The following is a 120,183-nucleotide window of genomic DNA, read 5'->3' as shown; positions in this document are numbered from 1 at the left end:
GTGTCAGACCATGTAGATTTCAAGACAGAGCTTATTACAAAAGATACAGAAGTCCATTTCATAAGATTTTTAAAAAGACAATTAGTTAACAAGATAGAGCAATTCCTAAAATGTATAAACTTAATAACAGCATTTCACTTATGAAGCCAAACTGACAGAACAAAAGAAAGAAATAGACAAATCCACAATCATAGCTGGAGATTTTAATACCATCTCTCATTAATTGATTGACGAAATAAACAGAACGAAGCCAAAAAAAGAAAGAAAGAAAAGAAAAGAAGAATATAGAAAATCTGAATAACAGTATTACACAATTTGACTAAACTGACATACAGAATGTTACATCTAACAACCACAAAATATAAATTAATTCCAAGTGTATATGGAACATTCAAGAAAGACCATATTTTAGACCATAAAATAACTTTTAATAGGTTTCAAAAGGCTGAAAATTTGTGGACTATTTCCCTAGTCATTAAGGAATTAAATTAGAAATCAGTAAACAATAAGATATCAGAAGGGGAGGATATAGTTAGAAATTAAATAACATACTTCCATATAACTCATGAGTCAAAGGGAAAAAAATTGCAAGAGAGAAAAAATATTTTCAACTAATAATGAAAACACAACATATGAAAATTTGTCTTAATCAGATCAAGCAGTGTTTGGAGGGAAATGTACCACTTTAAATGCCTATATTATAAAATAATCTTTTATCTAGGTTTTCACCTTAAGAAGCCAGAGTAAGTAAATGCAACAATCTCAACCCTGTGTAGAGAACAAATAATAACTAAAAGCAAAAGTCAGTGAAATAAAAAGAAGATGAAGAGAAACAAAAGTCTGTTCTTCAAAAAGATTAATAAAATTGATAAACCCCTAGCTAGACTTGATCCAGAAGAAAGAGAGAACACAAAATACCAGTATCAAGAATGAAATGGATGGTATCACTAGAGATCCTACAGACTTTAAAGGACTATTAAGGAAATATTGTGAACAACTATTAAAGATGAGATACCAATCCTAAACCCTCCTTCAAAAAATAGAAGAGGAGGGAAGCATTTCTGTATCATTCAGGGTCCCATCAGGAGACAGAAACTACATAGTAATTCAAACGGTAATTTGAAATTTAGTATAAAGAAATATTAACAAGGTGCACCTGGGTGGCTCAGTGGGTTAAGCCTCTGCCTTTGGCTCAGGTCATGATCTCAGCATCCTGGGATTGAGCCCCACATTGGGCTCTCTGCTGGGCAGAAAGCCTGCTTCCTCCTCGGTCTCTACCTGCCTCTCTGCCTACCTGTGATTTCTCTGTCTGTCAAATAAATAAATAAAATCTTTAGAAGAAGAAGAAGAAGAAGAAGAAGAAGAAGAAGAAGAAGAAGAAGAAGAAGAAGAAGAAGAAGAGGAGGAGGAGGAGGAGGAGGAGGAGGAGGAGGAGGAGGAGGAGGAGGAGGAGGAGGAGGAGGAGGAGGAGGAGGAGGAAGAAACTCTCAAACTGTTTTAAAAAAAACATTAAAGTATTAACAAGAGATTGGGAGGAGAACAGGGAATTGTCTAGTAAGAATCAACGAGAGCCCTAAAGGATATAGGAATAACAAACATAAAGAGTAGCCACTAGCTCTAGGGGCTGAGCTGGAGTGATCATAAACACTCCACCCTCTTTGGGTTGAGATCCAGACCTTACTGAAGAGTACATGACGGGACTCACTGGACAGCTGAGAGGTTGCTGAGGTGCCTGGGGTGCCATGCTAGTGTGACATCTGGGATGCAGAGGGAAGTCATCCACAGTGAGGTGCTATGCCTTGGAACTTGCCAAGTTGCTGGGGTGACCACTGGTGGGGAGGTACCCCACCAGCCTCACTGTGCAGCCCAGGCGCCGGAGAAGGGACTCGGGAAAGCTACCTACTCCCAAATGCTGCAAGAAGAGGGAGCTGACAGAGCCAGCACACTCATCTAGCTAAGCCCTAGGGAAAACTCATTCAGAAAAAGGAAATTCTTTGACTCCTAGGTCCCTCCAGCACCCTCTACTGACAAGGCTGAATGTGGGGCCCGCCCTTGAAGGGGAAATAATTACAGGACCAGCCATCTGGCAAAGAAGAACGGTTTGGGAGTTGAGAGGCAACACACGGATAACTGGCACAGCCTCCCCTTTCATTTTACATGACCAGAAAGACTCTGATAAAACCCTAACAAAGACTACACGAGAAAATTACAGACCAATATCCTTCCTGAACATAGACATAAACATCCTTAACAAAACATTAGCAAATCAATCACAGCAATGTATAAAAAGGAAAATAATGCATCACGACGAAGCGGAGTTTATCCCAGCCATGCAGAGTTGGTTTTAAATTTTTAAAAATCAGACAGTATAATTCACCACATTTAAGAATAAAAGAGGAAAATGACACAATCGTTTCAATAGGTGCACAATAAGAACTTGGCCAACGGTGACATTCTTTCATGGTTTAGACTCTAAGTGAACCAGGCACTGAAGAGAATTTCTTTTTTTTTTTTTTAAGATTTTATTTATTTATTTGACAGAGAGATCACAAGTAGGCAGGGAGGCAGGCAGAGAGAGCAGGGGAAGCAGGCTCCCCGCTGAGCAGAGAGCCCGACATGGGGCTTGATACCAGGACCCTGAGATCATGACCTGAGCCGAGGGCAGAGGCCTCAACCCACTGAGCCAACCAGGCACCCCCCGAAGAGAATTTCTACCTGACAAAGGCCATCAGTGACATTACACACAGTGGTGAAACTAGACCACAGAAGAGAAGTTTAAAAACTTGATTGATAAATACACTACTGGAGATGCCACCTTACGAGGACAGGAAACATGAGACATGGCCTGATTCCTCTTCCTCCCACCCTTTCACTTCCCACCAGTGTCTCCTATTGGCTGATCCCAGGCAGAAACCAGTTCTCCTAAGAGTCCAGAAACAGCCCATAGGAATCAGCTCTCTGCAACGCAGAATAGAGCCAGAGAAAGACAACGAGGAGATTCGAGGGAAAGCAGGAACTGTTCCAGAGTCGCTGCCACCTGCTGGGAAATCTCCCATGTCTCCTGGCAGAAGAGAGAAGACTTGGCCCATCACAGTCAGGGCAACTCGTGATGGTCCAGCGGCATCTTCCTTCTGACTTAGCTCTGGAGGGCCTCCTGCTGCGAGTCTGGATTCTCTTCCTCAACCTATAATCCCTCTTCACACAGCGACCTGTTAAGTTTTCAAGCATACCTAAGTCTGACATGCTAGGCAATCTAGCCCCACCCTACCCCATGTCCCTGCCATCTTGCCTGACATTGACATCATCCGATCAACCACTCCATCATGTGAGTCTGTCTGAACTCTGGGTGCCTTTGGGCTCATAGGGTCTCCAAGCCCAGCGTGGTAGGGACAGAGAGCTAAATTCCTCAAGTGGGTCATTGAGAGTGACAGAAAATGACACTACTCTTGCTTCCTCTCTCTCAATTCCTGGACTCATGTGTTCTGCCCTACTGAGTACACAGCACCATATAGAGTGTGATCTTAGTACATACACTAGGGTCCGGAGGATGATGTCTCATCCTTGCTGACTTTGCGGTGTCTTCACCTGGCCATTCTAGGCTCTCTTGGGCAGCAGCTTGTGTCCTTGCAACATCGCTGGAGTGTGAAATATGGACCATTAAGGACCAGCTGAAAAATAAAATCAGGTAAAAATTCCACAGTATCTCCCTGCCCTGGTGGTCTGAGTTCTCACCACCCAGCCCAGGTGGGTAGTGATCTAAGTCTCATTTGCAGACTGGTCTGCTGCTTCTAGACCACTTCCACTCGCACCCTACCTTCCTAACAACACCACTTTCTTACACCGATATAAAACATCCAACTGCCCCCATCAAGCTGGTCCACTCAAGATGTCTTACTCCACAGAATTAAGAGATCCTTCCCTTGGCCCGTTAGGGTACCACACTGCCCAGGTGGTCCTCCTTCTTTTCTGGCCCCACCCCCTCAATCTCCATAGCTCCTCCTCCTCCTTTCTGCCTTTAAAAATTGGAGTTCCTGAGACTCAGTCCTTGACCCTGCTCTTCTTCATGCCATGCTCTTTTCCTAAACTAGCTCATCTATACCCAAACTCTGGCTATATCTGGATGCCTCACTCATATATAGAATTTAAGAAACAGATGAACATGGAGTTGAGGGGGGTGGGGAAGAGTGGCAAACCAGAAAACAGACTCTTGACTATAGACAACAAACTGAGGGTTGCTGGAGGGGAAGATGGGGGAGTGGGATGGATTAAACAGGCAATGGGTATAAAGGATCACGCATGTTGTGATGAGCCCTGGGTATTATATAGAAGTGAAGAATCACTAAATTCGACCTGAAATGGATATTACCCTGTATGCTAACTAACTGGAATTTAAATAAAAAGTTGAAAAAAGAAAAAAGAAACTCACAGATACACTTTAGTCTAGACCTCCATCTATTGTTGGACTCTGCCCACTCTCCCTCTCTCTGCTAAACACACTCAGCTCTTTCGATGCCAGTCCCTTGTCAAGCCCCATCCTCTTTCACCCAAACAAGCCTCTTGGTTTTTGACGCCAATTTCCTGTTGATGCCAGTTTTCTCTTCACATACACACTGATCTTTTCATAAATGTACATTATGAACTTGTCGGTCCTCAGTTCATATCCACTTCCTGTTGCCCAGGGCAAATACCCACTAATCCCTGCATGGACCAGCCCAGCCCTATCAAGTGGAGCCCAGCCAGCCCTCCAGCTTGAACTTGAACCTCTCTCCCTCCTTCTCAGTGCTCCCTCCATAGGCCCTTTCACTTTATTGAAACGTTCCATGCTCCTTCCCACTTCAAGTCTTTATGTAGGTTGGTCCTTTCTCTAGAACACCTTCCCTGATCCAAGTTTTCATTGCTCCCTAAAGCTTGTTGTCCACAGCTCTGTTGTCATCTATGCATATGACTGCTTCTTTTAACATCTGCCTCTCCAATCAGACTAGATGTCAGCCCCTAAGACACCATGATGTTTTGCTCTCTTATGCATATCTCTCAAAGATCCCGTAGCCAGCACACAGTAAGCTTCAATAAAGCATCCCCCTTGCTATGAGCTGGGCACTATTCTAAGTACTAGACATCTAGGTACTCATTTCATCCAACAACAACCCTAAAGGTGAGTATGATTATTGCCTCCATTTTATAGCTAAAAGAATCAAGGCCAGAGAAATTAAATAATTTATCCAATATCACAAAAAGCACGAGATCCATACATAGCTTGGCAATCTACCTGGCAGGCTCCAGAGTCTTCTCCTGATCCCTCCCTATTTCCCTCTTCATGGATGAGTGGGTGATGATTCCAGCTAACAGAGGGAAGTAGTCTACAATTCCACAGAGCTGGGGTCAGAATCCAGTGCCCAGGATTCATCCTGCCAGCCTTCGTTCCTGCATCTTGGCCTGTAGTGACCTCATCAAAAGCTTGTAACCTAGTCATCTCTGGTCTGGCCCCAACTCTGGTTTCTTGTCAAAAGCATCTGAGGGATTTGCTAAACGTGAAGTCTCCTAGGTTACTACTAGGAGGGCGTACTCTGAACTACAAGCTCAAAGGGTTCTGTAATTCCTGTAAATGTCATTTGCCTGTCTCACTGTTAGACTCTGGACTCTCGAGACAAGGATTGGATTTAACTCCTGTCTAACACCAGTCCTTGGCATACTTCAGACCTCGGGAAATATGTGCTAAATATCTGAAAGGCCTTCATTATGTTTTGTTACAACTTTTACTCAAAATTCATCATTCACTCAAAGCTTTGGCACATCCCCTTAGAAGAAAATTTTCAGAAAGCCCAGAAAGTTTGCATGACTTGCTTGAAATGGCTCGGCAAACTTCAGACCACAGATTCTTGGTATTTGAGGAAGGGAACCATGAACTCCCTAAATGACCTCATGAAACTCAGTCTTCTCCTCAGAAAGATGTGTACACATCCAGAATGTTGCCTACCATCTTCTGGGGTTCACGATCCATGTGAGCCCCCCTAAACGGGAGTGATGGGGGTGGGGATGGACATTACACAGAAGATCTCCACTGTAGTCCAAGGAAAGATCATGTTTTCCAATAACTACGCACGATAAGGACCATGGGTAATAGATTTCCCATCGGTCTCTGGGCATACAGTCATCCAGACTTCAGACTCCATTTCCTAGCTCCCCTTGCAGCTAAATGAAGCCACGTGATTAAGCACTAGCCAATGTATGGATGTATACCACTTCCAGGTTGTGCCCTGAAAGGCAAGGTTGTGTCTCCCCTTCCTTGCTTCCATTAGCCCCCATGGTCTTAGCTCCATCATCAGAGTTTCCAGCTGCCCTCTGGGTCTGATCAACCCTTTCCATTCATTCCACACCCTGCCAGCCTTCTGCTGACTGCCCAGATGCCCATATGTCATGTAACCTTCCCCCTCCTGGGCCCATAAAGCCAATCTCCATCAGAGACCCACCATTTTCAACATCCCTGCTAAATGCTCAACATGACACAGCTCCTGATATCAAGGACCGCATCCTCTTTTGAGGGAGACACAGGACAAAAGATCTCCACATACCAGGCAGAGAATGACAGATACCAAATGAGAGCAACTCAGAGCAAGGGCTCTGGGGCTTGATCAAGGACTAATGAATGGCAAGAACCTAGGGTTCTGACTTGGCCACCCTTGCAGCATGGCCTTAGACAAGACATGCTTCCTTTCTGAACCTCAGTTCCCCATCACTTGTCAACTTAGTGTTGGGAACTAGAGGCCAGTGAAGGTCTTCCTCAGCCCTAATCTTCTGGTTCTTGGCATTTCCCACAACACCTAGCATGTCATGGGTTTGTGCTATTGCACTACGATTCCTCAGAAGGGGACTGGTGTTCCTTTCAAGTCACTCACGTTAAGAATTGTAGCAATGAATTCCACCCACAGTCTTGAAGGGCTTCTGGGGCAAGTGACTCTCCAAGTAGGTTCTGTACCACTGAATAGTCATCCTATGCCCTAAAAACCTAAATCCCTGCTCTTCCAATTGAAAACACTTCCCGCCGTCTAATCTCTGTAACTGTGGGGAACAGCTGGCCACCATCTTCTCATAATGACCCTTCATAAACATTTATGAGACAAAGGTAAGGTGTGCCCAATTGACCCAGGCCATCTTAGTATCTGGGCAATTGAATTGACAGGAATTTGATTTGCAGCTTCCTGTGCAGACCCAAAGCTCTGCTTAAAAGTGCTCCCTTCCACACTTGCCTCTACAAAGGGCACCCCACCCATCAAATAAGGTGACATGCCAGGTTGCCTCCCAGTCCGCTATGGTTTCTAGTGGACGAGAGTAAATGAGCCATATGCACACACCACCAGCTGGCTTCATTGATTAGTCCACACCCCCTTTTTAGGTAGTTGTTCTGCAGGAGTCTAACTGGATGGGTGCTACAACCAGCTCAAAGGGTGGGGGACTCACAACTTAACAGAGAGCTAGGGGGGATGAGGCACAGACTTGGGGTCGAAGACCTAGACTCTTACTCTCTATCCACCATACAAACTGGGTGCCTTTGGGTGAGTCATGCCAGGTCTCTAAAGCCTCAGTTTGTTCATACATAAAATGGGGGCTGATCTCTGACCGTGCTGCCTCACGGACTCGTGTGTCTTAATAGTTCATGATCCTGCCATGGCAGTTGTTGATGACGGTAGGATTCAAATCGGGTTGCCCGAAAGAGGAAATCACAAGAAAAGTCACGTATTAGAACTTTGAATAATATTTATTTTTACTTCCTGGGTGCAAATTTCTTTGGAGGTGTGTTTCATAATGTCTATATCATCGATTGTATTCATAAATGGTTGAACACTCACTCTATGTTCACGGTGATGGCTTTACAGGAATTCAATGATATAAGTCCCAAGAAGTAGGTACTCTATTATTAGCCCCTTTTTTATTTTTTTAAAGATTTATTTCTCTTAGAGAGAGGAGGGGTGGGGGGAGGGGAGGAGGTAGAGGGAGAGGGGGAGAGAGAATCTCAAGCAGACTCCATGTGGACCATGGAGCCTAACATGGGGCTCGATCTCATGACCCTGAGATCATGACCTGAGCCCAAGCCAGGAGTCAGATGCTCAACCAACTGAGCCACCCAGGTGCCCCTATCCCCCATTTTATGGGGGAGAAAATGGGGGTGCTACAGAGAGGCTGAGTCGATAGGCCCAGCGTACACAGCTATGAGGTGTGAAAGTCCACACTGAAACCCAGGGCTCATGGCTCAAAATCACATTTTCCTCTCCTCTACTTTTCCTGCCTGGTACTGAAAGACATCCATAACTTATAATAAACCCTATTTTGTATATGTTTTATAGTGCATATAAATGTGAAGAGTAAGGAACCGCTATTGTAACATATCATTCATATCATATCATATGATATCATATCATTATGTTTTTGAAGGGTATGCCTGAACTAGTTTTCTGATAATGCCACTTAAGAAAAAAAATTGGGACCATCTGCTTTTAGGTCTAAGCAAGGGGCGATACAAAGCTCATTACCCTCACAGCAGAGTCCGGCTGGAGTGAGGCAAGTGGGGTGCCTAGGCACCACATTTAAGAAGGTCCTCACTCTCAATGCTCTGTAAATCTCTTCCCAGCTCCATAGCCCTGATGGGAGCTAAGAGAAGCTGTGGAATCCATACAAAGAGAAAAACAAGAGAGAAAGGGAAAGTCTCCATTATTTGTTGCTCCCAAACTCCTGTACCCCCAAGACCCTGACAGACCTGTCCACCTCCACAAAATTCCAGAGGGTGTCGAGATGGAGATCCTGGAGTGTGAGCCGTGGGTAGGGGGCGGGGAAGGTGATACAATGAAGATTCTCTACCAGCTACCTGGAATGGACACAAGAGAAGAGGAGTGCCGTGACCTTGAACCTCAGAACGCTGGGGAGCAAACTGGGAATTAGGAAAATCCCTTCCTGGCTCCCCTGGAGGTGGTTTGAGAGGGTGATCTGCCTCTTTCAAAAAAAAAAAAAAAGAGCCACACATCCACCACCTGCTTCCCAGCTCTACCTCAGCACTGGAAGAAATGAAGGTCTGGAAGCCTGGCATCAGTAGGCATGCTGCTACTGAATGTCACAGTGGCCCAAAGTCCCCAGTGCCCCAAGTGTTGGAACATGGAGGGAACAGAAGATAGTTTCCTAAAGTCCTCAGTGCCTGCCTTTCCCCACTACCAAGTGGCCCCCAGGACTTCAACTGTTGGTGAAAGACCCTTTGGCCAGAAATTCAGATCTGGGAAACCGAGGGTGGGGATTGGGGCAGGATTAGAGGAGGGGGTGTGCTCTCTCCCGGTTTCCTCATCTCACAGCCTGAGACCCACTGATAACCAAGATTTCCAAATTTTGCAAAATTTGAAAAGAAAATTTCCTTTACTGGATAGGAACCAGGCCCCGGGTGAAATAATTTTCTCTTGGGGGCAGGAGGATAGTGGCAAAGCCAGGGCCGCCAGCTCCCATCCAGTGGTCTCCTCATCACGTTCTGTTAGTAAAGCCCAGCTTGGGGAACTTGCAGCACCAAGGAGGTAAGTGGGCGTGGGCAGACGTGTGTGAAACGGACTCCTCCAGGGGTACCGGCCTGCCCCCAGTGCGCCTTAGGTGGATGTCCACACTTTGGAATACCGAGGCATCTTCACCATTTAGGAATTGAGAAGCCCGGAGGTCAAGCGAGGGCCAGAGGTCAGGCAGTGCCTTACCGGAACCTCCGGAGCTTCGGGCCCTCTCCCCTCCTGCCAGGGACTCCTTTCCTGCCTCCTCAGGGTCGGTGCTCCGTGCCCACAAGCCGTGCGCTCTCCTGGTTCCCAGCGCCGCGCCCCGCAGTGCGCCCTCGCGCCAAAGGGCAAGCGCGAAGTTAGAGAAGCCTGGAGGTGGCCTCCCCGCCCGCGGCTGTTTCCGTTTCTTCCGGGCTGGGGAGAGAAAATCGCACAGTTCTGTTTGTTTCCCCAGCCCTGACGGGCGGGAGCCGGCATATGGACATTTTGCGCTCCGCATCTGTGTCATCGGTCGAGTTTTCTGTGGATGCCTGCGTGTGTGCTTGTGTGTGTGTGTGTGTTTGAGACCAAGCGCTGGGAACAAACGTGCATCTGTTAAATTTGACAATAATGTCCTACAGCGAAGCTGCCAAAATGGGGGCAGCAGGTGGGGGTGGAAGGCGGAGGGGGTAAGGGAGAGCGGGAGTCGCAAAAGGCCACGCCAAAGCGCCTGGCCCAGGTATTATGTCGGGAGAAGGTGAGCGGAGCAGCTGCTCCTTCTCGCGGGGTGTGTATGGGAGCGAGGATGCGTGTGTCCCTGTGAAGAGTACACACCAATCTGCTCAACATATGTCGCCACAAATCACAGTATCCCTCCCTCCTCCCACCCCCCTACCCCTCCCGCTGACCGAGGGCAGAACAGAGAGAGGCTCTGAGAAGAGGCGCCGCTCCAACAGGTGTCTTGGTGCGCAATGCACCTTTTCACGCATTCACTGTCTCCGCCGGCGGCTGGGATAATGTGGACACTTTGTTTCCAGGCGCTTTGCGCCAGCTATGGACATCCGGGGGGAGGCGGCCCTGGGCAGGGAGGGGGATCTGGAAATAAAAACCTCGGGCTCTCCTGAGGTCCCGGGCCCTCTCTTGCCTTTGTTAGAGGGCTGCCTGGGCTGGAGCTCCCTCCTACGCCCCGGGGGGTGGCATATGGCGCCCTCTCACCTACCCAAGAAAAAGAACCAGCCACCCATTCAAGAGCGCACGAGGTCTCTGCGCCGGGGGAGGAGGAGTCTCTGAGGGAATGGCTTCTCTCCCAAGGCGAATGAGGAGCCCGTCTTATCTCTCCCCACCCCACCTCCGCCATCCCCTCAGCTGGCGCAGCAGCCGTTGAGTGGGGAGCAGCGCGCCTGGGCAGCACCAGCCTGCGGAAGCGCCCCAGCTCCCGGCAGATGAAATATGGGGCTGGTGAGCCCCTGGAGACCATATGCTTTCAATAAAAGAAGACAAATAGGACCGAGATAGGCCTTGCAGTCAACCTGTTATAAATGGGTGGCAATTGGGCCAATGTACACGGAGGCAGGGCCCCCAGGGGGGGAGGCCTGCTCGGTGCCAAATCCATGTGTCAGCTTCTGGGACAGGTGTGCCCAGGAGCCAGGGGCCAGGTCTCCCCCCCTCTGGGTTTATCACGGCAAAGGTAATATTGTGCTAACTATGAGTAAACAGTCATTGTGAAAACGAGGGAGAGTTTATCAGAGGCAAACTAGTTGGGGGGTGGCTTAACAATAAAGTTGTCCGCCTTGGGAGCAGGTGACGGCTGGCTGCGGGACTCCCGCGGTAGATGTTTTCCAAAGCACTCCACTTTACAATCTCTTGTAATTATTTATTAAACGAAATCTATTTATTATTATTTTAGCAAACACTGGAGACAGGTGGGGCTTTCTTTTCATCGTCTCCTTTTGTTTGAAGGGCTGTTTGAAGTGGCCAGTCTCGGCCCAGGCAGCTCGCTCGCCAGATTTTTGTCTTCCCCTCTTTCAGCGCCTAGGCGAAGGCGAGAGAAAGAAGCCCCCTCCTCTGGCAAGCCATTAGCTATTCAGCTTCCCATGGCCCCCCTCTCACCCGCTTGCTTCTCAAAGAGCCCCCAGTCACTGCTAAGATTCCCCCCGCCGACAGGAAGGCGGCAGGGCGGACCGCTGCCTTCCTTCTTTTCCAATCTGCCCGCGGTCTCCAGGCGTCAGGCCGTCGCCTGTCTCCTGGGCCGCCTCAGCCTCCAGGCTTGCCCAGGTCTCAGAGAGCAGAGGCGCGCGCATCTGGGAGACCTTACAGGCGGTGGCTGGCCTGAGGCTTCAGGAACCGGCTCTGCTACCCGCGGGAAGAGCCGTTTCCCAAACACCGGCTGCGCGCACTGAGTTGTCACTGTTTGCGCCTCCGCCGCCAGAAGCACAGGCATTGACTTTGGAGAGAGGTCTGTGCGTCCCCAGCAGCGAGAGGGAGGACGCGGATCCCGGATCTCTAATCCCCCAGGACTCTGTGACCTCCGGCCCTGCCCTCCTGGCCAGAAGAAGGGCTGTCTGGTGCGTTCCTCAAGGAGACCGCTGCTCCGGGACGCTGCGCGCTCCTCGCCCTATTTTTTGCGCAAAGCAGTGGTGATGACTGCCTGCAAAGCCCCAAAGAGCCCTGAGCCGGAGCTGCTCCAGGGAAGCTGGATAAGAATTCCAAGTGGGTCCCAGAATTCTCTCCCAGATAAGAAGGTTCTCAGGAATGCCCAGAATCTTACCCTGGTGCAGGAGGCTCGCCTTTCCGCTCTTGCCAGTACCCATTACCCGCTTGCGGCAAAACTGAGCCAAGCGAGTCCTCCTTTACCTTTTATGCCTTTTATCTCAGGGCCACTGCTGGATGAGAGTCCTGGTTTCCAGCTGCTCTCCAGGATTCCTGCAACCCATAAGGATGTCTTGATCCTTTATAGCCAGGGCTCGCTCCCCGGAGAGGGGCTGGGTCTGGAAACCCTAGGGAAGCATGCTTTGGATTTCCTGTCGGTTCATAATTTGCAGGATAACAGAAATCAAGCAAGGCAGGTGTGTGGGGCAGGAAAGTAGAGAGATGGAACATGGGTAAGGCTGGCTCCTCTTGGCACAGGGAAATGGGGCCACTATCCCTTTTCTACTCTGACCCTGTCTTTGTCAAAGATATGGGACTTCTATTTTCTACACTTTGGGGTTCTGGTTTTGCCTTGAAAAAATATATATTTTCCCCCAATCAGGAAGAGGCAGCAGGTACAAGGGTGAGTCTACAAGTGAGAGTCGTAGGACCTGAATTCCATGTGGTTCCAGGAGAACTTGCTGTGTGACCTTGGGTGAGTCCCTTCCCCTTCTGGGCCTTGACTTTTCCATCTGCAAAAAGGGCCTTGGGTTCTCATTCTTATGACTAGAAAACACATTTGGAGCAGTTAGTGACCTAAAGAAGGAGCAGGAGCAAAATGTGGAACCCGTGAGCTTCATTCCGTTTGCTGCTCCTGAGCCTGACCCCTAGCTTCAGATGGAAGGCAGAAAAGGAAGGAGTATCTGCTTGAGAGCCCACCGGCTGAGATCTGGAAGACAGCGCCCCCATCCCCATACAGTTCTGGAGCCCTCTCACCCTGGCTCCCAAGAGTACCCATCCTCTCCCTGCCCAGGAGTTAACTGCGCCCTCCAAGCAGCTGGGGCGGGTATGGAGAAGCAGTCCCCGGGGCAGATCCGCAGACTTACCTCCTCCCTTCACCCCATCCCCTCAGTTTCCCGGCCGGGTCCAGCCCCCCTCCGCCAGCTTCCGGCAGACACTGCCTATCTGCATCTGCTGGAAAGTAAAGTCATCGCAGCCTGCGGAGATGTAATGCGGGCGGGCTCCACCCTTCCCACCCTCGGCTCCCTCCCCCCACCCCGTCCCCACCCCCAGCCCACCGGACACGTCCTGGTCAAGAGAGAGCAGCGGAAGCCGCGACCCCTCACCCTGAGTGACCGGAAGCAGAAGACCACGGGGTGTCCGAGGCGGGGACAAAAGGGAAGGGCGGGGAAGGAAGGAGGGAGGATGTGTTCAGTGTCACTTTGGAAAGATTTCCAGACTGCGATAACGGGACTTCTGAGTCTCTGCCCGGTGCTCACGGCCAGATCCCGGCCCAACACCGAGGCGCAGGCTGGCCCAGGGAGTGCCAGCAGTGCCTGCTCTCCTGTGATCGGGCAGGAGGATGGAGGGGAGGAAGACGGGATCTGCTTCTTGCCGGGCCAGCAAACCTCGGGCATTTAGAAGACAATGCCTGGCCTCGAGCTCCTGGCCCTCTCCTGACCCACCCTCACCTGGGCCCTTCCCCATAGGCCCTGGCCAGAATGTGAGGGGGCTGTCCATGACTACTAGTGGTGGAATGTCACCAGAGGTCCCACCATGGCCACCCTCTGCCTCTGGGACATGATGGAAACCTCTCCGGTTCCTGAAAGGAGATGTGGGGTGGGGGGGAGAGTTCTAAGCGCCTCATCTCCAGACACGGTGGTGGGAGGTGGGGTAGGGGGGCTCCTAACCCTGAGGGAAGGTCTCTAAGTGGCAGAGACGGATGCAGAATCACTCTCTCTGTGGTCGCCCTGTGCCCCCCTCCCAGCAAGGAGAGGGTCAGGGAAACATCACCCAGTGTGTGTTTCCTGGCCTGCCTGAGAGCCGGAGAGCAGGGCAGCAACTGGAGTTAGGGGCACTCCTTCAAGCGGGTAGTCAGAACACTTTACTCCTTGTCCTATCTCTGGCAGGGAGATTTGGGGCGAGCCACCACCTTCTCTGAGCCTTAATGTCCCCGTGTGTAACACGTGTAAATTAACCAACCCTATAGGCTTCCCAAAACCCTCTGTGGGGTACCAAAAAAGGGTTTGGACAGATGCCAAGGAAAGACAGAATAAGAGCAAAGCGGTCTGGGGCGGCCAGACGGGAGCCAGACGAGGCTCTTCTCACTGGGCGAGGCTCTTTGAGGAACCGAGAGTTGTTGGGACGGAGCCCGCAGAGAGAAAGCAAACAGTGGCGCTCCCCTCCCCCGACCCCGGCCCTTTGTCCGGAATCCAGCTGTGCCCCGCGGGGGAGGAGCGGGCTCGCGTGGCGCGGCCCCCTGGCCCCGGCGCTGATTGGCCGGCGGCTCGGGCAGCAACGGGGCAGGCACGCTCCTGGCTGGGGCCGAGCAGATAAAGCGTGCCAAGGGGCACACGACTTGCGGCTCAGAAAATCCGAGTGGTCTCGCAGCCCCGCCAAAGACAGCAACGGTGGCCCGGGACCCCCTTTGCGTTTCGCTTTCCTGGAGCTGGGGAAACTTCAGGCAGCGGCGCCCGCTCTCAGGCGGGCTTGCAGACGAAAAGGCCAGTTCATCTCACCAATTGCTCTTGCTGCCCACCCCCGCCCTGCTCTCTACCCTTTTGCGCGGGAGAACAAGGTAACACCTGGAGGCCGCAGAGCGAGGGCTGGAGGGGGGAAAGGGGTCCTCTGATCCGGCGGGAGGGGGAAATGGCTCTTTCTGGGCTTTTTCCCACTTGGCTCCGGGATAGGGAACTGCGCTAGGGTGTTGGACCCACGCTTACCCCGACCTCTTCCCCTGCTGCAGGATGACGCCTCATCCCTCGGGTGCGCCAGCTGTCCAAGTGACCCAGGAGACAGAGCAGCCCTTCCAGGGCGTCTTCGACGACGAAGTGACCTGCGTGGCGTCGGCTCCGACCAGCCCGGCTCGAGTGCGGGGGAACTGCGCCGACGAGGAAGGGGGTGGCTCCCAAGGGGCTTCGAGGAAGCTCCGGACAAGACGCGGGGGACGCAGCCGGCCCAAGAGTGAGTTGGCTCTGAGCAAGCAGCGACGGAGCCGGCGCAAGAAGGCCAATGACCGCGAGCGCAATCGAATGCACAACCTCAACTCGGCCCTGGACGCACTTCGCGGCGTCCTGCCCACCTTTCCTGACGATGCCAAGCTTACCAAGATCGAGACGCTCCGCTTCGCGCACAACTACATCTGGGCGCTGACGCAGGCGCTGCGCATAGCAGACCATAGCCTCTACGGGCTGCAGCCACCCACACCGCCCTGCGTGGAGCTGGGCTGCCAGGACGGCGGCTCCCCGGGAGACTGGGGCTCCCTCTACTCCCCGGTCTCCCAGGCGGGCAGCCTGAGCCCCGCCGCCTCGCTGGAGGAGCGTCACGGGCTGCAGGCGCCTGCCTCTCCGGCCGGTCTGCGCCCCAGCGCCTTAGCTCTTTCAGACTTTCTATGAAGGAGCCTGTCAACCGCTGGGTGGTGGGTGCTTGGCTGTGGGTGGGGGGCCACAGGGGCCGTCAGGGATGCACTGGGGCTGCAGCAACCCCAGGGCGAACTTTCTCCTCCAGTCTGCGGCTCCCTGACAGGGGGGTGAGCCTAGGCGCCTAGGAGGGTAACAGGCTGGGTTCAATTCCCGGTTCCTCTTCACAGCACCAACTTCAGCCCTCTGTTTGCTGCCCGCGCAGGCGGGGATTGCAAGCTCTGAGAGCATTCCCCTCAAGTCACCCCAAGTCTCCCGCAAAGGCACCGGGGATTGTGGCACTAAGCAGCTGGAGACACCCGCTGTCTCCAGCCATCCTACACTCACTCAAGTCTGTCAGTCTCTCTTACCAATCCTCCACCAATGTGATTTAAACCAGTATTTGATCTCTCACCATTTGCTCTCTTCTCCGAAGACGCTGCTGACCTTCTCCAGTCCCTATTAAGTGCTGGTTTCTGGCCGCTCTGATGCCTTACTCCACGGAGGGATCCTCTGCCTTCTCTCGAGCACTTTTTGGAACCATTGCGCTCCTGGGGGAGGGAGACCAGGCTGTGAACTGGGAAAGAGATTGTCTGCCTCCGGAGTGTCTGTCCTGCTTCCCTGTGACCTGAAGCGCCCCTTTAAAAAAGAAGAAAAAAGAAAAAAAAAAGTCGTCTTTAAAAAAGAAGAAAAAGAAAATATCGGCCTGTAAATTATATGATATCTTTTTAAGTGAATTTTGGTATGGTAAATTATACGCCCCCCCTCCTTTACACGTTTGTATTTATTGATGAGATTTCACAACAGGGGGGGAAAGTCTATATTTTGTACATAAGATTATTTAGAGACTGGTGAATGAGATTTTGAGCCAATAAAAAAAAAGTACCCTCAAGAAACCTCAGTTAGGTAACTCGATTATGCAGAAGGGAGGGTGACAGCCTCTGGCTGGGGTGGGGGTGGACCTCAGTCCAAGGAGAGGGGGTCTGGGCACCTTCTCTGATTTGGGCAAAGAAATTGCGGTGCTAGGCTGGTGGCAGAGCAGATTGCGTCCTGAGAGCGAGTCAGCTAAACCCGCATAGAAAGTAAGAGCTGGAAGGCTCTTAAGAAATCACTGGTCCAGTTCCCTGTTTTATTTTATAGGGCAGCTACTTGTCATATTCCAAATAGTGGTTTAGATGAAAGACAAGTTTCCAACTAGGGCTACTTGCTGGCCCTGCTGACCTTTCTCCTACGCCACTAGCCTGGATTTCGAGCGACTGTTGAATGTAGGGAGGAGAATAATAGCCCAACCATAGGGTCAGAGCCCTCAGAACCATGGAACGTGAACTGGGCATCCCAGAAATTTTCCCAGAGTGCTTAGAGAGCTAGTCCATCTTCTGAGCGCATTTTATGGATCGGGTTCTGGGAGGGTGGCATCCTGACACATGGAATTGAGCAGCGGGGAGCGGAGAGAGTAGAGATTCCTGCTGAGATCTCTGGCACCCCTGGTACCTGGCAGTCTTGATAGAAAATTACCAAGAACCTATTCAAGGTTTCCAGCCACTCTTTACTCCCAAGGTAGAGTTGCACTGGTGTGCCACAAGGACTGAAACTTACCCCAGGGGCTCTACTGGAGCGCCCCTAAATGGCTTGCGGGAACTTGTACCTCCGGAAGCCGACTAAGCGGTAAGAATTCCCAGATTCTGCCTGACAGGAACAGGAAAATGGAGGGTGGGCACTCTATTCTGTGAATTGAGCCCTGGAGACTTTTTTCGATTGGCCACAGGAAGGAAAGAGCCAAGCCCAGGTGAGCGTGGTTGCCACCAGGGGCCTGGAGCCAGACCTTAGGTAGCTTTCCAGTTAGAGCACAAAGGTAGAGTCTTACCAGGGGGTTAACACCTCTTGTGTCTCTCTCTTTTGCCCTCCCAGCTTGCAATAGAACTTTTATTCTCCTCTATTCCCAGGAAAGGTAACTCTGAGGAAATATGCCTCAGTTACCAGGGGCTGGATTTGGGGGAGGAGAAAGGGATGCGCAAACAAAAGAATGAACGAAGGTGTTGTTTCATTTCATGGCTTTAATTCGGGAGGAGATTAATGAGTTATTGGTGACTTCTGCAGCAGCCAATTTCCACCTAGGGCACCACACTGGGACAGGTGTCCGCAGCTCCTAGTTGCATGGACCAAGCCAGTGCCTGTTACTTTCTGTGCCTTTAGGGGAAGAACATGGAGAGACAAAAAGCAAGAAGATCCATTTCTGTCTTCCCAGGAAAGCGACAAGTATACAGACAAGTATACAGCCAGAATTATGGGTGGTGGGTAAAGGTACAAGGCACAGGATGGAGGTGGGGCTGCTGTTACCTGGGGCTGGACTGGGAGGCTTGCAAGAGAAGGGGGCATTTGGGCCAAGGACTATATGTTTAGAGAAATCCCTAAGTACGAAAATCCTTTCTGTGATTCAAATAGGCAAGGGACTCCCTGAAACTCCATAAGTGCTGTTGGCTCTATGTTCCAGGTTGAGGCACCCACTGCCCTACCCCCTCCTACCTTTGAGGGTGCTCATTAAGGAGCCATTAGTCACCAAACACACGCAGACTGGTCCTCCGCCCCACAAATTAAAAAGAAAAAAAAAAAAGTACTGTTTAACCAGCTTGACTGCTGGGCTGCCACCTTGGGTCAGGGGTGGATTTGACCCCGGAGCTGTCTGCCAGCTCTACTCTCCAAGTCAAGAGGAAGCAGAGAAAAGTTTGGGTTTGCTTGAATCACTGCAAAGTTTAGGGCTCCCTTGCACAGGGCGAGCGCCATCATTGTGTACGGAATTGCACTGAGATGGGAGACTTTGTCCATGCCTCTTTCCAAAGAGCCACTCACCAAGAAGGGCTCAGAAACATTCCTGTGAGTGGTGCAGACAACTAACTCCAGAAGCCTCACCATCACCACGCCCCATCCCACCCCCAAGCCCTCACGGGCATTTGGCTTTCAGAGGCTTTTAAAATCAGTCAAGCTGGTCTCAGTCTTGGCTGGCGGCCCACACTCGGAGACTACGCCTCACTCGTAATGGTGCGGAGCCTCCCACAGTCTGAGGTCATCGCCTGCACCTCAGCTCTCTGAAATCTGGGGAGGCTCCCATGCGGGTCCAGGAAAGACCCTTGGGTCGAAAGGCTCTTACCCCTCTTCTGCCTTTGTCTGAAACCAAGACTGACTTCCAGAAAAACGGCACATGAATCTTGTGCCCCTACCCCACCCCCATCCATGCACACAAGCAGGTAGATTTATGGTGCCCTGCCCCCATCCCACTCCACCCCCAAGCCGGCCTCCGTCGGGAGACAAAGCATCCCGGGGCCATTGGAATGCTAATGTCTGGGAGCCTTGCTGCAGGGCTGGCCCAAAGGCAGGAGGGGCTGGGGGCACCCGAGACCCCACAGGCGCCCTTTGCCCCTCCTCTCCTCTAAGGCCCACTCTGCCGGGCTGGCTGTGTGACCTTGGACAAGTCCCTGAGCCTCAGCTAATTCACTGGAGAATACGCAGGGAGTTCTTAATACGCTTTTACTGGATTTCTGGGTGCCGGGTGCCCAAGAGAAGGCAGTGCTTATGGTGGACAGAGTTACGGGCTCCCCACAACCAGAATGGTGGAGAAGACCCTTTGGCTTTGGCAGTGGGAACACTGTGGGGAGGGTGTAAGGGAATTTGGCTAAAAATATGTTATGGAATAAGTGCTGAGTATATTATAATTACATTTTTGCATTTACGTAATTAATATTCTCAGTTGTGTTTATTTTCCTGCCCCCCCCCCATCCTTTTAAAATACCTTCAGGCTGTGCTCAAGAAAAGGAAGAGAGCACTCACTAACTGTACCTGCCTGCTCTGCCTTCGAAGGGCCAAGAGCACAGACAGTGGGAGATTTGAGGCTGGACACTTCTTATCTTAGGTCCCTTCCTACCGTTGGTGAGGAGGACAAGGTGGGATGTTCACACCCATAGACACAGAGACCTAAAGTCTTAGAAAAGTTGGTGACTTCCTCAGGCCCCCAGTCACTTGGTGAATCGCTGAAACCAGCTAGGACTGTCACCTGGTTCTAGGCTCTGTGCCATTTAGAGCTCAGTGCTCTATGCTGATATGGTTTGTTCCTGCTTTGGCTCTAGCTGGGTCTTCTGGGTCTTGTAAGGCCAAAGGCTCCCTTGCACGCTTGCCTTTGATCCCACCCCCATTCTCTTCCAAGGTCCCAGGCTGTTCTTCTCTGCCCGCTCTGCTTCTGGAATCTGAAGGCCAAGGCAGAAGGTGGGGGCGTGTGATTGGGTACGACTTCCGGAGAGCGGACGCTCGCCTCTGACCATGGTGCTGAAAGTACCGTGTTCGTTCAGAGCGGGAGAAGTTCCTGGCAACTCCGTGTTCTCAACGCGGAAAACCATCTAACGACCCTGTCCACGTTTCTAGACTGAGGTCTCTAGGGAGCCCCCTGTGGATATGTATAGATCCAGAAGAATGTCAGGTTTCCTTGGCGTGGTGGGGAAAGGATGGACTCTGTTGCTGTTAACTGACTGTGTGACCTCAGAAAAGCCCTTTTTCCTCTAGGTCAAAAGACTTTCCTCTGTAAATGATGGAGTTAGAATCAGTGATTGTGTTAGGGACTTCTGACAGAATCTGAGAGGTCTGAAGTGAAGCAACATTGGAAGTGCAGACTGCAGCACCCCTAACTGGGAAAACTGCTTTGGAACTTGGCCCTCATTTGGAGTCTCATTCTTCAGGTTACAAAGAGCTTTTAGTTATTCCAAGAACAAAGGCTTAAGGAAGTCCCCCAGATGCGTACATAGGATGGCAGAGTGGTTAAGAACACTTAGCTCTTCAGAATTGCACAGATATTGTTTGAAGCCTGGTCCTTCTACTGGTGGTTTTCAATAACTGTGAATTTGGGACGGTAAATAGTGACTGCCCAACTGGACTGGTTAATGTATTCACTTTTAGTGCAGGTTAAGCTGCCATAGATGGTAATTACTACCATTAACATCTTCGTTTGTCTCAAATTCTTCTTATTTTCCCTGGATTTTTTAAGGAGGGGGCGCTTTTGTATGAAGTTGAATTTCCTCTGCATCTCTGTACAGTGCAAATTTGCACAATGGCTAAAGGTCATTTACCTGTCTTGGTGACCCTCCTCAGCTGCAATCTACCTTTCCTAAATTCCAGGATTATATATCCAGATGTCCCTTGGGCACCCCAAATGAGACTTGTCCAGAATGGAATTTCTTTCCCCTAACTCCAAACTAATACCTCCTCCCATTCCTGTCTCATTAAGTATTACCATTCAGGCATCCATACTTGTCTTTTCTCACTACTTACACCCAATTAATCCTTATGCCCAGCTGATTTTTCCTCGTACTATTTCTTGAATCTGGCTGTCCCTTTATTTCCTTATGACCACTACTCTCTTTTAGGCTTTCATCCTTCACATGGAGAGACTGCCTAACTGATCTCCTTATCTTTAATCTCAGCACTCATCACTGTGCTCTCCATGTTACAGCCAGAGTAACATGCAAATATAACATTGTCACTCTCCTGTTTAAAATCTTCAAGTGATTTTCAATCATCCCTGGGATAAAGTCCATGTTCCAATAGGGAATGATGGTATAATGTGAGCTGTGAAGTGATACAAAATCTGGGTTCAGTTTCCAGCTGGTTCATTAGCTATCAGTATGACCATGAACAAGTTCCTTAACATTTTTTTCAATTTCTTCATCTGTAAAGTAGAGATAATATTGCTTATAGGGTTCAAGTTAAGGTGCTATAACACACCCACTAATAATTCAGTCTGAGGGAGCATTCCAAGTGGGTGGTAGCTCTGCTTCCTGAAATCATTCAGGGACCTAGGTTCCTTCTACCTCCTTTCTCCACCAGTTCCTAGATCTTTGCCATCCATATAGTTGAGGTTGCATTGTCATATGTTCTAGCCAGTGGGAAGGGAAAATATAGCATGGAGAAGCCTCAGCCACAGTCTTAAATCTTAGGCTCTGAAGTAGCACTTTCCACTCACATTCCATAGAGAGAACATGATTATATCACTGTACCCAAACTGGAAGAGTACTTATGTGCCAACGAAGAAGTAAAGTATGGATTCTGGTGAGTAATGAGCAGTTTGTACCACAGATTAAATTAGATTGTATATGCTATTATTATTTATTTTTATCATCACAAATCACTTCAGCTTATGACCACAGTCGTGCTGCAACCAGCCTCTTTTTCACAATGCTTTATTTGCCTTGACATTTACCATCCAGAAATACTGACTTGTTTGAGGTTTTCCCTTACACATACTCAGGCATCCCTTCCATGCTTTTTTTTTTTTTTTTCTTTTCCACACTGCTCTCTCTGCCCAAAGCCTCTCTCCCTCCTCTCCATCTCCCACCAAACCTCCAACACAGACATTACCTCCTCCTGGGGATTTTCTCTGAACTATTCCTCCCTCTTTGCTCCTGTTCCCATAATATTCTGTGCATAGGAATATCCTTGCACTCTCCTGGTAGTATTTTAATTAGCTGTTTATTCACCTATACCTTCCACTGGTCTTCTCAAGGGTAGGAACTGTCCTTCATGAATCCAATGAATGCCCATTCTCAACCATATGCCACACATTTTTAGAACGAAGTAATGAGTAAGTGAATTGACTAATGAATGAATGGCATGTCAATTAACGTTTGGAAACTTCTATCCTTCTCCAGACCAGCTACCACATAAAGGTCAATGAGTATTTGTTGAATAAATGAATAATTTATACGGAGACCCATGACCCTTCCTGCATCAAATTCTCCTCAGCACCAAAAAACCTATCCTTGATTGCCTATGGGTCTATTTTAGAAGATGCCCCATCTGGTTAGATGAGACTGGATTATCATCACAGTATAATTATTTCTGAGATCACCAATAACAACGCCAATAATCAGGTATGGGCGTCCCTCCTGCGATAGTCCTCTCATAGATTTGACATCTATCCCAACTTCACCACTTCCTAATTCTAGCACCTTGAGCAATTTTTTAGCTTTTCCAGTCCTCCATCTTGATAGATGGAGAAAACCACACCTACCACATAAGGTTTTATGAAGATTCAAATGAGAGGACAGATGTGTCCATACACTTTGTGCGCCTGCCAGCAGTTTGAAGCAGAACCCATGACAGTACCCGCTCCATCTCTATCTTATTCCTACAGATGATTAGCCAAGAGGGCATGGGCCAGAACTGACTTTCCCACATTAACTAGGGAAGGTTATATGACTTACCCAAGGCCTGTTAACTATGGAGACAAACTGAGGCTCCTGATACCCTAACATTATCACCAGCTATACTATCTCTGTTGTGCTAATTATCTATTGCTCATAACAAATTACCAAAAAATTTAACCACTTAAAAAAGATATATTCATTATGCGGGTCTTCTATGGGTAGGGGCCCTGGCCCCAAGTGTCACTCTCATGCCTGTAGTTAGGGTGTCAGCCAGGAATATGGTTTTATCCGATGGCTTTACTGAGGGTGGATCCATTTCCAAGCTCACTCATTTGAGCTATTAGCAGGACTCAATTCCTCGAGGGCATTGGACTCAGGGCCTTAGTTCCTCAGTGGTTTTGGAACAGAGCTTTCCTCAGTTCCTTGCCATGTGAGCCTCTCCATAGAGCTGCAACTTACAACCTGGCCACTGGCTCCCTTCGATGCAAGTAAACAAGAAGACCCAAGACCAAAGCCACGGTCTTTTTGTAATCTAATCTCAAAAGTGACGTCCCATTACCTCCACCACATTTTATTTACTAGAAATACATTACTAAATCCAGCTCAAAGCCAAGGGAAAGAGATTACACAGTACACAGATACCAGGAGACAGAGGTCACTGCCCGATATATTGGCAATAACAGAATTTTGCTGCCTGCTTTTCAGACCCCAGAGATGGACAGATACATGTGCATGGGCACACACGTGTGCAGACACACACACACACACACACACACACACATGTTTCCACGTATCCCCAGGGCCAAATACACCAGGATTCAAAAGAAGGCGGCACTGGGCGATCTGACTCCTGGGGCTAAAGCAGATGTCTCCAGTGCTGGGTTCGCTTCCAAGGGCCCAGGAGGGGGACCACTAAGTGCACACTGGAGCCATCCCAGCTGATCTCTGACATCCATTTATTGCTTTCACAGGCGTCCCCACCCCCACTCCTGGAGGCAGAGATTTAGGATGTCTGGGGCCTGGACACCGTACTCACCGAAGGGAAATTTACTGCCTCCAGAGAACCAGGGCCTGACTTGGGGTCTTGAATGCATCTTTTTCCCCTTTGCCTCTGCTTTATTAGGTTAATCATTGCTTGAATCGGTTGCCATGGTTTGGGCAAACCCATGGCGACTCTATAATGAAGCCTGAAAGACTCGGACCCCATTTATCATCCCCAGTGTTTGGGAGGCCCAAAGCCTCATTTGCCTCCCCCAGGGTCTGGGCACCACCCTTCTGCCTGGGGCCTCCAGGCCCCTTTTGAATGAGGAATGAACAGGTGGCGACTTGGAAGAGAAGAGGAGACCCACATAGGTGGAGCGAGCAGTGCACTGCACATCCCCCCCACACACCCCCCCACACACACACACACTTACATTTTTCCACTCCAGGAGTCCAGACACAGACCAAACTCACAGGCAGCTCTGCCAGACTTTTTCTTTCTGGAGAGTGGGAGGCAAAAAATGAATCTTCAATGAGAAGAAGTCCATGGCTGTCCTTAGAAAGAGAATTTGTGTCTCGACAGACACAGGTGTGACCCCACTTCTTATCTCCTGGTCTTGCAATCTTGCAATGAGTTGGAAACAGATGGGGGAAGGCCCAGTGGAGAAACTGAGGCATACAGATGTTCAGTAACATGTTCAAGGTCACCCAGTGACGGTACAGCCAGGGTAGAACCCAGGGCTGGTAAAATTTACTACAGAAAAATTAAAAAATAGGAAGAAGAGTATAATGAAATCTCATGTTATCTATCACCCAGATTCAACAATTATCACCTCGGAGCCAAGTATGTTTTGCCCACACACTTTCCCACTTCCCCCCGGCACTACCTGTGTAGATTACATTGAAGGAAATTTTAAACATCATACAATTTAAGCCCTCAGTCCTTCCCCAGTGTCCTTTCCTTGCTCAGCATAAATTGCACAATTGACTAGAGTGGCAGAGGGCATTGACTCTGAAGACAAAAAGTCTGGGTTCAAGTCCAAGCTCTGTCCCTTCCCAGCTGTGTGACCTTCAGCAGTGACCAAATATTTCTGAGCCTCAGTTTCCTCAACGATAGAATGATAGGCTGTTACCATTCTCACAGGATAAGGTCAGGGTTCAATGAAAGAAGGCAACCTAAGTGTTTAGCCCCTGTGCCAGGCGCAGAGTCAATGTTTCCATTCTTGCGACCACCACACCATCAGCGGTGGCTGTCATCTAGCAGAAGGTTGGCTCTCGGCCTCTGAAATCCAGGTCTTTCGATGCAATCTCTTGACATGGAGACAAGTACCTTGTTACGACTCTCTGCCTGGGGCTGGCCTCTGAGAACACAGACCTCAACGGTGAGCCTGGCTTCAGATGCTGACCGACCCCAAGCTCTGTGGCTCACAGCCCCGCTGAGCTCTACACCATGATCCCTGCCCCCCAGCCAGCAAGACCAGGTTCCTCCTTCTCCTCTTCTCCTTGCAGCTTTAGACCTTCTAACGTCTTTGCTGCTGGTCCCATTTGCGAACACGTGTTAATATACATGCCTGAAGTTTACGTGCGTGTGCATGTGTGTCTTGGAGTGTGTGTGCTGTTCCACATGGGAACTAGCATATGCTCGCAATTCCTTAGACTCAGCCTATAAGGGAGACCCCAGGAGGATCCTGACACCTGCCCTCTTGCCTTCATGGTTGACTGACAAGAGACCAGAGGAAAAGTCATCAAAGGCATGAAGACACAAGCTTAGCCACTAAGACCTGGAGCAGGTGAGGAGAAAACTAATCTCTGCAGAACACAGGAGGCTGAGAACAAGAAAGGGGCAGGCAGGGCACTGCACGGAAGCCAAGGGCATGGGGCAGGAGGCAGCCATCTGGGTTCATTGTTCAGGCAGGGCCTAGCCCCAAGAGTGGCCCTCTCCAGGGAAGGATTATTCCAGGAAATCACCCACGACCCCCAGAGAATCAAAGCCCTGAAGGGTCCTCCTGGCTGGAAGGGTGCATCTTCCCCCCAAATCTCCCTATCTTAACAGCAGCTAATTTCTATAGTGTTTACAATATCTAATCACAGCCCAAGAACTTTCTGTTAATTAACCTATGAGAGCAGAATTATTTCCATTTTACAGATGATGATACTGAGGCTGGGAGCAATTCAATGACATGTTACATGTCACCTGGTAAGAAGTAGAGTTGGATGGAACCCAGGCTCTCCTTAGCTGGAGCTGGAAATCTTGAACGCTGCTACATTGCATCACTGACATGCTCTCCCTTTTGATTTTAGATATTTTCAAGAATGTATAAAGTGGAGAGAGAGAATAAGTGTACCCATCAGTCAGCTTCTGTAACCACCCATTCATGCCCCCTCTTGTTCTTTCATTTGCCCCAATCCTATCAACCTCCATCCTGCAAACACATTTTTTAAAAAATATTTAATTAATTAATTTATTTGTCAGAGAGAGAGAGGGGGCACGCACAAGCACTGGGAGAGGCAGGCAGGGGGAGAAGCAGGCTCCCCACTGAGAAAGGACCCTGATGCAGACCTGATCCCAGGACCCCAAGATCATGACCCGAGGCGAAGACAGATGTTTAACCAACTGAGCCACCCAGGTGTCCCTGCAAACATATTTTTTAAGGATTTATTTATTTATTTGAGAAAGAGAGAGAGTGTGGAGGAGCGGGGAGAGGGAGAGGGACTGAGAAAATGTCAAGCAGACTCCCCACAGAGCACAGAGCCTGCAGGGGGCCTCAGTCTAACCACCCTGAGATCAGGACCTGAGCTGAAAGCAAGAGTCGGGCACTCAACTGACTGATCCACCCAGCCATCCCCTGGATGTGTGTGGAATTTTTAATTTTTATTTCTACTTTGTGTGTGGAATATCTTTAAATATATCCCAGATAGCTGTCCTCCCACTTGTAAATATATTTCTAAAGGAGAAGATATTTTTAAAAAACAGAACCACTGAACCATTTTTATACCTGATGAAATTAACAATTCTGTAATATGATCTAATATCCAGTCATATGCAACTGTTTCTAATCGTCTCTTTCACAAATGTATAAACAAATGAACAAAGAACCTCACATTTTGGAATCTCCTCTCTTCCCGCCTGAGCAGGTAAGCTGCACAGCCCACTAGAGGCCAGGACCAAGGCCAAGACCAAGACCAGCCCAGCCCTGACTCCAGAGCTTGGTAGGACTGGCTCTGGGCAAGTCAATTCCCTTCCCAGCCCCTCCCAACCAGCCCCACCCTGCAGTCTGATGACCAGCCATCCTGGTTTGGCTAGGACTCTCCCAGTTTGGACATTGCAAGTCCCTGGTAAACCCAGATCGTTGGTCACTCTGTAAGGAACTGGAAACCTGGTGCCCACCCCAGCCCTCCCTTTCTCCCACTCCTCACTCCAGTGTGGTACTACCCACCCAGAGCAGGGGGAGCCCTGAGTTTCAAGGGCCCTCGAAATAACAAATAATTTACCAAAACCTTTGAGGAGAGGGCCCCAAGCCCCCTCTCGCCAGCAGAGAATCAGCATTTTTTCACACCCAGGGAGCCAAATTCAGCAGTCTCCGCCCTCCGTCTCTTCCCCCCTCTCCAGATCTAATGACAATCCAAAGAGTTCCTGATAGGGTTTTAAAAGATGCTCTTCATTCACCGTCCACCAAGCATGAAAATCCAGCTCATTTGTCTCCATTCTTCGCCCTAAAGGCCCGGCCGGCCTCAGGCCTGCAGCCTCAAACTTGTCACTCACTTTCCACATCCTTTTGTGAGTTTGCCTTTATTTCATTCCCAGTCTCCTCCTACACCCTCCTCTCCCCCTGCTCATTCCATCCTGATCCTTCCCCTCCGCCCTCCCCCATGGGTCCCCAGTTCCTCTGTCCACACAAAAAAGGCAACAGACCAGTCTGGGAATTTCTTCACAGTCCCTGTGCCCCACCCCCACCGCGGCCTCCTCTCACTTGCTGCTTTTAAAAAGTGAGAGCAAAAAGCCAGCAGCAGCTCAAACGGCTCAGCATGGGGGGGGGGGGCGCAAAATTGCCTCATGCCTAGGCTGGAAATGGCCTCAAGGACCCCTGAGTGTTGATCTTTGGCTTCACAGCTGTGGAACCTGAGTCTCAGAGAGGGGAATAGACTAGCCCAAGGTCACACTCAGAGTTAACAGCAGAGCAGTCCCCTGAGCCAAGCGTCCCAGCTTCTCAGCCTGGATTCCCCCATGCAGAATTGAAAGCTACTCCTCTGTCCCCATGGCACTGAATTTAGTCCCCTTTTGTGACTCTTAACTGTCTGGGGTCAGAACTGGAAAGCTGTGGCCCCATCCAGGGCATCGCTGTGTCCCTTGAAGGCATAGCATGTGGTAGGCGTTTGGTGGTGGCAGTGGTGTTTTTAAGGAAATTGAACTGAAGGAATGTGAGTCCCAGGCCCAGGGTTCACACCCCCACCCCACCCTGCTTTTTTAAGAAATCTGCCTTTCGGATCTCTTTTCAGTCGCCTTCTGGGCTGAGGCTTTGTTTTCAGGCTCAGGGAGTCCCTTTGGGCCCAGGGGAAATGGGAGAGTGAGAAAAGGTAAGAAAAGGGTATCTGTTAAGCAGTCAGACCCCTTACCTACCATTTCCCCTTCTAAGAACAATCAACACTGGGAGGAGGGGAAGGCTATTCCTACCCTTCTCTGGGGCAAGGCAGATAGAACTGGAGTCCTTAAGAAAGCAGGAGGTGGTGATGGTCCTCTTATCTGGAACAACATGAAGCAGAAAGGGGTTGGCTCCTGTCATGATCCCAGAGTCCTGGGATCGAGTGAGCCCCTTATGGGGCTCCCTGCTCCCTGGGAAGCCTGCTTCTCCCTCTCCCACTCCCCCTGCTTGTGTTCCTTCTCGCCTCTCTGTCCAACAAATAAATAAAATTTAAACAAACAAAGGAGTGGGAGAGAAGCAGGACAGAGTAAAAAAGGCAGAAGGAGTTCTGAGGGGGGCGCCTGGCCCTGCCAGTGTCAGTGAGTGTCATCAATGTGCCAGGCCCTCTGAGCGCTAAGAAAAGAGGCAGCTGCTGGTGGCAGAGCCGCAGGGCCTCCTTGGAAGGAGGGGAAGGTCAAGCTCAAAAGCACATCCCCAGTGGAGCATGGCCTCTCCTCTGGCCTCATTATCATTTGTGTAATAGGGATAGTTACAGTACCTTTCTCCTAGGATGGTTATAAAGGTTAAATACAGGATCTACAACACAATAAGTATACGCTAGCTACAATATAATAATATATAAAAGCAGGGGACCGCGTGACAGCTTCAGTGAATGTCATTTGGGGCCATTATCATGATTATGGTCTCTCGGTACTTAAAAAAAATTTATTATGTTGGTATATTACTTCAGTTATTTGAAAACTGACCCATCCTTTCTTTTTGGCAGTTTTATCAAATGCCTTAAAATAGTTGGAATCTTGGGCAGGGATTCTTGGATGATGGGCCTTAAGGAGGGTACTTGCTGTAATGAGCTCTGGGTGTTACAGGCAACTGATGCATTATTAAACTCTACCCCTGACCTGAAACTAACAGTACAGTGTATGGTCACTAAACTGAATTGAAAATAAGCAATTAAAAAAAAAATAGTCAAGTTTTTGGTCCAGAAATTCTTCCTAGAGAAATCATCAGAAGTCATATCAAAATTTATCAACAAAGGTATTCATAATGCCAGCTTTTATAATGGCAAAAGTTAGATACAAAAGAAATGTCCAACCACAGAGACAGACTGGATTGTTTATTTTAGATATATGAATTATATATTATAGATTAATATTAGATTATCACATACTAGATTAGTAGATTATTATATATATCTAAAATTACATGTCTTAGATATGCTACATGTATTACATATATATTTCTCTCAAAAATTAGATACAAAAGAAATGCCCAACCATAGGAGGCAGATTAGAATATTATATATTATATATATATATTGTGTTGAAAAAATAATACTTGTTAACATGGGGAAATATATCACAATATATTGCCAAATGGAAAAAACACACATGATTTTAAGCAAGAGGGCAGGCAACACAACTTGCAAACTATGCCACTACAAAATACCTAGAAACTCTGGCTGAAAGCTAACAAACATTATTTTAGAGGTGTAGCATGAAGCTATTTGCACAAAACATACATGCGTGTTTACGTTTGGGAAAGAATCTGGAAAGACATTTACTGATTTATTGACAAGACAACAAACTTGCAGGATTTTCATTTCTACATGTTGCTTGGTTTTTGCCCTGAGCTTGTTTTATTCTTTAATTAGAGGGAAGTGTTGTCGTTTAAAAGCTTTAACAAGGGGCGCCTGGGTGGCTCAGTCAGTTAAGCGTCTGCCTTCAGCTCAGGTCATGAACCTAGGGTCCTAGGATCAAGTCCCACATCAGGCTCGCTGCTCAGCGGGAGCCTGTTTCTCCCTCTCACTCTCCCCCAATCTCTCCCAAATAAAAAAAATGTTTAAAAAATAAATAAATGGGACGCCTGGGTGGCTCAGTTGGTTGGACGACTGCCTTCAGCTCAGGTCATGATCCCGGAGTCCCGGGATTGAGTCCCGCATCGGGCTCCCAGCTGCATGGGGAGTCGGCTTCTCCCTCTGACCTTCTCCTCGCTCATGCTCTCTCTCACTGTCTCTCTCTCTCTCAAATAAATAAATAAAATCTTTAATAAATAAAGAAATAAATAAAGACAGACTTTAATGAAAGAATGCAGTGGTGCTTTGATTTTTAAAAAATGCCTCTGGTGGGACGGCAAGAATGGCTTCCCGGACAGGGACCTTTGTAGTGAACTGGGGGGACAAGCAGGGATCGGGAGGCTTGGGGTAGGCACTCAGGGGCTAAGATGTCAGTGAGCAAGGAGCAGGAGGGGTGGAATTCTAGCTCTCTCAACTCGAAAACTAGGGATCCTTCCTCCTGTTCCGGTTTCCCACTGTACAACACGGGGTTTGAGAAAGGGATGGAAGGGAAATTGAATGGGCTCCTTGGTTCAGGATTGGTCAGGTCCCCACCCCGCCCCGCCCCGGCCACTGTGTGCCCTGCACGGTGCTGGGCACTCTGGAAATTCAAGGTAAATCCAGAGCTCCAGCACCTGCTCTGCTCAGGAAATGAGCTTTCTGTATAAAAACATTTATCAGAAACTGGTTGGTTTGGTTAAACATTAAAGTGGGACTTTTAAAAAAACTTATAACCAGGCACCTGGGTGGCTCAGTCATTAAGTGTCTGCCTTTGGGTCGGGTCATGATTCCAGGGTCCTGGGATCAAGCCCCACATCAGGCACCCTGCTTGGTGAGGATCCTGCTTCTCCTTCTCTTTCTGCCTGTTCCTCTCCCTACTTGTGCTTGCTCTCTGTCAAATAAATAAATAAAATCTTTTTAAAAATTGTTTGTAATCATCTGAGATTAAGAATCTCTCTGTAGGGGAATGACTAATGCCCCCCCACTTCCCACCTCAGAAGATACATCCACCAGGAACCCATAACTGTGGCCTTATTTGGAAGAAGGGGTCTTTGTAGAGGTTATTAAGTTGTGGGTCTGAAGATGAGCTCGCCCTGGGTTAGGTGGGCTCTAAATCCAGTGACGAGTCTCTAGAAGAGAGGAGAGAACAAACAGATCCTGAGACCCAGGGAAGAAAGTCACATGAAGGCAGAGGCAGTGGTTGGAGTTAGGGAACCCCAAGCAGAGGAGAGCCAGGAGGCACCAGAAGCTGGAAGAGGCAAGGAAGGCATCTCCTCTGGAGGCTTTGGAAGGACCAGGGTCCTGCCGACAACTTGATTTCAAACTTCTGGCTTCCAGAATCATGGGAGAATAAATTTCTGTTGTTTTAAGTCACCCAATATGGGATCATGTGTTATGGTGGCCCTGGGGAACTAATAGGCCTTCTTTTTTTTTTTTTTTTTTTAATACTGCAAGAGCCCCAGACTCTTGTAACACTTGTAATACTACAAGAGCCCCAGACTGCTGTGAGGACTGATCTCTTCTCTCTGTGGTCCTGGCCTCGGCTCTTTTGGATGGCCTGGCTCTGGAGGCTGGCCACCCACTTTCCAGTGTCACCTAGAGCCCAGGGAGCCAGCTATCCAAGCTCCGCGGGATTGCAAGCAAACGGAGAAAAATGGAATCTAAGTGAGGAGCTGTGGGCCTTTCCCTTGAATGTGTGAGCTTTGGGGTGTGGACTTGATGTCATCAAGATGATGCCAGAAGATGGGAAAAAGGGAGGCCTCATCTAGTGGGATGGGGACCAAGACCCTGAGGTACCAGCTCTCAGAAGTATGACTAATTAGGATGAATGTGGACTTACTGTGCAGGGCACAGTGTCAGCCTAAGGGCTCATCAGAGGACAGGGTTTCTAGAATGACTGAGATGGTCCACACCAGATTTGGGGAGGAGTCCCAGAAGGCCACCTGGAGGCGGTAGGTACTTGAAGGAAGGAAGAACCTCAGGACAGAGAGGCAAAGACAGACAGTAAAATGAGTGTGGGATCTGAGCCCAAAGCCTTGGTTGGAACCCCAGCCCAGTCCCTGTCCACAACGCGCAGATATCCTTGCAGACTTTTATAGAGATGGCGAAGAAAAACATATGCTCTACTTTTGTCACACTGTCCTTGTTTCACTTCATCTGTTTTGAAAATTTTTTAGTCGTAGTGAAATATACATGTATCTTATCATGTGAATTGCTATATTAATTGCTTCCATTTTCTCATCTATAAGATGGTTCTAATCAGAACTGCTATGTTCTTGGGTTTACGGGAGGTTTAAATGAGAAAACTTACAGTACCACAGAGGCACATTGGAAGGGGGGGTCTGCGTGTGGTTTGTGGACATGGATCAGCCATCCTGCTCCGAGGAGACGCCTGGCCCAGGGAGGGTGGGGGGACAGCGGTGGGACAGAGCAGCCTTGTCCAGCTCATCCATCAGCATTGACAAGCCCGGTCCCAGCTGCTGAGCAACGGCAGGTATGGGGCGGGAGCCCCTCCCTGGGCCCTTGGCACCCTCCTCTTAGGTCAACACACAGAGTGGGCTCTGTCGGCCAGGTGAGGACACAGAAGATTAATGGAGCAGGTGCGGGCTTGAAGGGGGGGCAATCACCTGGCCAGACAAGGTCCCCCGTGGAGACTGAGTGCCCAACACAAGCCAGGAACCAAAGCGGACGTCATTCAGCCTGGCTTGGGCTTGCCTGGAGGGGGGCTGAAGCCAGCTCTGCCGTCTCTGCTGCCCATCCCATCCCCAGTCCCCAGCCTCACCTGGCCTCATCCAGTCTCCACCACGGGGGCACACGGGCCCAACCTGGGGCACTCAGCTTTCAAATAAATGTCTTTGTTTCTTTAATTTCCCAAGTAACTCACTGCAGAAAAGTGTAGATTAACAAAATACTATGAATCACCCATTAATCTCACCACCCAATGTTAACAACGTTAACAATGTTAACATTAAATTGATATTGTATCTCTACACACCCCCAGATACATTATATATTTATGAAGAGAAGAGACACAGAGTATTCACTCTGTGGTCTTTGACCTATAATCTTCTTTATACACTTATGTATTATGCACATCTTTTGGTGCCAAAGAATTAGCAATTAATTTCATTGTTTTCATTGCTACATATATTCTGACCTTTTTGGGTATAGTATCATCATAGAGGTAATCAAAATCCTCTTTTGGATATTAGATCATGTCCAATGTTCAGCCCTTTATCAATAACACTGAGGTGAACATTTTTGTCATTTCTTTTTTTTTTTTAAGATTTTATTTATTTATTTGACAGATAGAGATCACAAGTAGGCAGAGAGAGAGGAGGAAGCAGGCTCCCTGCCGAGCAGAGAGCCCAATGCGGGCTCGATCCCACAACCCTGGGATCATGACCTGAGCCCATTTTTATCATTTCTTGTGGGCAATGTTCTAGAAGTGAAACTGTTATGCCCCAGGATGGGCACTCTTCAAGACTCTTGGTGCATACCACTGAAGGTTTACGCCTGTGTTTATTGGAGCCTGTGCATGGTCCCTCCTGGTTGAGGTGATGGGGAGAGGTGAGAGAAAGGCAGCCTGTGGGCAGAAGTTGGAAATGAGGCCAATCGAGCATGGATCCCACTGTCTAGGGTTTGTCATCCAACCTTCCCTCCCGCCTCCCCCTCCCCAGGGAGAGCCCTCGTGGGCTTGGGAATGAGCACCTGGGAGCCGCACAGATTGGAGGAGGAGAAAACCTTCAGGGGACATGAAGTCAGAGAAGACTTCCCAGAGTAGGTGGCATTTCCAACAGGGGAAGGAATGGAGGCTCAGAGTCTCCAGTGCTTCTTGGTGGACACGGCTGGTGGGCAGCTAGGGCTCAACCCTGGGTTTGTCAGACCCTGTCCCTTGAGAGCCTTTCCTGGGCCAGGTGGCCACCAGATCTGAGATTACTTCTCAGCATCCTTTGGGATAGAAGTCCTTGAGAGTACAACTGGGGTCCCCAAAGCTGGTTAGTGTGGGATCTGAGGCCATAGAGATGGAAGGCCGGGCCTCCTACAGGCTCCCCCACCCCCTACCACCACCACCACTGGCCACCTCTGTGTGGGGCAGGCAGCTGGCAACGTGACCTTGTGCCTCTGACAATGATTTAACCACATTAGTGGGGGGTTAGGGGAGATTTGTAAAGCTGTCAGTAGGGGAAGGGCTTTAACTCCAGCCTCTTGGCTCAGCCACTAGTTGGGGGTAGGAGGAACAGCTCAGGGAGAGGCCAGGGGACCTTCTGGTTCTGCTTGCCTTTCCGACATTGGGGTCCACCATAGAACACGAGGGACCCACTGAGCCCACGCAGTTCTGCATCTCTTCCCACACCCTTAAGTTCAGTTTCCCTTAGGGTAACCCCAGGCAGCTCTTCCCCCCTAGCCATGTAGGGAGAGCCCAGCTGGCCACAGAAAATAGCAAAAATCACAGCGGCAGGGAGTCCAGAGAGCCGGGCTCACAGCCCAGCTTCCCTGCTGTCGGAGCCGAGGCCATGGAGCCTGTGCTACGGACACCCACAGGCAACACACATGAACGGTGGTGGCCAAGCAGAGACTGGTCACCACCAGGGGAGAAGCCGCATCCCCTAAGGGGGCCAGCTACTACTTAAGTCCAGCTTCTTAATTTTTTTTTTTTTAAGATTTTATTTGTTCATTTGAGAGAGAGGGCACGAACAGGGAGAAGAGGGAGAAGCAGACTCCGCACCAAGCCAGGATCCTGACCCGGGACTTGAGCCCAGTATCCTGGCATCATGACCTGAGCCGAGGGCAGATGCTGAACCTACTGAGCCACGTAGGGCTCCCAGCTTCTTACTTCCAGGCAACAATGAAGACTTAGAATTCCCTCGAGAGAAGTGGACATTCAGATTTATATGTGAAATCTTTCCCATGTTACCAACTAACTGGAAGAAAATTCAAACACAGTGTAGGACAAACAAAAAAAAATTGTGAATGTAGCCCCAGGCTGGCTTAGACACAAATAATAAAGGAGGAAGGAACCACTATTAGATATTGTCTAGCATAACCCTTTTGTTTCAGATGGAGAAACTGAGGCCAGACTGGCCAAGAGAGGGATAACTTGCCTGAAGTCACACAGGAAGTCAGTGGACTGGCTGGGCAAGGAATACAGGCTTTCTGCCCCCAGCCTGTGCCTTTGCATAACGTGCTTGACTGAGGGGGGCCTGTGGGGAGACGCTGGGGGTTCTGAGCAGTGGGTGAAGGGAGAAAGGCTGAGCCCTTCCCTCTTTGCCAGGCTCACCTAAGGCACCTTCAGTTAGTCTTCCCTGAGCCCCGGGGTCCAGCAACCAGGTATCTCCTCTTCACCTCTTTGGCCGTTGCTCCCTCTCCATTCCAGGGCTCACTGTTCAAGCCCCCGTGTTCAATCGCACGAGACACGTAGCAGGGGGCCCAGCACCCGGGTGCCATCAGGGACTTCACTGACAAGCTACCCTTTGTGGAATATGGCGGTGGGGGGGGGCAGTCAGTATCTCCACAAATACCGATTTTTAAACCAGTAAGAAATCAGACAAAGAAGCAAGGCAGAGAGAGGTCACATTTTCATTTACGATGGCTGAAGATGATGTTGAAGAACATGGTTCATGCTATGGGCAAGTAGGTGCCTGACACGGACACCTGGAATTAGATTTACTAATGAACTCACGGGCAATCCCGCACCATCTCTAGCCCTCCCCAACCACAAGAGCACAGCAAACATGTGTGTGCCTTGCAGCTTGAGCCAGAATAAAGGGCTGGGTCACTCAAGCCCCAGGCATTTATCAGATAAGACACTCAGTACTGGGTGCCTGGGTGGCTCAGTGGGTTAAGCTTCTGCCTTTGGCTCAGGTCATGATCTCAGGGTCGTGAGATCAAGTCCCGCATCAGGTTCTCTACCCAGCAGGGAGCCTACTTCCCCCTCTCTCTGCCTGCCTTTCTGCCTACTTGTGATCTCTCTCTCTCTGTCAAATAAATACATAAAAATCTAAAAATAAATAAATAAATAAGAGTTCAAGAAAAATACACTCAGTATTCCCTGGAGCAGAATGAGGGAGAGAGCCAAGAGACTGGGTGTGTTACGTTAATGGGGTTCATTAGACACAGAAGGAAATATTAAGATTCCATTTTATCTCTGCTTTTGGCTTAGCAGCTACACTTGTTATTCTCTTAAGTGATTGCTTAAGGACTTACTTCCAGTGGGCTTGCTTCATATCCCATTATCACTGTCAGCCGTACATAGTATTATACCATCTCACATAAAACGTAAGAACTTTACAACTCTACACTTCCATTAACCCCTTGGGTTCTTGGTGCCCTTGTTGGCATTCATTTTCTACTGATATTATAAACCTCCAAATATAGCATTATTGTTTTTGTTTTATACAGTCAGTGATCTTCAAAATATTTTATACATATGCATAGTTTATCAGTTCTTGATCTCTTAATTCCTTTGTGTAGATCCAAGGTTCTACCTGGTATCATTTTCCTTCTGAGAAATTTCCTATAACATTTTTTTTAAAGATTTTATTTTATTTATTTGACAGAGAGAGATCACAAGTAGGCAGAGAGGCAGAGAGAGAGAGGAGGAGGAAGCAGGCTCCCTGCTGAGCAGAGAGCCCAATGCAGGACTCGATCCCAGGACCCTGAGATCATGACCTGAGCTGAAGGCAGCGGCTTAACCCACTGAGCCACCCAGGCGCCCCTCCTATAACATTTTTTAAAAGATAATTGAGTTTTTATTATTTTTTTAAAATTTTATTTATTTATTGGACAGAGAGAGAGATCATAAGTAGGCAGAGAGGCAGGCAGAGAGAGGAAGGGAAGCAGGCTCCCTGCTGAGCAGAGCCCGATGCAGGGCTCGATCCCAGGACCCTGGGATCATGACCTGAGCTGAAGGCAGAGGCTTTAACCCACCCAGGTGCCCCTCCCATAACATTTCTCATAGAGCATATCTGCTGGCAAAAAATTCTGTCACCTTTAATTTGTATGAAAAAGTCATTTCATTTTTTTAAAAGATGTTATTTATTTATTTGACAGAGAAAGACACAGTGAGAGAGGGAACACAAGCAGGGGGAGTGGCAGGCAGAGGGCGAAGCAGGTTTCCTGGCTGAGCAGGGAGCCTGATGTGGGGCTCGATCCCAGGACCCTGAGATCATAACCCAAGCCAAAGGCAGATGCTTAACAACTGAGCCACCCAGGTGTCCCAATCATTTCATTTTGTTTTTTAAAGATATTTTCCCTGGGAATAGAATTCTAGATTAACAGGGTTCCACCCCTCCCCCCAGCAGTTTGAAGATGTTGCTTCATTATCTTGCAGTTTGCATAGTTTCTGATGAAAAGTCTGCTGTAATTATCTTTGTTCCTGGGTGCATGTTTTGTTTGTTTTATTTTTTGGTTTTTGTTTTTTTATGGGGTGTTTTTTTGCTTGTTTTTTTGTTTGTTTGTTTGTTTGTTTTTGTTCTCTGCTTTCAAGATTTTGTCTTTGTTGCTGGCTTTCAGCAATTTGATTGACTAGTCTTTGGTGCGATTTTACTTGTGTTTATCTTGCTTGGGGTTCATTGAGCTTCTTTGGTCTGAAGATTTATAGTTTACATCAAATTTAAAACTTTTGGGGCATCTGAGTGGCTCAGTTGGTTGAGCATCTGACTGTTGATTTTGACTCAGGTCATGATCTCGGAGTCAAGAGATTGAGCCCTACTTCAGGCTCTGTGCTGGGCATGGAGCCTCCTTTAGATTCTCTCTCTCTCCCTCTCCCCACCATACTCACTCTCTCCCTCTCTTTAAAAAATCAAACAAAAGAATAAACATTAAAAAATGGAAACTTTTGCCCATTGTTTTTTCAAAATTTTCTTTCTCTACTCTCTCTTTCTGAGGCTTAAGTTTCATGTATGTCAGACTATTTGATATGGCCCCAAAGGTCATAGGTCACTGAGACTCTGTTGATACTTTTCTTAATCTTTTTTTCTCTGTTTGTTTCATTCTGGATAGTTTCTAAGTCTGTGTCTCCAAGTCCCTGAGCTTGTCTTCAGCAATGTCTAAGTAGCTGTTCATCCTATCTAGTGAAATTTTCATTTCAAATACTGTATTTCTTATCTCTAGGAATCCATTGGGGTCTTTTTATCATCTATTTCTTTCCTCATTATGTTCCTGTTTTTTTTTTTTTTCCCAAATCATTGAGCATATTTGTACGAGTAATTTTAGTATCCTTGAATATTAATTCCAAGATCACTGTCATTTCTGAATATATTTCCATTAATTTATTTTTCTCCTTGTTTCCTGCTTCTTTGGTCTTCTAGTCATTCCTGATTGGATGCAATGTAAATTTAGGTTATTGACTGCTGGATTTGGTTGGTAGTCCATTAAAGAGGGCAGGACTTTGTTCTGCATGCCATTAAAAGACCAGTATGATCTTTCAGATGTTTGTTTTAAAGCTTTTTAAAGGTAAAACTAGAGTAGCCTTTATTCTAGAGCTAGTTTAGTCGTATTATTGAAATATGACCCTTCTGGTATCTCTGAGGGCTTCCCTCATTTGTCTCCCCTCAATCAAAGATAACAATCCTGAGTTGCCTGATTTCTACTGTCTAAAAGTTGTTGTATCATACATTTTGTCCAGTTTTCTAGGTAATTCCATGCCTGTTACTCCCTTATGATTGATAAAAGTCTAAAAAGAAACATTTAGAAGTGAAGAACTGTTTTGTCATTAATAGTTCCAATACGAGAGTGAGCAACAGGGGTGCCTGAGAGGCTCTGTCCATTAAGCATCTGCCTTTGGCTCAGGTCATGATCCCAGGGTCCCAGGAATGGAGCCCCACATCAGGCTCCCTCCTGGACAGGGAGTCTGCTTCTCCTTTTGTCTGCTGCTCCTGTGCTTGTGCTCTCTCTCTCTCTCTCACTCTCGTTCTATCTCAAATAAATAAAAATAAAACAAACAAACAAACAAAAGGTGAGCAACAATGAGGACCTGGACCATTTTAGAGATGCTCTGAGGGATGTCCTATTTGAACATCTAGCTGTCAGGATGTGTGATGCAATGGACAGAATTATGTATCAGGGATATAGTTCTGCCCCCACCCTGTAGTGGCATTTTGCTTTGGTCTGCCCCACATCATTCCCCTCCTCCTAGTCATAACATTTTCTTTCCTTCAGAGAACTGCTCCTCCCCTATTCTATATGGTTCCACTTGGGCTGCCAATTATAGTGCCCTGCTCTCCAGGCAACAGTGATCAGTGACCCATGCCCAGCCAATCAGAGTTCTTAATTGCCCTGCCGCAGTCATTGGTTTAGGGATGACTACATGATCCAAGTTGGGTCAATCACATCCCTTCCCTAAGAGTTTTACATGGATGCTAAGAGAAAGAGTTTTCCCTGAGTCATTGCCAGTCTGGATTGATACAAGCCTATGGTTTCCTGTGGACACATCCTCCTCTTTGTTCCATCTTTCCGTAGAAGAGATCAAGGCAGAAGGCCTGAAGCAAAGAGCAGAGGGAGTCCTCTCTCAACATGAGTGATGTCTGTACAGTCCCAGAGGCTAGCTGCATCTCTGCATTTTCTGTTTATATGAACCAATAAATTCTCTATTCTACTGGTTTGACTTATTTTCTGTCACATTCAACCAAAAAAAAAAAATCTGTTTACATCCTATTTGAGGTCTTGGTCCAGTGTTTTCAAAGAGCATAGTGTATCCTCTAAGGGGTATACAAGATGATCCACTGGTTCATGGGAAGAAAATATAAGATCTATCTATCAGTAGGCATTTTCCAGATGGAAAAGAGGATATCGGCATGGCAGAATAGCATGTGGGACAGCATGGGCACTGGATTCCACCCTCCATGAAGGCTGGGCCAGGATCTGTTTCATGTTTATGTCTCCTAACACTGTGCACAGAGTCTGACTCACAGGTGACATCAAAACAATATTTGCTGACCTTCCCATGATACCCAGAGAGGGGTCCACACAACATTGTTCTGGGTTCCTGTTATAACTTAAAGAGAAATTTCACAAGGTCCATAGGCCTCAATGTCAGGCAAATGAAGGATGTCCTCAAATTTCTTGCAACAAGAACCCACTTGGGTGGCACTAATCTTGACTCCCAAATGGAACAGTACATCTGCAGAAGGAAAACTGATGGCATCTATATAAAAAATCTGAAGACAACCTGGGAGAAGCTTCTGCTGGCAGCTCACACCATTGTTGCCATTAAAAACTCGGGTGTTGTTGTGAGTACCATATCCTCCAGGAATACCAGCCTGTGGGCTGTGCTGACGTATGCAGCTACCCCCAGAGCTATGCCTACTGAGGCACGCTTCACCTCTGGAACCTTCACCAACCAGATCCAGGCAACCTCCCCGTGTCTTCTGGGGGTGACTGACTCCAGGGCCGACCACTGGCCTCTCACAGAGGTATCTTATGTTATAACCCACGTACCATCGCCCTGTGGAACAGACTCTCCCCTATGCTATGTGGACATTGCTATGCCTTGCAACAAGTAAGCTCACCCAGTGGGTCTGATGTAGTGGATGTCAGCTGAGAAGTTCTGCGCATGCATGGCACCGTCTACCGTGAACACTCATGAGAGGTCATGCCTGATCTCTACTTCTACGCAGAGCCTGAAAAGACTGAAGAGGAGGAGCAGACCAGACTGCTGCTGAAAAGGCAGTGACCCAGGAGAATTTCAGGGTAAATGGACTGCCCCATCTCCTGAATTTACTCCTACCTAGCCCAGGGTCTCAGACTGGTCTGAAGGCATGCAGGTGCCCAGCGCACCCGTCCACTCTGAGGAAGACTGGAGCGCTCAGCCGGCCACTGACGATGGCTCTGCAGCTCCCACTGCTCAGGACACTAAAAAGGTAGAAACAACAGAGTGATCTTAAACTGTTCTATGGACTCTTAAACAGAAAAGAGAAATAAGGCTGATGGGAAATACAGGTTCTAAAAGTAATGAGAACAAATGAACGAAGAAATGAATATTTGCTGGGTAAATGAATGAATAAATGTGCAAAGATGAGTGATGTTTAAACAAGGGCTTGTGCAGAGGTAGGGGGGGTATAGAAGCAAGTGGGCATGGCAGGGAAAGAGCAAGTGATGTGAGTTTCCATGAGGGACGGCATGGAAATCTTCAGTAGGGAGATTTTTTTTTTTTCCTGGCAAGGCAGGGACACAATTCATTAGGGTAGCCTCATTGAGGACAGGAGCTGCAAAGATTGAAGGAGGGGAGGGAATTCAGCTAAAGCAAAATTCCTGAGTCAGAAGCATGCCTGACCCATCTGTAGAACAGCATAGAGGCTGGCTAAACTCAGATCATGCGTAGGATGCCATAGAGACAAGAGGAAGATGACTGGATCCTATGGGGTGTGTAGCCTTTCTAAGGACTTGAGATTTACACTGAGGGAGGTGGGGCATTGTTCCAGGGTTTCAAGCAGAGCTGTGGTTAGGTTTGCCTTTGGAAAGTGTCCTCTGGCCACTGCACAGAGAATAGGCTGAAGGAGAGGCAAGGTGGAAGCAGAGTCCTGTTAGGGGGCCGTTGGTGGTGACTGAGGGGAGAGAGGACAGTAGCTTGAACCAGGTGCTCAGCAGAAGGATCTGTTGTGACCACAGAGGCAACTAGAGTCCCTGGTGATGACAGAGTGTGAGAGAAAGAAGGGTCAGCCATGACCGACCTTAGGGATTTTGGCCAGAGCAATGGGAATGAAGCAGTAATCACCAGCTGAGGTGGGGAGGGGAAAGGAAAACTGGTGTTACGGGCATCCAGAAGCTCTTCCAGCCCAGTCTCTGCTTTGGCAGCTGTTTGGGACCACAGGGCTGGTGCTGGGATCCTCACTGGCACTGCCACCATCCCCTTGTGTTCACATCACCCACCTAATGTCCGTGCCCTTGAATCATTAATGTGATATTACCTTGTCCTAGAGGAGCTTGAGTCTTCTCAGAGAACCTTCTTGGAAGGATCTTGGAGAATCTTCCTTAGGAAGCGGTGGGCTCAGCTTTTGCTAGAAAGACAGGTCCACCTTGTTCTGGTGGTCAGGAACCCAAAATGTATTGGCGGGACTGTGTTCCTTATGGAACCTGTAGGGGTTTCCTTGGTTCTTCCAGCTTCTAGAGGCCATCCCCATTCCTTGGTCCGTGGCCCCCACACCAGTCTCCCCAAAGGACTGCTTCTGGGACCACCTTCTCTCTAGTAGGGAGATTTCTATAGTAAAACTTGGGGTAGAGGGCTCTCTTTGCAGGAGAACGACCAAGCAGTGACACTTGTTAGGGACCCCCCTCAGTCAGGTGTGAAACAATGTACATGTCAGGGATGGGGAGCTGACAACAGAGAGATTTAAGAGGAAGACCCACCCCAGCAACTGGGTTTTGGGATAGTATGACAATGGGCTGTGGGTAGGTCTGGGTCAGAGAGGGGGATCAGAGGTGTCAGGGCAGAAGTGGGTCAATGAAGACCCAGGAGTTTCCATTTGGGGATCCTGGGACAGAAAGTTTCATGGTGAGAAGACAGTTTGGAGGGAACATGACTTCCATCGATGGTCTCTGGTGTTTTTGAGTTGAGGCATCCAGGGTGATGTGTCCTAGAGGTCATGGCTTATCAGGGATGGAAGTAAGTTTGGAAGTTGTCAGGGAAGAAATAATATTAAAACAATGAGACTGAAAAACAACAACAACAACGTGACTAGTTATAGATGAGGAGCCTAAGGAATGAACCTGAGGCACATTCAATGCATGGGACCAACACTGTGAGATTACATCACTCCAGAAGGCACCTGCTGTCTAGAGACATATTCAGTACACATATTCAATACACGCAGAAACATATTCAATACACAAACACACACGCAGATGTATACACATGCACATAAACAGCCCTGACAGCAGGTACCTGGGCAGAGCCCATGGTGTGCTCAGAACAGTAGGAGGAAACCAAGGAGATGGTGGTGTCCGGAGCCAAGAAAGACTGGGTGTAGAAAGGCAAGGCTTTCAGCTGGGTGGAACACCACAAAGAAGAATAGGGACTGGAAATGGGTCGATGGCAAGGAAATACGGGGCGGCTCCGTCCCGACTGGCTGGTGTTCTTGAGCCGGTCATCAGCCTCAACTACCTCCTAGAGCAGGGAAGGGTAACTAGCTGGGCCCCCGAAGCGCCTGGCACGTGCTGAGTGAAATGTCTGGGAAACGCTGGCTCCTGTCTTACTGATTATGATTATTCCCTTTTCACCTTCTCTAAGTCTCCTTGCCTGCTCTAGCCTGTGCAGACGACTCCCCACCTTCTTTGGACCGCCCTCTCTGCCTCCTTCCTCAAGCATCAGACCAACTGGAGAGCCCCTGAAGCTTTGGGGGTGTTCCTGGGTCTATCTTTCGAACCTGTATCACCCAAATCTCCGCTGGCCCACCATTCTGAAGGTACAGATGGCCTGGAAGAACAGGAGGGGAGCAGAAGTCCTCAAAGCCCAGAGGGGTCCCTGATTGGTCCGTGGTTGGTGGGCAGGGCTTATTCTGAGCCACACCCCTAGTATGCACTGCCCTTCCCCTAACCTTCCCAGTTTGCCCAGATTTGGGGGAGGGGGTTGGGAATGGTGATGGGTTGTCCCACCCTTCTGTTGTGAACTTTTCTGGGGTCAAAGCTCTCCACAATGCCTCCATAAGTTAGAAGGGAGCAGTGTTTCCCGTTTGGAGAGGGCATGGGCAAGGACACCTCTAAAATTCTGAATCCCCCACACCTCCAGGTCCCTGTGCCTCAGGGAGACTCCTATCCACCTGTTCTGGAGAAGAGAGCTTAGTTAGCTCCCTCCCCATCCCCTCAATGAGCTTTGGGCTTCCAGCTCCAAAGCCCTTGGCCGTTCCACTAACTAGCTGAGGTTTAAAAACATTGGGGTGTTTGAATTACATTTGTTATTAGAATTAACTTCTACTTTCTCTCTTTGCAGTTAGGATATAAACTCTTCCACTTAAACACTAAGCTTCAGTAATACACTTTAAATAAGATTAAAGAGGGGCACCTGGGTGGCGCAGTTGGTTAAGTGTCCAACTCTTGATTTCGGTGAAGGTCATGATCTCAGGGTAGGGAGATGGAGTCCCGAGCTCAGCATGGAGCATGCTTAAGATTCTCTTTTCCCTCAGGGCCTGGCTCTCTCCCTCTCCCTCTCTCTCTCTATAATAAATAAATAAGTAAAATCTTTAAAAAAATAAATAGTTTTAAAGAAAGAGGATTAATAGCTTAGATGGATTCGATGAAGACCAAAAGTGTGCAGTGGGCACCAGATAACTCAAGTCTGGAAGACCCTGGTGTGATGGGCAGAGAGTGGGGTTCGGAGAGGCTGGAGTTTGCCTGGAAGGAGCTGGGGCATCTCTGGGACCAGTCCTGCAGCTCCGAGGTGGAGGCCTGGCTGCCCAGAGACTCTCGGGACCTGGAGCTTCCCAGGCAGAGCCTCTGGCCGGCTGGAATGAATTAAAAACCCCCAATTCCACTCTCCTGCCTGCTTGCCTATCCCACAGGTTTCTTAGGGCTGAGGGCTTTGTTTCTTCCTGGCTTAGATGGGAGCCTCCCTACAAACACACACACACACACACACACACACACACACACACACACACACACACACACAGGCTCTCCTGCCTCTCCGGAGATATCCCCCTCCCCTTCTCTCCCTAGGCTGGGAGGCCCCTTCGGGAGCCCCTTTGTAAGGTAATTGGATTTCTCCCCTTGTTAGTTTGCAATGAAAATGTCATCTATTCGGGGCCACCGCCAGGGAGGGGCCGGGCCCCATTCAGCAAGGCTGGAGGAGCTGTGAAGCTGTCCGGCCTCCCTGCCTCCCTGTCTGGCAGCTGGCTGCTTCCCCTCCCCCCTGCGCCCCCACCCCTCTCCGTGTGCCTAGCCTCTCCCGCCAGGGCTTGGGGGGCTAGAGTCTGAGGTCCCCGAGGTCACCACCACCCACAGCCCGCAGGCGGGTATTGGAAATACTTGATTTTCGGAGTATCCCCCACCCCAGAGTGTGGGTACTTGGAAGGGGCGGGACCGAGGGGAGGGGCTAGGCTTCCCAGAGGGAGAAAATGCGCTAAGTTCTAAGAAGTTAGGGCATCTGTCAGGCAGACGGGGAAACGGCACTGGGCAGGTGTTGGGGCAGAAGGGAGGACACTATGACTACCCTTGGCAGTTTTCGACAGTCCAGAATCCACGTGGGAGCTATGTTTCCTTGGCCGGACACACGGTGGACACGGTGCTCACTCCTCACCCTCAGCGCTCCTGGCTGGAAACATAGCAGGAGAAAAGGGCTCAGGATGTATCCAGACATCCACCAGTCCTTCCCCAAGATCTCACCGTTTGGTGTGATCATGCTGGGACTATTGCCAGAGCTTCCTGTGGTGGGCAGGATGGTGGTGACTGCCCAAAATTCATATGTTGAAGTCCTAATCCAAGTACCCCAAAATATGTCCTAATTTGGAAATGGGGTCACTGTAGATGTAATTAGCAAAGACGAGGTCATACGGGAGCAGGGTGGGCCCCTAATGCAGCATGACTAGTGTCGCTATAAACAGGACAAGCACGGACATGAGAGTTCCTGCCACCGGCCAGCAGCTACTAGCAGGGAGAGGGGCTGGGAACACATCCTCCCCTCATGCCTGCGGAAGGAGCCTGGCCCGCCCATGCCTGGATCTCAGACCTCTAGCCTCCGGAACTGTGAGACATCAGTCACGCTAAGGCACCCTGTGTTTGGTGTTTTATCACGTCAGCCTGGCAAACTGCTATGCTCCCTAACTGGCTCCTTGCTGGCCTTGGTCCATCTCCTCGAAGCTGCTGGAGGGGTAGACAGTAGAGACCTGACCTGTCATCCTCCTGCTTCAAAAGTCATCAGTGTTTCCCACCAACTTCAAAGGCAGATTCCAAGGTCTGATCTAGCCCCGCTTTATACTGGGACACTGTCGCTTCTTTCTTACACCCTAGTCCTCTGCCACGTGCGAAGTCTGAATGTGCCCTGGTGTTTCTCACTGTTTGCAGTGCTGGAATGTTTCTCCCTTGCCCATCCCACTCGTTCCCTTGGAAGATGCCTGCTCCGTAGTCTAGTGAAACTTTCCAAGACTTCCTTTTCTGGGCAATGACCTTGGTTGGAAGTTACCTGGAGTCAGAATGCCTCATTGCAAATCCCAGCTCTGATGCTTGCTAACTGTGGCTTGGGCAATTTATTTTCCCTCTTCGTCACAGTCTCTTCATCTGTAGAGGGGGACTAATAATAGCTATTATCTTAAAGGGATGACTGGAGGATCGAATGAGTTGTTGGTAGCTGGTCTCCCAAGATAACTGCCAATGAAAGCTGGTTCTAGGTAGTCTCCTCCAACATTGAACCCGAGCTGGCCTGGGACTAACAGAACATGGAAAGAATGTTTCTATGTCAGTTCTGAGCCTCGTCTTCAAGATGACTAGCAGCTCGTGCTCCTTCCCTCTTGGATGGCGTGGCCTTGAGTTGCCACAGAAGAGGTCTAGCTCTCCTGTTGAAAGGGGAGCCACCAGAACAGGTCATTGAGTAGGAGGCCTGAGACTACACGGAGAAGGAGCAAGGACCAGCCAGGCCGACATTCGAGAATTGCAGTCGAGCCTCCAAATGACCTCAGGCCCAGCTGTTACTTGATTGCACCTGCATGAGACACTCCATGGAAGACACGCAGAAGAACTGTCCAGCTGAACCCAGGCATCCCATGGAACTCTGAGGGATAATTAAGCCACTATATTTTCAGATGGTTTGTGACACAGCAGAAAATAACCAAAGCGGAGTTAAGCAGGTAATAGGCTTGGAACTCTGTCTGGCTCACAGTAAGTGCTGAAGGAGTTGGCTCATTGCCACTTGCCCTAGAATCCATAAGGCTCTTAGAGACAGGGCAAGAGGCCAAAGGAGGAGAAAGGCACAATCAGGACAGGCCCCCTGGGGAAGGCAATTCTTGATATGGGTTTGGTTGGAGAGCTGATGCCTGGCTTGCTGCTAGAGGCAAACAAACCAGTTGGAGTTCCCTTCTTCCAAAATGGTGTGGAGGTTGGTTTCAAGGTCGCTCCCACCATCACTGGTGACCATGAAGCCCTGAGCCTCCCATATCTTCCTTACCGACCCCAGTCCTCCATATCCACATAAGGTCAAGACTTATTCTCCGGAGTATCTCTAAGCCTATGGGTCCTGTGGAGCTTGGATCCAGGGCTGGTTTCTGAGGGAGGCACTTCAGACACTGAGTTGGCTAACGGGGAAAATGTTTCGGCGGGGAGGAGGTAGGTAGAAGCCCTTAAATCACACCAGATATTCTATAATAAGTTTAGAAAGCAATCGTTCCTTTCATTTATTGTTTGGTTACTCCATAGTACTATTCATATAAGAAAATCAGTATAAATGCTTGATGATTTCCATTTATTTATCAGGTTTTTAGACAAAGAATTGCTTTTCTGTCATCCTTCAAAAGAAACACATTAATTTTGTGGGGGTTTTTTCCTTTCAGTATCATTATGAACTCATGAGTCAAATATCTGATTGATTTCAATCCATTATCATTATTGTCATCATTGAAACTCAAATTGTCCCATTTTGGCTAGTAGAGACCTCTTTAAGTTGGCTCCTGGATCCCTTTGATGTAACTTTAACAGTTTGATAAACTTATCTCTATCTAGTATAACAAGATGTTCCTGATTCATCTTAGATGTTTCCTATCCCAAACTAGGAATCTTCTGTTTCTCAAAAACCCTGATTTCCTTTCAGGGGAAGTGGGAAGCATTGTAGTTCTGGTCCTAGGAATACTCACTGCTGCTGAGTTGGTCATTGTTTTTAGATGTTTTCTGTGGACAGAGATAGAAAATGTAAATTAAAAATACATAAAAATTTTTAAAAGGTTTTATTTATTTAATTGACAGAGAAATAGAGAGAGAGCACAAGGAGACAGAGCAGAGGGCAGAGGAAAAGAGAGAAAAGCAGGATCTCCTCTGAGCAGGGAGCCTGAAGTGGGCTCAATCCCAGGACCCCGGAGTCATGACCTGAGCGACTCAACCATATGAGCCACCAAGGTGCCCCCAAAATATATAAATATTTTAAGATGAAATACTTTCAACAGTTTCATCCTGGCTCTTCCGATTCAAATCCAACATTACAGAGTCGTTATTTAACCTCTCCTGTATTACACCAGTATCTCCTTGGTCCATATCAGGATTCCTACTTCCCAAAAAGTAATGAAGGATTAGAATAGCGAATAAAGATTTGCCGTACCACACTCCGCGTACACAACAGTATCAGAAGAGCAATCCTATTATTACCACAACTAATGTGATTACTGAAAATGGTTTAAACTATCTTTGCATATGCTCCCACAGTCTTTTCCTTCCCCCATGATCTGTTGCAGATGGTGGAAGGAACACGAGACCAGTGGGAATCAGCCACCCACCAATGAGGAACGTCTGTTTGGATCTTTATATGAGTAAGAAATAAAGTTGTATTGTGTGACGCCCCTGAGATTAAGGAGGGAGGCTACAGCAGGTAGTATTGCCTTCTTAATACTGTAACCAACTAGAATTTTAGCTAGTTAAAAGCTCGGCGGGGAGCCTGCTTCCCCCTCTCTCTCTGCTGACTTGTGATCTCTGTCTGTCAAATAAATAAATTAAATTTTTTAAAAAATTAAAAAAAAAAAAAGCTAAAGGCTAAACTGACTCAACCTGGCTGGCTGAGTCAGTAGAGCGTGCAGCTCTTGGTCTTGGTCTTGGGGTGATGAGCTCCAGCCCCACGTTGGGTATGGAGATTACTCAAAAAAAAAAAAAAAATCTTTAAAAAATTTTAAATAAAAATAATCTTTTCATCATTGAATTAAGCCAATGAATTAAGATTAAGTGATTATAGCCTATAAAACCTCTACTTTTTGAAATGTATTCTTTGTGACCAAGTAAAGAATACATTTTTGTTAGTGTCTCATATAGTTTTACATGAGACAAAACAATGCCAGATGCATATATAGGTACATACAAGTTGCATTTATGTATGTATATAAGATGCATTTAGGTATGATCTTGTTATTTTAATTATTCAGATCCTCTGCTTCCTTGCATAGTTTTGTCTACTGAGTTGTCAGATTCTGAAAACTTTGTATTTAGGTCGCCAGCACGACAGTGGGCTTTCTTCAGTTCTTGTTTTTCAGCTCTGTAGTTTTGGAAGTCTTTACTCTGCTTACTGAACTGCTGTGTAGTTCAGCACATAAAGGTTTACAACCATCTTATGTCATTCATGGGGAAGAAGTTTCTCTTCTAGAAACAGTATTGAAATTGATCTATCGACACACTATAACTAAATCTCCTAACACTGGACTATGGAATAAAGCCCTCCTGAGCTCTGATACATGAGCTTTGGTTCCTTAATTTTAAGTGCTGTGCAATATTCCACTGCAGGAACAGATCATCAGGTGTCTTCTCACTCTCTTTTGGTAAACACTTGAGTTTCCCCATTTTTCGCATTACAGTGTTGTAAGCCCTTGTAACCACTCCAAGGGCACCTATGTGAGCATCTCCAGGGCTCGCCCTCCCGTGTACCCAGGGGGGTGTCACAGGCAGTTGAGGTTCTGGTGTCTGAAGCCCAGCACCTGGGTGCCTTTACCCTTTATTCTGAAATTCATAAATATTATCACTCTCTCTATAAGCATTGAGGAAAGTTAGGAAGAATTGCCATAAGGTTTACACATTTTCAGCTCTACTGGATTCTCTCTTTTCAGTCAAGAGTTTACTGCTTTTATAACTTTATTGCCTGTTTCCTTTATTCCCTTCTCCCGTCCCCTCCGTGTGTGCGCGCGCATGTGTGTGCATGTGTGCACGTGTGGGCATGTCTGGTGGAAGGCAGAGAATGTGTGTCTCTCAGGTGAGCGTCCCATGGCCCTCATCCTTGTCTGTTCTCGGTACTTCTCTGTCCTTAGGCTTTTCCTTTGCATCCTGGAAATGTTTCTCCATCTGGTCCCTTGTATCTTTCATTGGAATTTTACACTTTCCATTCGACTCCCAATTGCATCCAGTGCAAATTTAATCAGTCGCCGTAGTTTTGTTCATCACGGTCTCTCACCATGAACTGCCCTTCCTTCATAGAAGCAGTATTCTCTTACAGAGCCTGAAGTACAGATATTCTAATTTTGCCAGTAAAAGCTATTGCTGAGGAAGATTATTCTCTGGGTTAGGTACTCATTTGCCGTCTTCATTGAGCACCCGCTATGTGTTTGTGAGATGCTAGAGGGACAGTGATCATACGACCCAGCCCGAACCCTCTGGTCCTCCTTTCCTCGTTGCTGCACCTTTTTACATGGCCCCATATATTTCTCTTGTGGACTCTGCCTCCAATGAAGTTCTTTTCCCATCCTTTGTCAAAAGCGTGGACTGTCCCAGCGTCCACATGGGACCCTCAGACTCTGAGGGAATCTTCCTCACAGATCTAAGGTGGGAAATGTTGGGCTATGTGGTACTCAGCCGTGCCCCGAGCCAGTATTCTCCACATGCTGGTTCCCCTTCCGGGTGTGAGACCTTGCGCTAATCTTCCAGACAACGTCAGCTGTGAGCCTTTGGATGGGATCTGTCTTCTGCTCCCACTGCCCGCTCTCTGATTGGCCAGGTCTTCCCATTGAAATTGGCTCTGAGACCCACGTTTGCTGCCACAGGGTCCAAATGGGTCGGAAGGGATCTCTGCTGTAGGTCCTGTTCTGGAGACCGCCCGGCATCCCCCAGGTCAGCATCAGGAGGACAGCAAAGCCAGTCATAAAACCCCATCCAGGCGGCCCAGCCCCTCATGAATGGCATCGTAGTCTGGGTCCTTGCTAGAAGCTTCTACAAGGTCTGCCCCCAGCACAGGCCCAGTTTCTTAATTTGATACAGATACTGTTTTTATTTGTAACCACTCAGGCTTTTCATTATGTATTGGAAAGGGGAGAGGCAGCCATGAGGAGGAAGGACACAGTTGCAGGGAGTGAGAGGAGACACTGTGGCCATCTGAAGGGGGGGCAGGGGGGGTTAAAGAGCATCCTTACATCTGGCATGACTACTCCCTGAGCCATCACATCTGAAGACCATTAGATGTTTCCTCTGGAGAGGAGGGAGAAGCCCTAAGAGAGACATATATTTGACCAGGTGGACAGCCCTTGGCCTTCTGGGGTTCACAGATGGAAGGTCCTGGGGCCCACTGGGTCCTGGTGGCTTGCCAAGCATGGTTGCCACACGCTCCTGGCCATTTCCATTCCCTCAGTGAACACCCACTGTGCACGAGGCAACATTTGCTAAGCAATGGGGGAGACGGCATTGCGTGGTGCAGAGCTGAGCCCTGTCTGCCAGCAGAGGAGACTGCCAACAGCAAAATAAATCAGTAAAATAGGGGACACCCTCTGGCCTCTAACAATCTACACACACAGTCTCCTGTCACACCCCACGGACCTGGCCAGGTGGGAGTAATTATAATTCTTTTCCAGACAAAGGAACTGCCCTCTGGAGTGTCTTCACTGGCTCATTCTGACAGTTAAGTCCCTGCCTCCCTCCCCAGACTCATTCCAGGCCTTTCCGTGGTCCTCTAAAGGCAGAAGCTGCCCTTGGAAGGCTGCAGGCTGTGCTGCCTGAGCAAGGGAGGCGTCCTTCTTGTGGAGTCCTGTTTGGGGTTGGGAGGGGGACAATGGAACCAACAGGTGACCTTGCTCAGACACAGGCAGAACACAGAGCAATTCAAACGCCAGCTCCTCCCTTTGTTCCACTAAACTGGCCTCTCTAAGCCCTAGTGTCCTCACCTGCAAACCGGGAATAATGAAGCACCCGCCTCATTGCTGTGTCGACTGGACAGGATACCACTTACTAGTGTTGGCATCTGGCCTCAATTTCCAAGCCTATAAAGTGGGGTTGGAAAGTCTCGTCTATGCCAACTTCACAGAATGGTCACTCATTTAACGACTATTTATTGAGCGCCTACTGTATGCAGGCATAGAGTAGGCGCTGGTTATGGTATTTTAGGCTCCTTCACCCTGCAGCTCAGTCCTTGAGACCGCATGGGAAGCGCACTGCAGCTGCCGCTGCGACCTCCCTCGGCGGTGCGCCCGGGCTCTGAGGGGAGGAGAGGATGGAGGTAGTTCGAGTGCCTGGTTCCAAGTCGCGGCCGGCGGCGCCACCTAGTGGCAACATGCAGCCGCGCCGGAAGACTTGTGCCTTCTGTTTTTTGGGGCTCTCAGGACTGCAAATCTGGCTCCCTTTAGGGGCTCACGGAATGTGGGGAGCCAGGAGCCGGTGCCAGAACCAGCGATCCCATATTATTTATGAACGCTTCCCAGGCCCCAAGGGATGGTAGGCAGAGCAGGGTCTTGGAAGGAGCCAGGCTCTGGGGTTGCCTCTTGGCATATCCTCTTGGCATACAATTTACTAGTCTGGTCTCAGTTTCCTTCAGGCTGGCACAACGTGTGAGAGCAGAGGCTGCTGGGGGTTTATCCCCTTGCGCAGTGTATCTCCCCGGTTCATCCTTTCCCCTCATTCAGCCACTCTGAGCTGCTACTGTGTGTCAGGCACTGGGCTGGGTTGGGAGGAATACCATGGGGACTGACACCTCTCTGTTGCATTCCATTCAGGACTCTGCCTTACCTCCAGTCTGCCCTGGGGCTCTTCTGGGGCCGCGGGTCTGAAATGCCTGTTTGGAACTCAAGCATGCACAATTTAACGTGCAGAGGAGTTAGGCCCCTTGGGGACCACTCTTATTGGGAGCTGATGGAGAAATGTTTCCTGCTTTCATCCTGGGGTGGGGAGAGTTCATTCCCAAGCCTTTTGATGGGGTCTCAGGGGAGTGATCAGCCCCACTGCAGTGGGAAGCAATAACACATTCTTGAATTAGCTTTCTCTTCTTCCTTGTCTCTTTTTCCCCTTGTTCCTCACTCCTGCTCCCAAATAAATTAATGTATGAGGCACTGGTCTTGGGTTCAGCTTTCAGGAGAACCCAAGCTCAGACAAGCAGTGAACAAAACATACAAACATTCCCACCTTCACAAAGCATTCACTCTGCTCAGAGACAGGAAATAAGCAAGACCAACAGGCACAGAGCAGCCCCTAGTGATAAGGGCTGGGAGAAAGACAAAGCCAGGTGGTGGGGGCAGAGAATTAAGGAAGGAGACAGCCATTTTATTAAGGGTGGCCAAGGAGTCGACATTTGACCAGATGAAACTGAGAGCCAGCCATGCAGACATCTGAGGGCAGAGCCGTCCAGGCAGAGGAAATAGCAAATGCAGAGGTCGGGTGGATTCCAAAAGCAGCCAAGTCTGGCTCCAAGGTCATTGGCCTAAGCAACCAGAAAGATGGAGTGGTCATTCCCTGAGATGCAGAAGGACAGCTACGGGTATGTAAATGCATGTGTGTGCGTATGTGGGCACGCACGTGTGTGTGTGTTATGTGTGTGCACGTGTGTGTGTGTTTTGTGAGTATGTATGTATGTATTGTGGGGGGCTATGTGTGTTTGTATGTGTATACACACACACGCACACACACACACACAGAGTCAATGAAGCATTATCAACCGTAAAAAAAGGAGGGGCGCCTGGCTCCCTCTGAAGAGCATGTGACTCTTGATCTCGGGGTTGTGAGTTCCAGCCCCACGCTGGGTGTATAGATGACTTTAAAAAAATTAAATAAAATATTTTTTTAAAAAAAAGAAGGAAAGCTTGCCACTTGCAAAAACATAGACGGATCTTGAGGACATTATGCTAAGTGAAATAAAGCAGAGAAAGACAACTACTGATATCATATGTGGAATATTAAAAAAAACCCTAATTTATAGAAACCGAGAACAGATTGGTGGTGGGCAGAGGTGAGGGCAGGAGTGGGTAAAAGGAGTGAAAGGGATCAAAAGGTACAAACTCCAGTTAAGTAAGTCCTGGGCAATGTACAGTATGGCACAGAGACCATAGTTAATAATACCATATTGTGTATTTGGAAGGTGCTAAGAAAATAGATCTTAAAAGTTCTCATTACAAGAAGAAATTAACTATGTATTGTGATGGATGTTAACTTGATTCACTGAGTTGATCATTTTGTGATATATCCAAATAGCACATCATCTTGTACCTCTGAAAATAATGTTATGTATTGCTACATATATGGATATAATGCTATTATAATGTTATATGTCAGTTATATCTCAATTTTAAAAAAATAGTAAGTGAGGTGATGGATGTGTTAATTAACTCAATGATGGGGATCCTTTCATAGTGTGAATCAAATCATCACATGGTACACTTTAAACATGTTAGAATTTTATTTATCAATTATACTTCAGTACAGTTGGAAAATAAAATTATTAATAGAATGAAGAAATTAATAAGCGCAGCTGAAAAAAAAAGGTGAAGGAAAGACGAGGAGTCGGACAAAGTATGGACACTCGTTCCAAGTGGTTGTGGTGGAGGGAGGAGCAAAAATTGAGGGGTGAATGAACGGAAGTGAGATCAAGAGGTTTACTTGTTTGTTTCCAGATAGGAATAGCATAGCTTGTTTATACACTCATGAGAATGATCAAGCTGGTTCTTTGAGGAGATCGATAAAATTGATAGATCCCTGGCCCAACCCATTAGAAAAAAGAAAGAAACGTCAAATTTACCAATATCAGGAATAAGAAAAATGGGATCAGTATGTATTCTGCAGATGTTAAAAGGGTAATAAGGGAAAATTCTGAAAAACGTTATGCCAATGAATTTTATATCCTAGATGAAATGGACAAATTCCTTGAAGGACTAAACTGTCAAGTTCTAGAAAGAAAGAAAGAAAGAAAGAAAGAAAGAGAGAGAGAGAGAGAAAGGAAGGAAGAAAAGAAAGAAAAGAAAAGAAACTAAATAGCCTGATATCCATTAAAGAAATTGAAATTCTTTTTGAAGATTTCATTTTTAAGTAATCTCTACATGGGGCTCAAACTTACAACCTCAAGATGAAGAGCGGCCTGCTCTGCAGACTGAGCCAGCCAGACACCCCAAGAAATTGAAATTATTGTGTAAAATCTTCCTACAAAGAAGGCTCCAAGTCCAAGTAGCTTCAGTCCCATCAAACTTTTAAGAAAGAAATAACACCAACTCTACAAAAATCTCCCAGAAAATTGAAAAGGAAAGAATACTTTCCTGCGAATTCTATGAAACCAGCATTCCTTTGATTCCAAAACCAGACAAAGACATTACAAGCAAATTACAGCCCAGCATCCCTCCTGAACATTGATGCAAAAATCCTAAACAAAATGCTAGCCAATCAAACCCAACAATTAAAAAGTGAGTAGAAATTACTTGAGGAATGCAAGGTTAATTTAACATTTGAAAATCAATTGATGTAATTCACCATGTTAAGAAATTTTTAAAAGATGCAGAAAAAGCATTTAACAAAGTCCAATATCCATTCTTGATTTTTAAAAAAAAATAAAAAAGTCTCAGTAAACTAGAAATACAACAGAGCTTCCTCAATCGGATCAAGAGGATCCATGAAAAACCCACATCTAATGTTATATTTAATAATGAAGGACTCAACACTTTGACCGTAAGATCAGGAGTAAGATAAGGACATCTATTCCCACACTTTCTATTCAGCCGTGAATGAAACAGACTAGAGAATCCAGAACAAACTTAAACATCTGTGGACAGCTGACTTTCAGCAAAGGCAAGTTGGTAGAGAAAGGACTGTCTCTCCACACATGGATATTCATCTACCAAATAAATGAATTTTGATCCATACCTCACACCATATAAAAATTTAACTAAAAAATGAGTCATTGACCAAAATGGAAGTGTTTTACATAATTAAAAAACCTCTAAAAGAAAATATAAGAGAAAATCTTTGTGACCCCGTGTTTGGCAAAGATTTCTTAGATGTGAGGGGCACCTGAGTGGCTCAGTAGGTTGAGGCTTCTGTCTTCGGCTAGGGTCATGATCCCAGGGTTCTGGGATGGAGCCCTGCATTGGGCTCTCTGCTCAGTGGGGAGCCTGCTTCCTCCCCCTCTCTCTCTGCCTGCCTCTCTGCCTACTTGTGATTTCTGTCTGTCAAATAAATAAATAAAATCTTTTTAAAAAAAGATTTCTTAGATGTGATACCAAAAACACAACGCACAAAAGAAAAAAAAAATGATAAATTGGATTTCCTTGAGTTGAAAACTTCTGCTTTTTGAAAAACACTGTTCAGAGAATTCAAAGATAAGCCATAGATGGGGAGAAAATATTTGCAAATCATCTATCTGCTAAAGAATTTGTATCTAGACTAGAGAATGAATTCTCAAACCTCAATAAGAAAACTAACAATACAATTTTGAAAGAAAGATTTGAACAGATACTTCAAAGAAATTAGTGGATGGCAAATACACCCATGAAAAGATATTCAACATGGTCAATTATTGAGGAAATGCCAACTAAAACCACCAGGAGGTATCATCACGCATTCACACCAAATACTGGCCAAGACATGGAGGAACTGGGACTCCAGCATGGCTGGTGGAGATAGAAAATCATGCAACCGCTTGGGAAAATATTTTGGCAGTTTCTTGTAAACTGAACGATTTGGCTAGTCTACTCCCAGATATTGACCCAAGAGAAATGAAGGGGTATGTCTATATGAAGACATGTACCTGAATGTTCCCAGCAGCTTTATCTGTAATAACAACAACAAAACCCTGAAAGCAATACAGATGCCCATCAGTAGGTGAATAGTTAAATAAACTCTGGCACGTCCATTCAATGGACTATCGATGAGCGATAAAAGGAATGTACCATGGATACGTGCTCCAAAGTGAGCAAACCTCAAAATAATGATGTCGTGTGGAAGAAACCCCACACTGTATAAATCCACCGATATAAAATGTTATACAGAATACTGTACAGAAACGGAAAGCAGACCCATGATTGCCTCAGGGGTGTGGTGGGGAAGGCTGTAAAGAAGGCATCCCCAGGGGGCAAGAGGAAATGTTTTTAGTGTGATGGCCACGTTCATTATCTTGATTGTGGTGATGGTTTTCTTTGTGCTGTGTTTGTCCCTTTAACTACGTGTGATTTATTTTCTGTTGAGTACACCTCAATAAACTGTTAAGAAAATAAGTCTGGGGAATATCATACTTGGAATTTTTATTCAAAGCCAGTCTTCCCAAATGCAGTTGATTGTTTTGTTTTTCTTCTAGTTATATAACAACAAAAAAGTCTGAAATTAAAGCCTACACATCTCCACCAGTTCCAGGACTGTTGTGGGCTGCAACAATGTGGCCATTTTCTGTAGGAACTGAGGTAAGGGAAAAGGATTTGTCTGGAAGGTCAGTCTTCCATTCTTGTGAGATGCGGGGTCAGGAGGATGGTGTTGGCCATGAGCACTGAAAGTGCAATAGAAGCATCCCAACCACAGCACGGAAAAATTCCTCTCTGTGTGTCCCGTTTTGCTTTCTGCAGAGGTAAGTGGCTGAGGTTTGGAAGAAAAAGAGCAAAGTGTCGGATGGACCTCAGCCATCTGTGGCCACACACCCATGACCCCTGCCCCACATGGGCGGCTGTGTTGGGTAGGGGGGTCTCTGCACAAGGTGGAGGAAAGAAGGAGGACAAGGTGACCAGTGGTGTTTGGGTTCCAGGGTCACATGACTTCAGATAAACACACTCAGGGCAGTCCCAAAGTTATTCAGTGCCTCTGCCATCTTGTCACCCCAAAGGCAACTGCCTCCCCACTCTGTGCCCAGAGAGAATCCTCAGAGAATTAGCCAGAGCCAGACAGCTGGGAGGCCACCAGCCAGATGCAGAGTGCAACCTGGCCTTGTGTGGATAGGTCAAAATGGGGACCAGGAGGAGGTTCCAGGAACAGCTGCAGGGGCTACCGTCTACAGGGACAGCTGCACTAGCAACCATCGGGGCTTTGCACACCCAGTGGCACACCTGTGTCCACACAGGGTGACAGAGGCAATAGAACAGAGGGACCGAACACCAGGGAGAGTCCACCTGGGTTCCCATCATGGCTTTGTCACCGGCCATCCAGGTGCTTCGGGCAAGTCCCTTAACATGCCTCAGTCTCTCCATCAATAAAATGGACATAATGAGAGTGATAACCGCACTGTTACTGAGTCTGAGTGATAACAGACTCAAAGGAGCCGGTGACATGTCTACACGAGCTCCCAGCACAGAGATCGCTCGTGGATGTGTTTGCTGTTGTCAATCTATGCTTTGACAAACCCCTCTCCTGTCCTTTCCCACACCCATCAGACAACTCAGGTCCCTACACACCACCAACCAAACATCTGACCACTTAGTTTCTGGGGGTGATGGGCAGCTCCCTAATACCCTCAGACGAGTTCTTCATGTCTGGGGGCTCCTGCTGTTTATTTCTATTGTTCTGACTACTAAGAACCTCCCAGGAAATCTGGGACCGGAAGTCTTGGGGCAGGAAAGCTTGGGTGGGCAGACCTATGCAGGTCCCACCATATCCAGCAGGGGGCGATGGGCACCAAGCTTTGTTGGGCATTGTGCATTCTTCCACCTATTCCCCAGAACCAAGAACCACCCCACCCCCAACACTGCGTGCTGTCAGAGAGAGAGCCTCTCAGGTTCCAAAGCTGTGGGTGGGTTTGCGGGCACAGCTCCTTCCCACACCCCTGACTTTCCTAGTTCCCATCAGCCCCACTTCCCAGAAGAGGAGCCTCTTAACATTGGTGGCTTTGCCTCAGTTTCCCAGTGTGTAAAATAGGTGTGGCTGTCTTTGCCCCCTCCAGAGATTTCCCACAGGTGAATCCCTGGCAGGAAGGACAGGCTGTCAAAAGCAACACCGAGAATGGGAGAGGCCATTCCAAACCCGGAGCAGGCAGCCTCCAGCCAGCTGCCCACCCGCCTGGGCCGCAGGGTCCCAAGCCATCCCAGATCTTGGTCCCTGGGTGCCCCCTTCAATTCTCGCACCAATGAGGGGTTTCCCAGCCCAAGTGGAGGACTTCCCCACCCTCTCCTGACCCAAACAGCACAAATGAAACACCATAATAAAAAATCATGTCTTTATTGCTTGATTAATAAACTGACTTGGAGAGGCAAGAGTGGGGTGTGTGGCGAACCACCCAGCTTTGATTAGTCAGAAACTCCTGTTAACTGTATACAAAATGAATGTTACAAAAATCAGGTAGAAAACAGGGTCAGCAAAGCAGCAGTCTTGGGGAGGGCTCAAGGTCCCTGGGAGGCTGTGAGATGGGCCCAACTTGGCCTCTGGGGTGTGGCTGAGGGACTCCAGGGGCCTGAAGGGGCCACACACACCCCCTTCCCTACACAGCACATATGGTCTCTTCCGTCCTCGCTTATGCATTACTACAAAATTACCCTCAAAGGGGCATAAACACCACAGGCCATGGCATTGCCAGAAATGAAACGGGCCCTGAGCAGTGAGCACCCCCTTCCCCAGTGGCCTGGCCTGGAGAAGCGGCGCCCTTGATCCCCATGCCAAGGAGGGTGGGCAGGCACAGGACCTCAGAGCTGGGGAGAAGCTCCACTCCCCCAGAGAGGCAGTGGCCGTGGGAGGCCTGAACAGGCCACCAGAGCCAACACAGCCTGTTTCCGACCAATGCCAAGTATAGGGAGAATATCCACAGTCCCTTCCAGCCGCTGCGCAGAGGCCGGAGCGGTGCGGTCCCGGCACCGTCCAGACGGGGGCGCTAATTGGGGTAGCACATGCAGCACCCCGTGCCTGCCGCCTCCACGCTGGGCTTGGCGCCTGGCCCCAGAAGTCCGTCGGTGACAGAGTGCTCCATGATGATGTCCTCCACCCGGGTGATGTACAGGAATGTCAGCAGCACCCCCAGGAACTGAGGAGCAAGGGCAGGGCGGGTGAGACCCTGCTGGGGATCTGGGTGGCTCTGGCAGCCCCCAGCCCCGGCCCTTCTCTACCCTCCCAGGAAATCCCAGAGACCCTCCCTGTACCCTATCAGCAGAGGCCCCACCATTCTGGGACTCCTGTCTCCACCCCGGCTCTGCCATTCATTATCAAGGGGACCTTGGGCAAGTCACTTAACCTTGCTAAGCCTCAGTTTCCTCCTCTGCAAAATGGGCATGATAATAGTACCTACCTCACTGGATTGAAGACGGTGGTGCCTAGGAAGCCCTTGGAAGAGCTTTATAAGCAAACTCTTGTCATTGGTGCTCTCCTTCTGGCCCTCCAGCCCAGACCGATGGTAGGAGAGCCTTCGTCGCCCTCTCTGAACCCACACCTTGCCCACCATTCCACTTCCAGCTCCCGCCCCCGGGGGGACAGGGTGGGGCAGGGCGGGGGGGGGGTGCAGCCCACCTGGGGGAGCAGGATGCCCAGCAGGAGGCCTGCCATGATGGTGTAGTTGTCCATGAACCAGATGAGCACAGCGTTGGTGCAGCCCCGCACGTAGATGACGTCCTGCACGCTGAGCCGCTGCTCGGGGAGGAGGAGCCTGGCTGACCCGCTCGCCTGGCAGAGCCCTAGCCCCAGCCCCAGGGCTCGCTCCTCGTCCACACAAGTCCCTCAACCTGTCTAAGCCTCGGTTCCTCACACGCAGTAGGAGCAGATGGCTCCAGACCACTGGGTCTCCGTGGCGATAGCGTCCCCTAGAGAGCGCTGAGGACATGATGGTGGCACTTGTGGCTGGCACGGCAGCTGGGTTTGGGGACTTGGGGGATGCGGAGCTAAGGACAATCAGACTCCACAAACAACTGCCCTGCCCCCCTGCCTCTACGAAGTCGGCCGGGGCATCCAGACGGCTGAAAACCCATCCAGAATTACCTGAGCCGAAAGGACAACTCCAGGGACTCATAAACACCGAAGTGTTTCTGCGTGGTTTTGCCACGTGCAGATACACAGCACACACACATATATACACTGTATGTAATTTTGCAGAAATACTACTAAAGAATATACATTCAAGAATTATTATATTGGGTTTGGAATTTTATCAAGAATTGTCTGCCATTTTAAAGATCCGGTCCTCGGTCCTCGGCAAAAATAATGCCCCTGGTGTTGGCCTTACCAGCATGGCTCCCCCTCCCACGTGCCAGCTGCCCCTGTGGGGCAAACCCTTCCCTGCTTTGTGGTGTGCTCCGTTGTATCTAATGCCTGAGCATTTCCATGTGCAATATGCTATCTGATTGCAAATTGTTCTATTTCTCCTTTTATGTCAGATCTGTCACTTGTTCTGAAATTAGGTGTGTAGGCAGATTATGTTATCTGTGAATTTCGAGATAATTAACTAGGGCATTACCAGATGATTATTATAAAATCTGGCCTTTGGGTCTGTTGGCTTGAGAACCTCTGCTAGTCCACGACTCTCCAACAGAAATAGGGGTCAGAAGCACCTGCGTTTCTAAACACGTATGCCTAACAAGTTCCCCGGGCTACTGTCACTGCTGTTTTGGGGACCTCACTTCGAGAACCACTAGTCACAGGCATCTCAAGTCATCGTGATTTTTAGTTCCCTTCTCAGCACCACCAGCGGGGTGCTGGGCTAAGGCAGGCTGGGCTGGGCAGGACTGGGCACACGGGGATGCAGGGTAGGGTGATGGTATGGGCAAGGCCTCGGTGACCTCCCACAGGCAGGCCACAGTAGGTGCTCAGCAAACACAGCCAGGCAGGCTCTCCCAGCTGGGGGGTTCTTGGCTCCCTGAGTCCTTCTGTGTCTGGGCACAGGTGGAAAACCCTGGCAGTCCCCCACTCCAAGCCAGGAGCCCGCCCCCCACCCCCCTGTCCAGGGACCCTACGCATCCCTCTGGGGAGGGGACAGGAAGAGCAACTTTTCTCAAGGAAAGAGACTGCAAAGACATTACCTCCTTGTCAATGGTTTTGTAGCCGCACATGGTGTTGACCACTTCTGTCTGAAACAGAAATGGGTATTAGCTGCCATTTACATCGTGCTTACTGCGAAGGACTGTTGTCTCCCCTTTTCCCAGGACCTGGTCTACAGGCAAAATAACCTCCCTCCGCCTAGACTGTACCCCAGGTGCCCTCAGACCCAAATCCACCCAGGGTCCACTTAACACTGCTCAGGTTTTGTGGCTCCTCTAGGTGCTGCGTGCAATGCCCATGGAGAGGGTCAGGCCCGGGAAGCAGGTGCATAACAGAATGACGGGAACTGTGTTTTCTACCCTACGTGTCCGCTCTTCCATTCATCGACTGAACAAATATTAATTGGGCACCCGTTATGTACCAATCCCTGTTCTTAGGTGTTGGGAATGTATGAGAACCAAGGAAAGTCTTTGCCTTCACAAAACTTACATTCTAGAAAGGGAGACTCCCAATGAGCATAATAAGTACGTAGACGATATGGGTAGAGGAGTAACCACGTGGCACTGTGCTTCCCAGCCCTCGAGGCAGGGTCCCTGTCCTCGGGCCCAGACCCCTCCTCCAAAATCACCTCCCCTGCCAGGAGAGCCCCCTCCAAGGAGGGCGATAAGAGGCATCCATGGTCTTTCCAAAGGTAAAGTCTGCCTGGATGTGCCCAGAACCGAACTCTCCAGAGTCTCTGCTGAAGCTTCCCAGGCCCCGGCAGCAGCTCTGCTCTGAGGCTGCTCTGCGGCCTCGGCCATCTGGCACAGGGTCAAGGTCAAGAAGAGGACTCCTGAGCAGCCCAAAGATGGACACAGCAAAGTTCATGAGGGCTCTTCATGCGTGCTTCCTCTCGCTCTGGCCCAGGGCTGATGAGCTGGGTTATCGGAGGTCTGGGAAGTGAGTGGGAAGGGGAAGAGAGAGCCCTGGAGGAACAGGCCCCCAAAGGCTTACCAAAAATGAGCGAGTGGAGAGCTCTACAAATTGGACACAAGAGTTCAGAGGCAAGCTGTCAGAGACTGTTTAGTGGAGCAGCGAACTGCCTTCCATACCAAGTCTTGGGGACATCAGTCAGTGTAAACAAGTTTCATAACCCTGTGTGAACTCCGTTGCTTCAAATCCTCTGTGGGAAGCCAGGTAGAAGACATTCCCTTTAAAGCTGAGAGCTAGGGGGTAAGGGTGACATTCCTGGAGGGACTGGTTTGCCTTCTTCTGTTGAATGGTCAGAGCACATCTCCCTTTTTCCTCTGACTGCCAGGAAGCTCTAAACCACCAAGCACAAGACTCTAGCTTCTGATTTTTTTTTTTTAATTTCCTTTTTGTTCTCCTATGTATTTCCCGTGTGTTCATTCAGATCTGTGGCTAACTGAAATAGTGGACAGTAAATACGTTTGTACACACATTCTATGAAGGCAGGAAACATCCTCTTTTCTATTTAGACAAAATGATGGTGGGATTTTGAGAGAACCAGAGATAACCCACCTCGTGGTCCCATCCAGACGCCAGCTTCACGGTCCACTTCTCTGCAGGGGGAATCCGTGCTTATACTCCCGGCCTGGACTTCTCCCCCAAACTCCAGCCCCCTATATCCAAGTGCCTTTTTGACCTCCCTGCTGGAAAATCACAGAGGCTCCGTAGACCTGCCTCCCTGCTGTCCCCTCTCAGGCAATGGCAGCCCCGTCTTTTCTTGTGGCTTGGGCCAAAACCCGGTGTTCCCCCTGATTTCTCTCTTTCCCTCGCCTCCTACATCTGATCCATCTGCAAATCCTGTTGGCTTATATTTAAAACAGAGCCAGAATCGAACCAAGTTTTTCCACCTCCACTAAGCCTCTGGTGTGGGAGACACTGGGAGGAGCTCCCCAGGATCCCCCAAAATGTGAAAGCACAATTGGGAGGAGCCTTAGCTGTCAGTCCCTTGTGGTGATTGTCACATGTGGCTGTATTTTTAGGTGTCAACTTAGCTGGGCCTTGGGGTGCCCAGATTCTTGGTCAAACATTATTCTGGGTGTTTCTGTGAGGATGCCTTTCAATGAGATTAACATTAAATCAGTAAACTGAGTAAGGCAGATTACTCTCCCTACAATGGTGGGCTTCGACCAATCAGTTGAAGGCCAGTTAACAGGGAATTCTTCTGCCCCTCCCCCAAGTAATAGGGAGTTCTTCCTGCCTGAGTAGCTGCAGACCTAAGCTGAAGCACTGGTCCTTCCTGGCTCTTGAGCCTGCTAGCCTTTGGACAGTAAATACACCATCCGTTCCCCTGGTTCTCAGGCTGTGGGACCCACACTGGAGCCACACTGGATACCCAGCTGGTTGATTCCTCCTACAAACCCTGCTTGCCCCAGGATCTCAGGATCTACTTCCCTGACAGTCTGACCTGACATGGACCACTGTGCCAGCTCCTAACCAGACTCCCCATGTCTACCTCTGCCCTTCACAGCTGTCAGAGTGACCCTGAGGTAAGGCCTCAGTCAGATCTGCCACTCAGCTACCAAAGCCCTTCATTTGACTCCTAGGCACTCGCGGGAATACCAAAGTCCTGACCATGCCTTCAGGATACTTGGGTCCTCCCTGACTTAATTTGCTACTTTTCTGCTCCAGCTGAAGCTATGCTGTTTCTGCAACACACCAGGGCAATTCCCACCTCAGGGCCTTTGCACCTGCTGTTCTCTTTGCCAGGAATGCCCATCCTCCAGATATATCTGGCCTCTCCCTTTACTTCCTTCAGGGTTTTACTGAGAACCTACGTTCTCAGTGTCTGAAGTTGCAGTCTTCCACACCCCTGCTTTTTCTCCTTAGCCTTTACTACCTTCAAGCATCCTATCTGTCCCTTATTGCTTGATTTCCTCAGTCATCCTGACTAGAACATCAGTTCCATGCAGGCAGAAGGTCCTCCATGTATTTTCTGCACCCCCAGAGCCTAGAATCACATGGCACATAGTAGGTCCTCAACAAACATCCAATGAATGAATATACATAGGCCTTGACCTGGACAGCTTGCCTTGGGCATTCAGGTGTCACTGCCCTATATCTACCTCTAGGTGATGAAGGTGATGAAGTTCAGAATCACCCCCCATGGGCTTCTCTGAAAAGGCTGGGTCCTTCACCAGCATTCCCCCCTTCCCAGAAAGTTACCCTAAAATGGCAGCTAAAATTCCCAAACAAACCTTCCCTTCAGGCCCAGGCTTTTTTAGGGCTGGTGCACTTGGCCCTGGCTCCCTGACTCATGCGGGGGGGGGGGGGGTCCCCCCACCCTCACTGGCAGCTGCTTGGTTTACAGAATCCAGGAGTGGGCACAGAATGGTAGAGATGTTCAAAAAGAAATTTTCCATGACTGTTCAGGGCATGAGTAATTGCGAAGCTTGCCACCTCATTCCAGTCCAGAAACCAGGTGGTTTCGATAGACGTTAGTTAAACACAGAGGACCGACGATGCCCGTCCTTTGTAAGTGGTGACTACAGAGGACCAGGCTCCCAAGTGGCTGTGGAGGTGACAGCACTGAGCGGGGGGTTCCAGCTGGGGAGGGGGTTGTGGCTGGCATAACATCTCACACCCCTTCCCAGGTGCCTCCCAGCGAGGGCTGAGGAGCCCGCCGCCCCGCGAGGCCTCCCTGGTGGGGACCCATCTCCCCGCCTCCACGTAAGGGTCTGGAGCACATTTCCCATGATGGCAGCCTGTATCTCATTCCAGCCCCGCCAATCCTGGGCCGGGAAGGCACCTAAAGCTTTGGTGTCCCAACTTCTTCATCTGTGCAGTGGATAAAAAAAAAAGGATCGACCCCACGATGCTGTGGAAGGAGCTAAGTGAGTTCCCACGCCTAGAGAGCCTAAAACAGACCTGCACATGGCAAATGTTCAGTAGCTAATAATGACTGCGGCTAGCAAAGACAACCTTCCCCGCCCCCACCCCCAGATGTACCCCTTCCCGTGGCCCTGGAGACTCTGGACGCCTTGGCAATGACCACCACCTCCTGCCCGCCCCCCTTCCTAAAGGGAGAGAAGTATCTGACGGGTGGGGGTGGGTACCGTGTTTCTGACGCAGCAGGTGTAGGGAACCCCGCAGGCCAGGGGTCCCGGGGCGTTGCAGTCATGGTACTGGTTTTTGCTCCAATCCCGGTAGTCTTCCCCGCCACAGCACTTGAACTGAGGGGAAAGCAAGCAGGGAAGGGGGCTGCCGTCACCGCCGAGGCCCTGGGCGCACACCAGGAAGGGGACCCACCAGGAGACCCTGCGGTTTCTGATCGGGTCACCTGGGAAGGGGGGGAACCGGAGGCGGTAGTTGTCAGCCAGCTGCCCGAGAGGTAGGGAGCACCCCGTCACTGGAGAGGCATGCAAGCCAAGGCTGGGCAACCTCTCGGAGATTTACTGGGCAAGGGGGACTAGATATTGGAGGGAAAGCCCTCCCTTGACATCCCCATCTTCATGTCCCATGACACCTGCTCAACCCTTGAAGGTCCCAGAGACTAGGATTCTATGGATGCCCATAGCCCTGAGGCCCCTATGTCACAGCCACCCGTCAGCTCTTAGCACAGGAGAACACACACTTCACGTCCTGCCATGGGCTCGAGACCAAAGGGGTGGCAAGGAGGCCCTCATTTTCCCCTTAGCTTAGCTTCTCCCCCTGCACTGGTGCCAGCGCCCTGGGAAGTGGTGACTCCACTGAGAGGCTGATGGGAGCCAGGCATGATGGTGGGCACTGGAGTGACAAGGGTGAGCCAAAGTGACACGGCCGTCGGGGACAGGCTCCGTTGGGGAGGCGGAGTAACCACTACATGGAAAGGTCAGCGGTAGTGCCATGCGCCAGGGGCATGGGAAAGGAGGAGAGGGGAGCTGGGGGGCGGCTGTGCGTTGGGAGGTCAGGAGAGGCCCCTCTGAAGAGATGACATTTAATCTGAAACTGGAACAGCAGGAAAAAGCCAGTCAACAGTGCATGGGCCCTGCACATGCGGGCTGAGCTGTAGGGGGGTAAGTAGCACGCAGAGGCTCATGTGTTGGGAACAGGGTGAGCAAGAGGGGAGGGATGAGGTAGAGAGGCTGGCCCTAGCCACACCACACGGAGCCTAGTCAGCCAGGATAAGTAGGGAGCCGGGATTGCATTCAGAGTGATAGGGAGTCATGGCAGGTTAGCTAGGGGAGTGACAGGGTCACAGGTCCCAGAGAAACACAAACCAGACAAGACACCCTTGTCCCCACAGTGCCCTCTGGCTGTCCGTTCTTAGGACCTAGCAGTGCCTCCCCAAACTGCGGTTCAAAGGGCATTTGCTTTGAGTTCAAGAATCAAGAGACCAGAGATCAAATATTCATCCTCCCATTCTTAGCTGTGTGACTTTGGGCAAGTTGACCAGCCTCTAGGGGCCTCAGATTCTCCTCTACCAAGCAGGAAGAGCCCTGCCGGCCTTGCACAGCTGAGCTGAGGATACTGACGTATCCTGACGTGAAGCACGCAGCCTGGGGCCTGGCACCGAGCATGAGTCACCCCCCCCATCCCACCCTGGGAGAAATGAAATCCCCAAGCCAGGGGAACACTGGTTCCAATAAAAACATCACACTTCATCCAGCGGCTGGAGCTGGCCGACACACCCTTGGCAGAACGGGGCTTCCCAGCAGCTGCACCTGTTGTGACTACAGTGAAGGCCTGAGCCAAGGGAGTGGCCACTGCGGGTGGCCATGGGCATGGGGAGATGTGGTTCCCCCTGGGGACGAGGCCCAGGAACCAGGCCCACTGCAGCCCCCTCGACTGTGTCCCAGGAAGCGCCACCAGGGCTGAGTATTGCCTAGAAGAACACGGCGGCAGTGCTCACCACAGTCTAGGGGCAGGTACCCAGCCCCTGCTTCTGATGAGACCCTGAGTGAGACTGATATGCAGAAGCCATCAAGGGCAATGCCAGTCTGCCACTGCTATTATTATAACGTCACAGATGCAGGGGTTCTTGGGGGAGGGACAATGTCCCCAAAAGATGATCATTGCACCGAAAGAAGTGTTATGGAGGAAAAGGGGAAGTCATGTTCTGTTCCCCAGTGCAGGGGGAAGTGGAATCAGGGAAGAGTGCTCTCTAGCTCAGCGCTGTCTCTGATGTGCAGGGAGTGAGCTCCCCATCACTGAAGGGACTCGGCAGAAAGGTCTCTGAACTGGGCAGCGTGGAGGTCTTTCTCCGTCCCCTCAAGGAAGGAGGATCTTAGGCCACTGGAGAAGTATACCCTGGGACCATGCAAGGTAGCTTGTAGTTAGAGTGGACCTTATTATTTATATATTTATTTATTTTGATGGTGGGGGGGATATGTATGTGATTAAAGGGAGGTAGGGAGCGTAAGGACTTCTGGGCCAGGCACGTGGACAGAGGACTGGTTGAGAAGGTCAAGCCCCACCCTTGGTGCCCATCCATGCCCCCACCATTACCTCCCAACATGGCCAGCCCCTGCTTTGGGAATGGATAAGCCACTGCTCCCTATCCCCTGCCCTCCTGAGTGAGGTCCCGAGCTGGGGGCAAAGGGCATGGCAGGTGCATCTCTGACCCAGAGCATCTGGCCCACCTTCTTCTGAACGAAGTCCATGATGTTTTTGAAGTCCAGATCGTCATAGTAGTTCTCGATTCCTCTTCGAATGTTGTCATTCAGAAAGTCGATGGTCTATTTCGATGGAGACATTATGAAAGAAACAGACAACCCCCGACCCCCTCAAGGTCCAACCCAAGAGCTCCCAGAACTCAGGACTAGAAGAGAGTGCTCACAAGCCCAAGTAGCCCCCACCCCACCTGCACTACCTTCCTGCCCACACACCCTCTCCGGACCCCGGCGCCCATCTGATGCCTGGGTCCCTTTGCCATGTCTGAGCAGGAGTGATTCACCCCCTTTCCTATACAGATCAGAGAGCTCGGGCCCCAAGAGATGGGGCTCTGCCTGGGGAAGCAGCCACACCCAGCTGAGACTTGGCTGGCCCGGGCCCCCGCCTGGCGCCCTTTCCACTGCCCCAAGACAGGCCCGAGCTGAGACTGTCCTCCAGACCCCCTCTCTGCTCTTCTCAGCTATCCAAACTCTTGTGTCATGGATAAGGAAACCGAGGCCCAGAGAGGGGGCCTGACTCTCCCAGGGTATGGCAGGCTGGTTAGGGGCCTGACCGGGACTGGAAAGCAGCTCTCCTGACTTCCCCAGTGGGCTACTCTTCATGCGGCAGGGCTCGGTGCTGAACGACAAGGCCCAGTTGCCGCCTCGGGCGGGGACGCTCCCCACCGGGAGGGGCGCTGGCACATCGCCTTCTCCCGGTCACACTGGGCCTTCTGGATCAACAGCCAGGCTGTTGTGCTGAAATCCAGGAGCACAAAAGGCCCCACAGCGGGAAGGGGTGGGGGTGGGAGGGTGGGCAGCCCAGCCCCATGCTCCCAGCGACAATCGGGGCTTTCAGCACAGGGAGGCCCGTGGATCACCAGAGATTGTGCTGGTACAAAGGGGGCATTCTTGGCTCTGGAGCCAGACGTTCCCCGGGGGAGGCGCCTGCAGGCGCCACTGGGGAAACAGGGCCCTGGGTTCCAGGCCTGGTTCTGCCACTGCAGGCCCCACCACCACCTGCCCTCTCTGAGCCTCAGTTTCCCACTTGTGAACCAAACCTGCAGGCCTATCTTTGTGCTAACTGCCAGCTCTGAGGGTCAGAGACAAGGCTGAGAGGGGCCGCCAAGGCCCATGGTCAAGAACAGTTCCAGCAGCCACCCAGGCCTCAGACGCCTCATTTAGCTGCCAAGCCTCCACTTCCTTCCATGCCAAATGCGGAGCACAACCTCTGCCTGGGAGAGATTTCAGTTTAGATAAACTAAAGCTACAAATGTGCTTAGCAAGGGGCCAGGCACATGGTAGGCCATGGTATTATAGATCTTCCTCTCCTTCCAGGAGACACATACCCTCCAGTACCGCTCCATAACCGTCATATCATCACTGGAAGATGGCTAATCCCAAGGGAAACCAAAGCCTTGGGTCTTGTCCAAAAGGCTTCCTGAGGTGGAAGCGGCCTCCCAAGGAAGAACCAGCCCGTGGCCTCAGACCCCTCACAAACACCTGCAGCCAGGAGAGGTGAGCTGACCAAGGTCGCCCCGCCAGTCGTTGGCAGAGAAATGCTAGGAGCAAGGTGGCAAACTCCCAGTGCGGGGTCCTCTCCCCAAACCATCTCCAGTATCAGGAAGAGAGAGGAACAAAGGGTACCTCAGCCACCTCCTTCCTGACACTCACCCTGCTCAGTCAAGGCAACAAAGGAGACGGGCTCGGGGAGACCTATCTCTGTGGCCAGGAGGACAACCCTCTGCTGATGAAGATCAGCCGCTCAGAAATAGACTGGGGACCCCAAAACCTGACATCAGCATCCAGTGGGGGGGGGGCACGGGGGCAGGGGCAGGCCCTCTCTCACGTGAAAGACCGCTAACTTGCCAGCCCTCGGTCCCACACTGATCCCAGGGCAGGAGCCTGCTGGTTGCACAACCTGGGCAGGTCAGGGACCCCACAGCCTCAGGCCCACCCTACTCAGAGACCCTCAGGTCATGAAGGCTTTCCAATCTGGGGTGCCCACTCTTCTAGGGGATGAGCCAGCAGGGGCACAGTTGGGGCATCTAAGAAACAGGACATGAGGATTGGGGGGTCAATCCACCATCCAGGGTAGGGCAAGGGAACAAATTCATGGCATTGAATGGCATGCGGGAGGGGGCCCACGGCTGTACAGAGGTGGGGGTGGGGGGAATGCCATGGTCAGGGTCACATGCATAAGGGGTGTATCAGCTTGTTGCAGCTGACTCTCGGGGCACTGCAGACACAGTCCAGGTCCTCCATGTCCCACCCACCCAGCCCAGTGGCCACCTCCCAGCCCCTCCCCTGCATCACAGATTATCTGGACTTCCCCCAGGGCGGGGCGGGGGTTGAGGGGCCTGGGGATGAGGGCAGGAGGCCCAGGGCAGGGTCAGCACAGGGAATGCCCAGTGGCCCAATGAGGAAAGGTTCTCGCCCCCTCTTCGGTAAGCAGCTCTGACCATCCTCCCTAAACCAACTCAGTCACTGGGTACTTTCCAAACCTGCTGATGCCAAAAAGGCCTCTATGAAAATCAGGCCTCCCATCTGGTAAGCTGAGCTGGGCCCCTACAGGGATGGGAGGCCCTGCTGGAGGCCCCTCCAAATGGGCAGGAGGAACAGATGGCCCCAGGCTCTGAGGGCAGCAGCTCCCCAGCCCCCTCAGGGACCTCTCTGGATCAGGCTTGCTCTTGTGTGCTCTCACATGTGTGTGCGCGTGTGTATATACCAGAGATGCGAGGAAACTTAGGTGGTCCTTGTGCCATGATGGGGCTGGGGAGAGATGAGAAACTCCAGTGAGACAAGCAAGCTGCCCAGCTCATGAATTTTAACTGTGAAGTGCTCGGCTGTGCTCAGCTACATTCTGCGGGACTGTGGGGTGCAGTAGGGAATCCTCTGTTCCTCCCCTACCCCGAGACCAAACTCCCAGTGCCATCTCTGCCTGCTCAAAACAAGCTCACAGCAGCAGGGCCAGCTCCAGCTAGTGCAGGAAAACCACCCCCCCCCAACACCCCCCTCCCACCCACCCTCCTCCAGGGCTGGCAGAGCTTCAGGGTCCACATGGCCTGGGCTAAAACTAAACTCAGCAAAGGGTAAGCAAACATTAAAGGCCACAGGATTTTCAGAGTACACTGTTTAAACCACTGGAGGCAAGCTGCAAAGAACTGTCCTTTCTAATTCTTTCTTCTAAATCTAATTCTAAAGCTCTCCAAAGCCTCTGGGCATAGCTTCCAGGAGAGGTGCTTAGTGTTTTTAGATGAATGAGGAATCAAGGGGGTGGGGCATGCAGGCCCCCCACTCCTGAGGCTGAGGAGCAGGGGGAGGAAGGCCCTGGGAGCCTCCCTCCTGGCCTCCAGAGATGGACCTTCTGTGGCTCTCACACTGAAACCCAAGGCTACAGGGGTCCCCGCTGACACCAATATCAGCCCAGTTCTCACAATGTGAAGGGGGCTCCCCCGCTTGGCTGTGACCCCAGCATCCTCTGATCAAGGCCAGGAAAGAGGCCACTCCTCACCCCTGCCTTGGCAGTGGAGGGAAGGTAGAGTCCAGAAGGTCTGGGTTGGGGGTACAGATGTACCAACCACAACCCAGCACCCTCTGGGTGTCCCACGCAGCTCTGCCTGACTGGGGACACATGGGCAGCAGCTGCCCTCTCCGACACTCCTGGAACACACTGGAGTACTGGTAGGTCACGGTGAGACCCAGACAGTCATGAGGGTCATGTTGGTTCTCCTCGCACTAGTTGGGGTCAGGGCGCAGCACTGCTGATGCCCGGGCCCTTGGGGTTCCATGCCCAGCTCCCCAGGGCACAACAGAGAAGCCACTTGAGTCTGACCATTAGGTCGTGCCCGACAGAGGAAACCCCAACTCCATCCCCAAGGTCAGGGATGGAGTTTTGTCTTTATACCCAGGTGTCTGTTGGTGTTTGGCTGCCAGGACAGCTATGGCCTGCTCCCTTCTTGACAACCAAGCGTGAGGCCATTGGCCTACTTTGTCCTCCATCTGGCACCACAAGTGGGTTCTTGGATTTAATAGGTAGCCTGTGTGGCCAGACTTCTCAGAGTATGGCTCAGAGAAATGTTTCTTCTCTTGGCCAGGAGAAAATGGAATTGGGGGCTCACTCCTCCTGGCAGCTGATCTGCATTGCTCCCTATCCTCTCTCCACCTCACACTGCCCCTTCCTGCTGCTGTCAACAGCCCACCCTTAGCAGTGGCCAGTCTTGTGTTTTACGTTACAGTTGGAAGAGACATTATTTTCCTTTATATGGTATTTCCCCCCCATGATTATATAAGAAAAAGAGGATTTGTGAATTTTCTTTTGGGAAGAAATGGGAAAAAATGTCAAAGAGAAAATAAAAATCACCCTAGCCCTACCCCTCAAAGGAAATAAGAGTTAATATGCAAAGAATTCTATTTTCTTCCAGATTGCTCCTATTTTTTTAAAGATTTTATTTATTTATTTGACAGACAGAGATCACAAGTAGGCAGAGAGGCAGGCAGAGCAAGAGGGGGAAGCAGGCTCCCCACTGAGCAGAGAGTCCAATGTGGGGCTCGATCCCAGAACCCTGAGATCATACCTGAGCTGAAGGCAGAAGCTTAACTGACTGAGCCACCCAGGTGCCTCTCCAGGACTATTTTTTAATGGCAAAATCTGACTGCATTTGCAGTTTTGTATCTCGTTTTTCAGTTATTTTGAGTTATGTATCATAAGCAGATGAGAATACGGCTCACCCTGAGCCTCCGAAGAGCTGAGAGCCCTGATGGTGGGGGTCCTTCCTGGGCTGCACACAGAGATCCTCTCCTGACAGGACCCCATGAGGGGACATGCCATCCAATCCTCAGGCTTTGGGGATAATGAGATAATGAGAAACTCTTGGCACTGACCTCGGCCCGTGGCGTCCTCAGCCATGAGGACTAGAGAGCTCAGGAAGAAGGAGTGGTGGGTGTCATGGCACCTACTGACCTACAGGGCACTGGAAGATGTCAAATCAGCCTGCGTTTGTGAGAGCATGCTGGAAACCAAAATGGCTGCTCATTTAGGGGATGGTTTACGAAAACAATCAATGCTGCTGACCACAACCTGGATCTGGGCTCCAGCTAGGAAAGCACTGATCCAAAACTTCTGGATCCATGCTGGAGTCCAGTGACTGCACAGAAACACATCCCCACGGACAAATGGAATAAACGCTTCTCTCCCCTCTGGCTGCAGAGACAGGAACCAACACCCCGATCTTCCAGCTCAGAGAGGATGGTCTGAAAGGCGGGAAAGGGGAAAAGGGAGGAGCAGGTAGTGACACCAGACTGGAAAGGTAACTAGGGGGCAAAGACAAAAGGGAAGTAAAAGAATGTTTTGAGACAAACGAAAATGGAAACACAACATTCCACACTTTGGGGATGCAGCAAAAGCAAGAGCAAAAGCAAAAAGCTTAGTTCTCAGAAGGAAGTGTGTAGCAGTGAACATCTACCTTGAGAAAAAAAAGGAAAGACCTTGAATGAAAAATCTCACTTTTCACCTCAAGAAAACAGAAAGAAAAGAAAGAACGAAGCCCAAAGTTAGTAGAAGGAAGGTAATAACAAAGATCTGAACAGAAATAAGTGAAATAGAGACTATAAAGACAATAGAAAATATCTGTAAAATTAAGGGATGATTTTTTAAAAGATAAATAAAATTGACAACCTTTAGCTAAACCAGGAAAAAAGAGATAATTCCAATATAAAAGCAGATATGAAAAAGGAGATGTCACAACTGATACCACAGAAATATAAAGAATCATAAGAGACTACAATGAAAAATTACCCACCAAAAACTGGGTAACCGAAAAGAAATGGATAAATTCCTAGAGCACACAGCCTACCAAGGCTGAGTCATGAAGAAACAGAAAATCTGAATGACCAATAACAAGTCAGGAACTAGTAAACTAGTAAAACTCTAGGGCCAGATGGCTTCACTGGTGAATTCTACCAAACATTTAAGGAATAATTGATACTAATCTTTCTCAAATTCTTCCAAGATATTGAAGAGGAGGAAACACTTCCAAAGTCATTAGAAGGCCAGCATTCCTCTGATACCAAAGCCGAGTGAGGACACTATAGAAAGAAAGAAAATTATAGGCTAATATTTCTGATGAATATAGCTGTAAAAATCCTCAGCAAAATACTAGCAAACCAAATTCAATAGCACATCAAAAGGATCATAGCCATGATCAAGTGGGATTTATCCCTGGGATGCAAGGATGGTTCAACAGCGGCAAATCAGTCTATGTGATACACCACAATAAAAATGAAGGATAAAAATACGATCATTTCAATAGATGCAGAAAAAAGCATTTGACAAAATTCGATATCCTTTTCTGACAAAAATGCTCAGCAAATTACGTATAGAAAGAATGTACCTCAATGTAACAAAGGCCATTCATAAATCTGCAGCTGACATACCCAACAGTGAAAAAGTGAAAGCTTTTCCTTTAAGATCAGGAAAAGACAACTGTCCACTCTCACTACTTTTACTCAACATAGTCCTGGAAGTCCTAAGCCAGAGCAAGGAACTTAGGCAAGAAAAAAGAATTAAAAGTCATCCAAATCAGAAAGGAAGTAAAATTTTCTATTTGCATATGACAGGATCTTATACAGAGAAATCTTAAGCACTTCAGGGGCGCCTGGCTGGTTCAGTCAGCTGAACGTCCAATTCTTGATCTCAGCTCAGGTCTCGATCTCAGGGTTGTTAATTCAAGCCCCGTGTTGGGTACTGTGCTGGGTATGGACAGTACTTTTAAAAAAGAAGAAGAAGATGAGGAGGAGGAGGAGATCTTAAAGATTCCAGCAAAAACCTATTAAAACCAATAAACAAATTCTGTAAAGTTGCAGAATACAAAAAATCACCATACAAAAATCAGTTGCATTTCTAAACACTAACAATGAACTATCCAAAAAATAAATTAACAAACCCATTGAAAATAGCATCAGAAAGAATAAATTATTTAGGGATAAATTTAATCAAAGAAGTGAAAGATCTATATGCTGAAAATCATAAAACACTAATGAAAGAAGTTGAAGGCAACATAAATAAATGGAAAGTTATCCCTTGTTTATGGATTGGAAGAATTAATATTACTGAACTATTCATACTACCCACAGTGATCTACAGATTTAATGCAATACCTATCAAAATTCCAATAGCATTTTTTTCACAGACATAGAAAAAAATCTGAAAATTTGTATGGAACCACAATAGACCCCCAAAAGCTAAAGCAATCTTGAACACAAAAAGCAAAGCTGGAGGCAACATATTTTCTTATTTCAAACTATATTATAAAGCTATAGTTATCAATAGCATATGGTATTGGCCCAAAACATATAGATCAATAGAATATATAGACATATAGATCAATAGAACAGGACAGAGAGCCTAGAAATAAACCCAGTCATACCCACTAATTTTCTACAAAAAGGCCAAGAATACACAATGGGAAAAGGAGAGTCTCTTAAATGGTGCTAGGGAAACTGGATATTGACATGCATTAGAATAAACTGGACCGTTATCTTTTATCATACAAAAAAATAAACTCAAAATGGATAAAAGACTTAAAGACAAGACCTGGAACTATAAAACTCTTCCAAGAAAGCATAGGGGGGAAAAAATCCCAGACATTGGTCATGGCAATGATTTCTTGGATCTGACACCAAAAGCACAGGCAACAAAGGCAAAAATAAACAAGTGGGACTACATTAAACTAAAGAGTCTCTGCACGGCAAAGGAGAGAAACAAAAAAATGAAAAGGCAACCTACAGAATGAGAGAAAATATTTGTAAACCATGTATCTTTTAAGAAGTTAATATCCAAAATGTATGAGGGAAAAAAATGTATAAGGAAACCTTACAACTGAATGTCAAAAGACAATGACAAAAACAAATAATCTGATTTAAAATAGGGTGAGGAACTAAATAGATATTTTTCCCGAGGAGTCAGAGATAGCCAACAGGTATATGAAAAGATGCTCAATATCATTCATCATCAGGGAAATGCCAATCAAACCACAATGAGATCTCACCTACTGCCAATTTGAATGGCTATTACCAAAAAGACAAAAGATAACAAATATTAGAGGGGAGAAAAAGAAAGCTTTGTACGCTGTTGGTGGGGCTATAAATTGCTACAACCGTTATGGGAAACACTATGAAGTTTCCTCCAAAATTTCAAAATGGAACTATATGCCATATGACCCAGCAATCCCACTTGTGGGAATATATACACATGGTATGAGGCAGCATTACTCACCATAGCCAAGGAATGGAAACAATTTGAGTGTCTATTCACAGATGAATGGATAAAGAAATGAAAAAATGTAAAACGTATTTATATATTTTTATTTTTATACTGTATTGTATATCTGTCCATTGCATACACACATGCTAGAATATTATTTAGGCATGAAAAGGGAAGGAAATCCTGCCATTTGTGACAACAGGGATCAACCGTGAGGCCATTACGCTGAGTGAAATAAGCCAGACAGAAAAGACAAATACCACAGGGTAACACTTGTAATGTGGAATCTTAAAAAAAAATGTTGGGGGGGAGTCAAACCCATAAAGCCAGAGAGTAGAGTGGTGACTAGCAGGGGCTAGGGGTGGGAAATAGGGAGATGTTGGCCAAGGGTACAAAACTCTCAGTTATACAGTGAATAAGTTCTGTTGTACACAGAGTGGCTCTAGCTAATACTGTATAATACACTTGAAATTTGCTGAGGATAGATCTGGAACATTCTCACTAAAAGGAAAGTTCCCATGTGAGGTGATGGACATGTTATTTAACTTGATCGTGGAGATCATTTCACAATGTATATGTATACCGCATCATCAGCTTATAAGTTTAAACATGCTGCAAGTTTACTTGTCAATCACACCTCAGTAAAGGAAAAGAGAACTGAAACCAAAGACTGAGCTGCCTCTGTCTTGCTGTGTGCCCTGGGAAGGGCTTCCTAACCACTCTGTGCCTCACTGACTCTATTGATATGATGGGACTCTCCCTACCTGTCTCCTGTAGTTCATAAAATGGGAAGAAGACCGCTGGACTCCAGGGGCGTAGACAGGCCTGTGTTTTAGGTGCTCCCCTGCTCCCCGCTCCCAGGCGGGGATGCAGCTGCACCCACGGGGAGTTTGGCAGGAGTCAAAGACCAGGTCATTGGAGGTCTCTGTACACCCCTGTGTCTAGGATAGCAATGGCTGCCCTGGGCTCAGCCTCCAACAAGAGAGACAACGTGGCCACAGCACTCCAGCACCTGCTCAGCAGAATGCCCAAGGGTGCCAGGAACCAAGCTGTCTGGATGGAGCGAGCTGGAGGCAGGGGAGCGGACAGACGGAACAGAACTTACACAAACTCACCGTGCTCCCCACGCCCCACCTCCAACACCAAAGCCAGGACGAAGGCAAAGGAATGAGATTATGAAAGAAATCACAGAGCCTTGGGTTGGAAGTCAACCCCACACAGCCACTAGGTTCTTGTGGGACCTTGGGCAAGTTTCTTCTCTCTCCAGGCTCCAGGACAGAGGAGTTGTTATGTAACAAGGGTCTGCCAGGGGCCATAACCACATCGCAAGCATTCTCTCCTCAAATTCTCACACAAAGCCCTGTGAGGGAGGAATCGTAATCCCCTGGGAACCTGAGGATCTGAGGGGCTAAATGACTTGCCCAAGGTCACACAGCCAGTATGAGGCACACACAGCCAGCAACAGAAGGAGTTGGAGACCAGAAGTCCCAAGAACCTCACCTCAAAGGGTCCCTGATTCTTCCAACTCTTCCAGGACCAAGCCATCATCCCCTCCTCCCTGGACGACAGCCACAGCCTCCAGCTGGTCCCCCCACAGCCCTGCTGCCTCCCTACTGTCCATTCTCCACTCAGTAGCGAGTAAACTGTAAAGCAGATCACATCACTTTCTGGCAAAACTCTCCAAAGGCTTCCTACTACCTTTAGAAAAAATTCTGAGCCCCCAAAACCATGGCCTCTGAGGACCTTCAAGATCTGCCCTGGTGACCCTTTCCGACTTTGCCTTCTGTCCCTCCCTATCACTCACCTGCTTCAGCCCAGTGGCCTGCACACTGGTCCACAGATCTGCCAAGCTCCTTTCTGTCTCAGTGGTCCCCCGTGCTTGGACCTCCATTACCCCTGTGCCTCACCTCATTCCCTCATCTGCCCCAGGCACGTACCTGTCACCTTTTCTGTGTTCCTGTTTTCTGGTTTACTCGTTCAGTGCCCATCTCCCCAGTGGAATGGACATTCCACAAGGAATTACCTGCCCTGCTCTAAGCACACCCCAGTTCATAGCCCAGGACACGCACATGGGTGCCCAGCATACACACGTGGCTGACACCCGCATCAGAGACCCACCTGGTTCCGGAAGATCAAGGCTACCACGCCACCGATGAGCTCAATTATGAGGCAAATCCCAAGGATGTACATGAACTGAAAAACAAAATTCAGAAATTCACTGAGAGGGGCAAGCAAAGGGCCATTTGCTCCAAGGTCAAGTCCTTTTGCTCCTTCTTCCTGTGAGGACACAGGATGTGGACAGATAGTCCCCGGGAAAACCCATCTCTAGAGCCGGTCCACAGTCAGGAAGGGTGACTCAGCTGTCTGGGCCAGATGGCCGTGGAGGGTTGTCTTAGGCGTCCTCAGCAGACTCTGGGTGGAAAAACACCCCTTTGCCATCACCAGCACCGCCGTGAGGACAGCGGGTCCTCACTGCAGCTGCCCCAGATGCAGGCCTGGCCCGACGGGAAGGCGGGAGCGGCATCTCCAGCTCTGCCCGCAGAGCCCCTCAGAAGCCACTTCCCAGACCCCCTCAGAGTGGGTGATGCAATGTCTGAGGCTTGAGGGACACATACCCCCGCCCCCCGCCCCTTATCACAGGGCAGCTGTTGTCCAAACTGATGTCAGCAACTTCCGGCCTCAGGCAGCCCCAGTAGCTGCTTGTTCAGGCTCTGAGCAGCTTCCCACGTGAGGGACGACACTGAGGTCAAACAGACATGTGGTTGCAGAATGAACAGATCTGCCAACCCAGTCCCCCCAGCTTTGGGGAGCCATTCCTCACTTCAGAGAAAGGCAGCTCGGTGGGGCTGACCCCAGGGCAAGGACTTGGCCCAAGCAGGGGTAACCCCATACCAGGGTTACCAGGAAAGATCCTCTCAATCCAGAGTGGATGGGTCTGAGGCTGCGGGTGACCCTTGCAAAGACAGCCTGAGGACAGGGAGGCGGCAATAGAAAGAGAGAGCCCAAGGTCTAAGCCATGGCGCCAACATGGGTTTGCTCATTACGTGAGCCAGTGACTGACTCACCACCAACATTTTTGGGGTTTGCTAGCTCCCATTCCAGTGTGGTTTCTCCCACTTGCACTGGAGAGGCGGGAGCAACACAGTTTAAATAGGACAAGAGTATCCAGATCAGACTTGACCCGCCAAAGCGGCTGGTCTCTCTCGGGCCAACGTGAACAGGTAGGCTGATCCAGAAAACCCTCTAGAAAGTCTGGTTTGAGGCAAGGCCTGGAAAAAACGGGCTTCCCAGGGGCCCTGGGGCAGTCTCGCCAGCTCTCCAGGGAACTCCTGCCCCCGCCCACTGGTTGAGGGGCACCCGGGGCCCACTCACCGCTTGGAGAAGGCACAGGTTGTCACGGAGGGAAGCCAGCACGCCAATGAAGGAGACAATGAACATGATGACCCCCAGGAGGATGAGGATGATGGCTGGGGCCAGAAAGGCACTTTCAAGGGTTTTATATTTCTGCCTCTCCACCTCCGCATAGATGCCCACCGACAGGACGAGGGCTCCGATCAGCTGCAGCAAAAAAGCGGGGAGTGAGAGAGAAGAGAGACTGGCAGTCACTTGGTTATCCTACAAAGAGCTCATGGGGGGCTCTGGTGCCCGCCATGGGGGGCTCACCCCCGATGACCATACACGAGGGAACCTGCTATGGGCTGAACTGTGCCCCCCGCAAAGTTCAGACGCTGCACTCCTCACTCCCCCCAGCCCCAAGTACCTCAGAATGTGACTATATTTGGAGATAGAGCCTTTAAAGCGGTAATTAAGTTAAAATGAGCTCATATGGGTGGACCTTAATCCCGTAGGACTGGTGTCCTTATAAGAAGAAGAGATCAGGCCACAGACACACACAGAGGGGAGAGCATTTGAGGATCCGGAGAGAAGGAGGCCATTTGCACAACGAAGAGAGAGGCCTCAGGAGAAACGACCCTCTCAGACCTTGAACTTGGCCTTCTAGCCTCCAGAGCCGTGAGGAAATGAATTTCTGTGGTTGAAGCACACGGGCAGCCCAAGCAAGACCCTCTTTAGAGGACAGTACCCAGGAGCTTGGGGCCCCTGGGATGCCTGTGACACAGGCAGGTTCCTCCCCACCCCCCCCCACCCCGGGGACATTTCAGAGCTGCAGCATGCACCCCCCTAAATGTGGAATGTATTTACACGAGGACCCTCAGGAAGGCAGAGGGCTGGCGAGGGTGGAATTTTGAGGGGATTTTGAAGTCAAATTCCTTGTTGATCAACTTTCCCAACAGTGGCAAGATGACTGAGTTGCACTGTGTCAGGAAAAACCAGGTCACAAAGCTCTTTGGAGGGCCCCTCTTGTCTCTCAACCTAAAAGTCTTGTACTAAATTTTCAAGGAATTTTATCAGCTGACACCACTCCTGAGCCTGAGATGAGTCTGGGGCTACACTGCTGCCCTAGGATCCCACTGTAGTGTCCCGGCTGGTCCCTTTGCCCATTCTCTACACAGAGTGACCAGGCAAACCCTTACAGAGCAGGCGGGTTCTCTGTGTGCTGAGAATGAAAGCCACAACCCTAAGCACAGATGACACTCCCACAGGACCTATCTGAGCTCACCTCTCCCTGCCTTCCCTCCCTCACTCGGCTTTTGCAGCACTAGGCTCCTTATTGCTGGTGGAACACACTAAAGGCACCACCCCAGGGCCTTTGCTCAGGCTGCTCCCACTGCCTAGACTGCTCTTCCTCCTGACATCCACAGGGTTCACTCCCTCAGCTCCCTCTTGTCTTTGCTCACTTGTCAGCTGCTTGGTGAGGCTTTCCCTGGGGCCATCTTATTTAAAAGTAGAAAATCCTTCCCCCTGAAACTGCCGATCCCATTCCCCACTTTATTTTTCTCTTCTGCCCTGACCAGTATTCAACAGGCTGCTTTTTTCTTCTGCTTTGTAATTATTTGTCTTTCCCCATGAGACTCTAAGCTCCATGTCAGGAGGGATTTTCCAACTGTTTGGGGTATCTCCAGCATCAGGACAGTCTTGACATTTAGGAAGAATAGTCAGGGCTTACAACCCATGTGTACTGAGTGGATGTGAGCCAGACTTCCCAGTCAACCCCCTTGGGTCTGTCTGACGTTGTGTACCCCTTCTCCTGCCTGTCCAAGGATTCTGAGTTTCCCTGCCACGCTTCCTGAGGGCAAGGACACATCACGAGATACGCTGGGCTTCCCCACCAGGAGATGGTGGTGTGGGACAATAACCAGAGCCGCAGCGAGGCTAGCTAAGGTCCGAGCAAAGGAAGTGAGGGGTAATACCGACAGGATGTTGGTGAGATATACTAGAGTCAACAGCCAGAACACCAAGGAGGCTGCCTCTCCAGTTCCTTAATGGCCTTAAATTGGCTCTGATGTGCCCTCCAAATAGATGCCCTTGACTTCCTTCTGAAGAGCACTGAGACCATCCTGGGGAAAGGGAAGTGCCTGCTTTTTCCGAAGCTTTGACAAGTGGCCAGGATGCCAAAAGTCAAACAGAATGAGCTTACTTAGAAACACCGGATAACAGAGGATGGCCAGGAAGCTGTTCCCCCAGGGACAAGTTGACTATATCAGGAAAACCATGCAAGAAATGATGTCATCGAAAGTACCCACTTGAAAAAAAAAAAAGTACCCACTTGGGTGAATGTTTAAATTTATAAGCCAGAACACACACACACACACACACACACACACACTCTCTCTCTCTCTCTCTCTCTCTCTCTCATGAAACTTTCTTTCTATAGGAAAATGGTGACCCCAGAAAGTAAAGTCTACCTTTGACTGAGCTAGATTGATCAGAAGCTATCTGGTCAGTTCACACTCCAAAACTCAGAACAAGGTGAGATCATTGTACAAGGCCAGCCTAGAACAAGACTAAGCAGCTGAAAAACAGTCCCTTCTGGCCTTTCTGAATTACCGGACTTCTAAGGAATCGCTCGCTCAACCCTAACCCTGAACCAGATGCGGAGCCCAGAATCCCTCCACCCCAAAGCTGAAGATCATGGTTAAAAAGGACCCCATACAGACGGACAGACAGACAGATGGAAGTCTTGAGAGCGCAGGCAGGGACTGAATTAAATATGTAAGGACACAGTGTACATGCGGGCGACAGAGGAGGGGTTTATCCTCTGGGTGAAGTGTCATTCTTATGCTGTCACTAACCCAACGAGATTACATCATAAATTTTCAAAACTAATTCCATTTACTTCTGAGAATTTTGTGTTTCCCATTTTAAAGAAAAAAAAAAAGTCTTCTGGGCAGGAGAGCCCTTAGCCTCTGTCCCTTGCTCATGCCCGCCTAAGGCTATGCTTCTGGGCTAAGGTAGCCTGCTTTGGAAACCACCTCCAAAACACCAAAGCAGAATTGGCCCCAGCCCTCTCCATAAAGGCATAAAGTGGCTCCTTCTATTTTTACAAGCTCCCTAGAGCCCCGGGACCCACTCCAGGATGGCCTTGCCCAAAGGAAACGATACTTCCTTTGGTGTGCTCTCCTTCCTGGTGCAAAGCATTGCATTTTCCTTGCTCGTCAGCCTTGCAACATTCCCAGGCCACTAAAGCCACAGGAAATACTCCTGTGGCAAAAGCATCCCGACTCCCCCCGCACTGTGAAAACTGAACCATCACACACGTGTTTCTCCTGGTCCAGCCCGACAAGCCCTGAGGGACACAGCACACACTGCTCTGGGCTCCTCCCTCAAGAGCTCAGGGGGCCATGGGCATGGGGAGAGACAGCTGTACCCCTCCCAGGAACTTCAACATTTCCAATGATATTTACATCTTCAATGACATCAGTTTATGTTTGCATTTGAGTATAAAATTAACTGTCAGGGTGAGCATTCAATCCCACCCAGAACTCTCTGCTAATTATAGCCTTTCCCCAAGGCTGCGGGAGACCACTCCAGTCCCAGCCAATAGCAAATGGCCCATTTGTCTTGCAACTTCAGCTAGACAGGGCTGGGAGGGAGGGGTGGGCGGGCACATGGCCATGCCCATCTGGGGCCAAGCAGGGGATGCCCCTGGCAGACCCCAGCCCAGGCCCAAAGCCCCAGGGTTTGCAAACCCTGTGGCATCTTCAACAAGCTGCTCAGGAGCCCTGTGGCCCAGCATAAACCAGCCTGAAGGATCCTGTGGAGCCCTCCAGCTAGGAAGCAGCCCTTCCTCCCCTACAGGGAAAGGCCCAGCTTCATAGGGATGCTGGAAGCAGGAGGCCCTGGGAGGCATTCCAGCATCTGTGTCTCCTCCTCCCGGAAGCATCTGGCCACCGGTCTGCTGGCTCATCCCCAGCTGGGGCAAATCTCACAACATTTTCACCCTAAAAGGCACACACTAGTCACCGACTATGTTCCAGACCTGGAGGTCATAGGAGTCACAAGACTAGATAGGAGTAAGACTGGCATAAGATAGGGGTCAGAGAGGCTGGAAATGACCTCTACAGTCCGATGGATGGAATTCGGCAGGTCTTTGAACTGGGAATAGAAAAAAAAGTTGTATCTTTACTTTTGCTAGCCTCCAGCTGAAATGTTTCTGACACCAAAAATGTGAAGATTCCCTAGTCTGTGTGGGGAAGCAAGCTGCAGTTCCTACCACAGAGAGGGGCAGAAGGAGCTGGGGATTCAAAGAAAGGGGAGGGGAGACAGGGAATAGAAGGAAATCAGGGTGGGCTTCCTGGAGGAGTCAGTGTTTCCTGGAAGGTCCCAGGAACTGCTTCATTCTGGAACGAGTTCATGAGGCACTTGAGGCTCCTGAGTTCTCTGTCGGGCCCCCAATAAAACACCTTCCTGAGTTTCTAGCTTTTAAAGAAGGTAGGAACTCGCTAAACTCCAGGGCCCCAGAGAGACTAAATCAGATGGTGTTGGCAGGACTCCTACATCCGGACCTCATATCCATCAGCCCTTCTGCCCTAGCCCCATCCTGCCTGTGCCTGGGCAGATGGCCACCCCTCCTTGGCATGCCCATACCAGCTTATCTCCTGCACAGAAGGAGAAGCAGAGATGAGACAAGAGATAGGAGCTGGCATTCTGGGCCTCCATTATCAGCTCAGTGTTCCTGGCCCTGTCTCCTTTGGGGCTCATTTGTCACCTGTGAAATAATAAAGCCTGCTGCCACTTACTGAGAGATGATGTCGCACAGGAGCCCGCGAATGCTAGACCCGCATCACCCTCCTTAACCTTCACACCCCTCCCACACCCAAGAAAGAACTGGTCTCATGTTCCAGCCCAGGCGCTCATCTAAACCCAGGGACCCAGAGTGTAGGAGAGACAGAGTCAGGATTCCCCACCAAAAGCCTGTCTGCCTGACCCACCGCTAAGGCCTCCAGACAGGGCTTTCGAGAAGACCTGGAGAGAAGGGGTCCAAAATGTCCTGGCAAAATACAAAGTAATCACGAGCAGAGCAGTGCTGCCCGGGCAGGTGCTGCGATGACGCTGACTCCCGTCTGCACCTGCCACGTGCGGCAAGCCAGCTCTTGAAATGTGACTTGTGTGCCCAAGGAGCTGCTTTTTTTAAAAGACTTTTTGTTTATTTATTTGACAGAGAGAGACACATCGAGAGAGGGCGCACAAGCAGGGGGAGTGGAAGAGGGAGAAGCAGGCTTCCCGCTGAGCAGAGAGCCCAATGCAGAGCCAGGGCCCTGGGATCATGATCTGAGCCCAAGGTGGACACTTGATGACTGAGCCACCAAGGCACCCCAAGAATGACATTTTTAATTTCATTTCACTGTGATTAATTTAAACATGGCCACAGGTAGCTAGGGGGCCACTGTGTGGGATAGCACAGCGCTAGATGTCCCCCATTGGATGCTGTCCCTCGACGCTCTCCACAATGCTCCTTTCTGAAGTCACAGTGACCACCCTTATTTAGAAACCATGGCCCCTAATCATTCAGTCACTAGCTGGAGAGGGTTCAATTCATCTTCACTGACCTCATTTGGCAGAAAAGAGTCTCTTCTCCCATTTGGCCCAAGAAAGTTCATTTCATGTTGTCCCACTCCTCTTGCGCCCAAAGAAAACAGGTCCGGCCTGATGCAGAAGGCCCTGGCAGTGCTCCCAACCCAGACTGATAGAGGGTCTGCTCTGTCTCCTCCAGACCCACTTCTAGGGCCACAGGGCAGTTCCAAGCTCTCTGGTCCTGGAACCCAGCCCCCCTACCCTGGCCCCAGCCACTGCCACGGGCAGCCCATGCTTGCAGAATGGGCTCCTCCCAACTTCAAGTCAAAGCCAGCCCCTTGGGAAAGCAGCAGCTGCTGTCACCTGCTGCCAGCAAAGGAGCCAGTCTCTGGCCTTTGTCACCGGTAATTTGCTGTCAACTCTGCCCTGACCCTGGACAGGACTCCCTTCTTTTAACAAAATATGGACATCAGGTGCAAAGAACCTGGTTAATTGCATTCCTTGGTCCGTGACGCTCTGTGACACAGTCCACTTTCGCTTATAATGTCATAAGCACCATTGACTACCCAGTTCTGTCCCCGCTGATCTGGCGTGACCCCACTGTCACACACTAGGTTCCCACATATGCTTAGGTCTGTTTGTGGCTCCTTACTCCTCCCTCGATCAGTCCAGCAATCCCCAAACAAACCTTCCCACTCTGAAGTACAGCTTCAAAACACGTCTGGGCATCTGAAGGCCACGTCCCTTCCTGTCTTCTTTGGAAGTGGCTACATATCCTTGGACCTTGAGTCTCGAGGATACATTTTAGAGTCACCTAATCAAATTCCAAGAAAAAACCTGCTGAGTTCGACCGGGTCACACTGTGGCTCACTTTGGGGAGGACCGGCATCCCTATCAGAGCCTCCTGCCCGTGAGCAAGCCTTATTCCTTCTTTGCGTCTTCTTTATTATGACTTCTCTATGAATGGTGCTCTCTGTCCCCTTCGAGATTTTTGGGCAGAAATGGGGAAAGGCCTCAGGAAGGCCGGAGGGCCCCCCAGCTAGGTCCAGGGGTGGCAAATGTGGCCTCTGGAAAACAAACCTCTAGGAAACAAGGTGGGTACACCAGTCTGTTTTTCTTCCCCTCCTGTTGCTAACAGTTAGAGAAGCTTGATTTCAAAGACTCCTAAACGCACACAGCACTTTCCAGGCTATGCAAGAGCTGAGCTGGGAGGTCCAGCAGTCTCAGGCAGGGCGGAGAATGGAATTTCTAATCAAGAACTCCCCACATGTACCAAGCACTGTGGGTGGGTAAGAGCTGACCCAGCTGGGACTCTCCTGAGGAAGTTTGGGGGCAGACAGGTGGGAAGTGGTAAAACAGATAACCGATAAGGATATTCTGAGACAAGAGGCAGAATTACTTCCTCCTGGGACAGCAGAGCATGCCCCCACTAGAGCCAAGCCCAGAAGGCTGCAAGGGAGTTTGACTTCCCATCACTGGGCCCTCCACGAGTGTAGGGACCACTGGCCCAGAGAACCTGCTGGAGGAGTGAATCTGAGACAGGCTCTTGCTTCAGAGGTCCATAAGCCCAGAGAAGAAACTCGGGTGATGGCCTTCTAGAACTGAGCGTTCCAAGGCCTACGGATCAGTGACTTGTGGTTCGTCTGAAAACAGGGAAAGAGCCAAGGGGAAGAGGAGAGTTAAGAGCAGCCACAGCACACCCCTCTCCCTGGTTTTCTTTTGCCTCCTTCTCCAGACCTCTCACTCCCCGACCCCTTCACTATGTCAGAACCAAGAGCGCCAGAAGCTGCCCCCCAGGGCTGTGTTCCCAGGGCATCTGAGTGATTATCTTCCCAGATCTCCTCCAGGGGCGGGCTCATTAACAGAGGCCCATCAGCACAAGAAGCCTGGAATGCTTCCTGGGTGGGTGGGCCTGGCACTGGGGACAGGAAGTCCCCCAGCTCTGGTCAGGGCAGGCAGTGTCCTGGGCCTATGGATGGAGCTCTCGCTGAGAGACGAGGAATGGGGTATGGAGACTGGGATCTGGGCTTGGGGCTCCTCAGGAGGAAGAGCTCTGGGTCTGCGGGTGCTTCCTGCTCGGGTGCCCACTCGGGAGCATACCTTGGGTCAAACCACCACTGGTTACCCTCCGCCTCTGGCCCAAGAGTGCCTTCCCCTGCAGCACACAGTGTCCAGGGACCGCTGTCACTCTCCCACTCGGGGCTGTGGGCTGCTGGCAGGAGTGGAGAATGTGGCTGGTCATCCCCACCTCTCGGGCCTTTTAAAAGGAGACACGGGCTCACAAGGGTGACAAGGGGGCTTTGTCCTAGACATCAGTCTCCAGTTCAGGTCCTAGGAGTCTTTCAGAACATACATATGCTCACGAGGTACTGAGCCAGGCAACCTCGATTCTTCCACTGGCCTGGGGTTTTTCCCAGAAACAACCCAAAGTGAAGCTAAGAGGAACTTCAGGGACAGGGCTGGGGGTAGGTGGAGGCCTCCTGTGGTCTCACTTCTCCCTGACCCTCTGGTCTGCTGAAAGGAACACCTGTAAAGGAGGCCACTGCCGAGGCACTGAGTGGCTCAGCCGGTTACGCATCTGCCTTCAGCTCAGTCATGATCCTGGGGTCCTGGGATCGAGCCTTTCATCGGGCTCTCTGCTCAGTGGGAAGACGGTTTCTCTCCTGCCCCTGCTGCTCCCCTTTCTTGTGTTCTCTCTCTCTCTCTCTCAAATAAATAAAAAAAATTTTTTTAAGATTTTTTATTTATGTATTCGGCAGACAGAGATCACAAGTAGGCAGAGAGGCAGACAGAGAGAGAGGAAGGGAAACAGGCTCCCTGCTGAGCAGAGAGCCCAATGCGGGGCTCAATCTCAGGACCCTGAGACCATGACCTGAGCCGAAGGCAGAGGCTTTAACCCACTGAGCCACCCAGGTGCCCCTCAAATAAATAAAATCTTTAAAAAAAAAAAAAAAAAGAAAGAAAGAAAGAAAGAAAGAAAGAAAGAAAGAAAGAAAGAAAGAAAGAAGGAAAGAAAAGAAAGGAAAAAGGGAGGCAGCTGCCTGAACAGGAGTGGGTGGGGCGGGGAAGGGCAGTGGGGAGGGGAAGGAAGGACGAAGGACGGTCCCACATGGGTGCAGAGGGCGCTGAGGCCCCGTGGCCCCCTCTTGCCAAGGGTCACCCCGCTGAGTTGGCCATATGTAAATGAAGGGCTGTCTCTACACTCAAGTGTTTCATGTTTCTTATTTTTAATGTTAGACGTAGTTTATTATCTAAGAAAAAAATGAATCAAATTGCTTTTTATATATATGTGGCCCTTGCTTCATCTTTTCCCCCTTTGCTCCTGAACTGGAGATGGAAGCGAGAGTGTGCAGTCAGACCTCAAGCGTCAGTGCCTGGCATGTGTGGAGCCTTACAGAATGCAAACTGCCTCAACTCCTAGAGCTCGGGACTCAAAGAGCTCAAAGGACAAAGGGGAAAAGGAGCAGTACCATACATTGGAAGGAGCCCTGGGGGTGATCCTAGTCTGTCACTAGCTCCCATGTGACCTTGGGCAAGCCCCTTTCACTCTCAGCCCTCAGTTTCCCCACTCCAAAAGGGAGTGGGTTGGCTACAAGCCCTAAAATCCCTTCACTGTTCCAGAAGTACATGGAAATTCCTAGGACAGCCCCACCTAGAATCCAGGCCACCAGCAGAAGGAGGGTGGCCCGAACACCCCTTTCCTGGGATCCCCCTATTTTCCTACCTGGTGCAGAATGTCACGCTTCAGCATGATAAAAAGCCCTAGAGGGGACAGAGGTGCCCTTCCCACCCCAGCCTCCACCAAGGCGCACCCTCCCCACCAAGCACCGTCTCCTACAGCAACAGTGGGCAGGACACCAACTGTTTTTTCTGGAAATAGTAAAGGAGTAAGGGGCTGATACCCACCTGCCAAAACTCAGCTCAAAGCCCTCCTCCCCTGGGAAGCCTTTCTAGATCACCCCAGCTTCAGGGATCTCTCTCCACTTCTGATCACCTATGAAATCAACAATGGGAAGCCCTCACCAGTACTGTTATTCACGGTATTAATTACGCCCATTAATTACGCCCAAATAATGCCAGGTGTTTATTACCAACTGCCTGCAGGGCATGGTGGCAGGACCCAGAAACACACACCCCATCTTTGCCTTTGACAACTTCAAAGTCTACAGATGTCTTAGTTCCACAAGTTCACGGGACATTTGGTGGCTTAGCTCCCAGACCACACTCTCCCCACAGAAACCATATGAAAAGTTCTCGGGGCCCAGGCTGGACCACAGTAACCTGTTGAACCACAGTGTCCCTGAAGCAGGATGCCATGCAGAAGTTTATGGTGTCTGAGAAATGTTATTCCTCCTTACTGTAAAGACACAGTACTGTTCTAACACTGACATCTTCGAATAGAGGCCAGAAACCACGTCCCCCTTTAAAAGCACTCTGCTCCAAGTACAATTCAGCAAAAGGGGAGTGTCTCTTCTGAATTCCAAGGTAGAGTTCACCAATTCAACATACATTTATTAAAAACTATTATATACCAATCACTGGGCCTAATGAGATAAGACCTAGTTCCTTCCCTAACGAACTCGATCTGATAAAGACATACCTGCATACCAGGAAATGAAGCAGAGTTAGGGAAACCCTGGGGCAGAGTGTGCAGAAGGGCTGGAAAGGAGGAGACGCTAACTCCCAGGAAAGACTGGTGAAATCTGACAAGGGTTCCTGGTGGAGGTGATGCTTAGCAGAGTTTGTTTAATGCATGGGATAGACAAGCAAAGATTTCTGAATTTCGGATGCCCGTGAAGGTGCCAGGGGGATAGCAGGTCCGCACAGCTGGAGCCAAGCACAGGTGGCTGGAGGAGGGGAGAAGGCCAGGCAGGCCCACGGAGGCCAGACCGCCAAGGCCAGGCTCTCAGGTTAAACCAAAATGTCCATTCTTTCAACATCTCTTTACTGAGATGTTTACTGAGATTTACTGAGTGGACTTTTAAGCCAGTGGTCCTTAAAGTTTTTGATCTCAGGACTCCTTTTAACTCTTAAAGCATTTGGAGGACCCTAGAGTTTTTGTTTTTATGGATATCTATTAATTATTGACTACATAAGAAATTAAAACAGACATACTCTAAATATTTATTAACTCATTAGAAATAACAATAGACTTACATGTTAACACAAATAGCGTACTTTTGATAAAATATCTTCCCCCCACACAAAAAAAATGGAGTGAAGACAGTGGCATGAGGTTTACATTTTTTTAAAAAGATTTTTTTTTTTTTTTAATTTATTTGAGACAGAGAGAGCACATGAGCATGGGTTGTGGGGAGAGGGAGAGGGAAAAGCAGACCTCCCGCTGAGCAAGGAGCCCAATGCAGGACTCAATCCCAGGACCCTGGGATCATGAACCTGAGCCGGAGGCAGACGCTTAATAACTGAGCCACCCAGACGCCCCTGAACTTTACAGTTTTGCAACAGCGTGTGACTGACAGGAAGACGTCTGCACCCTCCTAGCTGCTCCTTGCTGGGTCTGCGGCCATCATCACCGCCCCATACCCCGAATACCCGCACTGAGCACACCAGGATGACAGTGGGGAAGGCAAGCAACATCTTGGTATCACTATAAAAAGAGGCCTCCAAATGGTTTTGACTTCAGGAACCCCTTGGAAGGATCCCCCCAGGGATGGCTGGAGCACACTCTGAGAGCAGCTAGTTGGGGAACAAGAGGCGGCGGGGGTGTGGGGAGACACAACTATAGCAGCAAACCAAATACACAAGTCCCAGCTTTGGGGGAGTTCAAATTCTAGCTGGGGAGAGACAAATAAGAAGGACACAGTATGTCACGGTTATAAGTGTTATGAAGGAAATAAACAGGAAAGGAGGCTGGGAAGCCTGGGGGAGGAGACTGTCATTTTAAATGGCTTAGTCAGGGAAAGTGACATTTGAGCAAAAACTTGAAGTAGGGGAGGGCTCCCTAACATCCACGTGATGTACGGACGAATGTTCAAGCAGCTTCCAAGACCTTGCAATGTGCTCCTGTGCTCACAGAAGAGCATCTGTGGGGTGTAGAAGATGAGGTCAGAGGGCAGAGGCAGGGCAGAACAGGTCAGGTGGAGCCTGGGAAGCCACTGAGAGGACTGGGACTTTTGCTCTGAGTGCACGGAAGGCGGGCAGGTTTACAAAGGAACCTCTGACCGACTCTGATAATAAAAGAGTTACTGGGACTGACTGTTGTGCTGAGAACAGACTGGGGGCGGGTGTTGGAGGCGCAGAGGGAAAGCAGTCAGGAATCTGCAGTCACCCCAATGCCAGGTGGCAGTGGCCTCGCCCAGGGTGGGCATAGGGATTGGGAGAGAGGAGGAAAGACCCGAGCTATATTTTGAAGTAGCAATAAGGAACTAGCTGAAATAATTTAAGGAGGGAGTCACACGCTCAGATTTGTTTTCAAAATTTAAGGAGGGAGTCAGACGCTCAGATTTGCTTTCAAAAGATCTTTTGTGGGGCACCTGGGTGGCTCAGTGGGTTAAGTGTCTGCCTTGGCTCAGGTTATAATCTTGGGATCCTGGGATCGAGCCCCCCATCAGGCTGCCTGCTCCATGGGGAGTGTCCCTCTCCCTCTCCCACGGCCCCTTCCCCCACTCATGCTCTCTCTGTCACTCTCTTTCAAATAAATAAATAAAATCTTTAAAAAAAAAAAAAAGAAGTCCTTTCATCAAAGAGAATATTCCCACACTTGTCATCCAGGGTCATCCCACACTTGTCATCCAGGGGAAATGCATGTTGACAGTGGAGGGGGCTGGCGGGCTGGCTTGGCAGGGCCAGCAGCGGGGTGGCCGGACATCATCTGCCTCCAAACAAACGTGGCATCCTGGACCTCCTGCCACAGCCCCAGGTGGCGCTTGTACCAGAATCATGTGGCTGGAGCCCAGGGACAAGGAAACCAAGAAGCGGGTCCAGAGCGCTGGCCTCTGCCAGTCACTGGCCTGGAGCTGTCAAAGGAATCACGGCAGTGCGGACGGACTAGACCGAGGGATTCCCGAGATGTGTCACGCCAAAGCCAGTGTGTGAACATCAAGGGCATCCTGGTTGAGTAAAGGAACCACCCCCAAGGACATATGGGAAACAACTGCATAGGAACCACATAGGAGATGAGGTTTTAGTTCACGGAGTTTTGTGTTTTTTTTTTTTTTTTTTTCTCTCAGAGAGACAATGGCAGCATGTGGGAGAACGCCTTTTTTGGAAAGCTGAGTGCTGGAGTATCTAACGGTGAGGTCACAGTGCCTGCAGCTTTCCTTCAGCTCAGCTGGCAGAAAAGTGTTGTATTGAGAGAGAGAGAGGGATGAGAGAGAGATGTTATACGAGATGCTAACAATTGGTAACCAAGGCATGCAAAGTGTTCTTTAAGCTCTTCTTTCAACATTTTTGTGGGTTAAAAAAAATTTTTTTTTTTTTCCAAGCTCATTTCCCCTCTCGCAACTTGATTTCGGAACTACTGATTTGAGGATTCTTGGCAACCAGGGTTCTCTGTCTTGCAAGAGAGAAGGGCCTCTCCCGCCCCACGCCAACCCTCCTGGGAGCATCAGAACCAGGGAACTGGAGACTGCTTCCCACATACTCGTGGGCACACTCACTTCCCCAAAACCTGCTCGTACACAGGGCTGTTTGTGGAGCGTCCACAACCTAGCAATGCCTGGGCATGTGGGCAGCCAGCCCCGGCTTGTGCAGCTACCTCCAGCGCCTCCCCCAGGGCCTGGCATGGGGCCCAGCCATGTGCGGATGGTGATCCAGGGTGGACACTCAGAGAGTCCCCAGTCTGGCTTCCAATGGGACGAAAGCTCCTGCGGGCCCCCTCCACGCCTGGATCACATCAATATCCAGTCCCAGCCAGCCTTCCCCTATCCACTTGGTGAATTTCCCTAATAAGCAAGGAGAAGGCAAGGTCCCAGTAGGGCGATTGGTGGATCAGGCAAAGGTGGGCGGGTGACACACAACTGTCCTCCCAGGCCTTCAGAACAGATAACATTCAGGGACTCAGAGGTATTTCCACTCACGTTTCAGATGCACTGGGACCTTTTCTGTCAAAACGAGATTCAGGAACTGTGCAGGGTTGGATCCTGATTTTGGTTTTTGTTTGTTTTTTTTTTTTTAAATGCACTGTGAAAAATATTTTGGGGACCATTGGAGAAATTTTAATATGGACTTTGTATTTCCCTAAGCATGAAAATGGTAGTTATAGTCAAAGATGTTCTTTTTTTTTTTTTTTCTCTTTCAGAAGATGCATCCTGGGATATTTGGAGTGAAAGGTCCTAATGTCTGCACCTTTGGCCGAATGTTTCGATTCTGCTCGATGGCCATCTGAGGTGTCCTTGTTTCTTTCCTTCGTCTTCTCTCTATTCTAATTTTTTACAATAAAAAGTTGAGAAAACCAGCAAGATCGTAGCTCCATTATTCCCAAGAGGAAGACTGTTTACAGGTCCGAGTTTCCCTTTGGCCTGGGAAGTCTCTGTGGCCACAGCCAGGGGCCTGCTCACCAGAGGCCGGGGGCAGGGAGCTTCCTGCGGCCTGGGATTAATGCCCTCAGCAGATGTCTCGCTCACTGCTAACCGGGGCTAAATATAGGTTATAACAGGAACCTACCAATTATACATCCAAGAAAGCCTACTAGAAACAGGACCCCGAGGCTTCCGGACACGCTCCTCCCTGTGCACGGGAGAGAGGCCTGGGGGATGGCAGAAGGGGATGAATTCCATCCTCTGCTTTCAGAAAATTAGCACGAAAGAACACACACACACACAGCAAACCAACACGATGCCACCTTGGTGCCAAGTGTCAGCTGTGGGAGGAGGTAAAAGCCACCGGACCACCACTCGCCGAGGCTGGGCTGGTGTGACGTGGCCATGAGCTCACGCTGGCTGGAGGCCCTGCACCACTCAGGAGCTGTGTGACCTTAGATAGGCCACTTCCCTCTCTGAGCATTGGTTGCACTGCCATTAACCAGGAACGCTAACACCTGCCCCATGGTCCCTCAGGGGACCCTGGGAGATGGGGAAACTCCTTTGTAAGGTACTGTAAGGTACTGTAACATGGAGTGAGAATCCCCATTTTTTTCTTTTAAAGTCAACAAAGACCATGTTAAATGCCTACACGTGACCAGGAGGTGCTATTGCTTAAGTAAAATAATTTATTTTAAAATAAAATATTTTGTTAGTATTTTATATTTATGTATTATATATCATATTTCATATTATGTATTATATATCATATTTCATATGATATATATCATATTTCATATAATATATAATCATATTTATAATATGTAATATATATGTATTATATATGTAATATATATGTGATACATATATATTATGTATTATATATAATATATATATGTATAATATATGTGATATATATTATATATAATACATATATTACATATATGCATTATATATTATAATATTATATATTATATCATATATCATATATAATCATATATAATATATAATCATATTTCATATATAATATATCATATGAAATATGATATATATCATATTTCATATTATAAGTTATATAAAATAAAAATTATTTAAAATAGAATTTAAAAATTTCTTAAATTGGCTTTTTTTTAGTAAAATAAACATAATCCTGACCTAACCCATCAATATCTATGAAATCATAGATTTGGGAGAGTAATAATTTTCTTCCACACATATCACACTTCATGCATATCAGTTAAATTATAAAATGTCCCCCCAGGGACCACCTCAAACCTCTTGTGAACCGCCAGGAATAAGCAGATGGACGGGTCTCTGGCCCAACCCCCTTGCTTGGCAGATGGGAATGTGAGACCCAGATTGAGGCTGTCACTCCCAAGAGATCACACAGGATCCTAGCCATTGGATAGCAGCTATGACCCGGGTCTCCAGACTCCCAGGCCAGTGCTCCCTGCACCACAAGCTGTCCTCTCTCATCAGGAACAAGAGTTCTCACGTCCTGGCATGCCCTCTCCTGATGGAAGAATTAAAAGGACACTGATGGACACCGAAGGACAAGGATGCCAGCTCCATTTCTGTCTTCCTGCAGTTCCAGAAAGCCGGATGTCAATCTGGGTCCCAGCACCCTGTGCCACTCCCAGCCTGCTACCTCCTGTCCCACACCGGGCGGCAGTCAGCTGACCTTCATGCAGGAGCCTGGGGCCCTGCCCTGGGAAGCTGATCCCTACACCCAGAGCCTTGCTCCTCTAGCAGAGCTTCGGGGAGAACTGGAGGGCCCCCAAGTGCCTCAGAAACATTAGATGGCTGCCTAAGTAACCAAGCCAATGAGCCAACAACTCCCCCCAAACAGCCCAAGTCTCCAAAAGGGAAACTGACCCCAGAGACAGAAAGGAACCAAGGGAGAGTGACGTTGGGCATTTCCTTTCAAGTTCCCTAACCTCTCTGGGCCTCTCTTTACTTCAGTGTAGTATGGGACAATAATAATGAGGCCTCTTTCTGTGGCTGGCCAAGTAAATGAGAGAATGTCTAGCATACAGAGGGAGGGCTCATTGATTGTTAGCTTTAAAAGGACAAAACAGGAGGATCCAGAAGGCACGAGCAGACTGGACAGAGGGCAGCATGGCAGGCTTCCCAGATGCAGAAAGTTCAGTTCTAAGAGAGGCCAGCCCCAGAGGAGTCCACAGGGGAGAAAGAAGACAGGGACAAACAGGCCCTACCACTGTCACAGGGACTGAGGGTCCCTGAACAACTCCTGTCCTCCTCTTGTTTCTGCTCTGATCATGGGTCCCCCCTTCTCGGGGATGGAAAGAGTCAAGTGGCCACTGTCATCTCTACGGGGAGCCCAGAACCCAACTGTCTGTCCACTGCTCCCTCAATGTCCCCGCCAGAGCCTCCTGAGAGCTGCTGGCCCACCCCGCCCCCATCACAGAATGTCTGCAGCTTCCCTTAGCTCTCTGCCAGCGCCCAGTCAGTGACAGCCTCTCAGGGGACAGGGCTGGCTCCTCTCTCCCCTCAGCCCAACACAAGGCCAGGCAAACAGTGATCCTGGGGCAAAGGTTGGGCAGAACCAAGCCGGAGGCTGAGTTCTAAACTGCTATCTCTGTGGCCCTACAGGGACCATCCCTCCCTGCTGCACAGATGGCCACACAGCAGGCCTCTGTCCCCAGGAACAGCGGCAGTCCCATTTACAGGGTGGACCCCCATCCCCCAGACGGAAAGGCTAACCCGGGGGGAAATCACCCAGCGGTACTCATCGTCCCCTCCGAACAATGGGCGTTGTTCCACGGACCACCGAGTTTGAGAACCAGAGGCAGCTGCCGTGGGGTCTGGCGGATTTCCTCCCCCTGAAAGGGGTTGCGCCAGGTGCCCTCCGTGGCCCTTGAAGTTTGGCCCAGCTGGAAGTCCAAGTCACAATCTCCCCGTACCAGGTGACACTCTGGTTCTGAAAGGCTGAGGGAGAACCCCAAAGGTTTTATGCCCCGCTTGGCGTGCAGTTTCGATGAAACTGCTTGTAGAACCAGGAGGTCCTTCCTGAGAGCTAGCTCCCATTCCCCTCCCGTGTTACACTCCTTCCATCCCGCAGCCACCCGCCGGCTCGGCTGGCGGGGGCGGGGCGGGGGGCGGGGAAGGGGCGGGACAGAACGGTAGGCCTCGCCCCACGCCTGCCCTGCTCCGCCCCCAAGCCCCATCCGGGTCTCCGCAGCCTTCAGCACCGCCCTGCTCAGTGGGGCCCCGCCTCAGGGAGACAGCCTCGTGGAGCACGGGGGGGCTTGAGTGTGTTCCTTGAAGCTGCCTTCAGAGACCCCGAGTTTGCTGAGGCTACCCCGGAACAGCTGGGTGCCTTCCAGCAACAGCCAGTCTGGAGGTCTGGGGCTTCTCGACCTCCAGGGGCTCTGGGGGAAATCCTTCCCTGCCTCTGCCGCCTTCTGGTGCCTCATTTGCCTCCGCCTCCATGTGGTCCTTCCCTCTGAGTCTATCCCAAAGCTTGCCCTGCCTTTTCTTACAAGGACACTTCACCTTCGACTTAAGCCACACCTGGGTGATCAGGATGATTTCATCTCAAAGTTAAGAACCTAATTATATCTGCCAAGACCCCCTTTTCCAAATAAGGTCACATTCGCAAACATGAACATACCTTTTTTTTTCTTTCTTTCTTTTTTTTTTTTTTGGTGGAAGGGTGGGCTGGGTGGGGTGAGGGTCCATCAGTCCGCTGCAGAGCCTAGTGGCCAGAGTCAGAAATCGAATTCCCATCCTTCCACTAACTTGTCACTTGTTCATCACCACGACCCCACACAAACACATCTCACCTATCTGAAACTGTTTTCCCATCTGGGAAATGGGGATAGGCAACTACTAGCCATGTCTCTCCTACAGGGGTCAGAACTGCAGATCAACGAGATCACAACCAGCATTTCAAACACCATGCCCATGCATCAGCAGTTCTCAAACTGAAGACATAATTTAGGGGATTGGAAATCATCATAGCTCAACTCCCAAGTGTGAATCCCTGCCTCACAAAAAATACCCTTCCAGTTGAATATAAACTTTTTAAGTTACAAGGTTAATACAGAGAAGTGTTACCTTTAGAACAGAATGTTGTACAGATAACCAAAAGGAAAACAAAATTCTAGAACTTAGGGACCACCCCCACTCCCCAGATATATTCCAGTCCCCTGGAGAAGCCCAGCCTCCTGAGCGATCTCCCACATTCCCCCAGCTGGCAGTATCCCGGGCCCTTCTCACCTAGGCTGTGCCTGTAGACTCTCCCGGACCCCTCCCCCAACCCCAGCTAGCCCTTCTCTCTGGTCCTGGGACCAGCACCAGCAGCAAGCCTCTTCCAAACGGTGCACTAACTCCCAGCGCACAGACACTGTTCAGATTGTCCAGGAGGCTGGGGAAGTTTCAGCACATCACTCAGGATTCACACAGAGAGAAAGGAGGCTTGGAAACCGGCCAGTCTGGTCAGGGTTCCCTCACAGGCACCCCACCAGAGCTGTGGCTTCCACTCCAAGCTGCACGTTAGAATCATCTGGAGATGTTTAAAAAGTAGAGGTGCCAGGGCGCCTGGGTGGCACAGTAGGTTAAGCCTCTCCCTTCGGCTCAGGTCATGATCTCAGGGTCCTGGGATTGAGCCATGCATCCGGCTCTCTGCTCAGCAAGGAGCCTGCTTCCTCCTCTCTCTGCCTGCCTCTCTGCCTACTTGTGATTTCTCTCTCTGTCAAATAAATATATAAAATCTTTAAAAAAAAAAAAAAAGTGGAGGTGCCTAGGTCCCACCCCATACTCACTGTGTCAACTCTGAAGATGGGGCCTGGCAGGTACGTGCAAAATGCTCCAGGGCCAGAAGCCTCAAGTCAAGTCGAGGCCCACTGATCTAGAAGGTCCTTTCGACCTCAGGAAGTGACCCAGACTCACAATGTGGCACCAGCCCAGGAAGCCAGCATCCCACTCCACTCCAGCTAGGGGACTTGGCCCCAGACTGTAATGGGGTAGCCCTGGGGGTTGGCCTCTGCCTTCAGCCAAGCACACAGAGCCCATCACAGCACCCAGAATGCTGTGGGTACACAGGAATGGGTGTCTGGCCCCAAGCTCCACCACGGTCCCACCACACCGCCCCCAGCACAGCCCATCCTCTGGTAAGGGACCAGAAACAGCAGAGAAAGCCTCTGTGACTGGTCCAAGGCCACACACAGTACCAGGGAGGCTCTCCCAGCAGGAAGGAGGGGGGCTCTGAGCCCCTCAGTCTTGACCAGCCCAAAGCTCTTTACCTTCTTCCTCTCCATACAAATGTTTACTTCCCTGCAGGCCAAGATGCAAATGCCTCCCTGGGAGAGAAAGCCGCCTTGGGAAAAAATTAAATACAACACTGCAAGCACTGGCCACAGTGAATAGTTCTGGTCTGGAGGATGGATGCAAATGTGGGGTCGTGCCTGCCACTTCCCTGGTGAGGGCTTCAGTCTCCTCAGCTGTAAAACACAACTAGTGCTCCTGTCTGGCTGGCTCCCATGGTTGTTCTGAGGATCCAAAAAGGTGAAAACGAAGTGTCGGTGAGGCAGGCAGCAGACGGCATCCCTCCGGTGCCCTCCAGCACCCGCTGACCAGCACCCCTGGAGCACAGGGCTCCTGCCCACTGACGCCAGCACCCAGCGCCCACACTGAATGCTTACTGCAAAGACACTCCACGAGGAGCCCCGCAGGCATGACCCCGTCTGCCTGGCCCCCGTGGGATGTACAAAGTTCTCCCCTTCCCGCTGATGAGGGAACCGAGGCCCAGAGAGTGGTGGCTGATCTGTCCATGGTCGGGCAGCCCATCACTCTCGTTCCTCACCCATCGCCCGAGTGATGGTCTCCTAATCTGCTACCAGAGGAGCTGGGTCTCCATGGCCTCCAGGCCCAGCCTCCCCCGGGGTAGGTCTGACCTCCGTGTCCAGGCCCAGCCATCTCCCTCTGCTGTGACTGCCCTCCCTCTCCTGAGGCTCGTCTGTCCCCCTCTCTGTGCTCCTCATTGTCCTCCAAGCCCCCTTTCTTCCTCCTCCAAGTCGTCCGATGCTCTATATAACCCAGGCTGCCCAGGGGGACGGGAAACTAACGACGAACGGTACGTGCCTTCTGGCTGCTGCTGCCCACTTCAGCTCCATCCTCCGCCTGGACTGACCCTCTGGGTGGGGAAGATGACAACTTCGTCGTCTCCATTTCCCCTCCCGGCCCAGGCCTAGCCTGGAGCTGGACAAATGCCCCATGTTGACTACCAAGGGTGGTGGAGGGCACCTGGCGCAACCCCTTCCTTTCAGCAGGGAGGAAAGCCACCAGACCCCACGCACGGCAGCTGCCTCTGGTTCTCAGACTTGGTGGCCAGTGAAACAATGCCTATCGTTCAGAGAGGGCGATGAGCACCACTCCGGGATTCCCGCCCCCCACCCATTAGCCTTTCTATCTGGGGAGTGGGGGTCCACCCTGTAAATGGGACTGCCACAGTTCCCTGGGAACAGAGGCCTGCTGTGTGGCTGTCTGTGCAGCCGGGAGGGATGGCCCCTGTAGAGCCACAGAGAACTCAGGCAGCAGCTTGGAACTCAGCCTCCGGCTTGGTTCTGCCCAACCTTTGCCCTAGGATCTGGTTACCTGCCCTTGGGCTGGGCTGGGCTGGACTGGGGCGTAGAGAGAGGAGACAGCCCTGTTCCCTGAGAGGTTGTCACTCACTGGGCGCTGGCAGAGAGCTCAGGGAAGCTGCAGACATTCTGTGATGGGGGCGGGGCAGGTCAGGAGCTCCCAGGAGGCTCTAGCAGCGATACTGAGGCAACAGTGGCCAGACAGTTAGGTCTGGGCTCCCCTTAGGGATGGCAGTGGCCACTTGACTCTTTCCATCCCCAAGAAGGGGGGACCCATGATCAGAGCAGAAACAAGAGGAGGACAGGAGTTGTGGAGGGACAACTTTATTAAATCCTAGCTAGGTACAGTGGGTGATGTAGGCCTTGACCCTGAGTTCTGCCTGCCACCTGTCTGCCATCCCCTGCCATGGGGACATACTGCCCCGGGGCTCCTGGAAGTACTTCTCCCGGCCCCATTGCCCCAGGTGATGGGACCAGCGCTCAGCCTTGTGGGACACTTCTGGGACGGCCTCTGTCTGGACGTGCATGCCCATGACGTGATAATTTCTGCTGGTGCACGGCTAAAGCCCAGGAACTGAGGGGTGGGAAGGACCCACCCCCGAGAAAGGCCAGATGTGCGCCCACTGGGTCAGACTTAGCCCAAGGCTAAGTCACAGACATCTGCTCTAGGCAGACAGAGCATTCCCAGCAGAAAGTAGCCTCCTCTAATAAGACAGACTCCAGAAGGTCTCCCATCTTAAGCCCCAGCAACCCCCCACCCCCATGAGCTCTGCAAGACCCCCCCCCACAGGGACACAAGGCCCTACAGGGTGCCTTTGCATCTCTCCTCTTGCAGAAGCTTCCCCAAGGCCTCTAGTGTGTCCAGAGATGAGAAGTATGGAAGGCTCAGAGAGATGGTCCTTTACCCAGGATCACACAGCAGAAGCAGCCCTTGGTCTATGTCTCTAAGGTCCTGACAAGGAAACTTCCAGTTTTAGAAACCCAGACCCAGACTCCTCATATGGCCAGGCCCTGCCGCCCTCTCCACCCACAACCTGGCCCTTCTTAGGCTTCCACATCTGCTTCAACCATGCTGGCCTACCCCTGGGCCTTTGTACTGACTACTCCCTCTATCTGAGATGCTCTCTACAGGCCTTTTTTATGACTGGCTCCCTCTCATTCCATGGACCTCCGCTGAAATATCAGCTTCTCATAAACTCCTTCCTTGACCACACCATGAAAGAAGGAAGATTCATCTCCTCCCCTTGCTCCCTAATTTCGCCTTTAGCACCGACCACAAGTTACATTTCCTTACTGGTGTGTCTGTCTTCTAAGGTCCAGACTAAGTCTGTCTTGTTCATAGCTCTTTCCCAGGAAACATCACAGCGCCTGGCCTACACACTAGGCATCAAATGACTATTTGTGGACTGAATGAGTGAAGAACCACCTCCACCCCGGAGGGCACAGCAGGTCAGGGCTGGACTCCCCGCCTTCCATTAAGATGCAATTCAAACCTTCTCACAACCACAGGTTCTCTCTAGGCAAGAGATTAATCTCAATCTCGTGTGTTCTGGACTGACCCAGAAGACCTCCTTCCCCCTGTACATGGAGCCAGCAGGTACAGAAATGTCATTATCAGTCTCTTATCTGGTTTACTCTGAGCCCCAGCCCAGGCTGGCACTGTGAGTCACCAGAGAGGTGAGGCACCAGCCTGGGTAAGAAGGACAGGTTGTTACTCCTGCGTCCTGGGAACAAACAGCCAAAGACAGGGAGGTCCCAATCCCTTCTTAAAATTTCAAACAACGCCTCTCTTGCAAGAAGAGAAGGGCCCAGGCTCAGAACCCTAATCTAAGGGCAAAGAAACTTGCTTGAGACCTTAGTCTGCTCGTTTGTGAAATGAATGCACTGGAAGGTTCTCCAAGCACCTTTCAAGTCTGCCTTCTCGATTCTCTGGATTTGGAAGGCCCCTCCGGTAGGCTGGGAGAAGGCACCCTAGTCCCAGTGCTTCCAGATCCTCTCTGACAGCCCGTTAGGCCCAGTGGCTGCTTCTCCAGGAGGAAGTCACTTTTTGCTTGAATTTCCCGGTTTTCTTTTTGCAATGCTTGCCTAGAACAAGAGGAAAATGGACCTGCCTGAGGATTCAAGCACAATAATAATTTTTTATTTCTTTTTTATTTTTTTTTTTAAAGATTTTATTTATTTATTTGACAGAGATCACAAGTAGGCAGAGAGGCAGGCAGAGAGAGAGAGGAGGAAGCAGGCTCCCCGCCGAGCAGAGAGCCCGATGCGGGGCTCGATCCCAGGACCCTGAGATCATGACCTGAGCCGAAGGCAGTGGCTTAACCCACTGAGCCACCCAGGCGCCCCACAATAATAATTTTTTAAATGCAGGAAATAAAGTATGTGCCTATAGGGATGAGGAGATGTCCCAGATGTGTGTTTATCAGCGTGTAACAGGGGTGCTCGCCCAGGGCCAGAACAAAGGTGACATCCACTGTCTTCGATGTACTCACCTGAATTACCCAGAGGTTTTTTTTTTTAACTAAGCACACATATTATTTTCACAAGACAATAGGCTCTTTTTGAAAGTTAGAAATTCCTGCTAGAAACTGAATCTACTTTTTTTTTTTTTTTTTTTTTTTGGTCTGGCTTCTTCCAGTGCTTAACCAAGAGGCCAGGGGCAGGGCTCCTTCCAGAAATGTTAGCCTCCACCCACACCTCGGGCCCTCACAGCAGGGAGAAGGCCATGGGGGCAGGGGGAGGGCTGCTGAAGACTACTGACACCCAAGCGGGTCAGGCTGCGTGGGTCCTGCTCTTGGTCCGTCCCAAACTTGCTATGGAGTCTAGAGCAACTCCCTTCCTCTTTCCAGGCCTGTTTTCCTCCGGGAAAATGAGAAGATCTCTCGAGAGGGAACTTTAAAGGACCCTTCAAATTTTCAGTCTATGGGTCTTGAGTTCTTAAAAAAACAGAGAAGAGGGTGGGAAAAGATTGGCTAATCCTTAAGTAGCTGATGTAGTGTTTATGCTACTGGGCTAGGCACTGCTGTGAGTTCGTTCTGCATATTCCTCCATTTCGGGGTCTCAGCGACTCTCCAGATCACCCACTTTACAGATGAGGCAATGGAGGCGCATGGAAGCTAGCGGCTGAGTCACTCAGCTGATAAAATACCAGAGCTGGGATTTGAACCCAGGCAGCCTATCACAGGGTCCACACTCTTAAGCATTAAATTATAGGAAAACATAAAGCACAGGGCATGCTCTAATAACGGGGTCCATCCTTGGAGAAGGCAGGAAGAGTTAACACCGCCTCTGGTACTTATGACCTCCCCCACCTACCCATGCCCACTTCCTTTCCACTCACCTACCCCACCCCAAGTCCTTTTCTTCCTGATTAGTCAACATCCCCCACCCCTGACACTCTTTTGTACTCGACTAGAAATCCTACCCCACTGTCAAGGCAACAGGCTGATGCTTTCTAGAGGGCCAGTGCCTTCCGTGATCAGCCCAGGAGGCTCTGCAAATTCAAGGCCTCAGCAAAGCCACCCATGGTTGGCCATACACCCAGCTCATGCCCTCATCCCAGGGCCCCCACCTCAGATCCTTCCTTGCTCACGAGATACAGGTTGGAACTTGACCACCCCAGCGCAGCAAGCCTTCCCCAAGCCTTCACCCTGTGGCCGGCCCCAAGAGCAGCACTTGGAAGAGGATATGAACGAGCTACGCCCCTGACCTCCAGGAGCTCAAAGTCCAGCAAGGAAAAACAGTCATGTAAACGGATCTCTAGGATACCCTGTGGTCAGTGCTAAAATTAGAGGTGTGTCCCCAGTGGGCTGAGGGCACATGTGTCAGAATGATTCACGCTCCATGGGAAGAGGAGGCTGTGGTGCCGCTGGGTGAGCTCATTCCTTGTGGACTTACCAGAAGGAGCTCGGAACTGGGGCTGAGGAGGGCCTGAGGAGATACTCTGAAAACGAGAGGAACCCCAGATGTGGGACAGGAGATCATGTGAGAGGCTCAAGGTCATGGTTATACTGGCTCATAGACTGAGAAGTTTCCATTGCTCACGCCCCTTCCCATCCTCCCCACTGCAGCCAGGAGCACATCTGTTTGGTGCGCGTCTGTCTCCCAGCCTCGCAAAGATTTGCCAGCCTGCCTTTTGAACACAGAACTCAGGTCCACAGCCTGCATCACCCACAGGATCCAGCCAGGATTTGAGAACGTTTTGTTTTCCCTGCGCAATTTACTGTTACAGTTAAACGCTCGTGTCAGTGCTGTATGTCAGTTTCCCGTTGGCAGGGGTGATAGAAATCCTTTTCAAAAATAATTTAAGATTAAAAAGTGAGTCAGTTTAAAGTAATGGAGCAAATAAAACTATAATTTGTATAAACTCTATGTAGGGCAATTTTTTTAAAAAATCAAAATTTTCAATGCGCCTACAAACCCAGGCAAAGCAATACTATGCTAGTAGACATTCTGACTGTGATCACTGCCGGTGGGGGGGGGGGGTGACCGGAAGTGGGCACAAGGGGTAGGGGGCTTCTGGCTTCTGCTCCATTCTAGTAGTTAATCTGGGGGCTGATTATACACGTCTGTTCACTTTGTAAAAATCCGTCAGGCTGCATATGCTTATGACAAGTGCATTTCTGTGTGTATATTGTACATTCGTGTATCCTTTAAACCCACTAGTTCTCCTTCAAGAAAGTACCCTGCAGATATACACACACATGTGCAAAATAACACATTCAAACCTCTTTGCTGCACTGCTGTTTGAAGTCACCAGAGATTGGAGTTGTTTCCCCGGCGGGGGGCTGATTGAATGACTTTAGGCACCAACAGTGAGCTCTGTGTAGCCATTGGACAGAAGGAGGCGGCCACTGCCAGAGCTCTGAAATTCACATGGACTTAAATGTTAAGTCAAAAGGTAAGGGCAGAGCTGTGTATCTTGTGCTCCTCTCTAAGGGGAGGGGGAGTTTATATAATGTGTGCACGTGTCTGCGCCTAGGGCACCCTACGGCTAGGAGGCTATCTTCGAAATAAATGATAAGAAACTGAACAGAGATGTTCCCTCTGGGCAGGGCAGGCCAAGGGAGAGGAGCAGACGGGTCTTGTCACTGATGTTGACTCTTTGGGACTTTAAAATCCTTGCATTTCCTATTTGATAAGACTGAAAGCAGGAAGTCTTACAAAAGGTATGAAGGTATGCTAAAACTTAGAACCCGTCCAAACCTGAGTCTGAGATGAAGGTGTTAGTACTTTGGGCTTATAAAGCAAGTAACCCTCAGCCCCATTCCTCACCCCAAGGGATGGTACCAGAGAAAATGGGCCTTCCAATAAGGGGTTTCCAATCAGGAGGAAGGCCAGTCTAGGAAACCATTACTTCCTCACACTGGGCCTCTACCCTGCAGTGAAAATCTGGCCCCTAGAGCTGCCCTCGCAGGGTTGGCAGGTGGCTGAGTTCTTGGCATGGGTAGGGAGGTTTTAAGCAGAAATATTTCCAGGGATGGGAAGTCCAGGATTTGGTAAGGCAAGCTCAGTTGGCTGGAGAGGAAAGATTCCAAGTTCTGAGTCCCACCCGGCCCCAAGAGAAGCAAAGCAAGGGCTAGTGAGTTGTCCCCTCCAGGCCACGGGGGACAGTGACAGAACAAGATCTTGACAATCAAGTTCAACTGTAACTGTAGGACTCCCTTTTGTACGGCACTAGTCTCATCCACATGTCACTATCTTCCCGTATCACTAACACTAAAAACAGTCTGGTGAGGTGTGGGGCAGGGTACCAGTTACCCATTCTATAGATGGGAAAATGGAGATGCAAGGGGATTAAGAGATCGGTCACGGAGTACACATGGAGAGAAGGGGTGAAGCCAGAAACACAGCCCCTGCCTTCTGACTCCCGGTTTTCCCTTATCTTCAAGGGGCAGGCAAAGAATCCCAGAATCAGAACCAAGGGGCCTGGGAGACCATCAGGCCCGCAGTTGATAATCCTGATTACAAACTAGAATCACCTGGGGAGCTTAGCATACTTCTCTAGACTGGCAAGTCACTTAACAGCCCTGAGGTCCCAAACTAGGAAGTGACTTGCCTAAAATCTCCCAGTGAGTCAAAAACAGAACAAGACTAGAATCTGGATCCCTTGCGCACCAGGCAAGGCTGTATCCATAGAGGGGTCAAATGGAAAGTGAAAGCTGTTATCAGACAGATCTAGCTATTCCTGCTAACAGAATAGATCCAGCCATGGTCTGAAGAGAATACAGTGTGCATATGTCTCAGGAGGAATGAGAGCCAGAGATCTCCCCTCCAGACCCCGGACAAGCCTGCCCTGTGGCTCGTGGGGGCAGGAGACGATTCTAGAGTGGCAAGTCTGGAGCTGACCCATAGAAATATGTTCTCATTTCTAGGTGCAGGTCCAGCCTAGTCTGAAATCTTCTGAAAGGAATCACTGTCCCGTGACAGCTTACCAGGAGGGCTCAGCTTTCCAGTCAATAATAATAATAATAATAATAACAATAATAACAACAATAATGGCTCACACTTAAGCTCCTCACTGGTCCCGCCCGGTGCTGAGCACAGTACTTGGCCTACTTCATTCAATCTCCACACCCATCCTTAAAGTTGAATATAATTACTGTTTCTATTTGCAAATGAAGAAACTATGGCCTAGAGAGTTTAAATAACTTCCTCAAGATCACTCAGCTAGAAAGTGGTAGCGGCAGGATTCGAAGCCTAGTTCATGGCCAACCACCAACACCCTGCAGCCCAGCAATACACAAGAAGAGGTAAGGCTCAGCGGCTGCGGAAGTTACCGGATATCCAGGAGCTGCTGGAGACCTCCCCATACATGACCTGGTGGAACCCTCCCAGCTACTCCGCGAACAAGGTACGCCCATCCTCCTTCCACCGTGGACGAAACCGAGGCATGGTAGGGAAGCATCTCGCTCCGGGACGTCTGCAAGTAGCTAGTGGGAGTCCAGGTTTCCCCGCCCAATCCGGACGGACAAAGCCAAACCACTTCTTCCCCACAAGCTGACGCGGAGGCAAACTCCATAACACCCGTAACACCCCGCGGGGCGGGTGGGCAGGCGGGCGCGCTCCACACGGTAACCACGGCCTAGCGCACCAGCCAATACGCACAAGACGCGGAAAACCAACGCTCTGGGCAGGTGCACACAGGTGAGCCACGGAGCGCTCCTGTGTGGTTGTCAGCGCGTAGTCAACGCTCCGGACCCATCTGCTGCTGAAATTCAGGCTGAGCCTGGGCGCCAGAATTTCCTGCTTCCCAGGGAGAGTGGGACGAGGAACCAGGCGTGCACTCCCCACGCCCTCCTTGGAGCAGCCAAGTCTAGACCCTACCCGGGTACGGCGTGGGGGCGGTCCAGGGAGTGTCGGCACCACACCCCCCCCACCCCCCATCTCAGGGTCTCCCTCGGTCACTCACCCAGAACACCGTGGAGTAGACGACCAGCGAGAACTTGAGCCAGAGGTAGGAGAGGCGCGCGCAGTAGCGCACCTGCTCGGAGTCCCCGCGGGGCATCCTGGGCACTCTCCGCGGGGCTCCGGGGCTCCCGGGCTAGGTCCCTCGCCTACAACAGCCCCACCTGCGGCTGCCAGCCCGGCCGCGCGCCCCGCCACCCGCGCGCGCTCCGGGACTGACATGGGCTGGCGGCAATCACAGCCCTGGCCCGGACCAGTCCGCCCAGCGGCCAATGGACGCGAGGCCGCGGCCCAGCCTCTGGAAGAGGGCGGGCAGGGGGCGGAGCCGTGGTCCGGGACCCGCTGTAGGCGTAGGGAGGGGAGGGGGCGAGGGTTATGCAAACGAAGTCCTTTGCCGCTGTGGAGACGCCTGTGCTTCGGGCGCGGAGCGGGGCGTGGGATAGTATGCACTAAGGCGCGCGGGGGAGAAAGCCGGCCCACCTAATCGGGGGTACGTAGAAATGCGTGCTTTCCATTGTTGGCAAGAGGGAAGACTGTGGGAAGGGGTCAGGAATTAACAACCGCTAAGGGGCTAAAAAGTGTGCAAATGAATGTGCGAGCCGGGAACGGAATAAAGGTGGAGCTGCTCAGCCTGAGGGGGTGGAGGACCCACTTTCGTTAGGAAGGTGTGACAAACCAGGATGGGGCTAAGGGGTCCCCTTGGAGCTGGGGCCGCGAATTTCCCCAACTAGCCTTTTTCCAAGTCTCCGGGAACCCCCTTCTCTGAGGCCGGTGGAGATCCCAACCCTGCCCACCCACCCCCCAGGGCCTCCTCCTCTGGGAAGCCCTCCGACCACACATCCTCAGGCCAGGTCGGTGGCCCTGGCCCTTGCTGCACACTCTCAGCCCAGGTCTGACCCAGCTTCTCCTCTCCGAGCATTTCCTCTGCCTGGGGTCAGAGGCTGTCTTCCACTGGCCCAACTGTTTCAGGCTGAGCTCATCCTGGGGCTTGGGAGTCCGGCAATCGTTTGCGGCATTCAGTTATTAAATGTGTGCCCCATGGGGCGCCTGGGTGGCTCAGTGGATTAAAGCCTCTGCCTTGTGGCTCAGGTCATGATCTCAGGGTCCTGGGATCGAGCCCCATATCGGGCTCTCTACTCAGCAGGGAGCCTGCCTCCGGCTCCTCTCTCTCTGCCTGCCTCTCTGCCTACTTGTGATCTCTCTCTCTCTCTGTGTCAAATAAATAAATGAAATCCTTAAGAAAGTAAATAAATAAATAAATAAATGTGTGGCCCAGAGGTCCAGATCAAGGCAATGCTGGGAGCATTGGGGTCCCTGGTGGTGACTGCAGGAATGGCACTCGGGTCTAAGTCCCCTGCCCTGGACTGCCAAGCCTCCCATATACACACACTCCCAGAGTGAGACAGATCTCCAGACAGACCAGGCCCACTCCAGCCCCCAGGGCTCTGCCCTAGAAGAAAGTAAAGTTGGGATATGGAGTGTTGGAGAGCAAGAATGTCCTGTCCCCTTCAAGGTCCTTCTACCCAGACTAAGAATCAAAGTGACATGAGACAGATTTACAGGAGGAAATCATATGAGGACATATGAGGACTCCAGATAGATGTGAAAATCCCAAAGACAGGCAAAATGAGGTACATGTGTCATTCTGAACTAAGGAGAAAAGGTTAGGGTTCTGGGACTTCAAAGAAGAAATGCAATTCACAGGAAGATGAGAGAGAGTAAATGTTTAATAAACAGATATTTGCTGGGTCCCCACCGTGGGAAAGATGCAACATAGAGGACTTGGCTCAAACAGGCCTTGCTAGGTTCCTCCCTTTTTACCATACCTAATTTTATCATCATTATTATTATTATTATTATTTAGAGAGAGGGGAAGAGACAGAGGGAGAAGAGAAGAGTAAATCTTAAGCAGGTTTCATGCCCATCGTGGAGCCTGGTGGGGGACTCAATCTCACAACCCTGAGATCATGACCCAAGCTGAAATCAAGAGTCGGGGGGCTCAACCGACTGAGCCACCCAGGCGCCCCTACCTTGCCTACTTTGTATCATAATGTGATTATCTGTGTCTTCCTGGAGCAGATTCTCCATCTAAATTTTTTTCAGGCGAGTGAGGGGGGAGGTAAAGAGCTTTTCCTGAATATGCTGGGCTTTGATGGTTCTCAGTTCAAAATAACCTTCTTGCCAAAGTGGCCCATCTTGGGGCAGCCTGCCCTTGGCCCCTGCCGCTGGAAGGCAATGCCTTGCCCAGAGAAGTAAACGGAATTCAGTCTCCGGGTACAAATGGAGCGCATCCTGCACAGGTGTTTGTGTTGGGCAGGGACGCAGAACCAGGGACCGCTACAGCACACTGAAAAGGGTAGCCAAGGGCCACAAAGACATCCTACTAATGTGTTAAAAGTTGTCCTTTGATGAGGAGGACACCAAGTCTTTACCCTTCTTTGGGGGACTAGCTTCCCTCCCCAGCCCTGCAGAGCTCACCTTACACCCTCTCTTTGAGGTACTGGTCTCATTCCTCCGCTCCCCCGGGGGCCGTCCATCTCCCTCTCCCTGGCGGAGAGCCTAGCCAAGGAGGTTTTCTTTCCAGTTGCGTTGGCCTTTGTTTTGGCATCTAGCTAGCTGCACTTCCTCTTCTATTTCAAGTTTTCCCTGGTGACAAGCCAACTGAAGCAGCCCCTCTGGGCTCTCCCTGAGCCCCTGTAAGTAGTGCCCCAAGAAGAGGCTGGGACAGCCATGCAGGGAGCCTGGATTTCTTTGGGATGAGCACACCATTCCTGGGCTCCTGGGCACCTTTGTTGCCCACCCCCACCCCTAACCTGACGCCAAGTACTGTGAGCTGCCCCCAGTCACATCTGCAAACACTGAGACCTCAGAAGAAGTGACCCCTTATTTGTAACTTTTCCTTCTTTTTGCCAGGAGCTCTGGGCTGGGGGTTAGCCGCCTAGGACCAATCCTGGTTTTGCCATGAATTTTCAGAGAAACTGTTAGAATGTGCGGTATAGATAGTGTGTCTACAGGTCTGAGTGCGACCCTGGTTGCCGTTTACAACCACCTAGTGAGTTTTAAACGCATGCCAAGGGGTGCCTGGGTGGCTCAGTCAGCTGAGCATCTGCCTCTTGGTTTCTGCTCAGGTTGTGATATAGAGACGGAACCCCACATCAGGCTCTACATTCAGCACAGAGTCTGCTTGCCCCTCCCCCTCCCCTGGTTTGCTTACACTTTCTCTCCCTCTCAAATAAATAAATAAGTAAAATCTTTAAAAACAAAAACAAAAACGGGTGCCTGGGTGGCTCAGTGGGTTAAGCCTCTGGCTTCAGCTCAGGTCATGATCCCAGGGTCCTGGGATCAAGCCCTGCACTGGGCTCTCTGCTCGACGTCCCCACTTCCCTCCCCTTTCTCTCTGCCTGCCTCTGCCTACTTGTGATCTCTGTCTGCCAAAAAAATAAAATCTTAAAAACAAAATAAAAACGGATAAAATAAAATGAAAAGTAAATGGACGCTGATACCCAGACCCCACCCTACCTCAGCGAAATCAGACTCACCACCAACAGGGACTTAGGGATCAGTATTATCTTAAAGGTCCCAAATAATTTCTTTTTTTTTTTTTTTTTTTTACCATATCCATTATTTTTAATGTCCAGCGTTTATAATACGAGGGCCAGAGCTCTTTCCCCACCTCAAGTTTATAAGTTTTCGATTGGCTTGTGAGGCCAATAGGGATACTTCTTCTTGTCTGGGAAGGCTTCATTCAGGTCCTCAATGGTCATCTGATCAAACGGAATTATGTTCCTTAGCTTCTCCAGCTGTTTTTCGTATTCCACAATCCTGGCCTTTGAGAGAGACAAAAACTCAGCACAACTTTTCACATCTTCTTTTTCTTCAGCGTCCACCTGAACAGTGTATTTATCCTCTGGTACAGGAATCTTCAGGGCATTGAACTTCTTCTCAAAGTCATCTACCAAGCCAGCCTTCGCCACATTGGCCTTGTAGTAAGCCCAGTCGATAGCAGGGGGTTTCTCAGGGAGAGTAGCCAACTTGGAGGTAAGTGTCTCATTCCAAGATTTCAGGGAGTTAGCAATGGCCTTCTGGTTTCAGGGTATGATCTCCCCAAAAGCTACCCAGTCAATGATTTTTAGAGCAAGTTTTCGCCCAGCCATCTTGAGATCCTTCACCGACCCCAGCTGCCCACGGTCCCAAATAATTTCTAAAGGCAGCCAGGACAGAGTCTCACCCATCCAGAAGTAATCATGCAGGAGAGTGGGTCATTTCGTCAGATAGGCCACACTCCAGAGGTCACCAGGCTAGCCGTGGTGTGCTGGTGAAGGTTTAATGACTGCCTCTCCGTTGGTGGGGAGTGGATGGGAGGGCTCCTGCTGCTGGTCTCCAGAGTGGGAATACTTCCACCTGTGGTCCCTGGGCATTAAGAGACATAATCGCTCCCCCCACCTCTGCACCCCTCCCTCTCTCTGTCCACCCCTACAGCTTTACTGATTACCCCAGGGAACCCTACCCATAATGACAGAATGCATCCACGAAATTCATGTCTCATCATTAGCATAACAAGTATTTTTTTAAGCATTTTATTTATTAATTTGCAGAGAGAAGGAGAGTGCACAAGCAGGGGGAACAGCAGAGGGAGAGGGAGAAGCAAGCTTTCCACAGAGCAGAGAGCCTGATGCAGGGCTCAATCCCAGGACCCTGGTATCATATGCTTATGATATGCAGATGCTTAACCGACTGAACCACCCGGGTGCCCCAGCATAATAGGCATTAGAAATGCACTCTCCGGTGTCGGAGCCGCTGCCACCAAGTCCGGATTCAGTCTCGCGCGCCGCTGACGCTCGCCCTCCCGACGTGCACTCCCGATTCCTTTTGGTTCTAAGTCCAAAATGGCAACTCTCAAAGACCAGCTGATACAGAATCTTCTTAAGGAAGAACATGTCCCCCAAAATAAGATTACAGTTGTTGGGGTTGGTGCTGTTGGCATGGCTTGTGCCATCAGTATCTTAATGAAGGACTTGGCAGATGAACTTGCTCTTGTGGATGTCATGGAAGACAAACCGAAGGGAGAAATGATGGATCTCCAGCATGGAAGCCTTTTCCTTAGAACACCAAAAATTGTCTCTGGCAAAGACTATAATGTGACCGCAAACTCCAAGTTGGTTATTATCACAGCTGGGGCACGTCAGCAAGAGGGAGAAAGCCGTCTTAATTTGGTCCAGCGTAACGTGAACATCTTTAAGTTCATCATTCCTAATGTTGTCAAATACAGCCCAAACTGCAAGTTGCTTGTTGTTTCCAATCCAGTGGATATCTTGACCTATGTGGCTTGGAAGATAAGTGGCTTTCCCAAAAACCGTGTTATTGGAAGTGGTTGCAATCTGGATTCAGCCCGGTTCCGTTACCTAATGGGGGAAAGGTTGGGAGTTCACCCGTTAAGCTGTCATGCGTGGATCCTCAGGGAGCATGGAGACTCCAGTGTGCCTGTATGGAGTGGAGTAAACATTGCTGGTGTGTCTCTGAAGAATCTGCACCCTGACTTAGGCACTGATGCAGATAAGGAACAGTGGAAAGAGGTTCACAAACAGGTGGTTGACAGTGCCTATGAGGTGATCAAACTGAAAGGCTACACTTCCTGGGCCATTGGACTGTCTGTGGCAGATTTGGCAGAAAGTATAATGAAGAATCTTAGGCGGGTGCATCCAATTTCCACCATGATTAAGGGTCTTTATGGAATTAAAGATGATGTCTTCCTTAGTGTTCCTTGCATCTTGGGACAGAATGGAATTTCAGATGTTGTGAAGGTGACTCTAACTACTGAGGAAGAGGCCCGTTTGAAGAAGAGTGCAGATACACTCTGGGGGATCCAAAAGGAGCTGCAGTTTTAAAGTTTTCTAATGTACCACTTCCCTGTCTAGACTACGACAGGGTTTTAGTTGGAGGTTGTGTACATTGTCCTTATTATCTGATCTGTTACTTAAATAATATCAAAATGGCATAAAGAAAAAACATCAGTTTCCTAAATTTCTAAATACGAATGGTTCAGTAAACCCTGCAGCTATACCCTGATGCTGGATGATACCTGCCTTTATAGTCCTAAATGGGTTCATCTCAGAGGCACCACTGCCAATATTGCATATGCAGCAGGTGCTCTTCAAACCAGATGAGTATTTCCTGTGTGTTCTAGGACTTCAGGTTCCTTCACCCAACATGCCTAGTCCATCTTTTCCAGTCAGTCACATCCTGGGCTCCAACGTATAAATTCATTATTGCATGTATCGTGCGTAACTGTTCGAAAGGATCTTACTTCGTGTACCATGTTTGTCAGAATATAGTGTACATTGCCATATAATGTAAAAAGACCATACAACCAACTAAGTGTTGTTGTACCAACTAAAATACCAAATAAAATTTGAACAGTAAAAAAAAAAAAAAAAAAAAAAAAGAAATGCACTCTCCTTGGGTGAAATCAGTAGTATTCAAGATATGCAGATTATCTAAAATGAGACACACACACCCGTTTCTTGTTCAGAGGAAAAGAATTTCACTTGAAGATGATGGGTGGGTCTAAATTCTTGAAGATCCCATGTTCCAAGGTACCTGGTTGCCTGATGTGGGCAGCAGTCTCTAGAAGGTTGCGGCTTCCTTGGGTAGACCCTTCGGTCAAGGCGGTAGAGCGCCTAAAAGCAGAGAGCCGGGCCTTCCCTGACTTTACAGAACAGATTGTTGGAGCCAGTTTTGTGGCTACTTGCCAATAAATGTTTGTTTTACAGATATATTTATGGATGTCACAATTTGTTCTGAGATCTGTCTTCATGATAACCTGGCAGGCCGATTGTGGGAGGAGATAACTAGCTGCCACTCTTAGCGGCCACTGCTGCTTATGAGAAAGAACCCAAGGCCATGCGGGACCGACTTGGCTTGCAGAAGTTTGCCTTCCTGCCGCTGGGCAAATGACTGTGCCTCTGGTTCCCCATCTGGGAAACCGTGAGGTTCAACACTTTCTCCTCTAGCTCTAACAACCTAGCGATTGTCCTCATGCGCAAATTGGTGAGCAAATGTAGACTGAGCTTCTCCCGTGAATCAGGCCCTGCCCCAGTTCGTCCGTAAGCAAGACAACCTGCTGTCTTCTATTGGGGACAGAGTTGTGGGGACACAAGGGACAAGCAAGTGGGCTCTCTGCTCTGCGGGGGACCTGCTTCTCCCTCTCCCTTTGCTGCTCCCCCGCCTGTGCTCTCCTGCTTTCTCTCTGTCAAACAAATAAATAAAATCTTTTAAAAAAATAAATAAATAAATAGAGGGGCACCTGGGTGGCTCAGTGGGTTAAAACCTCTGCCTTCAGCTCAGGTCATGATCTCAGGGTCCTGGGATCGAGCCCCACATCGGGCTCTCTGCTCAGCAGGGGAGCCTGCTTCCTCCTCTCTCTCTGCCTGCCTCTCTGCCTACCTGTGATCTCTGTCTGTCAAATGAATAAATAAAATCTTTAAAAATGTATATAAATAAATATATATAGAGAGAGCATAAGCATGAGTGCGGGGAGGGTCAGAGGGAGAGGGAGAAGCAAACTCCCCACTGAGCCCTCAGCAGGGCTCCACCCCAGGACCTCCTGAGATCATGACCTGCGTGGACCCCCTTAACCGAATGAGCCACCCAGGCTGCCCTGAGTCAAAAATTCTTAAAAGCACAAATTCAGGGGTGCCTGGGTGGCTCAGTTGGTTAAGCAACTGCCTTCAGCTCAGGTCACGATCCCGGAATCCCAGGATCGAGTCCCACATCAGGCTCCCAGCTCCACGGGGAGTCTGCTTCTCCCTCTGACCTTCTCACCTCTCATGCTCTCTCTGTCTCTCTCTCAAAAAAATAAATGAATTTAAAAAAACACACACAAACACAAATACGCATCTCTTTCTTTCTCTCTCTTCCTTCCATTCTTGTCCCAAAGTACTGTACTTTCCAGTCTATATGTTTATTCTCAAGAGGGACTCAGTTGTCCTTGGGTTTTCCTTGACTGTTTTCGGTACCACCCGCTGGCTCGGACTTTAGGCCACTTCTCTGTCCCATTTGAAGTCTGGTGTCTCCACTTAATCTCTATCAATTATTTGTTTCGCCTCAGGCGCTGAGCTGTGGGCTTTCACGTACTCAGAGCTAAAGTCCTCAAAATCCGTGGGACTTGATCTGATAGATCCCACTTTACAAAGGAGGCTACAGAAGTTCAGAGAAGCAAACTGGCTTTTCTCCATGAGGAATTTCAAGTGTTTTTTGACTCAGCAATCAGGGCGCCTTCTATGTTAATGAAATTATCCCCCAGCTATGCTAGGGTAAAATGAGTTCACTGGGTGGCTTGAAAAACAACTGGGAACAATACACTCAGCTCAGATACTGACAGTTCGATACTGGTTCGAGTGGAAAATTGAGTTAGTGTAGGTTTCTGCAAAATAGAAGTTCCATGAGATTTCAAGCGCTTTGTAAAGAAGGATCTAACAAGGAAGTCTGGGATGCTGCAGACATCAGACCCTTTACCGTGGGAACAGAGGAGGCTGAGAGGGGTATGCAGCCTTTCTCAGCTGTTCCTGATTGCATGACTCAGTTTCCCCTGACACCAGCTGTAACATCTCGGAGAACCAGGATCCTTCAGAATATACTTTGGGAAATGCTATCCTGTGGGATTGGTTCCTAATCCTTTCAAAGTCGGAAGTGACCTCCTCAAAGTTAAGAGGAAAATCAGAAACAGATGGTTTTGTGCTTGACCTTGCGAAATTCTACAACTCTCTTTGCTGTGATTGTCAGACAACCAGCTCTGTTTGTGATCAGACCTCTTAGGGCCCTGCATGGGGTGAGGGGCATGTACTTGATGGCCTTGGGGACCAGGTGAATTCCAGACAAGAGCCTCCTATGAAAGCCAGATGCTCATGCTCAGAGGGGCTTGGGCCATTCCAGCCGTTTTCCCATTTTCTTTTTAATATCCCCTGCCTCCTTCTGTCCCCCAGGAAGGCTGACTGCCCCCCAGACCCCCCACTCCTTCACATCCCACAGCCTCTCTCCTACCCTTGGCTGCTGGACACCTTCTTCCAGCAGCACTCCCAGACTGCTTCCAAGGCCTTCAAAAGCCGCAGGGGACTCAGAAACCTTCTGCTGGGCAGAGGAGACCAAACCACCTGTCCTCAAGGCCCCCTCCAGTCCCAAAGGCCCACTGTGCTCTGCCACTCCCCACCCTTCCTTCTAGAGACAGGATCCTGGACCAGTTATGCAAACGTTTCCTCCCACAGAGGTCAGCCCAGGCCCTCCTTCCTGCTGTCCCCTGTTGTCTCCCCACTGCAGGGCTGCTCCTGACCAGCCAGCTGCAGCTGACATCCTCGGGGGCAGCTGTGGGAGGGTACACGAGAAGGAGGGGGCTGGGGGAGAGATGTTAGTCGGTTAGGCTAGGTCATAGGGAACTCTGACTGAACGATGGCGCATTCAGAGAGGCCTGTGCACACTTTGGAAGTGATGTGGAAAGGCTTAAGTGTGGTGGCACCGGCTCCTCCTGGGACTCTGAGGCTCTGTCTGTTTGGGGGTAGGGGTGGGGGTAGGGCCTGGGTCAGGGTCTTCAATGCAGCTTTCCCAGCTTGCTTTTTGCCCTGTTCCCCATGACGGGAGGGGGAAGAGAGCAGTGGTGTCCCAGGAGGGCAGGGCCTATGGAGGAAGGGCTGTCGGCCTCCGGAAGGGGCATTTCTGGAGTCCTAAGGGGCGTGGCCCCAGCCCGAACCCAGAAAACCAAGCTGGAAGATCCCGGACCTGGCAAGTGGGTGGGTCCTGCAGGGAATGGTCAGTACCTGCTGGCATCCCAGGAACCTTCTGGCATGGGAACAGGCTCTGACCGCACACGTATGGATGGATGCCCGATTGAAGGGCAGCCCAGGGGAGCATTCGTTGTTGGGGTGCTGGGCTTCAGGTGGGGAGGGCCTGTGTGAACCAGAAGGCCTGTCTCGTGACAGGATTTGCAAGGGGAGGTGGGAGTGTGGGGGGCAGGTGGAGGAAGCAAGATACCCAAAGGTAAGTTTAATATGATCATAGATTTTCCGCAGTATGTACCGCCCCTCAAGGTGCAGCTTGAGGTCTCACTCTTATGAGAAGGGGCCTCAGTTTTAAGAAGAGAGTAGAAGGGCTTCTCCTGAATTGCGAGACCAGCAAGGGTCCATTCTTTTCCTATACAGCTTGGCTTCCCAGCCAGGGCCCCAGGCATGTCTGCATGGCCTTTGGGACGTCATTCCTCTACAAGTGACAGGTTACATGTCCCTGAAGATGGTGTGAGGCTCACCGCGCGCAGCTCGCCCGGCGGCCCCAACGGATGGCCCGCGTGAGCCTTTGCTCCAGTCGCGCACCTGCAGCCAGGCCCTGGCCCTCCCATTTGGCTCCCTGGGAACCTGGGAGAGGATCCTCCCCCTGGTCCAGCCCGGGACGCTGACGGTGAGAGGGCTTCCTTCCTTCCTGATCTCTCACCTTCTGGACCCCTCAGTGGGGAAACCGAATGCCCTGGCAAGATCTGTTTCCTTTCTCTGTCCCTTCTTTCTGGGATCATCAACCATCCTGAGGGGGGTTTCAGGGCCTGTGGTGGGTTCAGTCGGAAAACCAGGACAGTCCGTAGAAGCCATAACCATTCGCCTAGAACGGAGCGGTTTCCTGGGCTACGGAATGTAGGTGCTAACACCAGAAAAGTCCTGTGCAAAAGCAGAACAAGCTGGTCCCCCTACTTCTTTCCAGCCTTCCCAGCACCTCATAGGAGTTCAGAGTGGGAAGAGCCAGCATAGGCACAGGAGGGAAGACCTGTGGGACCAGTGGAAGGAACTCCTTCAAGGGGGCCCTGGGGTGGGAGCGTAGACGTCTGGGGCATGTGGACGGTGAGCTGGGGGCCCAGAAGTGGCCCAGGGGGTAGGAAATATTTGATTCAGAGTCAGACTATGGGGTAGGTCCCATGCCAACCCAGCCATGCATGAGCCAACTCAGAACGAAGACCTGGAAATGTGAGTTACCCTCCCGGGGACCCTCCTCGTATGCCCTATTACGAGTGAGAAAAGAGAGAGGTTAGGACATTTTCCCCAGGGAAATATATTCCCCGTTGGGGGAGGGTGATTAGCAACAAAGCAGAACCGAGGTTCTGGAAGTGCCAGAGCTGGGAGGCTCTCGGGGCATCACTGTGTCCAATCCTTTTGTGAACAGACAGAAATTCAGCTGCAAGAGGGTTAGCGCCCAGCTCACGGCCGCGTAGTTCATGCCTTGGGCTCTTGCCTACATGTGGGCTCTTAAAATGTCCTTTAAAAAAGACAAATGTTCTCTTATTTTAATTTGCATTTCCCTGGTAATTAGTAAGGTTGAGTGTATTTTTATATGTTGATTAGCCATTTGTGGCTCTATAAATTTCCTGTTTTTCTCCTCTGCACATTTTCCAATTAAGTAATAGCTTCTTTGAAGCGGGCCATGTGGAGGGCTGACAGGCTGAGAAAATGCCATTCCCACCCTCTCCTCCCCACAGCGAGGGCCCTTCGAGCTCAGACGACTCCAGGCTGGTCTCCCTGTGCTGGGACAGGGGAAGGGGCTTCAAGCTGGCTGCCAGCAGGGGTTGGCCCTGTTGGGGTTCAGCCAAGCATTCTGGGAAGGCGGCCTGGGAACACTGGCTGATGGGGTGTTGGGCCAAGCCTGCATGAGTCACGGGGAGTGGCCGGGTGCCGAGGCAGCGCGGCCACATAGTAGCTCCACCTGTCAGCCGAGAGGGCGGGGCAGTGGCTCCCAGAAGCCTGGGTGCTGCTAGGGGTGGGGAGCCTCCAAGGAACCCCACTCTTGGGGCAGTCTGAGGGTGCCAAGAATGGGATCCGGGGGACACAGAAGTG

General features: G+C 49.9%; 3 protein-coding genes, 1 long non-coding RNA gene and 2 pseudogenes across 14 annotated transcripts; 3 read left to right on the top strand and 3 right to left on the bottom strand.

Annotated features, from left to right (window-relative positions):
- Positions 1–11,349: 11,349 nt before the first annotated feature.
- On the bottom strand, positions 11,350–15,140 carry LOC309859173. Of its 7 annotated transcripts, none has more exons than XR_014308577.1 (5): positions 15,062–15,140; positions 13,226–13,310; positions 12,791–12,871; positions 12,345–12,413; positions 11,350–11,522 (listed from the first exon to the last, which is right to left on the bottom strand). It is a non-coding gene; the product is annotated as an uncharacterized lncRNA (long non-coding RNA). The 7 variants fall into 7 exon arrangements; XR_014308578.1 differs by having other exon boundaries at positions 13,226–13,313; positions 15,062–15,131; XR_014308579.1 differs by lacking the exon at positions 15,062–15,140 and adding an exon at positions 13,418–13,504 and having other exon boundaries at positions 13,226–13,313.
- On the top strand, positions 14,545–16,623 carry NEUROG3 (neurogenin 3). The gene is made up of 2 exons (XM_082719670.1): positions 14,545–14,916; positions 15,085–16,623. Exon 2 carries the CDS (start codon positions 15,086–15,088, stop codon positions 15,731–15,733), a length of 648 nt encoding a protein of 215 aa, XP_082575796.1. The 5' UTR covers positions 14,545–14,916; position 15,085; the 3' UTR covers positions 15,734–16,623.
- Positions 16,624–40,415: 23,792 nt separating this feature from the next.
- Positions 40,416–41,252, top strand: LOC309859353 (small ribosomal subunit protein uS2 pseudogene; annotated as a pseudogene). The gene has a single exon. The product of its transcript is annotated as a small ribosomal subunit protein uS2 pseudogene (transcript).
- An 18,078-nt stretch (positions 41,253–59,330) lies between these two features.
- On the bottom strand, positions 59,331–108,575 carry TSPAN15 (tetraspanin 15). Of its 2 annotated transcripts, none has more exons than XM_082715316.1 (8): positions 108,330–108,575; positions 80,293–80,478; positions 79,039–79,113; positions 68,649–68,744; positions 66,144–66,260; positions 62,124–62,171; positions 60,622–60,738; positions 59,331–60,142 (listed from the first exon to the last, which is right to left on the bottom strand). In XM_082715316.1, exons 1-8 carry the CDS (start codon positions 108,423–108,425, stop codon positions 59,993–59,995), a joined length of 885 nt encoding a protein of 294 aa, XP_082571442.1. In that variant the 5' UTR covers positions 108,426–108,575; the 3' UTR covers positions 59,331–59,992. The 2 variants fall into 2 exon arrangements, with proteins under 2 accessions (XP_082571442.1, XP_082571443.1); XM_082715317.1 differs by having other exon boundaries at positions 62,124–62,167.
- A 3,337-nt stretch (positions 108,576–111,912) lies between these two features.
- Positions 111,913–112,494, bottom strand: LOC309855229 (ATP synthase subunit d, mitochondrial pseudogene; annotated as a pseudogene). The gene has a single exon. The product of its transcript is annotated as an ATP synthase subunit d, mitochondrial pseudogene (transcript).
- A 620-nt stretch (positions 112,495–113,114) lies between these two features.
- On the top strand, positions 113,115–114,771 carry LOC309855210 (L-lactate dehydrogenase A chain-like). 2 transcript variants are annotated; one of them, XM_082715295.1, is made up of 2 exons: positions 113,115–113,898; positions 114,168–114,771. In XM_082715295.1, the coding sequence occupies exons 1-2, from the start codon at positions 113,212–113,214 to the stop codon at positions 114,321–114,323; spliced, it is 843 nt and encodes a 280-aa protein (XP_082571421.1). In that variant the 5' UTR covers positions 113,115–113,211; the 3' UTR covers positions 114,324–114,771. The 2 variants fall into 2 exon arrangements, with proteins under 2 accessions (XP_082571421.1, XP_082571420.1); XM_082715294.1 differs by having other exon boundaries at positions 113,115–114,771.
- The last annotated feature ends 5,412 nt before the right edge of the window (positions 114,772–120,183 follow it).

Source organism: Mustela nivalis, assembly GCF_964662115.1.
Source record: "Mustela nivalis genome assembly, chromosome: 2".
NCBI classification, from domain to species: Eukaryota; Metazoa; Chordata; class Mammalia; order Carnivora; family Mustelidae; genus Mustela; species Mustela nivalis.
This window is presented reverse-complemented; position numbering and strand designations above follow the sequence as displayed.

Excerpts from the sequence above, each read along its gene's own strand:
- NEUROG3 (XM_082719670.1), top strand. The coding sequence starts at position 15,086 with ATGACGCCTCATCCCTCGGGTGCGCCAGCTGTCCAAGTGACCCAGGAG.
- TSPAN15 (XM_082715316.1), bottom strand. The coding sequence starts at position 108,425 with ATGCCCCGCGGGGACTCCGAGCAGGTGCGCTACTGCGCGCGCCTCTCC. Across the intron at positions 66,261-68,648 it reads TGGACTTCGTTCAGAAGAAG|TTCAAGTGCTGTGGCGGGGA; the intron begins GTGGGCCAGATG and ends CTTTCCCCTCAG. Across the intron at positions 62,172-66,143 it reads CCTGCTGCGTCAGAAACACG|ACAGAAGTGGTCAACACCAT; the intron begins GTACCCACCCCC and ends TTTCTGTTTCAG.
- LOC309855210 (XM_082715294.1), top strand. The coding sequence starts at position 113,212 with ATGGCAACTCTCAAAGACCAGCTGATACAGAATCTTCTTAAGGAAGAA.